At 37.4% G+C, this 144,179-nt stretch overlaps 4 protein-coding genes and 1 long non-coding RNA gene across 5 annotated transcripts in view; 3 read left to right on the top strand and 2 right to left on the bottom strand.

The window, feature by feature from the left end:
- Positions 1–14,581: 14,581 nt before the first annotated feature.
- Positions 14,582–23,483, top strand: LOC146002352 (uncharacterized). The gene is made up of 3 exons (XR_014443698.1): positions 14,582–14,680; positions 17,468–17,558; positions 22,990–23,483. It is a non-coding gene; the product is annotated as an uncharacterized LOC146002352 (long non-coding RNA).
- A 4,172-nt stretch (positions 23,484–27,655) lies between these two features.
- On the top strand, positions 27,656–66,717 carry LOC146002700 (serine/threonine-protein phosphatase PP1-gamma catalytic subunit B-like). Its single transcript, XM_083140658.1, has 7 exons — positions 27,656–27,803; positions 45,364–45,495; positions 51,401–51,631; positions 57,068–57,282; positions 59,705–59,818; positions 61,088–61,231; positions 66,189–66,717. Exons 1-7 carry the CDS (start codon positions 27,749–27,751, stop codon positions 66,645–66,647), a joined length of 1,350 nt encoding a protein of 449 aa, XP_082996784.1. The 5' UTR covers positions 27,656–27,748; the 3' UTR covers positions 66,648–66,717.
- A 2,048-nt stretch (positions 66,718–68,765) lies between these two features.
- LOC146002350 (serine/threonine-protein phosphatase alpha-2 isoform-like) lies at positions 68,766–109,691 on the top strand. The gene is made up of 7 exons (XM_083140079.1): positions 68,766–68,900; positions 79,972–80,103; positions 88,343–88,573; positions 90,680–90,894; positions 105,711–105,824; positions 107,565–107,708; positions 109,106–109,691. The coding sequence occupies exons 1-7, from the start codon at positions 68,855–68,857 to the stop codon at positions 109,166–109,168; spliced, it is 945 nt and encodes a 314-aa protein (XP_082996205.1). The 5' UTR covers positions 68,766–68,854; the 3' UTR covers positions 109,169–109,691.
- A 3,758-nt stretch (positions 109,692–113,449) lies between these two features.
- Positions 113,450–115,267, bottom strand: LOC146002640 (uncharacterized). Its single transcript, XM_083140601.1, has one exon. It carries the CDS (start codon positions 115,265–115,267, stop codon positions 113,450–113,452), a length of 1,818 nt encoding a protein of 605 aa, XP_082996727.1.
- Positions 115,268–140,476: 25,209 nt separating this feature from the next.
- LOC146002639 (odorant receptor coreceptor-like) overlaps positions 140,477–144,179 on the bottom strand; it is a 5,427-nt gene continuing 1,724 nt past the window's right edge. The window contains exons 3-5 of the mRNA XM_083140600.1: positions 143,406–143,510; positions 141,951–142,106; positions 140,477–140,530 (exon numbers count right to left, since the gene is read on the bottom strand). Of these exons, the coding sequence (XP_082996726.1) occupies positions 140,477–140,530; positions 141,951–142,106; positions 143,406–143,510 (315 nt within the window). The remainder of the gene's footprint in view (positions 140,531–141,950; positions 142,107–143,405; positions 143,511–144,179) is intronic.

Genomic DNA, 144,179 nt, shown 5'->3' with positions numbered 1-144,179 from the left:
TGTTATTTATATACCCCACCCCAATTTTTGTTTCGTGTTCATAGCGATGGTGGTACCCAGTGCGGCGACCCGTTCACCCAGCGATGCGTCTCTGCTCACGAACCTTTCGAAAGCTGCGTGCTCTAATTTTCTGTCTGCTTCGTGACGTGCGTCCAGATCCGTCTGCGTGGTGTTGTAGGCGATGTCGTGATCTTTGCATGCGGCATCCAACGGATTCACACCCTTGTCTCCTCTCTCCAATCTTTTCTCGAGTTTGGTACCCGGTCCGCAGTACTGGTAGCCAGGTAGATGCATCTCGAAAGGTAACTTGTTGATGATGTCGTTCACGAGTCCCTTTCCTTCGGCCACGTTCCAAAATTTCGGAGGCAGCGTGTTGATGATTTTGATCAGGTAACCTATGCCCTTGTCGTCGTTCACGATGAAGTTGGAAAGTTTCGTGCTGATCATGTCCACGATGCCAACCTTCTCGTTGTAGAAATTACGGTTGCCTGCATTCTCTTCGCCGGCTATCACCAACAATCGGTCCACGAGTTTCCTAACGTCGTCCACCCAAACGAATTCTTTGGGTAGCGTGTTGTAGCGTTTGACGCCGCTGCCTGTTTTAACCTGGTTCCAAATCGGTTTGATGAGATTCCTGTACTTCTCGCCGCTGCTCGATTTCACCCTATTCTGCGAGGCGTCGTTGTTCTGGTACAAGGCATCCGTCATGATCAGAATTTCCTTGTAACTCTGGTAATCTTCGTCGGTGTAATCTTTCGGCTGCTTTTTGGCGACGAGTTCCCACAGTCCCACCGTACCCGGATACCTGTTCCAACTATCCTTGTCGCCTAAATTAATTTTAATGTCGTTGCCTTCGAAGGTCACCTTCGATTTCCCAATCTTCCACACCACACCGCCGCCTTCGCTGGTTTCCATGCTGGGATACAATCCGAACACTTCATCCTTGTCGAATTTCCCCGTGCTCAGGTAGTCTCGTGCCAAAGGCCCCAACTCGATTTTATCCGAAGACGTGCTACCAATGGCTCGACGTCGTGCCGGTGCATCCTTCAGTTCGAACGGCGTCGAAGGAATGCTCGAAATAGGTGTGGGTACGGTGTAACTTTTAGCTGCGAGCGGTACGAGTTCGTTGATCAAATTTTTATTTTGTTCCGTGACACTTTTAATTTCTTTACCTAGACTGCTGATGGCATCGATCACGGGTTGATCCTGACGTTTCTTCTCTTCGTAGAATCCGCGATTCTCGGATTTCCATCCTTTGAAGCGTTTCGCGAGGTATTTTCGCAACTTGAGATTTTCGTCCTCGATTTTTCGTTTCGTCATAATGTTTATTTATATACATCGTTTCTCACAACGTTGCAACGTTTAGAAAATCGTTGATTTTGTTTCTGTATTTTCCGTCGTTGGGTTTTCTCGTCATGTCGATCGTCACAAATCCGAAATCGTCACCGTTCCAGCAAGTAGAGCAGCAGCGTTCCGAAAATTGATTGTAGTTCATGTCTCCGCCTACGTAGTCATCGTACGCGTGCTTGAGGTTGGTGTGATCTTGACGAAACAAACATATGAAATTAGCTTTGTCGCGTACTAACTGTTTTGGAATTTTGGAAAACGTTTGAGCTAGGTAGAAACAATCCATTCCTTTGTGACGACCTTGCGTGAAAAAGTTGCGAATTTCATTTTGATTTTCCAGGATGGCGTCGTCGAACACAACAACTGAATTTTCACGACAATCGTCGAGTGGTTTTATTTCCGAGGCGAACGTTGCAATGTCCAGACCATCGTACAGTTTCATCAGTTGCTGGTATTTGGATTGCTCCAAACTTTTCGAGAACACGTACAGGTGCCTGTTCTTCCAATCTAACCAATTCGGTGCGAGGAGAAAATTGTCCACGAGCAGTGTCGTTTTCCCACACCCCGAAGGACCTACGATCAGACAGCGGATGCTGTCGGGAAGCAACTCGCCGTTCTTTTTCTTCGTTTGACTTTCCGGATCCGGTAGACGCTTCACCACGTTCCACGTACTCACAAGATCACTTCGTTCGCGTCGATCCAACTCTTTTCCGGAAGTCCCAGCCATTTGACAAACAGTTTGTCACCTTTCCTACGCAATACTTTCTCGATGAGGTACGTGTCGGGGTGTTTCGTTTTAGAGAGTTCCTCTTCGTAAAATCTTCCTTTCAAAATCTCGCCGCTACTATCTTTTATTATATACGTGTGTCGGTTTCCGGGTAAAACTCGAACCACCGTAAAAAGTTCCGTGCTCCAATTTTTTGTGAATCCCTTCTCAAAGGTGCGTTTGAATTTGCTGATCCTCACCTGGTCTCCAATTTTGTATTTAGCTTTTTTTGTCGTGGGTGTGTACTTTGGACAGTAAACTGTAGAAATTAAACGCTGTTCGTCGGACTTGGTAACGTCGGCTGGCTTCATGCCTATCGTTCTGTGTACTGTATCATTATAGGTGTCGACGAGTTCCGGCAGGATGTCGACCCATTTGTAATTTCCCCGAAGCGTGAATCGTTTCCACATGTGTGTTTTCAAGGTTCGATTGAATCTTTCCACGATGCTGGCTTTGATGTGACTGAAGCTCGAATAATGTCGAATCTTGTGTTTTTGAATAAACTTTTGGAATACAGCGTTGTAAAATTCTTTACCGTTGTCTGTTTGCAGAAACCGTGGTCGTCTGCCGTCGCTTTCGCGAAAAATTAATTTGAATGCTTCCGTGACGCATGTTCCCGTTTTCGCCTTCAAAGGTAGAGCCCATGCGAATTTCGAAAACGTGTCTATGACGGTGAGAAGGTACTTGTTGCCCTTGTTCAATTTATGCACGTTTTTCAAATTGCCGCTACTCATCTCCACGAGGTCACTTTGCCAGAGGTCGTCGATACCCTTGGTTACCACAGCCAAACGTTCGTAGTTACGGCGTGCAGGTTTATGCAATTCTTCGACGATGGCTTGCCTAGACATTTTTTAGAGATTACGTTTCAAGAGAAGCACAAGCGTGATGGGATTCAAAGAGGGTGGCACTTCGCTCGTGTTTTGAATGATCAGCTTATCGCCGGCACTCACGTCGAAAACGGTGAGATCTTCGTCTTCGTGTATTTCATATATGTTGCGCGTTTCGTTCCAACGTGCCAGAGGAATGTTTCCTGCTTTCTGGACACCACGATTCGATATCAAAGTCATGGTAGGAACGCTAGCTTTTCTACCGTGAGACCAGTACGAAAATTCGTTTATCTGAATCGTGCCATCGAGGAGAAACTTGTAGTACGGATGATAAGGATGCAACATGTACAGTTTGTTACCTTCGACGAACGTGGAGATTCTCTGTTGATTGGGTACGCTGTTGATTTCGATGGCTTGCAGAAAATGCAGTTTAGCGAATTTAGTGTCGACGCCGAGCAGATTACTGTGAACTTGTCCGAGTTTATTTTCGATGGGCAGCAAATGCTCGACTATGGTATCCGTTACGGTAGAAAACGACGGTTTGATTTTCACTTCCACGTTCAACTGCTTGTAGTTTTCGTTGAGTTCTTGCAACTTGGCACCGAAAGAGGCCAGCGTCGATTCCTGCGTGGATTCCAGCACTCCAACTTGATCTCTGATGTTGACGACGATGTTCTGAAGGTTCTCGACTTGATTCAATTTCGAGCTCTTCTCGGTAAGATCGTTTACGATGCTTCGCATCTCTGTAAACTGCGTGTGAAGGTCGGCGACGCTCTGCGAAGTGGGCAGCTTCGACACCAGCGAACTAATTTCGTCTCGAATCTGTTCCACGTTCGCCGTTTCCGTTTCCAGTCGTTTCAGCATTCGAGATATGTTTCTTTTCAAAGCGTGCAATTCTTTGGAGGTGGGGAGATTGGCCACTTTACTCTCGAGATCGCTCAACGAACTTTTGATGTCGCTCGAATCGGATAGTGCCGTCACCGCCGTTTTCAATTTTTCCAAATCTTCGCTCGAAGGCACACTCGTCCGTAACGATTCCAAGTCACCCTGTATGTTGTCGAGTACGTGATGAAAATGAGCGAGATTCGTTTCGACGTTTAAATTTTCTAAATATTCGATCTTCTGCTGAACCGTGCTCAACGTGTCTTGAATGCTCGTCAGCGCTCTCGCTTCGGCGTGAATATTTTTAATTTCTTCGTTGATCAATTCCAAGGACGCCTGAAGCGTAGCGATGGTGGTTTGAATGTGTTCGAAATCTTGATAGGCCTCCAATTGAATTTTTATGTTCGCGACGCTTTTACCGATGACCTGCAGTTCGTCCGACGATGGTAGGTTCGTCATTGTATCTTCCAAAGTCTGCAACTTGGATTTAATTTCTTCCAACGTGCTGGTGAATTCTTCTTGTAATTTGGAAACGACGACATGCAAGCGTTCTGCGTCTATATCGTTCACCACGGTTTGAAGTTCAGAGAAATTCTTTTCTATTGCGGAAGTTCGTTCTTCGATTTCGAGTTTCAGTTTTTCCAAATCTTCATTTTTCGATTGAAATTGCTGTAATTTAGCCAAATCATTTTGAAGCGAATCCACGCTCAACTGTATATTTTGAACGCTGTCGTAAGAAGGTACGTCGACATAATTTTTTATGAGCGTTTTCAGTTCGGAATCGATTTTCAGAATGGGGTCGAGACATTGCGTTTGGAGCGTGGCGATTTCCGACTCTAAACTTTTGTTTAAGGTTTCCTGCAAAGCGATCAAATCGGTCCTCAACTTTTTAACTCGAATGTCCAACATGAGAATCTCTTCTGCGTGGTCCACACGCTTGGTGTTGCCGAAAATGTCGTTAGGCATTTTTGGTTAACGGTTATTTATAATAGGATAGACGATTCGTAATTCTACGAAGAGAGGAATAAGTTTGTCGTAATCTCCGAGGAGTTCCACGTACAGGTAATCTCCTGCAGAGACATCGTACGCAAAGTTAGAAAGCATCTTGTCGTGCTTAATTCGAAAAATGTTCTTGCCGGTAGAAATTTTGATTTCGCCTGCGTTTTCCGGATTCACGGTGATTTGAAGTTTCCCGTCGATCGGAATTTCGTAGAAATGTAAATTGTTATTAAAAACATAAAACATCTTGCCCACATCGTCATTTAGCTTCGTCCAAATGCTGTTGAGGTGAATGATCAACAGACCGTTGAGTTTAGGTAACACGGAAGGTAGGACTTCATGATCTGGTATGGTTTCCATAATGATCTGTTTTTTGAAACCGAACAAATTCATAGGCATGCTGGTTATTTAAGAATACGGTCAAAGTTTTTTGTAATGACAGTCAAAGTGTTTTTTTTGTAATAACTAACAACATGATTTTTTTTGTTTTTGTTTTGTTTTTATGAATCTTCTGTTGAAGATGGGCATATGTTGCAGGTTTTGCTTTCTGCTAAGCGATAGTGCCCCCACGGCAATGTGTGAATACCACACTCGAGGACGCACCTCTTGTCGTCGTTGGGATCCAGCGCAATTTTTCTAACTTTGTTTGTGGTCAACACATGGTCGACGCTCTGGATGCGCTGTTCTTCTCTTAGAACCGACGACCTGGTCTTGAGGCAATCAACAAAGTCCTCGAATGCGAGATGCTCCCGAACCACCTGTCTGCCGACACCCTTGGCCTTCTTGGTAACGCTGCCCTCGGCTTTGATGGCATACGCCTTGGCGCGAAGACCTGCAAACTCGAGAATTACATCACCGTCCTTCTCGTCTTTGAGTTTGCCAGGTACTTTTTTGTTTCGGGGCAGGATGCCGTACTGGTTCGGCTGGGGATAGCCCGAGGTGTCGAAGAGGTTAACCAAAGCTGGTGCCGTGACTATATCCCTGTACACATCGGCTGAGTGGACGTGGTACACCAAGCTGTCCGTGTCCGTGTAGAGAAGCGAGATGTTGTGGCTATAATGTGGACGTAATATGTCGTAGTACGTCTCGAACATGTGCAGCTTGCTCAGGTCTAATACTGAGGCACCAACATAAATTGGCTTGTCGAGCCTCACCTCACTCTTCCTCATATGCACCAGAGCAAGCTGCTCGTTATAAATGGTCCTCGATTTAAATAATGGGTTTGCTACGAGCCTGCGACATTGTGCTTTCCTCGTTACCAATTTTATGTCCATGCGATTCCGTACATTCTCCATAGTTTTGCCAAACACCGCATTGTTCATAAGCTTGAAGAAATCCTTATCAAGCTCGGACGTGGCTGCGGTGCGGTGTTTCGTGTTGACTTCAATATATGGACGCAACCATGGAGAATGCTCAAACTTGAGGATGCGGTGAACTGCGTGGACCGCGACCCCTTGCTTCATCAGCCACCGGAGATTCTGGTAGTGTAGGACATAACGCTCTTTGGACTCGAAGTCCATGACGAGCTTCTTCTGGTTGGAATCGGGTGGACACTTGAACTCGGGTGCAGGGGGAAGATCGCAGAACAAATCCTGCAGCTTCTCGGAGAACTCAAGGTCCACCTCGGCGAAGAACCCATGTTCCGAATCGTCGAAGCTTTCGACGTCGAAGTTGGAAGGATCAGCCCACTCGAAGTTTTTAAAGGGGAGTGGCTGCATCATGGAGTGTCCATAGAGGTTATTGACGTCCGTGTACATGATGTAGCTGGACGGTCGTGAGGGGTCGTAACCGGTGGACATGTGGTGATTGTTGGCGCGCGAGTGTCGCTGCGACACCTGGACCATTCCACCCCGCACGGCGCGTTCCACAAACAGCATCATGTTCACGTCCGAAAGAAGCTCCAGCTCGATCTTCGTCACCAGAAACATGGCCGACCACGCCAGTCCGGGGAGACTGTAGAAGTAGGCAGGGTCCAGCTGGTAGATGGTCTTCGCAGTTGCACGGAACGTCTGGAATACGTCGGCGAGGAGCGTCACATCAAGTCTGAGGTAGGCGTCGTGGTAGTCCCCGAGAGTTCGACAGCCCAGCTCGCGCCACATGGACTGGGCGTGGTGATATTCTCCGTCGGTGATGTTCGAGCCTCGCAGCTGACTGTAGAACTTCGCCTGGGGAGGTAGCGACATGTCTGCGAACTTGGAAGGGTCTGTGATGTATTCGTAGGGGTAGACACCCTTACGCCTGAAGAGACCGGCGTCCAAGTTCGGAAAGTTCGCGGAGGTAATGAGCATTTGCTCGTCGCTAAGCTTCCCTGCGAGAGCATCGAGGCTGGCCGGGAGGAACCTCAGAGAGTCGAGGAAGCGAAGCTCGACGGTAGAGTGTGTTCCTGAGATTCGCACCCACTTGCTCACACTAATGTAACGCTCCTCGTTCTGCGCCAGGACGTTGATTCGCATGTCGTCGCACCCAAGATGCTTGACGAGGTGGTGGAAGTCGTATCCCGAGCCATTATGAAAAAACACAGGGATAAATCGCGGGTCCCGGGCCATGAGGTTGCATCCGTTGCACCAAGGTCCAACATACCTACCGTTAAAGTGATCGTGGTGTTGGACTTTACGGTTGTTGGCGGTGTACTCCTTGACGCAGACAGGGCAAGCAATGGCCTCGTCGTGTCTACGCTGATCGTCGGGAGACAGTGGGAGCATAGACATGGGGGCCAACAGTACTTTTGTTATCTCGTTGGCCTCGACAACCATCCTCTCGAGGAAGTGTTTGGCGGCGTCGGGACCACGGTACACGTAGGGCTCGGGGGCAATGTGCTGGTCTCGTCGCACCACAACGTATGCATAACTCGAAGCCTCGTGGAGTTGGTAAGGGGTGGTGGAAGAAACTTCAGGGTCGGGATCGCAAGTGGACAGGGGTTTGAGGAAGGCCTCGAAATCCGCGATGATGATAGCGGGATGCTCTACCATAGCACCGTGCATGTGGAAACGCTCCACGGTGCCAGGTTTGGGCAAGACTGCCACACCAGGCTCGTTGGCATTGCAGTAGATCTTGTGGCGAGCGAGCTTCTCTGCAGCGATGTTGGGACCTCTGATGCGCTGGTAGTCCTGCTGTTTTCGATTATCAAAAGTTGACAAGCACCTGCGACACACCTCGACGTGGGTTTTGTCTTTGCTCCGCTGGCTCGAAACAAGTCTAGAGAGGGAACGGATGAGGGTGTAGTGGTGATTGGTCTAGTCCTTGATGAGCAGAAGGTGAATTTCCTGCGCACCATCGTCCTCTACGTCGCTCACCCGGATGGGGTACACCGCATTTTCGTCAGTGAGACCGTAAACGTTGATGGCCAACCGCGTACGAGCCTCGAACTTTCGAATGTCCGGGACCTCTACCGGGTAGTTGATCCCAGCCATGGCAACTTCCAGCTCTGCCTCATAGGGTAGGTAGTGGTTAACTCGGTGTGGTTGGTTTTTCCTGTCGACAGGGTGCAACGCTGCAAGCACCGACCAGAGAAAGCACTTGTTATCTTTATTTTGGATGTTCAGGACGGCCTTCTTTGCCGCAATGGTAGGTGGTAAGGCGGCGTAGCTGGAGGCGGAGAGAGGCACGAACTTACAAAGTTTGACGCACAGTTCGTGAGGCTCGCCACACAGCGAACCCCCCGAGCCTTTAGCTTGATGTTCCTCCTGTTTTGCCACCAGCTCATTGGTAAACTGGTTGTAGATGACCTCGAGGTTGTCGACATCCGCCAGATGCAGCGTCTTCGCCTTGGTGTTGTGGCAGAAGCTGTAAATTTCGTCGGACGGCTTCTTGTACTGGCAACGTAGCGATGCGTAGAATTTGGTGGAGTGCATTGCAAGCGCATCGCCGAGGATGGAAATAATTTCGGCTTGCACGTTCTCCAAAAAGCTACGCACGTCGCATGAGCCCTCCGAAGTGATGACAAAGTCCTCTAACAACCGCTCGAAAGCAGTCTGGTTTGTTTTTGTCACAGGCTTGACGCGTTTGGCGGGTGGTGGCGAGTCGGCTTCCGCTTTCCTCTTGGTCGAGCTGGTCGACGGTTGGGGAACAGGTGCTTCAACGACAACTTTGCATGATGTTATATGCCTCTTCAAATTATTAATGGTAATAGGTATACCGCACCTGGGACATGATTTTTTAGCGGTTACACGCTTACCAGGTGTGCAGGTACGACAATGTCTTGCAAAATTTTGGCTTGGTATGGTTATCTTGCACACAGGGCAACTTTTCTCAGATTGCATCTTGTTGAAAATATTTGTGGGTATGTTATTATATATATAGTGGAGTGCCACAAAATGAATACTGTGCAATAATTCACAATAGTGTTGGGTTTGATGGGAGTGTGTTATTTATGCTACTTCTTGCTTCTTAATGAATCCTGTAAATAATTGAAAAAAAATAATTAAGCTTGTGTATAGAAAACACGAAAATATTATGTGTGCATAATTCTACCAAACAATCTTTTTTTTCTAACCCTCAGCCCTCTCGGCATATGAAGTATAAATCATAATTTCAGAAAACATGGTTATTTTCCGCTCGCCATTTTAAAAATCAAACCATAAGCATTATTTATGTTTATAGTATTCGTCGAGCGATAGCAGATAGAGCAAGAATCGTTTTCCTACAACCCATAGTTGATGAATTACAAAACATCTTAGAAATTACATCTTGAAATTTTAATCCAAAATAACTCGAAAACAGCAGGCAGTAGTCATCACCCCTCCAATAAGTTGTAGAGTACTTCTAATTTTGTATCGACTGCTATTAAAATTTTCGAATTAGGGCAAAAACTAAGCCTGCAAATCAAGTTTCTCAAAAAAATAAAAAATTGTCTGTATTTCCGAAACTTGAGGGGGTAGAATCGATTTTATTTGCTAGTCGAATAGTTCTCGTCGAATCCTATCCAACAAACCTAAAATCATCATCCTAGCTCAATTAGGAGCCGAGAAAATCAATGTCTTGGAAAACGTCTTAAGATTTTTGTCTTAAGAAAATTTTCTTGACAGACCGGAAGTAACATCTTGAGATACCGGAAGTCGACTTTCTTAAAGATTGAGATATTTGTCTTAAGACGTTTTCCAAGACATTGATTTTCTCGGCTCCTATGGGGCCTAGAACCATGTAACTTTGGTCTATGCATATACCAACACTTGCCCGACCCTGTGGCCGAGTGGTTAGCACATCGCGCTGCGACGCCAAGGGTCCCGGGTTCGAATCCTGGTCGGGCTTGGTTGTTTGTGAATGTCCATTTCATCACTCATCCCCAATCTTCGCAAATTAGCCAAGAGGTACAAAACGTAAAATAAAATAAACTAAATCAATCATTAAGTTCCGTGTTGCAATCATGAAATTAAATTTTAATTAACTTTTTTTTATCCATCTCTCTCTCAAATCTATATAGCCTGTTCATATTTGGCATGTCAGCCATTTTGTTTACGTAGCAAAAAAAATCTCAATGCTCGTTGTAGCCATAAGTATAATTGGATATAATTGCCGGATTTTATTTAATTTTAGGTTTAAAATCAATAAGCGTGCATAAAAAAAAAACTAAATATTTTAAATAAATAAGATTCGAATAACTATGTACTTCCACTAGCCTTTGCGATGGCGCAGCAGTAGGCTTGTATTCAAGGGTTCGGTATCCGTACAAGTGGTTCTTGAAACTGTAGGTCCAGTCCCGATTAGCCTTACTGTACATAAAATAGACTTAAAACATCAAATCAATCAGTACTTCCACTAGCCTCAGCGTTAGCACGGCGATAGCCTTGTATTCAAGGGTTCGATACCCGTACAAGTGGTTCTTGAAACTGTAGGTCCAGTCCCGATTAGTTTTACTCTGCATAAAGTGGACTTAAAACATCAAATCAATCAGTACTTCCACTAACCTCTGCGATGACGTAGCGATAACGTCGTTGTCTTGTAATAAAGGGTTCGATACCAGGTAGGGACATAAGTAGTTCTTGAAACTATAGGTCCAGTCCCGATTAGCCTTACTGTACATAAAGTAGACTTAAAACATCAAATCAATCAGTACTTCCACTAACCTCTGCGATGACGTAGCGATAACGTCGTTGTCTTGTAATCAAGGGTTCGATACCCATACAAGTAGTTCTTGAAACTGTAGGTCCAGTTCCGATTAGCCTTACTGTACATAAAGTAGACTTAAACAAAAAAAAACGCCAACTCAATCAATTAATCAGTACTTCCACTAGATATCAAAAACACGCAACTCTCCTCTATTTTTCATGTCTTCCTCTAACAATTTAACACATTTATTTTTTTGAAATATGCCCCCACACACATATTTCCTACCTACCAACAGCGGCACACGGAAGAAAAAAAATATTCTAGCTACCAAGATGCATGCTTCAAATATATAAAAGCAGAGAGAGACATGAAATACCTTCTATATTCTCTCTTTTTTTTGCATGTTTTGTGAGTATATTTTCTTCCACAAAAGCATTGCCATACTTATAAATCAAAGCCAACTTATGCAAGCTAAGAAACAAAGTTACTTACTTTTAGAAATTCTGCAGAAATGCTCTTCACTAACGCTGAAAATAAAACACAACTTTCTACACCAGCGCTTTAAGTTTTATACGGTTTTCTAATAACGTCAAAAATGATATGTTAGCCAACGCAACGTGGACCAATAGAAATCCAAGAACCAAATTCTCTAGAACATTCTCCCCCCCTCTCTTCTCTTCTCTACATTTCAGCCACATTATTTCGCAACTATGCTTGGCAGCAGAGAAAAAATACAGTTCCGGTTATTTATTTCGTAGCCCCTGACCCCGCCTCTGCACCCATGAGAGCGGACGCTACTTCGTGTTTTCATTTCGCCGGTTGAATACTGTTTTGAATCTATCTTCAATAGATGCTCATTGAAATTGGATTTAAACCGGACGTGTATTTCCTGTTTCGCGAACATACGAGAACCTTTCACAATATCGCATCAGATAATATATTGCAAGAGCGAGTTGGTTGTGTACATGGAACTGTATTTTTTCTCTGCCGCCAAGCATAGTTGCGAAATGCATGTGGTGATTTCTGGTTATTTGTATAGAAACAGAGCAACATATTTTCTGTCACCGGAAAACCCATTTCCGCCCTAGTCAGATAACGAAATTGTCAGGAAAAAAAAAAGATGTGCGGTTGACTACATATTTGTTGAATTCGTGTCGTTGTGTCAACGTTGATAGCATATACAGAAAGAGGGAACAAAATTGTCGTTTTTCTAGATATCCACAGGCAAAAGCGTAATATTTTTTCAAATACAATATGACAGTCGCTTTTCGGTACCGAAAAACTAAATACAATAAGTATATATATATATTTACAATATTAATATTTATTTAACAATATCTACCTACGAATTTGCCTCGAACGAAAACATGTCATAGAAAAACATTTTTCCAACCGTAAATTCAAAAATTTTGGCCTGCGCGCGCGCGCGTGCGTGCGTGCGTGCGTGTGTGTGTGTGGCACGTCGTTCCCCCGAGAGAGAGAGGTTTACAAAGGTCGCGATATACAAACATTGGCCCCCCGGGAGTTGGAAAATTACGATATGGGACATTCGCTCATTACTGTTCCCAGCTATAAGTTTTTCTCTCTCTCTAGCCCTTGCCAACTAAAAAAAAAGTGTAGGTAGGAGTTGGCAGCACTGCGAGAAAATAGAGATCATGCCTTACAAGAAAAAAACCATTAAGGCGATTTTTATTTGATGACGTTGAACCCGTGTAGTGTTCCCATCCATCCATCTCTCTCTTTTACGGCAGTGCCGACTCTCCTTGCCCTGTATATGTAGGTTGGCAAAAATTGCTTTATGCACTGTAAAGCAAACCTCAAGCAAAATTGCCAGCCCCTTGCTTGAGGTTAGGTTAGACAAAAAAAGCTGTAGGTAGGCTGTCGGCCGTTTAACTCTTCCCTCCCTCTCTTCTCTCTCTTTTTTGTAAAAGGCTATGGCAAAAATACCAGTAGGTTGGCAACCTTGCTTTATGCACTGTAAAACAAGCCTCAAGCAAGATTACCAGCCCCTTGCTTTAGGTTACGTTAGACCAAAAACCTTGGTGATTTTTTTCGAGTAAGATGTTGCTAATACTGTGTCCGAAAATAGGGGGGGGGGGGTTTATGCCTTACAAGAGCAAACCATTAAAGCAAGCCCCACCGAGCTTTACTTTCGGGTGTAGTGTTGCCAACACTGCGAGAAAAAAATTGCCAGCCCCTTGCTTTAGGTTAGGTTAAACCAAAAACCTTGGTGATTTTTTCGAGTAAGATGTTGGCAACACTGCAAGAAAAAAGTTGCCAGCTCCTTGTTTTAGGTTAGGTTAGACCAAAAACCTTGGTGATTTTTTCGAGTAAGAAGCTAGCAACACTGTGCCATCAAATAGAGCTCATGCCTTACGATAGAAATCCATTAAGGCAAGCTCCTCACTTCAGCTCCTCACAAGAGGTTGCAGAACCCGGGCACTTGGACTACTTTCATGCATCCAAGAAATGTCCATTGCGTTTGTAGGTCATGTACAGTGGATCCATAAGTATTACCAAGCAAATTGCCCATCACCACGTTTACTCCCTTTGTTTTAGGCAATGAGAGCTTCAAGAACTGACAAAAACACCAAACTATCTTCTTACAACCTCTGAACCAGTAGACGTAAAAATACAGTCCTTTAAAATACGCAGGATGAAGATAAAAGTCAACGAAAATAGTTATGGACAATTTGCTGAGCAATAGTTATGGATTTCACTGTACTATTCATATCTTCCTCAAAGTATGAACCTCAAGGTCGGATGGGACTGCTGCCAAAAGGCGGTGGCAATTTTCCCAAACGGGGTGCCCCAAAAAATCGGTGATTGTAATGGCAGTTAGTGACTCCACCGAAAGTTATAATTTGACTTTTGTTATTTCCTGTAGTTTCTCTGCTGATTTTGGCTTATCGCGACGATGACGATGAGTAATGATATCAAGAAATTTTGAAGGGGCAGTCGCAAAAACACTCATGCTCAGGCCAGGATTCGAACACGAGACCCCTGGCGTCGTAGCGCGATGTGCGACACTAGAGACGGAAACGAGAAACATCTTCTAGCACACTAGAGAAGACGAGATTCCTTCAAGTCTCGTTTCGATTTCCTCCAAGTTCTTTCGAAAATGCGTGTGCACGATGCTCTAGCACTAAATGTGTTTGCTACGACGTCTGAGATCCCGACCTGGGTATGAGCGTTCTTTGTGAATGTTCCTTCATCAATTTCATCACATCATCACTCATCCTCATCCAGGGTTGTTAAAGGTCCGGGAACCCATAAATTCTATTGGTTTTTGTAACAGGAACGGAACCTTTTTCTCTCGCAAAATTTAAATTCGGTCCAAGTTGTTGGGTATTGTGTTATTTCAATACATAACGTGGACCGTATTGAAATTGATCCGGAAAAAAGGTTCTTGGACCGAATTGAAATACTTTACAGATAAAGAGGTTCTTTGATGTCCAGAACCTACTTGGGCGTGCTTATTTTCTATCCTGGACCGGAATTGAATTTATTAAAACTTTTGTACCTTTAACAACCCTGTCCTCATCTTCACTATCAGCAAAACGTGACAGATAAGCGAAGCAAAATAAACCAAAGTAGTCAATCGATAAATGTGTGACGAGAACAGAAATTAAACCTTTACGACTCATTACATTAGGCTCATTGGATTAGGAAGAATATCGAAACGAAATGGAAACCCATTTGCTTGTTCCTGATAATAGTTTACCGTCACATTAAAGCTACCGGGCTTTGAGCTAGAAAATCGTACATAAGGGCAGCAGACACGGTGAGCAAGTGAGACTCGTTTCAGATATTGGTAAGTAAAGTTTATCAGGGTGTCTACAGATTCGTAGAGTGAGATTATTTCCGTAACAGTTCTGGCCGTTCTGAGCTTGCACCTTGGGAGCGAGTCATAACTCCCGACGCCTCCAATCAAGAAGTGAACCTCTGACGTCCTGTCTACTCTGCGCCTATAGCTTACTCTATTGCTCACGCTGTACACTGCTCGTAGGCTCGCTGGCTAGACTCCCGCAGTCAGCTGGAGATGTTCCGAATGCACTCGGACTCTAGAAAGAAGGTTGCGCGTAACGTCAAAGATGGGGAGGAAGTTGAGTGGGCAGAGCGAAGCAGTACATGCTGCTCGAAGGCTGGTAACTGCAGTGGCTTCACGCAATACCGTTCCCTCTCGCGTTACTACTTGAGCAGAGACCATGTTTTCGTTCGCTTGCTCCAGATATCGATCTGCCTGGCGCCTTGGACTCTGGTTGTGAGCGACGACGACTCACCAGTGTGGCAAGTCGTCTCTGACACACCAAATGGGATTCGAACCCACAACCCACGGCGGAGTACAGTATATGTTTTCTTGTTTGTGCATTTTCTGTATTTTAGTAGAACATCAAATACAGTAAACCCTCGTTAACACAAACTCGCTTAAGACGAACACTCGGTTAACATGAATAAAACGTTAGTCCCGGGCAAGGATGTATTATATCTTATAGAAAGTTTTATCGGTTAACGCGAATTTCGGTTACCAAGAATTACGAACTGTTTTTTAGTCCGTTACGTCATTAGATCTCATTTAACACGAACTTTCAAAGTTTTTCATATTTTTTTTTGTTCCTCTGTCGTTCCTCTGCTATGTACAAGTATGTAAGAAATCGCTCAACAATCTCTATCATCTTGTCAACAATCAACTTATACAGTATTGTAACCAACAAATTGAGATCAACAATGTGTTCAAATGTGTTTTTCTATTCTTTACAACATAGCCAGTACGAGTAATATTAAGATTGAAACTTCGGTGCAATTGGTCGACATTCGCGATCATCGCGTTAAGAATGAGCTTATACGTATTTAACCAACAAATTCAGTTGTGTTCAGATGTGTTTTTCTATTCTTTAAAACGTACGAGAAACATCAAGTTGCAAGCAGTAAGACGGGAGTCATGGCCAAGAGGAAGATGACAGGCATAGACAACCAAACAAAACTGAAAATCCTAGATGAAGTAGGAATAATTTGAGTCCCCGGCTAGCACGAATTTATTTTAACAAGAACTCCTGAATTTTCGATCCCTTGGGATTCGTGTTAACGAGGGTTTACTGTATACACAAATAATGCAATTTCGTAAGGATGACTGGAAGCTGACTGACGGTTATTTCGATATCTCTCTCTTCAGAAATTTAAAATGTGAAGCTTTATCTTAGTTTGATTCATAGTTTTTCTTTATCTATCTGGAAAAAAGGACTAACGAAGGACTAAAATTGAACGATGTGACTCAGCTGTTGGCATATGCAGATGATGTAGACTTACTGGGAGATGATGTAAATACAATACCTTTCAAAGCAGCTAAAGAGATAAGTTTGGAAGTTAGCAAAGAGAGAACTAAATATATGCTTACAGGCCGAAACCAAGTGTTAGGTAATAATCAAAATCTAATTATTGATAACATCTCGTTTGAAGCAGTTTCCAAATTCAAGTACTTAGGAGTAATAAATACAGAGCATTCCCAGACATTCGCTACGACACTCGGCGGAAAGCGGCCCGGCATCAGCGCTTGTTAAAAGAGAGTATTGTACGAGAATTACAGTAGACGAACTTGCACGTGTAAATGCCAATTTCCTTCGGAGATGCCAGGAATGTGTTGCAGCAGAGGGACATCATTTTCAACACCTTCTGTAGTCAAGGTTGGTACACAATATGAAAACTGTAATTTTAATAGCCGACTCTACCGACTGTCGCGGACCCGTTCACCGGGAAAGACAAGCGCTGATGCCGGGCCGTTTGCCGCCGAGTCTCGTAGCGAATGTCAGGGAATGCTCTGTACTAACAGATGAAAATTATATTAAAGAGAAAATGAAATGCAGGCTTAATTCAGGAAATGCATGTTATTTTTCACTTCATAAACTCTTGTCTTCTCGTTTAACATCTAAGAAACTTAAGTTAAAATATACAAAACAGTAATTTTGCCTGTATTATTATATGGGTGTGAAACTTGGTCCCTATATTGAAAGAGGAACATAAATTGAGAGTATTTGAAAATAAGATCCTTAGGAAAAAGGATGAGGAAACAGGTGAGTGGAGAAGGTTACATAATTTAGAAGTACATAATTTGTATTCATGTCCAGATATTATTAGAATGATTATTAAATCAAGAAGACTTAGTTGGGCAGGTCATGTGGCACGAATGGGAGAGGAAAGAGGAGTTTACAGGATTTTTGTTTGGAAACCTGATTGTAAGAGACCTGTAGGAAGACCAAGACGAAGATGGAGGGATAATGTTGAGATGTAACTAATGTAAATTGTTAGGGATGGAAAAGAGTATATACGTCTTGCTCAGGATAGGGACAGATGAAAGGCCTGTGTTGCTGCAGCCATGAACCTTCGGGCTCAAGAAGGCTAGAGAGTTAGTTACTTATCTGGCAAAAAAAGAAAAAAATACTGGCTCCTGAGGGGAAAAAGGGCTGGCACCTGAATTACTTTGTTTTTATCTGTATGTATGTGTGTGTGTCTTTTTTTAGTCTATGTTACCGTTGATTCCCTCCAATTATAAAACGATGTTATAATGTAGACGTGAACATTCCAGATCTAACCAATTGATTTGCAGGTGTCAACTGGAAGAAGGTGAATCACAAGCCGGAGAAATGTACACAGAACGAATCATCTTTCTGTTGCTTCTTGCCTTTGCTGTAGTAATGGTAAGTTCATATCGTTAGACATCACTTACACTATCCCCGTTCTAGCTATAATAATATACATGAAGTGAAAAGAAAAAAAATCATTTTAATTATCTCACAGGGTTCTATCAATATTTTCTGAACAGAAGGGAGATTAATTTTCCTGTAATCATGACCTGATTACACTACTTGACATTGCATAACGGCCTTAGTTTATTCAACCTAGGAGAAATCACATCCATAAATCTTGCTGGTTGCATCGACAAACGATGATAGCACTGAGTCGCTCTTGTAATTTTCCCTCCAGTAATCAATACAATGAGAGAGGTGCAGTGATGTACATTCTCTCCTGTTCTCTTTCAATCTTCATAGAACCTCTCCGATAGTATAGTGGTAACGTCCTCACCTTCTAATCAGGGTGCCTGGATTCGATATCCGGTGGAGGCACATAGTGGTTCGGATCCCACTTTAAACTGTAGGTCCAGTCCCCCATATTTACATAGTGTGAACTTAAAACAATAACTCAACCTTTCCTTCCCTGAAACATGCCGCTGATCGCTACAGTGACGGTTCAGATATAGGCAGGCAGTTTCAGCCAACTTATCCGTCAAGAGTTCTAAAATTTGATACAGGAAAGTTTACGGATGAAAGAATTAAGAAAGATTACCAAATTAAATTGTCAAATAGATTTGATATTTTGCAGGATTTAAATGACGATGAAAATATAAATGAAACAGACGTAAATAAGAATTGGGAGCACATACGTAATGCAATAGAATCAGCAGCTAAAGAAAGTATAGGATACCATAAACCGAGAAAAAGTAAGCCATGGTTTGATAATGAATGTCATAATCTAATAGAAATAAGATATCAGGCTAGACTTAGGTGGTTAAATAACTCTGATGATACAAATCTAAACAATTATAATAGAATAAAGCGAGAAGTTAACCGCACGTTTAGAAGTAAAAAAAGAGATTACTTGAAAAACAAAATTAACGAAATTGAAACAAACAGCAATAATAAAAATATCAGAGATTTATATAAAGGTGTAAATGAGTTTAGAAAGGGTTGGTAACCTAAAGTAAACTTGATAAAAGATAAAGACGGTGATTTTCTAGCTGACCCAAGCGATATTCTAAATAGATGGAAGAACTACTTTAATGAACTTTTAAATGTCCATGTAGGAGATAAATCAGAAGTAAATGAAGTACACACAGCAGAACCTAACTTTACTGAAGTTAAAGATGCTATTAAAAGGCTAAAGAATAACAAAGCACCTGGCATTGATTTAATACCAGCTGAGTTAATTAAATATGGTGGAAATTCATTAGTATGTCAAATTCATAAATTAATTTGTTTAATATGGAATAGAGAAGAAATCCCTCAACAGTGGAAAGAATCCATAATTGTTCCTGTGTTTAAAAAGGGTGATAAAATGAACTGCAATAATTACCGTGGAATTTCTCTACTCTCAACAACATATAAAATATTATCTAACATTATTTTAACAAGACTAACCCCATATGCTAATGAAATTATAGGTGATTATCAATGTGGATTTAAACGCAACAGATCAACTACAGATCAAATTTTTCACATCAGACAGACACTTGAAAAAAAGTGGGAATATAATCAAAATGTCCATCAGCTATTCATTGATTTCAAAAAAGCATATCATTCGGTCAAAAAAGATAAATTGTATATTATATTAGTAGAGTTTGGAATACCTAAGAAGCTTGTTAGTATGATAAAAATATGCACCAGTGAAACAGAAAGTAAAATTCGTGTGGGTATTAATATGTCTAACAAATTTACAATTCATGATGGATTAAAACAAGGAGATGCATTATCTCCATTGCTCTTTAATTTTGCCTTAGAATATGTTGTTAGGAAGGTAAAAGAAACTAAAGAAGGAATAAAATTAAATGGTGTGACTCAGTTGTTAGCATATGCAGATGATGTAGACTTACTGGGGGATGATGTGAATACAATTAAGAATAATGCTATAATATTTTTCAAAACTTCTAAAGAGATAGGTTTGGAAGTTAACACAGAGAAAACTAAATATATGCTTACAGGCCGAAACCAAGTGTTAGGTAATAATCAAAATCTAATTATTGATAACAACTCGTTTGAACCAGTTTCCAAATTCAAGTACTTAGGAGTAATATTAACACATGAAAATTATATTAAAGAGGAAATAAAAAGTAGGCTTAATTCAGGAAATTCATGTTACTTCTCTCTTCATAAACTTTTGTCTTCTCGTTTAATATCTAAAAAACTAAAAGTTAAAATATACAAAACAGTAATTTTGCCTGTAGTATTATATGGGTGTGAAACTTGGTCCCTTACATTGAAAGAGGAACATAAATTGAGAGTATTTGAAAATAAGATCCTTAGGAAAATCTTTGGACCTAAAAGGGATGAGGAGACAGGTGAGTGGAGAAGGTTACATAATTTAGAACTACATAATTTGTATTCATATCCAGATATTATTAGAATAATTAAATCAAGAAGACTTAGGTGGGCAGGCCATGTGGCACGAATAGGAGAGGAAATAGGAGTTTACAGGATTCTTGTTGGGAAACCTGATGGTAAGATACCTGTAGGAAGGCCAATACGAAGATGGAGGGACAACGTTGAGATGGACCTAAGGGAAATCGGTAGGGATGGAAAAGAGTATATAGAACTTGCTCAAGATAGGGAAAGATGGAAGGCCTGTGTTGCTGCAGCCATGAACCTTCGGGTTTAAGAAGGCTAGGGAGTTAGTTAGTTATCCATCAAGAGAGGGTAAGATGTGGAAAGCCTGTGAACTGTGGGCGCTTGGCCTTTTAGAAGAAAATGATGAGGCAGGGTCTTCTTAGTAGCGCATAGACTGTAGTCCCCCAGACTTTTATAAGCTAATTATACTGGGTGAGTCTGTTAAAGAGGCCCCGTAGAAAATGTTCTCCTTGCATGTAGGCAACCCTGGTACACCGAAGAGAAGAGCGGGGTAGAGAACAGTCCAGGATATTGGTGCCAAGCAGTTTAGACAACTTGACAAAAACGAAAATTAATGAAACATCCTTTCTGTAAATAAAGTACAGTGTGACAACAACCTACCTAGAGGAGGTGCTGGTAATGTCCTCCGTTGACCTCGAGGCACGTGTGCAGACGATACCACATGTTCTGATAAGCACTGGCGAGGACATCCTGCGGGATGGCCTAGATAGCTGTGATAATGTTGTTCTGGATTTCTTCGAGTGTGTGAGGGTTGTTGCTATACACCTGTCCCTTTAGAGCTCCCCACAACAAGAAATCACAGGGTGATAAATCTGGAGAACGAGGTGGCCAAGGTTGGTTCATTCCACGGCTGATGACGCGATCAGGCGAGAACACTGACTCAATGTGCGTGATCGTTGCACATGCTGTATGCGCCGTGGCTCCATCCTGCTGAAAGTAAGCGTTCTTTCGCTCATCCTCAGTCAGTTGTTCAACAAACACGTTGAATATGTTACTGATGTAACGAGCCGAGTTCACAGCATCATTCCCGTGACGACACGGCACACCAGACACAGAGTATCTGGGCGTGCAGTGGAACCTTCATGAACACGTGTGGATTGTCACCTGACTAGTGTCGCGTGTTCTGGAAGTTTATGTAGCCTGACAGATGGAACCATGCTTCATCGAAAATGAACAAGTAACCATCCTGCAGCACCTCCGGAGCAATATTGGACAGAAACCACTCACAAAACTGCACGCGAGCTGCGAGCTGCCTTGTCCACATCCCGCACCTGATGCATCACGGTAACTTTCAATGTGTGCAAGTTCAAGTCCTGCTTCAGGATCCGTATAGTGGTTGACTGGGACACCTACAACTGTTGTGCCAAACGCCGAGATGATTTTCGTGGACTGCGTATCATTAGCTGCGCTGCGTCGCCCACCTTTGCCTCAGTTCGGACAGTCTTTGGACGCACTTTTGGCCTATTCAGCACAGATCCGGTCTCCCGCCATTTTGCAATCAGTTTTTGCATTACTGATTTGGTTGGGACCTTCGCTGGAACTTCATTCACCGCGAACTCCGTCGTAAACAAATCTGCACACTGTTTCCAAGAACCGAGGCGAGCATACGTCTCGACAACGAAGATACGCTGCTGCACCGTTAACACCATGCTGACCCACCGAACCACACACACAACTTTCCTCGCCTCTCAACTGACCTGCACGCTGCCTCCCTCAAGGTCACTACTGGACACTTTCTTTTCAATCCCTCTCTATCTATGGGCCCGTTCCGAAAGTCGAACGAATTTAAGGCGTTAAACGTGTTATGGTAACTGGCTGTCCCACAAGTGCTTCCGTGCGTTTCGTTAGTTTCATTATGCTGTCCCAAAAGTCGCATTCACCAAACGCACGGGCCAGGAGGCTGGTTTGTTCAGTGAGAATCGTCAGCTGCTTTCAGACATCGGATGGATTCAAACTGCACTAGTTCGGAAAATGTATTATAATTTTAACAGATAGCGATATGAAGCAACATGCACAAGATGAGTATGCCTTAACCGTTCCTAGAATCTGATGAAAATTAGTAAGAGTGTCCACAGTAGAGTTTATTTTTGTCATAAGAACATTCCTTCCGCTGAACGCCATGTGGAAACTTTCTCTAAATAATACGCTGCGCCTGCGCTTTCGCCTAGTGTGTCCCATAAGTCTGTAAAATAACTGGTTTCACCAAATTCACGAGCCCAGTTATTTCCGTTGAATGCATTCGTTTCGTTAAGACTTTCGGAACGCACCCTATGTCAAGTTGTCTAAACTGCTTGGCACCGAAATCCTGGACTGTTCTCTACCCCGCTCTTCTCTTCGGTGTACCAGGGTTGCCTACATGCAAGGAGCACATTTTTCACGGGGACTCTTTTAACAGACTCACCCAGTATTAGCAAGTAAATATACACCCTTGGGGCATTTCATGTGAAAGCGCTCCTGAACCTCAATTTTTAAAAATTAAATGCAATGCTGTAACTTTATCCTATCTTGTGAGTGAGAAATTAAAATTGTTTTTTGGATAAAAATTCAAGTATTATACATAATTAAGTTGTAAATTAGAAGGCATTTTACATATTTTTTTAACTTTTCGATTTACTTGTGTTTTCTACTGAGTGCCAGCCGCGACACCAAAAAAAATCTCAATTAACAGTTACATTTCGCCCCTCAACTCCACCTTCTCTGTCTTAAAAAATATTTTTCATAATTTAAAAATTCACAGAAATAAACTAAGAGGCAGTGTTTCTTTTGTCCCCTACATGACACGAAATTGTTCACTCATGGCTATAAATTTGGGAAAGTATTTTAAGGGTAGGGAGAGAACATGATAAGATTGCAAGATATGGATAAACCATAGGAGTAAGCTCTGAATATTTTAATTTATGAAGGTTGTATCTAAATTGTTATTCTAACCAAACAATATCTTATTTTCTAGAGTCAAAGTGATGAAGAGCCTGTTGACAGCGACTGTTTTGTCAACTGCGTGAATATGAACCTTGGGGACGCATGCGCACAAAAATGTTAGGTACATAAATGAAGAATAACACGAATTCGTCAAAGCGAAAAAAATAATGAAGACATGGATCCTGAATTTTAATATGGACCTGCATAGTACATATTTATTTATTAGAAAACTTAAGATACAACATACAATGGCAATTTTACCTTTAAATTATGAAAACAACAAGCATAACACGCAAAAATAACAAATTTCATTAATTTATCGTTTATTCTTGTGGGCGTCGGAACGGTATGCTCTGAGGAAAACTGGAATGTCTGTAGAAAGTTATATCTTTCCTGAATTCTATTTTTTATTTATATAAAAAGCTGAATTTATTCTAGCAAGTTGAGTACTTCAAAGTTGGCCCATATGTACGATTAATGTATGCTTTGGCTCAAATAAATTTATAATAGATACTTCCCAACAAATTAGATATTTATACTATTTATGTAGTGTATGGTGCATTAATTGCAGAAATGCTTTTTACTATCCACGTTTTGTAGGACTGAATATGTATTTACTTAGAAATCCCATTCAAGGTGTGTGATAATACTTCTAAATATATGGAAAGGTAAATTTGTGGTCACAGTAACCATAAATAATGGAATTGTAAACAAATTATCCAGAGTATCGTTAAAAATCTTGAGGAATGATAAGAATGTGTGGATACATGTAGGTATGTATATCAGTGATATAAAATATTTTACATTTACACAAATAACGCTGGCACACAACTGCAATGGTGTCGCACATGTATAAACTTGAAGTTGCTTGGAAATTCATATCCAGGAAAAAAAAAAACATGTTTCAGAATGAATGGCTGCAGGTATACACATAGAACCAAAAGTGTGTTAATTTACACTTAAAATTGCACTTTTTACCTTTTTGACACATAAAATTGTGTAAATATTGATTATGCACTTACATGCATCAAAACAAATGTGACACATGCTTCACCAAAATGCTTGTGAAATGTCACATTAAAGTGCATAATGTAAATGTGTCTTTGGAGCAAAAAATTTATAATAAAAAAATGCATTGCGTGCCAGTTTTCAGGTTTATAAGCGTGTGTTTCTTTCCTACACATAGTAGTGCAGGTTCTAGTAAATTTCTCCACTGTAAAGGAAAATGTACATTTTCAAGCAAATAAGGTAACACTGGATAAACTATTTTTGTTCACTTGTAAGAACTTTCACACATTTAGAACAAACTGAGAACATTTTGTACACACAATGAAAGAATCCACCACTATGTGCAGCAATTGCACCGGAAATTTTTAGGTGGAGGATTTCTTAGTGTAAATTTTCCCTGCTGGGAGGTAGCATTTTTCCACCTCGAGCAGTGACTTCAACATGGATTTGGGCTTTTCGGTTTTCTTGTTAGCATTCGTACACACTACACACATAAAACACACTAACACTTCATCATTATCAGGTTCCTCAGCATTGTAACTATGTCCGCTCACATGAGCCATGGGCAACAACTAACATACGAATTCGAGTGAGCGTTCCATGCGACCTTCAGAGCAGGGTTGCCAACCATGAAATCGAAATCATTCTCAAGCAACCAAATACCGAGAAATTCTCAACATGGTTGCAACAGGGAGGGGTACGGAGACATCCTCGGATACACTGTCTACAATATCAATAAGCCATAATTCCACATTCTACCCATTTCTGCTGCAAATATCTGCCTGGAGTTTTACATTTGCAGATATTTAGGTAACTAAATTCGTCAGAGGCTTTTTGGCATCGCGTTATAGTTTGGTAATAAAAACCTTTAAGTATATTGTATTGTTTAGGAGCGTCTGGAGCGCCAAAGGCAACGAAACGTAAATTTTCTGATCACACAAAACTAAGCCTATTAGCACAACAGGTTTTTAAGGATGAAAGTCTGTTTTGGTGAAGATCTTTGCGTTGATATGCGAACGAAATGTTTTGGTGGTATACTTTTTCCATCATCAGACTAAAATTTTATTTGTGGTTTGTACAGGGTCAACGAAGTTAGTAAGAAGGTGTTTTTTTTTCCACAGCGTATATTGATACACCTGTAGATTGAATTGTATCTTATGCAAATATGCTGTTTAAAAAAAAGAAACTCGCGGAGTACTAATTCAAGTGAGTGTACCACATGGTTTAAAAGTACACATTTCGTACTTACAGGGCATCTGTCATTACTTTTAATATTCTCTTGAAATGGAGTAATAAGTGATAAGAGCTACGTCGAACACAATATAGTTAGTTTAGGTTCAATGTCTTATTATTATCAGTCTATTCTTTATTACGGCATAATGTTTAATGATAAATCTGGATTTACACACGCAATAAGAGATACGCATATGATGTGAACAAAGATTGTTCCTTAAAAAAAAACTCTCCCCTAATTTTTAAGAACTGAAAAAAAGTCACATAATACGTGCTGAAATATTTTACACACCATAAATATATTATATTATATATGGAGATAATTACATCTAAGGAGATGCATTATCTCCATTGCTCTTTAATTTTGCCTTAGAATATGCTGTTAGGAAGGTAAAAGAAACTAAAGAAGGAATAAAATTAAATGGTGTGACTCAGTTGTTAGCATATGCAGATGATGTAGACTTACTGGGGGATGATGTGAATACAATTAAGAATAATGCTAAAATATTTTTCAAAACTGCTAAAGAGATAGGTTTGGAAGTTAACAAAGAGAAAACTAAATATATGTTTACAGGCCGAAACCAAGTGTTAGGTAATAATCAAAATCTAATTATTGATAACAACTCGTTTGAACCAGTTTCCAAATTCAAATACTTAGGAGTAATATTAACAAATGAAAATTATATTAAAGAGGAAATAAAAAGTAGGCTTAATTCAGGAAATGCAGGTTACTTCTCTCTTCATAAACTTTTGTCTTCTCGTTTAATATCTAAGAAACTAAAAGTTAAAATATACAGAACAGTAATTTTGCCTGTAGTATTATATGGATGTGAAACTTGGTCCCTTACATTGAAAGAGGAACATAAATTGAGAGTATTTGAAAATAAGATCCTTAGGAAAATCTTTGGACCTAAAAGGGATGAGGAGACAGGTGAGTGGAGAAGGTTACATAATTTAGAACTACATAATTTGTATTCATGTCCAGATATTATTAGAATAATTAAATCAAGAAGACTTAGGTGGGCAGGCCATGTGGCACGAATAGGAGAGGAAAGAGGAGTTTACAGGATTCTTGTTGGGAAACCTGATGGTAAGAGACCTGTAGGAAGGCCAAGACGAAGATGGAGGGACAACATTGAGATGGACCTAAGGGAAATCAGTAGGGATGGAAAAGAGTATATAGAACTTGCTCAAGATAGGGAAAGATGGAAGGCCTGTGTTGCTGCAGCCATGAACCTTCGGGTTTAAGAAGGCAACGGAGTTAGTTAGCTAGTTGGTTACCATAATTATATAGATTGATCAGTGCCAATGGAACAAAAGTAATATTGCAATCTCAAGTACTTATACATACATAAAAAAATACAGCAGGGACGAGATTAATGGGGGCCGGGGGGGGGGCACTTGTCCCTCGGAAACATCCAACAACGGACCCTGCCAAATTTTCCATAACTTATAGAAAAATTATTAATTTAATATTATAAACGAATAAAACTGTGTATTGAAAACCTTTCCATCTACATTACAATCGGTTTAATACTTTTAGCTTCATACCGCAGCTACATCCCTACTGCATAAACTCTCGAACGGTAGTGACGCCACAAACATTTCAGAAAAGACTGGCAAAATCGGACCAGGGTGGAAAGTTATATACGAGTACATAAAATTCCCTGAATTTCGGAAATTAATGCAGATTATTGTATGTGGTAATACTGATATGCTCCACACATTGTCGATCATATTCCAACCTTAACCTATTTCATTTTCCTATCGCCAGCTCTTGCTGAGAACTATTTTCGAATAGATGTAATCGCTCTGTGTACGCACAGGGGGGGGGTTGGTGGGGGTTTGAGCCCCCTACAGAAATATTGAGGAAAGGAAGATTTTCCACTGAAAGCATTAAAAAACTCGGGAAAAACCAAGGAAGTTACTGTAAACTCCATTTAAAATAACCCTCGCTTACCATTTTGGTTTTTAACAACTTTTAAAACTTAGGTTGAAAATGGTTATTACAAAATCTTTTATGCTTGGTTTTGTGACTATCCAAAGGTTACAGAAAAGCATCGTAAAGTGAAAAATTCACGAAAAGTTCAAATGAATAGAATGATATTAAATCAACAATCTGTTACTGAAACGTCAAGATAATAAAAATAACTACCATGTTGATGATATAATAATTAGTCACAATGTCTTCAGAGTGGTTATAACACTCCAGTATGTTACTATCAGGAAGTAAAAATGTACACTAACAGGTGTAACAAATAAAGGATAATACCCTTTCCTATTTCCAATAACTATTCGTCATGGACAGTTTTATCATCGCCCTGACAAAACGCTGAAAAACAAAGAAAAAACGGTGTGCCGTATGAAATTGGATGATAAGGAAAGCTTTATCTGAAACCAGTAAATATTCGATAAGGAAATCCACTCCCAGCTCTTAAACGAGGCAGGGTGTTACACCCAGTTTGTGTGAGATACTGTGTGAAATTTTACAAGTTGTGAGATTTCAGAGGATCTAATTGTGAAGGTGTGTGGAATGATCTAGTTTTGAAATGGCTCTTGAAGGAAAACTGGATGTTGATGACGTCATCGAGCAGCTGTTATCAGGTAGTTAACGAAATTAACATGTACTATTCAGTGTTAATTTCAAACTTCTTGTTTTCATTGTCCATAATAAACTAGAACGCGCACGACTCCAAAAACTCAGGAATGGTTGTGACATCTGCTTTGGGGATGTTTACAGTGGTTGTTCATAGTGGCATGTCCAGGATTTTCGAAACGAAGAGGTTCTGTATACTTTTTTTAGAAATCAGTCCACATTTTGTTATCTTTTCCTGCCTTTGACGTTCTTGTTTTTAAGGAATGTTGGGCCAAAGGGGTGATATGCAGGGTTGTTGAAGGTCCAGAAACCGATAAATTCTATTGGTTTCCGCTGCAAAATCGGAACCATTTTTCTCGCACAATTTAAATTCGGTACAAGTTGCGAATTGTTTGATTGGAAAAAAGGTTCATGGACCGTATTTAAAGAGTTCCTGTAGCGAATTTGACTGTACAGATAAAAAGGTTCATTACGGTCGAGAACCCATTTACGCTTGTTGATTTTCTCTCCAACACCGGAATTGAATTTATTTAAAAATCCTGGATCTTTAACAAGCCTGGGGTTGACCCGACAACCCCTTCTTGGGCACGCCACTGGTTGTTCATCTTGCAAAGTAGGATGAAGAAGTGCTGTCGAACTTTTAAAAGAACTAGATGGAAAATTCTCGATAAACCACTGCAAGTACTCTCTGATTGGCTGTTGGCTAACAGTACATATACGGGCGAAAAGTAAAGCAGGCTGACTGGCGCACACGCACACACATACAGAGTGAGAGAGAGAGAGAGAGAGAGAGAGAGAGAGAGAGAGAGAGAGAGAGAGAGAGAGAGAGAGAGAGAGAGAGAGAGGCGCCCGCAGGATTTATTCTCATGTGGGCACGGAGGGCAGGGTCATATAAACTTTTATTATTATTATTATTATTATTATTATTATTATTATAATTATTGCTATTATTACTGCTTTTATTTGTTTCTATTATTTTTGTTATTATTATTGCTACTACTACTTACGTTTTTTTTTTAAATTCCATACATTTGTAATTTCCATATTCTGTATATCTATATACAATTTGCATAACTGTATACTGACAAATAGCTGTTTTTTATAGTGTGAAATAGACTAATAATCCTACTTCAATTAATAATAACAATAATAATAGTTGCTGTAACTTACGGTCTGTAAGTCACAGAAAACAACATTTTTTTGTTATAAAATATCACTACAATTTGTTAGTGCCCCCCTGGCCCCTCCCTGCGGCCACCCTTTGGGAAGATAATTCCACATGATTTAGTTGCCAAAGTACTTTTTGTACATACGTTAGTGGTAGGTTCATACATCACACAAATTCATGGGCGCAACTAATGGGGCTTCCCACCCTGAAAATAAGTGATGAAAATTTTCATTCTCTTTATATTTTTTACGCGAAACGCAAAAAAATATTATTTCCTTTTCGAATAATTGAAAAAGGCATTAGTCTCTTTGGGAAAATATTATTTGCCCCCTCCCCCTGGAAAAAGTGAGTTTTCTCCCTGGTGAAGATGTACATTCGTAACATTTGACCTCTCTCCTCCCACATATTTATTCTAATCGATTTTACTCAGCATATGCAGAGTCAGACCTCTGGCCTCTGTTTGGTTTTCGCTTGTTTACATGTTTACGTCGCTGATGACGAGGAAGGGCTTAAGTAAAATCTGACGCTGCATTCCTGATTGACAAGTTCCTATCTGGAAATGATGGCTGAATAACTGGGATTTGGAAGTTCATTGTATTGATATTTCTTATTATGTTATACATCGTTACGCATTTGCTCTGGTACGGTCGGCCATGCATACATTTGGAACTTTGCAGGTGTCATGCACCTAATATGGGATCTTACTCATTACACAAGCCACAACCAACATCGTGTTCTGACGTCAGTGCGGAAAAATTTTGTTGTTAGTTTCGGCTCGTTAGGTTTAGTCAATTAGCATAAATAATATCTTTTTTGGTCAAGCCCAGGTAAAATGGTAGCTATTAATTTTCGGTAAAGCGTAAAAGTTACGTCACAAATGACATTATAATTAAAAATTGCTCAAGGCGACCAGGTGTCACCAGATAGCATATTTACGGATCCCACTCAGTTCAGCATAGGAGGAACAATTCTTGCTCCTGATTGGTCGACTTGGCGGAAGTGACCTAACACTTGTCTTCTGCTGGTATTTTGAAAGCAAGACACGTATGCTGTAGCCACACGATATATTTGTTGAAAATGTAGCCTAATGAGAATTGTAAAATGTACACTATTTTCTAAAAAATAATGAAAATAAGTATTTTTATTCTGATGGTACGTTCGTCGGAAGGTAACTGTAGCTAGTAGAAAATAAAATCCATTCATTTAAATCTTAAATTAATCTTTAAATTTTTCCAACTTAGTGAAGCTTTGTAAGCAAAATAATTCTTGTACGTCCTTTGATTTGCGTTTCATTTTTTTATCTGCGAGAGGAAAAGCAACATAGATATACTTGGAATATTTTATCAATGAGTAGTACTGTAAATTACTGGAATAATGCCTGCTTCTGGCAAATTTGAATAATTTGCAATTCCCATGCCAAGACACCTAAAGGAAATCAATTGATTACAAGTTTCAATGTAAATCATGAGATGGTACATAATTATTTGTACATTTATTCAGGAAAAAAATCAGCGGCTTCAAAATATTTATAGAAACCTTGTATAAAAATGTTCCTAAAATTTAATGAAGTTTATTTAGTGAATTCTTATTCAGAATTTGTACACAATGGATAAAAACTATCAAATGCAAATGAACATAGCTCATAAGTTGTATGTTTCATTTGCAGGAGAAATCTTACACATGCATCTGACTACTTATATTTCTCCTTGAAAGTGATATATGTAAAACAACAAATTCAAAATGAATAAAAAATGAGCATGTCAAAGGAAGGCGACATATTAATAATAAAATTACAAAGATGCTAGTAAATTTAAAACCTTTTCTTGGTAATAAATGAGAAAGATCAGCCTGTTAGACGTATGACCTGAACGCTAATAAATAAATAAATACGAAAATTCAGTGTGAATATTTTCAAGATGTTATCTACATGATTTCACTTTTCAGTTTGTGTTTTTTCACAACTTTGTATTAATTAAAAACTTGCAGCAACCCTAAGAGCTCTTGAGTGTCTTTTTCAAACGTTGATTTTATGCTCAGACAGGCTAATCGGCACTGAAATTACCGTTCCTTTTCGAACCTTTAAGTACTAGTGTGCAATGTATCTAGTACATTGAATTGAATTGTTGTTTTAAGTCCACTTTATGCACAGTAAGGCTAATCGGGACTGGACCTACAGTTTAAAGTGGAATCCGAACCACTATGTGCCTCCACTTGGTATCAAAATCGGGACCCCTTTATTACCAGGTGGCGACGCTACCACTGCACCATCAGGGAGGCCCTGTACCTAGTACAGGAATCTTACCTGGGATTACTACACATATCTATTAGTTGTCCTAAGTATGACATAGCATAATATATTAGCAAACACAAATATTATTTATTTCATGTTATCAGTTGTTTGAAGATGTAAACAAAAATAATTATGGTTTCCAACATGAAATAATAGCCTGCCCAAATATCAAGTAATTAGGGACTATAAATCGGAAATAAAACAGTACATTGCTGAACCAGGTTCTGCTGTTGTATTGGAAATTCAAAAATGATTATTCAAACCTGAAGCAAGTGCTGAGAAAATACTTGAGCATACCTGCTGCATCAGTATTCAGTGATTGAGTGTTCAGTGTTGCTGAACAGATTTGCGATAAGAGAAGAAGTAGGTTACTTCCTGAAGTGCTTCCAAATCTCGTATTTCTGAAGTTGAATCTGGCAGAACAGGAATTCATTTTGCATTTCAAAGAACTGCTTGTGTACTAATGTTAAAGCTCTAGGTTCACATAACCTTTTGTAGATGCAAATGTACATTCACATTTCTTGAGAATATATATGTATATACATATGATATGCAATAGAAATGTACATACCAAATTTATTTTTGTCATGCAGAAAATAACATCCCATTTCTATTTAATAATCTTATGTATCGGAATTGGTTAAATATTGGCATCGGTATCGATTCCAAAAATTATCGGTGAGTACATCGGCATCAGTAAATTTTCAGCTTTGTCACATCCCTACAAGTAATGATATTCCTATCCACTGAGATATTATCGTTCAATATCCAAATCAGAATATCAATAATAATTAATCATGATATGGCATGTACACTTCATAGAAAACAAAATTTAAAAAAGAAAATGTGTCTTAAAACAAACATATGTGGAAGAATTTTTGTATTAATACTTTGTAATTACTTGTAGAGGGTTTTTAAGCAAACTAATTTGTTCATATGTGAACAAGCACATTGAACAGTGCTCTTAGAATGAATAATTTTCGTTACACCTTTGCTTCATGTGCAATGACGATCATGTCAGGCATCTTCCTCCAAATATGTAATGATGATACGTTAACATCTCAGCATCATGTGCTACCCCACAACCTTTTGAATCGATTCACTTTTATGTAGCTATAGTTCGTTACAGGGTTCCCTCATTACACAATCTTTCAACACTGCATCTCTTCTTGTGTTTAAACTTAGATACTCCCTATCAGCACCATTTGCGGAATGACATCAATTATCTATACAAAATTGTTAATGGCAAAATTCCTTGCAACACACACCTTCAGGAATTCCACTTTCGAGTGCCTATGCACATAGGACGTATCACAAATATATTTTACACAGAAAAACCTACACTAGGTATACCTTTTGGTCTTCCATCACATGACATGCTTGTAAATAATCAAGTAGTGTTACTTATTTTTTGATAATTTGTCAATCATTTTTATGATATTCTTAATTTTGCTCTTTAAATTGTTGACAATTTCAGCGTAAAATGGCTATCCATGCTGTATCTAAAATTTAGTCAGTAAATAAATAAATATGTATTAAATAGCATTTCCCACACAATTGTAAACAAATTTAACATTTCACAATGGTGCAGTGGTAAATTATCACCTTAAATTATTTTAAATGTATATACACAATTTAATTGAATTAGACTTTTTGGATAAGTTTGAATCACACGGACTCTTTGTATATATGGGTGGATGGTGAGAGGCAGTAATACGTAAGATGGAAATACCTGTATATCCCTAAATTTTTTGAAAGTTCGTCTTGAAAACTGGCAATTATAATTGAATTTTATCATGTACCTAGAGTAGCCACTCTGTAAATGTATCCATGTTATAGCTTGTTATTTATTTATTTTTATTGTTCAACATACCAGTGACCATTACCTTACATACCAAGATTTGAGAACGGTTTCTCCAGAGTGTCTGACATGCCACTGTTGATTTCTAGTTTGCAACTGCAACTATATAATTTCAGTGTCCACAAGTACTGGAGATTTATTACCTTCGCACTTCATAAATTTTTGTTCGTGAATAAAAAAAACTGATATGGAGTCTTATACAGAATCTAATTGGTGAACAAATAATACCATGGAAAGAAGTATGCTAATGGTAACAAATGTTAATATTCAAATATCCTGCTTCATAGATGTGAACTTAGAAATGATTCTTATCTTGGATAAAAATGATGGATTTTAATGCAATACTTCAAGTGGTTCTGCTGTCTTCACTATATTTTATTTTTTATACTTGTTCATTAACTGAAAAACTCCCACCTAAAGTTTAAAAAAGATAATAGCAAAGAAATTGCATTTTTTCGATGATAATATAATGTGTGTGTTAATGATGAACATCTTGAAATACTAAGCCATGCAGAAAAGGCATGAGGATGGAGAGCACAGAAGATTTTATATAAAGAAACCTCAAAAGATAACTTGCTGTACAGACCAATAAACTTCATTATACAATCTTCGTGAAGCAAAGTTAAGTTGACTCATGATCTCACCACCAAACGTTCCAGTCAAGTGGTCAGGAGTGGCATGTTGAATTGTTTCTACATGTAACCACTGACTTTAGTGTTTGTGTATGCCTATGTTTCAGAGACTGGTTCTGTCTCACTCTTACGTCGGACAACATGGAAGCAAATACAGTACACTACCCAGAAAACAGGAGCAGAACCAGTTTCTGAAACATTGGTACATATGGAAACTAAAGAGAGACTTCACACTAAAATGATGTGTCACTTGGAATGAATAGCAAACACACACCGATCCACTGCACAAGCCACCATTGGATTGTCTCATCCTCAATTGACACATGTTGCTTCAGTGTAAAAAATATCCCTAAAAAAAACAAGCAATGCAAAGTCACAACCAACTTTGTCTTGGTTGTTTTTATGGTGTTAATATGTGATGTAAAATACAACCTTTCTGAAATAAATTCCCCATACCAGTCCGTAGCTTCTATCACAAGGAACAATGCCTATCCATCCTGAATGCCCTTTTCCACAGGGCAGTAACATAAAAGCCCATAGTGCCCATCTCAAAGCACATCATCTCTTAGTCACGAATATTCTCGCCCGCAAGGTCAACACATACACACAGAAAGTTGGTATCTATATTTATTTTCTACATCTCCTGCAAACCAGAAGAAACATGCATGCCTTGTCCAGGATTGAAAGTCAGCATCCCTGGTTTCACAGTGCAGAATAGAAGAAACAGCATGCCAAATACAATTTGCTGGTATTACAAACATATGTACTGTTTAACTGCTTACTCTTTTAATGCACTGATTTCTAGTGCTGCTTGTAGACATACCTTCATGACCAGTGCTTTAAGTGGTTTCAGTCAATAGCCAGAATGTCAACCACAAATGAATCAACATGAGTACTACTACTAATGATGACAATAATAATGGTGATTGGTATTGTTATTATTATTGCATACAAAGTAAATATAAACATAAACTATCACATCTGTTATTTCAGAAGGCTAGTCTAGTTTACATCCTGCTTGCCTTTTGGTGGTAACCGATGGGAGTTAACAACACTGCATGCTCGTCTTTGTGTCCACGTTGTGAATGCGTGTTAAAGAACAACAGGTTCCAAAAACTTCCAGATAGTGTAAAATATGATTATCCCCAGTGATAATTCAGTGCATCGTTCTTTGCTAGCAGACAGTCTGCGCTCCGGCTTCTCATAGGGTAGCAGACAACCATTCACGGGAATGAGGTATGCCTACAAGGTTAGGTTAGGTTCCATTAGCACTCATTTCACCTCTAAATATGTGCTTCATCATCGAAAAATGTCCTCAGTACGTTCAATCACGCATATCCGGACAACATCGGTTTTTCTCGATTTTCTCCTCGCCTTGGGATTTAGTTTGTTGAATTCCTTATACAATAACCTTTCCAATGATATATGACACGTATTCCTTAGGAAAAGGACGTAAAATAGACTCTTACAAAATTTAAGTTGTCATTTGGATTATAAAAGAGAGCACTTGCCCAAGTATAGTATTTTTTTTTCAAAATTTCCGCACTGCTCACTGACGAGAGACAAATTTAGTACAAGAACTTCATCTATTGTTTGCAAAAAAGAATGTAACAATGGACAGACTTTTGTAGTGTAGTAAATAAAATGGATGACCGGCAGGAACTGAGTTCTGGCACAAAAGTACCAGAACGGAGTTCCAGCTCACTTTGAGCCCTGTTCATGACATGGCATTGTAAAGGACTTTCTAGATTTGTATGCATCCATCATTGGTTTCAAATTTGAAGCATTATGCTCAAGTAAGAAAAACACATGTTTCTGTATCTCAATACAAAAGAGGAGCATTTGCACTAGTTTCATTTACAACCTAACAAGACTGTTGCATGGGTATATTTAATCCAGGATAACTTGTGTATATAATTGTTACAAGTGCTCAAAGTGACGGGTAACATGGAAAATTTTCCATAAAGCATCCCTCAGTTTGTATAATTTGCACAGGCATCTTCCCACCTACTGCATTGTTTCCATGTTGGTTCATACAAGCACCCTCCTACCCCCAAGCATTCCACCAGCCCAGCTAGGAATTTCCACTTCAAGCATTGATGATAGGGAGACTCGGGAGGACCACTAGTGGCAAGATATTTTCTATCTTATTTTCCATCAATCTTTGTTTCTACGATTACAATTATTATGAATGGGAATGAAAGGCAATTTATAATCGATTCGATTGCTGAATATATTAGGTGATCACATTTCAAAAGTGTCACTGAAATTCCCAGGTTTGAGTCCCAACCTGTTCATAGATGTTCTTCGTTGGTGTGTCTCCATCAATTTCATCCAATAATCACTTATCCTCATCATGATTAGCTAAAATGACACAAGAAGAGAAATTAAATAACAATACAACAATAATTTGAAGATAATAAAGGGTGTTCCGTATAGGATGCCAAATTTGAATCGAGTGCTATTGTTTTGTTTCGATGTTGTCAGACCTGTTCTTACCAATGTTGGTATCTGTTGTTATGCAGATTAATGTAGCCTCAATGTTCTGACTCGTTTCTTCTGGTTACGATATGGAACTCCATGAAAAATTCCCGCAACGAGTGATCTCTTTGCATGGTGGCCAGGAATGGCCGGCAAAGTCATGTGATTTCTTCTTATGACGGTTTGTGAAATCACAGGTGTACGCCAACAAACCACAAAACCTTTTGGAACTGAAGGCGGAAATCATATGGGTGATTGGAGGCATCAGGACAGACATCTGCGAGAGGGTTATCAATAATGCATCCATAAAAATGTATAAATGCATCCATACTCAGTAGGGGTGGACATATGCCCGACATTGTTTTTCATACATAAATGGGAAATACACTAGACTTCTCGCTAATCCGGCCATTCCTTGCACATATGGGTGCCTGATTGGCGGAAGTGCCGGATTATTGAGAGGGTCGGAAATTCCGTACTACTATGTAGTTTAAACACATAGGGACTATACAGGCTGTACTTTACGTGTTTCCTTTTAGAAGCCATAGTATGTACTGACCTACTGAACTTTACTGTAAGTCACAATTTCAAATACTGTACATATGTATAGCATTGTTTAACATTTTTAACTAACAACATTGTTGAACACGATAATTCATTGTTGTGGGTGTCATTTCTGCTTGAGTGACTACAGGCCGGATGTGGGCCGGACTACTGAGAGGGCAGTCTATTGAGGGCTGGATTACCGAGAGTCTAGTGTATAACTATTTTCATGATATTTTCCCTATTTTTATTTAATTTTCTAATTCGGCATCCTATACAGAAAACAAACAAACACACACACACACATTTATATATATATATATATGTACACCCAACGACGAAAGAAACAGTAGGCGAATTGTCCACCATCATTTTCATTCGGTCTGAATTACACAATGTGATGAAGACGAATTGAAATAATGACTTCAATAAGCAGAGAACAATGCCTGCTTCGAACCAACGTAGTTTCATTCCTTGAAACAACACAGGATGTAGAATAAAGAAGAAAATGAAAATGGCAGTGGACAATTTGCCTAGCATTATCTTTGCCGTTGACTGTACATGTAATGTATATGAATCGCTAGTAACAATCTACCAGCTGCGACCACATACTATATAAGCAAAGAACAAAAAGATGTATAACTAAGTAAACTTTTCCCCAAAAATATTATAATGTTTAAGAAGAGTGGATGTACATTTTATGCATAAGTGAAAGTCTCAAGAGTAGCACACTTTAGGTTGCACTTATTTTTGGTTGTTTTTTTTATTTTTGTTAGTGTAAATTGGAATAAGGGTATGGGGAATTAATTATTTTATTGGGTTATATTTATCAAAGTGTGAACGTAAGAAATTTCAAGGTGACAAACATTAGCATTTTAAGTTAGATATACATTTATACTAAAATTCTAACAGACATAGACACAATCACCAAAGCAGCTGAAATATTAACATTTTATCCACCCCTTGACAAATTACCATCCTAATTAACACACCCAAAGAACATGAGACGGAACCCTTTAACTGGTTTATTGGACTTTGCATACATGACCCCCTGTAGTTTATCTTTATTTCCTGATTTGGTTTCATTTTACGACACTTTTATCCGCAACTTTGGCTAATCACGAAGATGGACATGAATGATGATAATATGATAGCGATGAAGGGATCATCACAAACACATATGCATGACACAAAAACAAACTCCTGGAAATACATACCTGTTATAACATATTGTGAAGTTTAATTCTTTGGTTTGCAATAACAAATTTCTTCACTCGGCAAATGCATACCAAATGAAATCAGAAAAAAATCAGAAGTTTATTGAAAATTAAAGTTCTTGTCTTTGTTAATTTAAAAATATTGACTGGATTTAATGAGATCTGTCAAATGTAGTTTGTATATATTTGGAAATAGATTAGTTTTTCCAATGACTGCTTTTTTATTTGCACAATTTATGACATCGTTTGTAAACAAAATACCATTCTTGTTCTAATGTTAGTTTGGTATGATATATTTAACCATAATATTCAAAATTAAGAGCATGCCTAATTTAGAAATTGAAACCAGACTTGAATACCACAGTGTTAAAACAGATAATGGATAGAATAAATATATCCTTTGCGGCAGTTTATCTGGCAATGGCTATGGTAACATGAATGGAATGCTGTTTAAACCTTAATCCTATTTTATACTTTGTACTTTATATTTCCTACCACCTAGGTGGCTATGCATGGTGAGCAGTCAAATCACAGCCTCGCTACCAAACTTCCCTTGCTCGAGATCTAGCCTGCAAATGGAAGTTACTTTGTATTCCTTAATCTATTTCATGTCATCACCATTTCATCTTCATCACCACTATTAGCCAAAAGCGACAGAAAATCATTGTCAAGTGAGAAAAATAAAACTACAATGCATTTATGTTCCCTATCTGTATTGTGACTGTGACCAATAAATGTTAAATACTGAAATATACGATGAACACACATTAAGAAACAATCATGTCTTACATTTGTTGAGAATTGTAAGGAAGAATTCCTAGCTTCACAGCCCACAGTGAAAGAAACAACTCGCCTAATGTGATTTGGTAGTGCACCAATAAACTTAAACTCTTATTATGCACCATTTCATGGTGTTTCACATTGTAGACATGCACACAACATGAATGGGCATTGTCTAGGCATAAAAATATAACATTTTTTAGTGGTTTTTATTTTTCATGCAATGTTTCGTCTGGTTTCCCAGAACTTTTTCAAACTAACATCAAAATTAAATAAACACACACACATGGCTAGCCATTCTACACTTCTACATAGTGTGCTACACTGAGCATCAGAAGAACTTTCCATGTACGATGTTTTCACATCAAAACACAACAGTGATGTTTATTTTTTTACTTAGAATTAAATTTTTTAGTGGTTTTTATTTTTCCTGCAATGTTTCATCTAGCTTCCCAGAATGTTTTCAAGCTTACATCAACATTTAATAAACACACACACATGGCTAGCCATTCTACACTTCTACATAGTGTGCTACACTGTGTATCAGAAGAACTTTCCATGTACAATTTTTTCACATCAAAACACAACAGTGATGTTTATTTTTTTTACTTAGAATTAAATAACAAAGCTCCCAACACTCATGCATGAACTGAAGCTAAAACCACCTATCCACCTATCAGTTAAACAGGCATATACTGAACAAGTTAGCAAATTGCTTTTTCCAAACTTGAAGCTTACTTCTGCACACGGTAACACTTTACTATACCAGAGATGGATTTCTTCAAATTTACAGGAGAAAGTAGTTACGCAAATCATTTTCTGTAGCGTTGTTGATGTTCGGGAATGTAGTTTTGATCCATTTTAATGCGAATGCATGTGGTTTTCTACGAAAATCTATTTCCGACGTGCTATTGCTGCTGCCGCAATTTGCTTTCTGCAGGAGAGCACAATACGCGCTATTGCTTCTGCTAACAGCCGATGTTGTCCGTATATGCTAAATTGAACGAAAGGAGTGCTAATGGAACCTAACCTAACAGGCCTAACCTAACCTAGTAGGCATACCTCGTCCCTGTGATGGTTCGTGGGGCTATCGTGAATTTTTGGGCTAACATCAATGGTTTTTGGGGCTACCCGTGGATGGTTTGTGGGAAATAACGAACAACAGTAAGTACTCGTTAATGTAAGAAACAGACATTATTTTCATTAGAAATTCATTATTTCACCTAAAGAAATGTTCCGCAATGCAGAATAGTACGTTAGCAATGTAAAAAATTGCGAAATAAATCATTGATAGGTGTCTCTGGCATAGTAAAGTAGTACCCTGCACACATTTCCAATATTCTAAATGAAGTGACCAGGTTTCTAAGCTGCACATGTGCATCTACCTAACCTGGCCTGTTATATGCATAAGTGTACTCTTTAGTTGTTAGCATGTATCAAGCTAACGTCAGTTTGCATTTATTTTCGTTTGGGTGACAAGTACTACTACTTCTGCACACCATGGGTTTGGAAAAATGGTAAATTTCTCGTATGGGACAAACAGCTGAAATTTGCTAGTTTATTTAATTTGAATATTCGTACTTACGTATTCTGCATTGAGAAACATTGCTGAAGGTGGCATTTCGCTTATTTCACGGAAATAAGCTCTATTTGCAACATATTGAGTAAGTTTTCTTCGTTTCTTTTTGCCTTCGGTAACACGCAAAATGGCGATCACAGTTTCACTACCGTACTCAGCATGCAGTGTTTCCACCCCACTGCACCCAAAAATACCTACGTAGCCCACAAACCATTCATACATAGCCCCACGAACCATTTCCGGTAAGGTTAGGTTAGGTAGGGTCACTATAGGTTACAATAGTTAAAAATTGGTTTCGAAAAAAATATGCGTAGCCCCACACACCATTCTCGCAAAGCCCCACGAACCATTGACGCATAGCCCCACGAACCATTGACACATAGCCTCACAAACCATTTGTGGAAACGTATCTTCTTCAGTTACAAAAACACGTGTTTGGAAACACTGACCAGGATTACGTCATCACACACAGGCTACATCCACCTGGAAGTAAATGGATGCAAGAACTTCCGTGCATCGGTCACACATTTATATCGAAAAATAGATGATTTACCGTCAAAATTCAATGAACGATGCGAGAAAACACTTCCCCGAACTTCCAGAAGTATAAAGAAACTGCATTCGGTAAGTAATTTCTCCTGTAAATTTGATGAAATCCGTTTGTCCCTTACGAGAAATTTACCGGAAAAATTACCACAAGGTGTTCCAACATTCACCGCTACTGCTATGTCACTTGACATAGGTACGAACGTGTACTTAACACATTCCCAAATGCTTTTGTTGTTAGGTTAGACAGGTCAGGTTTAGAGTTAAAAATACTTCCAATACCTGATAATCATAATGTGATTTGTGGTATTCAGCACTTTCCACTGTCCCATATGTTATTCTCAGAAACTGGTGAAAATAGCTCCACATGCTATCCTCACAACCTGGTGACAGTAGCCTCATATACTATTCTCACCATCTGGTGAAAATAGTCGCGACCTATGTAAATGCATTTTCCACCCTTCTATATAAATTGTTAAAGTGATTACAGTCAAAACTTGGACGCATTTCAGTGTAAAAATAGCACGAAGGAAATATTTAAAGGATAAAATTAAAGTTATCAAGAATACTGCTTCGTACTTAACAACGTGTTTTTATTTTCTGCACATTACAATATTTCTCTGCTGTACGAAACTAAAACTTAGCAGGTGATAAAGAATATCATGGTTCACTTCAAATGTCTAAGATTTCGATTGTGTTGATTTTTTTAAAATACATACAGATTCAATTCAATTCAAATTTTCTTTATTAAAGGGCGAGGTTCAGCCTGTGGCTGTTCTCCTTTGATTTCTCTTAACTCAACTAGCACTATAGTTAATTATATCTCCTGTTTACAGTACGAAAGTGCCTTTTCTGTTGCACACACTACACACAATTTCCGCCGTTGTAACATTAATATTATAATATATTTTTAATGCACACACTTACGCATATTCGTTGTTTATCAATTCGGATTATCCATTCTATTGTTTTTTGTGTTGGTGTGACGTCACATCCGCAAAATCAGCCAATCGGAGAGGAGAATCAAATCGCCTATGCTGAACTGAGTGGGATTGGCATATATGCCACCAGATATGGTCATTTTCGTCCAACCTCCATCACCCTCACCGTCACACACTCTCACCCTCACCGTCACTGTCACACACCATCACCCTCACCGTCACACACCCTCACCCTCACCAGTCCTCGGAGGGTTTTCTACACGACACGTAAATTACGCGTAAAACACAACGTATAAAACGTATAGTACATAGTAAACTAGAATCAAATTTAAAAACTAAAAGAAAACATGGTTTTTGCGATGGTTATTGATATGTATGGCAGTTGCCAGTGACAGAAAAAAAGGCTCTCTTTCCGAATTTGTTCCTCTAATATTGGAATTTTACAAACTGCCATATTCACATTTACGTCATAATTAGCCTAGGCAAATGTATACTACGCAAGAAAGGAATTTGAAGCTGTCGCTAAAACTTTGAAAACCAATGCAAATAAATTGTCGTTAATCGTTATGTTATAAATACAAGTACTAGAGTCCGCGTCAAATCTCCTGCATATGGCGATAGCCAATAGCAGCGCACTGCAGCGGTGCCATGTCGAAATCTCACACGGAAAAGAGACAGCGTGGTTGAGCGAAACGCCTTGTCACGGCGAGCACGGAACATTTGATAATATAACATATAATAAACTCAATGGGAGAAAAGAATATACCTGATTATGCCAGAGGGACTGCCAGGAGCTCCTCGTCACTCCAAAAACTGCCGTCGTTGTCCTCATCGTCACTGACCACACTACTTTCGCTCTCTGTCACTGTCCTTCAAATGTATTATAATTGGGTCCAAAATTTCCTCCCGACCTATCTCCCTTACAAAATCGTTTTCCTGTAATTGTTGTGCATGTTTAACACAAGCGGCCCATGTTCTTGTATTACATTGTCAAGTTCTTCGTGAACAAGAGTACGTTATCTTTTTGGCAGTAGGAAATTCGCCACGATCGTAAAATTCAAAGACGGTTCTACGAACTACGTCTTTTTCAAAGTCATGTAAGTTTGTTGTTCTTTTCGGTACGTTAATGTGCTTTCTAGGTGATTGAAACATGCCCCGATCCACATTGCTTTCCCTCCGAACATATGCTAGAAACAGTAGCTTGATTCACACAACAAGCTTGAGCTGTAAAGAGCCTGGCTCTTCTTATTGTCAATTTTACTTCTCTCTTCTTCACTCGAACATTTTTTTAAAAAAATTGTACACCTTAAAAATCACCTGTCGTGCCTGGATTCATACAACACTGTATTCTTTGTCTCTTCTCTCGCTATCACTACCACTTGGTTTACTCAACGACATGTTGCACACACCCACTAAACACACGGAATCCTCTTCGTCAACTTCTTCTACCAAACGATAGAATGCACATACGTTTATAATAACATTGTTTCTACAGAGGGAACGGTATAAGCTACAATCACGCTTGTTTTTCGTACATACTCGCAAATTCATTATATTTCCATCTGTTGAACTACTGACACTTGAAATAATCTATTTATATCCGAGCGCCAGGTACACGATTTAGTAGCGAGGTGAAACAGGTTTACCAGGATAAACGTACCAATAACAATAATGATATTATTACTACTATTATTATTCCTACTACTAGTGGTAGTAGTAGTAGTATCAAAAACTTTATTATCCTCATAAGAGGGGGTAGAAGTCTGTGCTAAAGCATTTGTTTGGAACAAACGATTTGAAATATTTTTTCAACACCGTCAATTTCACATTAGCTAATAATGGAACACAAGCACACAAACTGTATTTTTGAATGGCAGAAAATGAATGATAAATTTATTCCGAAGATAATTTTTCTTGCACATATAACATGTGTAACTTTAATGTCTAAGATATGTTTTACACATATGCAACACGGAGCGACATAAAATAAGAAAATACATAATCAACAAGCTGACATTAATTGTGTACGTATTGAAAGTTTATTGAACACATATACACAACACATATTATTTAAATACATCACATTACAGAAAACAATGCAAGCGAAGGGAGAAAAAAAAATTTAGACCCAATTTTTGTAATTGAAAACAATATTGATTTAATAAGGCACAAATAATTTCACTAGACACAATGGCATTCTCTTATTTCCAACTTTTTTTAATTAGATGACCGACTCCCGCTGCCCCTAGCTACGGCTCTGAACTTCATGAAACCGAGGAAAGCAAGAAAATTTTACTAAATATACTACTATTTGCTTAAATTTGAAATCGAAGGGGGCAATTCTCCTCTCCCTTGGCCGTCAATGTTAGCCCTCCTAAAATTGACTTCTGTCGAAGGAGGGGGCCAATGCCCCCCTGTGATTGCGCCATTGGTGTGAGGCGGCTGCATAAACAATCTTCAGAAAATAATGATTTTGTGCTTAAATATGTCAGAAAATTAACGTTTATAATGTAATATAACTAAAGTAGTTTTAATATTACTAATTTACGAAAGAGAATTATTTTTTACATCTGAGTAAAGTAACTGGTTTCCTACGCCAAGTAAATTACTAGTAAATTACGCGTAATTTACGTAAAAAACGTAACAAGTAAAGGTAAATTTATCGTATAGGACAAAGGATTTCTTCAAATTTACACGAGAAATTACTTACCGAATGCAGTGTCTTTATACTTGTGGCAGTTTGGGGAAGTGTTTTCTCGCATCGTTCATTGAATTTTGCCGGTAAATCATCTATTTTTCGATATAAATGTGTGACCGATGCACGAAAGCTCTTGCATCCATTTAGTTCCAGGTGGATGTAGCCTGTGTATGATGACGTAATCCCGGTTAGTGTTTCCAAACACGTGTTTTTGTAACTGAAGAAGGTACGTTTCCGCAAATGGTTTGTGGGGCTATGTGTCAATGGTTCGTGGGGCTATGCGAGAATGGTGTGTGGGGCTACGCGTATTTTTTTCTAAACCAATTTTTAACTATTGTAACCTAAACGTGACCCTAGCTAACCTAACCTTACCGGAAATGGTTCGTGGGGCTATGCGTCAATGGTTTGTGGGGCTACGTAGGTATTTTTGGGTACAGTGAGGTGGAAACACTGCATGCCGAGTACGGTAGTAAAACTGTGACCGCCATTTTGTGTGTTACCGAAGCCAGAAAGAAACGAAGAAAACTTACACGATATGTCGCAAATAGAGCTTCTTTCCGTGAAATAAGCGAAATGCCACATTCAGCAATGTTTCTCAATGCAGAAAACGTAAGTACGAATATTCAAATTAAATGAACTATCAAATTTCAGCCGTTCGTCCGATACGAGAAATTTACCCAAGTAAATTACCTTGCCAACCCTGTACCCACCAGAATATGATAGTCTTTCATATTATGATAAAGTGCGAACAGAAGAACAACTGCAAATAATATTGGAAGCTATATCTTTGATTCTGAAGCATTCTTATAAGTTTTCCTTTTTCTCTTTCCAGCACGCAACTTAAGACCAGGGACAGAAATTGTTCTGGAGCAAAATGTAATAAGAAACATATGCTTCAAGGTCAGAGAAATTTTTCTTTCGCAACCTATATTATTGGAGCTAGAGGCACCTTTAAATGTAATTGGTAAGTAATAATATTGCTTTCTAATAAGAGCAAAATTAGTAATTCATGAGCGAAATGTATTTCTTGTAGGGAAATATAATTCTCTACCATGTTTATTTTCCTTATCATTAGAGATAATTTACTTGATTAGCAATGAATTCATGCTGGTTTATTTTAGTAACCATGATGTAATACTTTTGAGGTTGTTTTCCACAACGAGGCGGTTGTTTTTGATCTATTCACGCCCAGGAAATATTATTTGGAACAAAAAATACACAAGGATAACAAACAGATTTAAATCTACGTATTTGACCACAACATGTGATCTTGAGATTTTCTTGTGACTTACTGTAAGATTTTCATAGCATTGTGAAATGTCCTTATAACTTCGCGCAAACCCATTTATTATTGTTGATATATTGAGAACCTTTGACACTGACAATACCCTTGAGGTACAGTCACCTTCAATAAAAGTGGGACAATTAGATTCTGAAATACTCGCTTCCCTGCACAGCGTTATGTGTGTTGTCTAACTCTAAGGCGATTAGTGGATTTTAATAGCAAATATTCAATGGCAACTTCTACTATTCGTATTAGGCAAAACACATAACGCCTTGCAGTTAAGCGATTATTTCAGAATCTAGATGCCCCATCTTTTTTGCAGGTGACTTTACGGTACAGATTATAGCGCACATAATATATATATATATATATATATATATATATATATATATATATATATATATATATATATATATATATATATATATAAATTGATTACTATGTTGTTTGCAGTACTATAACAATATAATATAAATTTATGTAAAATCACACAAGAAGACTAAATCAATAAGACTTAGATGGGCAGGCCATGTGGCCCGAATGGGAGAGGAAAGAAGAGATTACAGGATTCTTGTTGGGAAACCTGATGGTAAGAGACCTGTAGGAAGGCCAAGACGAAGATGGAGGGATAACGTTGAGATGGACCTAAAGGAAATTGATAGGGATGGAAAAAAATGGATTGATCTTGCCCAGGAAAGGACAGATGGAAGGCTTGTGTTGCTGCAGCCAGAAACCTTCGGGTTTAAGAAGGCTAGAGAGTTAGTCCACATTATGGTAGCTCATCATTTGCACTTTACAATGCACTTACTCCAGACTTTAGTCAAAAGTCTTGTTTATATCAAGGAGAAAACGAACCTTTGTAACATGTGAGATATCGTGAAAGACATGCGCAAATGAGACATTTCTCACACTTATGTTCTCATAGAGTGTGTTCGACTCATAAAGAACCTTTAATTTACTCAAACTGTTGTGTGTAATCATAGTTGCCTGGTGACAAATTGTGACACATCACTTTCTAGTTTATTGGTTTGTAAATGATGTTATTTCTTTGTGTAATCGCATGTGTCATTATGTAAATAAAATGTTAGTTTGTCAATATACTTATCTACCTATAAAAGTAACATTGTGGTACCTTCTTTACAATTTCTGTCGCATTTTTGGCGTGAAAGATCAAAATAATATCACTTTAATTCTTGGGTACATACCCCATATGGCCTAAACGTTACTCTTTAATAAAATCTTCCCTGCATCCATGTTATTATTTGGAACTGGCTCAAATTTTCAGTAAACGTCCAGATAAGTTCCCTCTTTTGAATCTTGCAAAAAACAGGGCCTCCCCGATGGCGCAGTGGTAGCGTCGTCGCCTTGTAATCAAGGGGTCCCGGGTTCGATACCCGGTGGAGGCACAAGTGGTTCGGATCCCACTTTAAACTGTAGGTCCAGTCCCGATTAGCCTTACTGTGCATAAAGTGGACTTAAAACACCAAATCAATCAATCAATCAATTGAATCTTGCAATTAGTTTTATCTTTCTGAGTTTGTACACCATTAGAAACAATCGTAAACCTTAGGTAGGCCATATTGGGTTCAGGTATATTATCAAATAATATTTTGTGCGTGTTGAGACCTACAAGGAAATAACTGCATTCTACTACGTAGTCACGATATCTTAATTTAACCCAGTATCTTAGAATTTAAAATGAATAAAAATGGCTGAAGTATAAACTGGACAGACCTGGACATTAATATAGGATACCCCTAACAAGAGATAAAAATGAACGATACGAAATTATAATAGCGTAAGAGATAAGATATTAAAAGCAAGGCCAAGGTATTAATAAGGAAAAATACAACAATTTGTGCTATTTCACTGATTTTTTTTACCTATGCTACCTTTGATCTTATCATATTGTACATGGTGAATTGAAAACAATGAGCTTCCACCAGGACAGCAAGGGCGGACGTTAACCCCTATTGACATATTCTGATCCCACTCACCTGACAATATAAAATAATCCCTTCATAAGTTTTTTTAGATAATAAACATTTGGTATGTAAACATGCATTATAGCATAAACTACAGGGTGGCCCAAAAACCGAACGTATTAAGAGGCGAATATTTAGGTAACCTTTTTGGGTCATTCTGTACAATATACTCAAAGAGAGAGACACCTTAAAATATTTAATCCACCCTTGAAGCACCCTCAACAAAATTCTCTCGTGACAACTTTATTGGTGGAATGTGTTCCATTATTCACCTGAATTTGCAAATGAGTCAGGGAAAAATATTGTACCATTTCAACTATTATTATTATTATTATTATTAGTTCATTTTATTTCTTTAAGGGTCAATAAAAATCATGATTTTTATTATTAAAGAAATCATTCTTGATGATTTAAATTGGATATTTTTATTAAAATCGATTTTTTAATTAAAAAAACATGCTTAAAATTGCTTGTGTGGTTTCTGGCACCATACACATATATATGTTTTTTTATAGAAAGGCTTGTTCTAGTAAAGGGCCTATAAAATATTTGATCAGTTTGATTAAATAAAATTAAAAATGCTGTAATAATACATTTTCTGTTTCTGATACTGTATACATGAACCTGGAAATATTTGTTGAGTGTGTTACTGAAATTACTATAATTTCATTAACTTTTCTTCCAGTGAAAAGAAAACATCCTGGATGTACACTAAATTTGTAACAAAATATTTTTATTGTCTTTGTAGCTGAAGTTTGGCATTTCTTAAACTGGTAGTTTGAAAAATATCAGCTGTCATGTTTATTTACAGTTTAACATGATTACAATTATGTGTATTTCTCTGCACAAAATGTTGGTTATTTTTGCCTATAAAAATTATTGAATTTTAAATCAAGAGAAATTATATTCACAGTTTCCATATTACATTTCTTTTCCAATGAGCTGCACCCCATGAGTACATATATTTCGTTTCTTTCCTTAGAGCTTAATAAACACTATGATTACGAGATTAATGTACTTTCCCCAAAATTGATTCTGATATCTACAATACCCTTATGTACATTATTCTATAAATTATTTCGTTAAAGTATTTGAAATTGAGATTTAAATCAACCTGATTTAAATGAGTCCATCTTCATCCAAACACAGTACCTTACTGTTCAGATTTAAACCGATAACATTTGCAATGAACACGAGTCAACAATAATTTAATTCTCATTTCAAAATTATCTGCTTATGTTACATCGTTTTCCTATTTATTTAGCTGAATCTCTACGACAAAGAATAGGGATTATATTCAGGTCATGTATTCCAGGGTCGGCAGAAGGTGGGGGGGGGGGGGGCTGAAAAATTGGAAAAGAAGAAAAAATAAGCCTATTGAAAACTCGGAAGTTATAATATTACTGATAAAACGTGTTCGAAATAGGCTCAATTTTACTTCACATAAATGTAGTGAGCAAATATCTACAAAACATTAATTTCGATGTAATAGATGCTGTTAGATTTCTTGCAAATATATCAGAGCACTTTGAAATAAGAAGTGATGACAAATTCCAGTTACTTAGTCAGTGGCGGCGACTGGGTTCCAAAAACGGGGGGGGGGGACAAGGTGTCAAAACTGGTAGGGTGGAAAATAGTATATTTCTCTTTCTACATAAGGTTTAGCACAGTGGGGAGGCACACGTTGTGGCGAGAAATGGGGGGATGGGGAGCTCCCCCCCTCTAATCGCACCACTGTAGTAGTTTATTCGAAAGATGGCATCAAATTTAGATATAGACGATCCAAAGATAGACAATACTGTACAGGTCCCAAAATCGAAAGAAGCATTAGTTCCAGTATGATGAAACTGTTGAAGATCCGCAAACACAGTACAAAGTCGACTTTTTGCTTGATATTAGTAAGCTTAAAGACATGCCATCTGAACATAGGCGTCGGGGAGTCCGTGTCGCTTGCGACGAGTCATTTGCGCCCAGGCTTCTTATTGGTTCATTTCCGCCGCGACATATGTCAAGACCTTCCTTGATGGGTTTTCCCACAATAAGGAGTGTCATTACCGCCGCGCGCACGTATGTTTATGACGTTACCCAGCTGCAGCTGTGTTTATCTTCGATTGAAAAGGAAGGTAATTGGTAAATGAATGTAAGATGAAAGTATATATGAGGGATCTACGTATATATGGAAATTAGTATTAGTAGTGTAATCATGTATGTTCAAAGTCATACTTGGCACGAGGCCTATTATTTTTATTAATTATAGTACAGTGGAAAACCTATTTTCATGATGTTTTTGTCGATTTTATACTATTGCAAATCTGTGATTTTTCATCTCATACTTCGTACGAGTGTCATAATTTCTTTCGAGTTAAAGTACGTAACACCTACACCCACCTACACCCACGCACACCCACACCCACCCACGCACACCTACAACCACCCACACCGATACCCACCCACACCCACACACACACAAACACATTTATATACATAAGATAATAAAGTAAAGTAAGTATAAGTGTACGAATGGAACATATATCCATCCATACACATACGTAATTTATTAATTACTCAGAACATAACCTTGACATTTCATATAAACAGTATTAACTAATAGCGTAGGAACGCATTACTTCGGTTGGATATAATTATATTCTAATATTAAACGGAAATATACCGGGTGTCCCAGAAGTCTTTCCCTGATTACAAACGTTATTCATATCCGCTATATGCAAGGCAGAGATGTGAAAGTGGTGCCAAAATGTTGGAAAACTAACCAAGTTTTTTTGTTGCAGGTTTGAGTAACGTGGATGTAGTGGAGCAGTGTCAGTGCCCAGAAAACCAGAAATGTTCACAAATCAGGAAAAAAGCTCAGCATGTCCTCTGGTATCACGAGACCCGGTCACCAATAACAGTGCAGAGGAACTTTCAAATGTACAGAATTATTTCGTCTAGAATATCTGCCATCAATAAGTTGGTATTTAAAAAATGGAATTTATCTTCATTCCCAAATCCTGTCAAGTCCAAGATACATTGTATGGAAAGATGCCACCCGATGTCAAGAGCATCAATTCCGGATTCCTTGGCATTGACACTGCTACACTACAGCCACATTACTGAAACCTGCAAAAAATAAACTTGGTTAGTTTTTCAACATTTTGGCACCACCTTCACATATCTACATTGCATATAGCGGATATGAATAAAGTTTGTAATCAGGGAAAGACTTCTGGGACACCCAGTATAATAACAAAATATTTAGCGTGTATATAACATACACAGTCAACAAGAGAAGAAAATGGAAAATACAAGGAAATATAATTGTAGAATATATGATCCTTACTTCGTAAGCTCGCAGCTCTGAATGGTATATCATGAAGCATATGCTGTGGATACGAATTAATTGAGAATATAATACTAAAAGAGCTAGATTTGGAACTAAATTTACCCTCGTGGAGCTAAGAGCTCCTTGGAACATTTTAAATTTTTGGAGCCCAACGAGTTCACGAAAGAGTTAAGTTGGCAACAGCGACTGTGATCACATTAAGTTGTTTTTTCTGTTACACTTGTCAAGTTTTGATTTGTAAAATTAATTTACTTTGCAGGTGATATCCACGGCCAATATTACGATCTCCTTCGCCACTTTGAGAACGGGGGATTTCCTCCCGACGTGAACTACCTGTTCCTGGGGGACTACGTGGACAGAGGCCGCCAGTCCATTGAGACCATCTGCCTGCTCTTCGCCTACAAGATCAAGTATCCGGAGAACTTCTTCCTCCTAAGGGGGAACCACGAGTGTGAAAGTATTACAAGGATCTATGGATTTCACGACGAGTGTAGGTATTCTTGCTTTACTTTTCACTGCGATGCTTTCACAATATACAGTAAAAACTCGTTAATCCGGACTAATTGGGGGGATAAGTTGACCGGTTTAACTGAAATAACCTAAAAGAACAGTAGAAAGTGCATTAAACTCCGTTTATAGCAACAAAACACGTTTATTATGGTGTATTTCAAGGGCATGCTAGGCCTAAATACACTATACAGCAGCGGCGGCTCAAGGAGTAGAGCCGCCGTGCCATGGCACTACCCTCAGATGAAATGCATACCTCGCCAAGTATTGTTAAATGCATCCATTGATAGTTTAAAGACAAGGAGATTCGAATCTTGCAATCGGTCAAGCTGACGTGACGACCGCCCCAACCTCCTCACTGCATCGCCAGCTGTTTCGTTCGTACCCTCGCGAAGCAACAGTCCGTGCCGCCCAAGAGCTGGCCTAACCCATGGACCTAACCAAGTTGACACAGGTGCAGAAGGTTGAAGAAGTCTCCGCGAGGAACATGAGCCGAGAACAAAGTAGCAGGGGGCGGGGTTAGCCCATAAGAAACCGTGCCCTTCTTCGCCTGGCACGGTGAGGGAACTTTCGCAGTGTTCACACAGTTGCCACCTTCAGAGAAAAGTCGCTAAATACGACTGATTTGTAAGACGGGAAGTAATTTCTGCCTACTTTTGGAGAAACGAACCTAGTATTTTTCCAAAGTTAAATGAACATTTTTGATAATAGATAGATGCACCAAGAGGGCCAACCAGACTTTTTTTAAAATATAAAAGTAAAAAATCCTATGATGATGCGAGTTTCCTTTGGCATTTCGACATTCTTTTCATAACAAAGATATTTTCGACATCCAGTTAGAATATGTGTACATGGGGGAGGAGAAGGTGATAGGAGTTGTTTTTCCTTTCCTCTTGTAATTGTTATATTTTTAGGGAAGTGTCCTGTAGTGTATAAAGATAGGTTAGTGAGTGAAGATGAATCGGATTAGTACGTTATTACTTAAACACACGTTGTTTTCCTCGTTACCAAACGAGGATAAACATCTTGGCCAGTGGCGCAATCGCAAGGGGAGGGGGTGGCATTACGGAGGTTTTGTTTTCTATTTCTTGATCACGTTGGCACTACCCATCATAGTTGCTGCCGGCCGCCACTGCTATACAGTACAGTACAAAGTCTGCGGGAAACAGAATTTCATCAGTGGTTGATTGCCTTTTCTTTGGGAAGTTCTCTTTGTTGACTTTTAGCCACATTTAAAACCTTGCACTTTTTTTTTACCTCTTACCTGTCCGGATTAAGCGAAGTCCGGCCTATCGGGGTCCGGATTAACGAGGTTTTACTGTACCTCATTACACATGAAGAATCAAGAGAAAAACTTCATAAGTCACATTTTCCTGTTTTATAAGCGAACAAATTCAAACTTTCCAGACTTGCTACTGTTCCCCTGTATACCATTTTTAAACTTTCACATTTCTCGTCTGTGTAGCTTCACCATACAAAACTACAGGAGCGGCTTATGGGCGACTTCCCAGCGCGTCACCCTCCCTGGGGGAGCCAAACAAGAGCGTTCCTCTTGAGCAACGCCAATATCATATTTCTGATTAGAGTTACTCGGGGGAAAACCCAACCTTTTTTTGGGCGGTTTATAGCTTCGCTAAATGAAGGAGTGTCGCAATGGAAAGGATGTCAAATGAAAGCTACATGTTTTGTTATTGTTACCTATAAGTGTAATTACTGTAAGTCTTATAGCAAAAGAACCATAGAAAAATAAACAGATGAATGTCAATTTGGGCAAAACACCCAGTGTTCAGGGTAAAATGCCCACCCATTAGGGGTAAAATGCCCAATACAAGAAACAATTGTTGTAACACTTGACATGACATATTTAATGGAAAATAATACACAGCATTAACTGGAAGATTATTAACGTTTCTTTCGTAAACAGAACATCATTTGTACAGACAAGCATAGCGTTTCTAACAACATTTATTTTGAATTTACCATAGCCTCTTTTACCGTTTACATTTGTGAGAAATTGCATTGCACATTGGACACATGAACGTGAATTTGATACATATTTTATGCATCCACATACTACAACGATTGCACTGGATCCAGTCACATTGTGGTCCTTTGTTCTCATAATAATGTCCATGGGCATATTGTACTTAATTTCTGTGGGCATATCACCCCACAGCTACAAGCAGAAAATTGAATCACTGGATTGGCAACTATGAGCACCATGCGGCAGTTTCACTCTGCAGATTTGTTTCCATGACTCTTGATCTTTACACCAAATATAATTCAGTTTCTTTCTCTCTTGGGAATATTATTGCACACTGTTAATACATCAACGTCCAATAAATTATTACCTCAAAAATTGTCTTCTTACCTCATGAAATTAACCCTGAATGGCTTCAGAATCTTCTCACAAGCTCCAAACGTGCTGCCTCGTCTCACCACGGAGGGCGCTTTCAAACAAGAGTCGCAGAATTTTCATAGCATTATTTCGAGGTACGAGCGGGGTGGGCATTTAACCCCGATGGGCATATTCCCCCGAGTGACTCTACATGAGCGTTAAGAAGAGTTGGATTAATTTGACAGCCCACAATTTATACTATTCAACGGACATCGCTGTAATGAGAGCACGCACGGTGATGCAACGTTCAACGCACATCTTTACTCCGATGAATAAAAATCTGTCAAAAATCAGTTTCGCAATGTGAATTGACAATGATAATGGGTTTCAAACACAGATGTAAAAAGCTTCAAAACGAGGCCAAGGTCGTATGTGTAGGACTAAGAAAACATTGTTTCGGAAAATGTATAAGAATTTTTTTTGGCCAATCTTGAAAATCTGAAAGTTAAAAATTGTATTTTAAATCTTTCTATCTGCGCGGTTTTCAAATTTCATCATGATCGGACTACAAGATTTATATTTATAGACTCTCAAAGAGAGCGGTCCTTTGCAAACTACCAAATAACCGACACTTCTTGTTCTCGCAACAATAAAATCGAAGGCATACTCGAAACAAATTTTGGTTAGTATAGGTTAACCAAGAATTGTATAACCGAAATTTTGACGTAACTCGTTGTTAGGATCTACTGGTTAATTTTTAATTGGAGTCCAAACTCTAGTATCTCTAATTTTCAATCCGATAGTAGGGTTCAAAGTCCCCTCGCAACAGGAAGGGTGGGCTCTGATTGGCAGTGAAGAAAACACGTGCTGCCTGCAGCAGCACTCTTTTTATTGGGTGAAGCACTCACGTGATTTCTGTCAAGCTCTTTCAGCAGACAACAGATCACCAAGTGTGGGGAGCGGTACGAGGCTAAACCTTCCTAGATAAAATTACAGAAACCAAAATACCGTTGGTAGTTTCTGCAATTCATTATCCATTCAGAAACTATTAATCTGCTGGTAAGTTACCAATTTACTCGAGTGTTGATTTATGCACCAGCAAAGAATTTACTATTGTATTTGAATGTCTATTTTTCTTCCTCTTGACGGTTCTTATTGGAATTTCTTATAGTCTACGCACTATGATCACGTAATTGCATTTAAGGAATATTTACATTGAAAATATGAGTGAAGTGCAGCAATATTGCCGAGTTTTAAGGAATGATTTTGAGTCAAAAACCAATAACCGTATTCTGCAAAAAGAGTACTTTTAACACTTGGAGTTCAACGTATGCAATTTAATAATTTTGTTTTGGAGGACCTGTTAAATGACACATATCGTAAGAATACTAGAAACCTGAAAGAATTGCTTGAAAAAAAGAGAACAGACATGAAGAACTACAGCACCACACAGTAAAGTAAATCGCGAATTGGTTGGGATTTTACATGCATGTACAATGTACATGTGTGTATATGTCACTCCACTTGAAAGAACTATGTATCTGCAAAAGACTTCTATCCTTCATATGATAATGAGTTGATTAATGTAGATGGATTAGCTGAAAGGTGGATCAATAATTTTAACCACTGCATGTAGGTTGAAATATACAGATAAGGTAATGGATTGTGCGAGAGCTAGCCATATGTTCTAAGAGCTTGACACTGTAACGTACAAGTCGAAAATTTCTTCCATTTTTTATAATGTAAACTTGTAAAGTAACAGGGTGATAGGATGACATGATGGATTGGAACGAAAATATTTTAAAATTGGTGTTGTATGTATAGAATTATGATCAATGATACTTGTATTATCTATAAATAAGTTCTTGGCCCTTCTAATGATAAAAAGGGGGAAAACCCCGAAGCAGCCTTTCTCCACCCGTATACATTCGAGGGTATGCGCTTAAGTCCTGGAGCCTTAAATATAAACCAGGACGTTTTTTGCTCTGAATTTAACGGTTTCCCTGTTTTTCTTTTCTCATACTTTATTTATAATATTATATGTATTATAATAACTTTGAACATTGTTTGATTAATATATTTTGATTACAAAACTTTAGATTACAAGACTTGTTCTAGTAGCCAAAACCGGCCTTGTTTACATAAGTACAAAAATATTTTTTACGTACCTATAACTGTAAATATTAATTAATAATTGTGTTTGCTGTTTCTTTTCTGCGTGTGTGTACGTGTGTTTTTTTTAAAAAATAGATTGGGGTGTAAGTAAGAGTAACTGAATTAATACGATTTTCGAAAAAGGACATTTAAAGTAAAAACAAGTGTGGTGTAAGTGTAATTATATTGCAAAAAAATATGAAATATGATAGGGAATAGAAGATGAGGTTAGTACATTGGTTATAATCATGAGTAGATAAAGTTATTACATCACGAAGCATACACACACTATACAATATGATAATTAAGTTAATACAATTAAGTACACTTTTATCATTATAAATATATTACAGGATTATATTTAAACTTTAACACTTTAGCGTTTCTAATGGTATAGGAGTTGAAATTATCATCAAGCAGTTTAAATATTTTCAAAAAATGATTATTATTAACGTAATTTATCAGCAAGGTGGTAAGCCAGGTACTGCTTGATATTAATATAAATACATACACACACATACATAGAGAGACACATTATTCTTCGTTCTTTGTATGTAATTTTTTAATTTACTTTTGTTCTTTGTATGAGTTTTCTATATTTATTTTCTTTATTTTACATCGCTTTTTGTGCCACTTTTGGCTAATTTGCGAAAATGGGGATGAGTGATGATATGATAAAATTGATGAATGGACACTTACAAACATCCATGCCCAGGCCGGAATTCGAACCCGGGAGAGTTTTCTATATTATCTTTAGTAAAGTATATTTGAAGCCAAAACTAATTGCTAACAAAAACTTTCCCCCACTGGAATTTTTGATGGGGGAGAGACCCCTTCTGTCACCCCAAGATTTCGTACACACACATTTTGTACTAAGATCTATGTTCACGTTGAGCAAAGCAAGTAATCAGATCTTCGTTATTTTAGGCAAACGCAGATATAATGTTAAATTGTGGAAAAGCTTCATCGACTGCTTCAACTGCATTCCTCTGGCGGCTGTAATAGACGAGAAGATATTCTGTTGCCACGGGGGCTTGAGCCCCTCTCTTCAGAACCTAGACCAAATCAGGCGGATCAGCCGACCCACGAATATTCCCGACCAAGGTCTCGTTTGCGATATCGTGTGGTCCGACCCAGAGAAGGTATGTGATCCAATGGGGGAGCATTCCACGAAAAGTGGCCCTACTGCATGTAAATAACAAACTGAATCTTTTTGGAATTATGTATTGTTTTTCTAATTTATATGTACAGAATAATAGTGGTCATATATATATATATATATATATATATATATATATTCATTATTGTTCATTGAGTAAATTGTGGTAGTGGCTTAAAATTAGAATCTACATTACAAAATAGTATAAAATATTTCAATATTATATTTAATCTTATTTAATTTTAGAAGTATTTGTCTCTAACCTAAAGTAATTGCTTTCCTTAATATGAAAGTTTAATGCTTATTGAGTGCAGAAAAATAGAAGAAATATATATTATATGGAACACAATTTGAGGAGAAAAATTGTCATCATTGTCAGCAAAAGTCATCATCCTATTTGAACTGATCTTTATTTTGACATCTTGTTGTTTATATCAGTAGTGTTTTGTCAGTTAAATAGAAGATACTCACGAAATTTATTGTGTGCAAAAATGAATAAGTATACCCCACAAGAACGAGGGAAAATTGTGACAATTTTGCCTGACACTTTTCCGGGCAGAGTAATATCCCATTTTGGTGATTTGCCATGGCTGATCAGGTCCCCCGATTTGACCGCTCCAGATCTTTTCTTTTGTGGAAATATGAAGTCATTGGTTTATGTGAATAAGCCAAAGACGTTACAGCAACTAATGGACAATATTCAGCATAAAATTTCCTCGCAGATATCCAACACCATGGAAAACACAATCAAAAGATCCCAGATTTGCATCAATTCGAATGGTGGTCATTTATTGGATGTTATCTTTAAAAATTGAGAACATTAATCTTACAAGTATCAATAAAAGTTTAATACAAAAAACCTACTTTGTTTAATTTAAAACCCAAGCTATAGGCTAAGAAAATCAGGTGATGTATTAAGGTTTAATGTTTGTGAATGCATATAATTTGCATATTACACCATCAAGCTTATATGCTTCATAGACAAATTAATCAAATTTTCTACATTTTTAAAGCGTCAGACATGTAACATATTTTCGATAATGCTTTCATGCATTCAGGCATTGCCATCCTACTCAAGTTTTAGCAGACGTCACAAAGTACTTCATAATTCTATGAAATCAGTTCATTATGAAAATTTTAATCCAATCTCATGTCTAGAACCTTACATTTCATGTTTGGATGTCAAACACGTAACACTGGAATGCACTGATTACTATTATTTTCCATCCTTCTTCTACGTGAAGAATGCATTGATATGTACAGGAAACAGTCGAAAATCTAATATAGCAACTGAATTGCTGCGTCTATTTAAGTCAATTTAACATCAACTGATAAAAGTAAAATTTGAACAGTATTAGGAAATTTCGTAGATGGTTTCAAGCCGAACACTTCAAATTGTCTAAGAAAGTAATATTCAAAACAATATTTAGAATAATTGCAAATGTAAAGTGATTATATTGGATGCAAAGGTTCAATGGGGTAGGCCTAACTTGGAATACACTATGTAGTAATATTACACTAGCTAAAAGCAATTCTACAGGAAAACGTTTGAAACCAACTGTTGTCATAAAAATACATAAATAAAATACAGTGAAAATAATAGATATTATATATACGTTACGAAAAGACACACGTTTGTGTTGTCAGAAAATTAATACGCAGTTAGGTAGATAGATTGTGAAGTTCATAGCGTCATCTGCAGGTAAACACCATAGCAAATAGTAATTTGCTTCCGAAATACGTGAAAGGCGTACTAGAATTCAGGGTCACATGTGAGAAACATTTTTCCGCCTCCAAAAACTCAATACATTCCATGTTGGAAGAGAAAATTAATATCATTTACACGACCGATTAAATAAAATACAGTTCTTGCATAATTATGTGAAGTTATATAAAAATGACACAACTTTATATGGATTGGCACTAAATACACTGATATTGCCATTGAAATAAAGAAACTATGTAAGGAAAAAAAAACTGTTGTTCCAATTATATTATCAGCTGTTTAAACTGGGTGAAACAGACTATAACACACTTTTTATACTTATAAAAATATATTTCAATGCCACATGCACAAATCTGTGGATCTTGAACAACAGAAGGATTCTTACATAAACCAGCAAACTTCATATTGAAATACCACAGTATTGTCTCTTGTAGCTAGAGAGAAATTATGTGTGTTCAGAAAAGAAGAAAAATAAAGAACTACAATAATAATTGTTGTAATAACCTTTCTGTTCTTGGGTTTTGTGTTTATTAAGTGAAATGCAAGGGGTGTAACCTTCTTCCACCTGAAGCTAGTGTGGCAATTGTTTACAATATAGTGAATTTAACAAAATAGTGTTACATTTTACACTTAACATCTAATTCTTGTTGATTACTAAGATTTTCTGTTTTCTCTTCAGGACCTAATCGGCTGGGGAGATAACGAGAGAGGCGTATCCTTTACGTTTGGATCAAATATCGTGAGGAAATTTCTCGACAAGAACGACTTGGACCTCATATGCAGAGCTCACCAGGTATAAATACTTTTTACGTTTCCTGATCATATTAAAATTGTCAATGACAGATGACTGTCACCTGTACTGCGCGTCAAGGAAATTAGAAAAAGTAATTGCAAATATTGAGAAAAACATACCTGAAGTTCTTGAGTTGTATCAATCTAACATGTTGAAAGTGAACGAGTCTAAGACGCAAGTATTAATACTATCCAGTGCAAACAATTAAAACAGGCTAATTGACATTGAAATAAAATAGGTATTTCCAATATAAAACCATTTAAGTCTCGAAAATATCTCGGTATTCACCTAGATGAGACTTTATCCTTTTCACAACATGTAAAAAAATGTGTGCACGTGCAGCACACCTAGAATCAAGCAGTTTCAATTTGTCTGCAAATATGTACACCGTGCCAACAAATTATCGTTCTACAATCATTTATTAAATAGTTGCTTGAATATTGTTCCTCTGTACTTTATGGGATTAACAGAAATAATACCACGAAACTAAAGAAAACGCAAAATTGGGCTATTCGTAACATAAGAAATATGGCGCAAACGACTTCACGTGCTAGCAGAGAAGAGGTGCAACTACCCACGCTTGAATCCAGGCGAAAATATGCGTTTCTACTAAAAATTCATCAGGCAATTAACTCACACAACCACTTATTAAGTGACAAAGATATCCAGTAGTATACATTATCCCAATCTACGATCCAATAACACCAACAGTATTCAAGTACCGAAATGTAACAAGGCAAGATACGGGTCAAAATCCCTGTAATCTCTGGCAAATAAACCGTGGAATCAACTACCTATAAATTACAGAAAGGAGAGAAATTAGCCAAATTTAAATTACAGATTAGGGCATTAATATATGAATACTGACACCGTGCTTCATCTACTTAATTGCCTTCTTCATATAATGTAGTTGCAGAAATGTATATTTCTTATATTTTTAAATTATATAAATTTATAATATTCCATTTTATGTATACTTATAAACAAATATCATAACTGTATATTAATTCATATAGGGCAAAAAGCTGTTACAGAATCAATGTAAAGTAAATTGTAAGCTTAAGTGTAACCCTACTTTTATAATAATAATAATAATAATAATAATAATAATAATAATAATAATGGCGTTGGGGTACTTTAACACTGACCATGCTTCACCCAATGAAGAAACACTTAGGCCTGTTATATGTGACCAACGTATTTTATTTTGGATATTGTATGTGTTTGTATTTTGAAATTTGTATTATGTGTTTGATTCCGTTATTCAAGGTTGTGGAGGACGGATACGAATTCTTCGCCAATCGCCGACTGGTGACAGTGTTCTCTGCACCCAATTACTGTGGAGAGTTCGACAATGCTGCAGCCATGCTCTGCATAGGAGAGGGTCTACTGTGCACATTCAAAATATTGAAGGTATTTTACAGTTTTAACATTATTGGTATAATAAAAACACTATAAACGAGATCTGTAAAATTGACTCATAAATCAATACAATTATGAAAAATTGTTAAAATGAAAATATGAGATTTTAATGTAAATGAAATTTAATGTATTAGATTATAAAATTAAATTGGCTACTTAAAATTGCATTTGTGTGTTATAGTATTGATATTCGTAGTCTAACTCTTAGCATTTGATGAACCTAAGTAGATAGGAACCTCTTTGCTTGTGCCCCATTTCAGAATGTTCTAGACCATTGGTTCTCAAACTTTTCTCTCATTGTACCCTTTAGTCCTAACTAAAGTCTAATGTACCCCCACAATAGGTTTTCTCCGAATAGTGGGTTTTGGGGAATTATTTCTTGGCTTGATTGGTGGGGTGTGCATCTGCAAAAGATGGCACTTGGGCTGTATGTGGAAAGATTAGAATCCCACGTTTATTATTTTATTGGGTGTTCGTATGATTACAATCTTTATGATTAGTTACAATAATAGAAATGTGAAACACCTGCATGCTAAAAAGTATATATATATAAAAAATAATATTCATATATTTTTCCACAGTTGGTGAACAAAAGTAAAGAACTAAAATAAGTTTGTAAACAAACTGTCAGGCACAATTTTGGAGTTTTTATTGTAAATACTCAGAGTTTCTAGTGAGAAGGATGTACCTGCATAGCCTGGTACAGTTTATTGATGTCTGGTTTGCACTTGAAACGTTCAAGCGGAGATTCGGCTCCATATGTAGTCTATTATAGATTTCGAACGAGTATTTGATTTCAAAACATATGAATAAAGACAAGAGTGTCAGTGACAAAATCAGCATTATTTTTCTGTTGAGTGTTAAAGCTATGAAGTCTGAAACAATGAAGTCTGCAGCAAAAATGTTGTCGTGTGGGTATTCTCGACATTTCTCTTCCGAGCTGATCGCGTACCCCTGGAGGTACGCGTACCACAGTTTGAGAACCACTGTTCTAGACCTAAAAATACTTGTAATTATTAATTTTTCTGCAGAGAATTGGATAATAGAATTATTTCGCTCAATATTTATTCGGAATTGCATTTAAAATATTTATACAGAAGTCGAACAGTCCTAACAGAATCCTTGATACGCTCTCAAAGTCCATAGGAAGGAAATATATCGGTAGGTAATGACCTAATGACCAAATAAGTACCCGGAAAACAATTTTATTATAGTTTCAAACCTTATTTTAAAGATTTATTTTAAAGATTTTTATCACGAAGAAGAAATATCAAGTGAATAACTAAGATCAATCGAATCTTTTCCATCCTTACCGATTTCCTTTAGGTCCATCTCAACGTTATCCCTCCATCTTAATTTTGACCTTCCTACAGGTCTCTTACCATCATGTTTCCCAACAACAATCCTGTAAACTCTTCTTTCCCCTCCCATTTGTGCTACATGGCCTGTCCACCTAAGTCTTTTTGATTTAATTGACTCGTAAATACAGTATCTCTAAACGAAAAGATGATATTTTCGTGTCTTGTGAATATTATTCCGAATATACTGTATTGTATTCAATTGATAATTACTTTAAAAGATCGACATAGTGATCCAAATAAAGTGTAGTTGAGAATTTTGACCTTGAATTATTATCAATTGTATACAGTAAATGATTTCACAAGAATTAGAAACTTGTTTAAGAACGTACTGTGGTTAAAGGTAGGTTGTCAATTCTTCAACGTTGAAACCACGATGTAATCTTTGAAATATATGAAAGCCAAAAAAACACCAATTGACACCACAAAGAGAAAGAAATTAACATCCAAAATTAAATCCTCTTGGAATATAATTGCATGAAACGTTACAAAATATTGACGCTTATCTATACATGTGAAGCAACTCCTTACTCAAGATCTACGGTTATAAGCCGATCGAAGTCATTCAAAAATTACATCGAGTACAAATATGTTGTATCATTTCCTGATTATGCGAGCAACGCATTCACGATGCGTCATTTCTTGTTGATAGCAATGTACGCACTTGACGTTGGAAGTAAACGCCGACTTAACCTAGGTGATCTCTTGACAATTTTGGTTGCACCACGTCAGGCGCGGATGCACGAGGAGGGTGATAGGGGCAATCGCCCCTCCCAACTGCCAGGTTTTTGAATATATTTAATTGAATTGAAATGTATTTACTTAAGTGTTGTTAACAGATTAACCTTTATACAACACTGTGTGTTTAACATATATGCATAAAACTATTTCACAGAATAAGGTTAAAATACATAAAAGAGGGTTACAATAATATACATTCAATATATACATCAGAAATTAAAAGAAGAAGAAGAAGATATATAAAGGTTAAAACACAATTGTTCTTCAAATAGCATACATCTTTATCGAATTTAATTTTCATAGATTGGGACATTCAACTGTAGCTACTAATGATACCAATTTGTCCATCCAAATTATTATGTCTTATATTTTTGACAACTCAAATGTTCTGTCTTTTATCCCCAAGTTTACTACGTTAGAAAATATTTTTTGATACTACTTCCGTTTAGTGGAAACACCTAGAAATCATTTATTTCGCACTTTTTACATTGCTAACGTACAATTCTACATTGCGGAACATTTCTTTAGGTGTAATAATGAATTTCTAATGAAAATAATGTCTATTTTTTTAAATTTACGAGTACTCACTGTTTTTCCTTTTTCCGGTTCTGTAACACACAATGTGGCGATAACGTACTGGTTCATCGCGCGTTGTGGCAGTGTTTTGTCGATTTGGAGTGTGCATGCAGTGTTTCCAACCTTCTTCACTGAAAAATGCCTAATATCGTGGCCGGATTTGAAATTATGCTAATACCTCGTTAGCCTTACAAACCACTGGCGTTAGCCCCACAAACAATTGACGTTAGCCCCACAAACCATTGACGTTAGCCCCACAAACCAATCACGTTAGCCCCACAAACCATTTCCGGTAAGGTTAGGTTAGGTTCGGTTAGGTTAGGCAAGCATAGTTTGAAAAATCTTGCAACAAAAAGGCGTGTTTGGAAACATTGACAGGGGGTTACGTCATGAAACGCAATGACCATACTTGACGTATAGAAGCAAATGGAAGCAAGAGAAATTGCGTTTCGGAGAGATATTTTTACAGAAAATGAAAGATTTCACGCTAAAAATATTACACGGCGAAGGAAAACAGATTGAGGAACTTCAACGATGATACAGAAAGTGATTTCCGTAAGTAGTTTCTTCTGTAAAAATGAAGAAATCCGCTTCCACTATACGGAAGTGTTACCTATTTTTAAAGTTTCTTTAAAGCCCACTTTTTCCTCATAATAGAATAATCGAAAGGACCTACAGTTTAAATTTGGATCCGAACAACTCTGCAAGATGGATCCAAAAAGTGATCGAACCCAAGACCAATGAAAAGAATGGGTTCTTGTTTATTCATTTTACTTCTCATATCTAATCGTTCAGTTTACCGTGACCATGGAAGGAATTATGATAAAAACAACACAACATAATAACCGTCTATTCTAGACCTGGGCTCTGTTTTTGCGAAACAAAAACGCTAATATCTAGAACATAGTGGGTTCCTGCCAGTGTGGATAAAAATCATGACTTTTATTTAAAAAATCATTTTTGATGATTTTTTTTAAATCGATTTTTTTAGGTTTAAGAAAAATACTCCACCATACACATAGATGTACGTTTTATTTAATAGAAAAGCTTTTTCTAGTAAACGGCCCTGTAAAATATATGAATAGTTTGATTAAAGCAAATAGAAAATGTATGTAGATATACATATATACCTATGGAAATGTTTGTTGTTGTGTTAATGAACCTATAAGAATTTCAGTAACTTTTCTTCCAGTGAGATCGAAACATTCTGGATGTACTCTGTAACTTAAAATAACTTATAAGTCTTTTTAGATTCATTTTGTGGCTTTTTTAACTGTAATTTGAAAAATGTCAGCTGCCGTGTTTAGTTACAGTTTAATGATAATGACACTATATATGGTTCAACATGATTAATATTTCGTATATTTTTCTACACAAAAGGTTTGCAATTTTTGCCCATCTAAATTATTGAATTTTAAATGGAGAGAAATGTGATTTTACATTTCCTTTCGTATGAACTACACATCAGTATATACATTTTTTGTTTCATTTTTTCCCTTTCTTAGAGCATAAAAAACACCATTAAATGATTAATAGATTAATGTACTTTCACCTGAAGTGATTCTGATATCTACAATACCCTTATGTACGTTATTCAATAAATTATTTATTTAACAAACTGATTTAAATCAATCCAACTTGGTTCCTGCTAACAGAACTATATTTTGTTTAGATAGTGTACATTAGAATTGATTCTCGGTGAGGTGAGTTACCCCCCCCCCCCCACACACACACACAACTGTATCTTTTCGATCCGACACTACATCACGTGCCCAGGAAACATTCAGTTCCCATTGTACATGTACGTATTATTGAACAACATTCCTTCAGCGCCCACTAAAAGTATTTAATAACGCATGTTCATACAATTACAGTAAAACCTCGTTAATCCGGACTAATGGGGGGATAAGTTGACTGGGTTAACGAAAGTCAGGATTAACTGAAATAACCTAAAAGAACAGGAGAAAGTGCATTAAAACTCCGTTTATAGCAACAAAACACGTTTATTATGGTGTATTTAAAGGGCATAGGCCTAAATACACTATACAATACAGTACAAAGTCTGCGGGAAACAAGAATTTCATCAGTGGTTGACTGCCATATCTCTGGAAATTCTCTTGTTGACTTCTAGCCACATTTAAAATCTTGCATTCTGCTTTCTTTTTTTGACCTTTTGCCTGTACGGCTTATGGGGGTCCGGATTAACGAGGTTTTACTGTATAATGAAGTGTATGCACCATATTAAATTAATCTCTTTTCTTTCCCTTTCTTAGCCTACTGACCGGAGACTTATACTCATGTATCAGAACTCAGACAAGAAGAAGGAAAATCAGAAGAAGAAGAAGAAGAAAGGGGCACAGGCGAATCCAGTAGCGGAAAAGGAGCCGAAGCCCAAAGGCATTGAAGAAATTCCCGTAAGCGCACCTTCTCCCTGGCTACAGAGGAATGCCATACAGTTGCAAGACGAGGATGAAGAAAAGGAAAACAGGAATGGAAGGGAATCGAAATCCAATCGGTCATCTGTTGGTAAGGAAGACGAGGAACCACAAGAAACAAAAGACGCCAGCAGAGGGTCACGCCAGAGCGTCATCGAAGAGGAAGGAATGTCAGAAAGTAAATTCCCAGTATCGGAAGATGATGCTCAAAGCAGACTTTCGCAGTATACGGAGACTGACTCCAGAAGTGACGTGTCTCTTAGGGGTAGTTTCTTCAGGCAAGAAACAGGAGTTTGATGATTTATGTTGAGCATGTACAGTTCTACACATTCCACTAATTCTGTCAGAGATGCCATTTGATTGAAAGGAGAAGAGTATTAATAAAATAAAACCGTCTTCTGTTACTAATATATATTATTATATTTCTTCAGTTGTCCTTCATAGAGAAACATTTAGGTTACAATCGTGTTAAAACACAGTTCGTTTTCCTATATAGTATTTATAGATTTGTGTAGGTAAAAAATCAGCATTTGTGGAAATATCTGTGCTCCGATAATGTACGGAGCAAGCGAGCGCAATAAGAGAGAATACATGTTGTGTTTCTAATTAATTATTGAATAAACCTGTCTGTCATTGCTGAATCCACACCTTAGATTCGTTGTGGAACTACTTATATCCAGTTTCATTTTCACCAATTTCTTAATAACTGTGTGTTTTTAAAAGTGTGAAGTATTCCGATAATGATTTTACGTTGCCAAGTGAGAAGCTAATCTAATCTTGCTTAGTTTGATTCATGTGTTTGATTGGGAGAGCAAATATTACTAAAGCTTTACAGATAAGAAGTTCTCTCCTCAGTGTCTTACCAAATGACAGATAAATGATGAAGAAAACAGTGCTTCCATATAATTATTGCATGTAAAAGTTTGATTTGGCATTAATTCTTTCGCACTTTATATTCATATAGGCCAAATGTGACAGGCCGTACAGGTTAAAAGTGGGATCAGACTTGTTGTCTGCTAAAGCTACGTTAACGCAAGGACCCTCAAGGAAGAACTGAATCTTGTGTGTGTATAACCTGAAAGCGAGTTATAGATCTTGAATTCACCAATCACATGGCGCGAATCGTAATGGATCTTTGACGTCATCTCACCCGAACACCTATCGCTCACCCTCTTACTCACGCGCTAGCTTCACTAGCAAGACTCGCACAATTAGCTCGAGACGTTGAATAATAACGGTTAAATTTGTAATTTTAGTGAATAGCCAATTTAACTGAAAGTTTGTAAGCTCGTGCGTGTTTTTTAAAATATGTTTTTTACACCCACATTTATGCCATCGACGTAGTTTATTCCAAGCAAACAATGCGAAAGTAAAGAAAAAATACTCATTGTTAATAATGGTGTTATCTCTGGACGTTTCTCTGTGTGAAAAAATCTACCAGGCAATAAAGTTTTCGAATTTATGTGTAGAAATAACACAATTTCAAAAGTAGCCAATTCAAACTATGAATGCTTCAACTGCTAAACCCAATCCATATTGGTCGCAAATGACAGATTATCATGACATAAGTGAGTCACAAGACATCTATACGCATGTATAATTACTATCCTTCGGTAGCTTTTTTTTTACACCTTTTCTCGCCCGAAAATGGCATTCTGGAACGAAAACTTAACGCGCACTTCCGCCACTGATTAATTTATACAATATCCTGTATGGAGTAAAGTAATAATGTTTAGAATTAACATAATGAAAAAATATCTCAATATGTGAGACTTTATAATGCATATGACCTGGTGTAAATGTCCCATCTTATGTTATAAGCGATGAAAATTTGTGTTGCGTGACATTTTAAACACCCTGTAGCTTCAGATGAAGCCATCGTATAACACAGGAAGCAATCTCTTAAAACTAATGGTAAAACGTAATTTTACACACAGAAAACTATGGTTTACTTATGAATGTTAATTAAAATTTACTAATTTAAAACATCGCTTAATGGGAATTGGCAACTAAAATTTGTTCGGAAAAATTAAAAATACCATTTGAAATGTATTGTTGATTTATCATAAATATGACAAACAGGCATTGAAAAGTAAAGTACTGGAGTTTGTCACAAGTGTGGGCAGATATACAAAATAATGCAAATAATTTATTTACTAAATTATGCATTACATGGCAACCAACTTACACAGATCAATATGCAACCGATTTTTACGTTAGTTTGATTTACAATACATTGAGACCTTTTTTTTATTTCACACAATAACCTAGCCGAGACGATCTCAATCCAAAGGTTAATTGTGACATGCATTCATTGGTCTTTCAACATACGTATTATCTCAGATAAACAGCTTACTTTGGACGTGCTGATAAGGTCAGTTTTCCCTAACAGATAAAGACAATTACAGGAAAATATTCAGTGTTTCGAGGAATGCGAAGTAAGTTGGAATAGGTGTCGGTTGCTGGGGTCAGAACGTTCTTCATTGAGTGTGGGAGAAGGCAACATGGAGGCTTCTAATGTTGACAAAATAATTTCTCAATTACTCCAAGGTAAGTAGACAAATGTCCTATTTAGTCAAACAGTGTAGGAATGTGTTCGGAAAGTTACCTTTTAAAACTAACTGAGTAACAGTCACTTGGTTGAAAAAGTAACTGAGGTACTGCTAATTGTTTCAAAAGTAACCGAGTTACTGTTAAATGTTCCAAAAGTAACTGAGTTACTGTTAATTGTTTCAAAAGTAACTGTGTTACTGTTAATTGTTTCAAAAGTAACAGTTACTGTTAATTATTTCAAAAGTAACAGTTACTGTTAATTGTTTCAAAAGTAACTGAGTTACTGTTAATTGTTTAAAAAGTAACTGTGTTACTGTTAATTGTTTAAAAAGTAACTAAGTTTCTGTTAATTCTTTAAAAAGTAACTGAGTTACTGTTAATAGTTTCAAATGTAACTGAGTTACTGTTAATTGTTTCAAAAGTAACTGAGTTACTGCTAATTGTTTAAAAAGTAACTGAGTTACTGTTAATAGTTTCAAATGTAACTGAGTTACTGTTAATTGTTTCAAAAGTAACTGAGTTACATGTTAATTGTTTAAAAAATAACTGAGTTACATGTTAATTGTTTCAAAAGTAACTGAGTTACTGTTAATTGTTTAAAAAGTAACTGAGTTACTGTTAATTGTTTAAAAAGTAACTGAGTTACTGTTGTTAATTGGTTCAAAAGTAACAGTTACTGTTGTTTCAAAACTAACTGACTTATACATGTTGTTTCAAAAGTAACTGAGTTACTGTTAATTGTTTAAAAAGTAACTGAGTTACTGTTAATTGTTTAAAAAGTAACCGAGTTAATGTTAATTGTTTAAAAAGTAACTGAGTTACTGTTTTTAATTGGTTCAAAAGTAACAGTTACTGTTGTTGTTTCAAAACTAACTGAGTTACTGTTAATCGTTTCAAAGTAGCTAAGTTACTACTAATTGCTTCAAAATTAACTGAGTTACTGTTAATTGTTTCAAAATTAACTGAGTTACAGTTACTTGGTTTAAAAAGTAACTAAGTTACAGCTACTTGGTTAAAAAGTAACTGAGTTACAGTTAGTTACTTGGTTAAAAAACTCAGTTACAGTTACTTGGTTCTAAAAGTAAATGAGTTGCAGTTACTTAGCTAAAAGTAACTGAGTTATAGTTACTTTGTTAAAAACAGTTACAGCTACAGCTACTTGGTTCAAAAAGTAATTGAGTAAAAGTTACTTGGTTCAAGAAAGTAACAATTACAGTTAGTTACTTGATTAAAAAAGTAACTGAGTTACAGTTACTCATTTAAAAGGTAACTAATTTACAGTTAATTTTGCAGTTACTTTCTGCTGCGAATTTTCTTGCAAATATGTTAGACACAATCAATGATCATTAATGGTAATAAGATAAACACACGTAGGCTTACATGCGTTTCATTTGAGTTTCTAATACATAATGTAAGTCTTCATATATTTATATTACTACAACAAACAAATGAGGAAACAAACAGTTAGCTTTGTTTGATTTATCATTAATTTTATTTAAGTCTCTCTCTATATAGACGTCATGTGCATATACCTTCAAGACTTTCTTTCTAGCGACTACCACATTCCTAGCTAATGCACCAATCCATCAAAAACCCCGAAGTCTTCGTGTGCAATTAGAAATGACAAATTGTTCTAAATTTAGCATGCAACGATGCTTTTCTTCCTCGCTTTAGTAGATTTCACGACAATCCTTTCACCTTAGTATCCAGAGAAGACACATAGTTGGAAACAAAGTTGCCAATTTAGCTCTTCCCCTCCGCGTTCTAAATTTACAAATCAACAATGAAGTGTCGTGAAGTAGCTGCAAAACGGTTCACCCGTTCTTGAGTCAGTACAATTGTTATATCGTATCATTCTATAGAATGATGGGATCAGAACCAGTCACTTCGCAATTAATTGCTGGGTGATGTAACCTATTCATCATTCATCCTCGATGAGAGCATTCGTCATTAACATGACGAGTTAACGCCTGGCAGTGCGAAAGGTACAAATAAGATTAAGGAACTAAACTGCAGAAAAGACAATGGTCACTCGTTGGGTTTTGTGAACCTTTGAACCTGAATCATGGCTGGGTGTTAGGATAATTACCTGTCTATCTGACGTATGAAGATAATTACGATGAATAAAATATACTCAGTCCTCTGTTGGCTTCTCAATTGGTTGACCAGAGCGTCGTCTCACTTCTGCCTCACTGCTCTCCTAACCTCTACTCCCTTCTCAATTCCAATCCAAAGTCAGTCCCCTCTCAGCCTGTCTCACCTCTATATTACCCAGGCCATGGAGCTCTTCCTCCATGCCGAATCGTGTTTTTAATTGCCACTATGCAAACCGCTGACTCCATAGGCAGATGGAACTTCCTACTTCCTGAATGCTCAGGAGGTTTGCATAGCACAACACTGTGCATTCTTTACATGCCTCAGAGGTTGAGACAACTGAGAAAAACAAGTGAATGACCTGGTCAACATGAAGCATTCAAAGAGTCTTTTTTAAAATAAACATATAATCTTAGGGATTGATACGATATTAATTGTTGTGCAATTTATATCCCTATCTGCAGTAGTTTTCGAGCAATCGATATATATCGAATTATTCGATTGTTGACATGAACGGACAAATTATCTGATGCCGCTAATAATTCTTGTGGCACTAAAGGTTTAAGATTAATTCTTCTTATACACTCCTGTTCAGATAAACTGGCACATACTTCAATGTCCAACTTTATAAAGTGTGCAACTGTATGTGAACAGGAGTATACATAAAATTAAGGTCTGACAATAAAGATGCTTGTAAATAAGCAGTGAAATGCTGCTTGGTCGCTACACTAGGACCATGATAAAATTCAAGTATAATTCCAGGTTTTCAAAGAGAACTTTCCAACAATTCAAGGAGGGCCTCCCCGATGGCACAGTGGTAGCGTCGTCGCCTTGTAATCAGGGTCCCGGGTTCGGTACCCGGTGGAGGCACAAGTGGTTTGGATCCCACTTTAAACTGTAGGTCCGGTCCCGATTAACCTTACTGTGCATAAGGTGGACTTAAAACTCCAAATCAATCAATCAAACCAAAATTTCAAGGCCACAAGCAGATGTTTTCTCTATTTCAACCTTACGTACTATCGCCTCTCACCACCGACACTTATACATACACGAATAGATTAACAATATAAAGAGTCTGAGTGATTCAAATTTATCCAAAAATTCTGATCCAATTCTATTACATGGTATACATATTTAAGATATTTAATTCGTATCACGCCGTGTGACTCGAAACCAGGACCACGGGTGTCATAAATCAATAAGCTAATCCACTTCATAAAAGGGGTCCCGCTGAAGCGCTGGAAAAGAGCTTCCTAAAAGCAAATCACACCAGCAACCTTCAATGGAGTTGTAATACTCCGCTGACACTGCACTAGGCCGGAAGAATATGAAATACAGTAAATCAGCGTTATCCGCAAAAATCACCGTTGACTACTGACGCGGTCGAGTCAACGGTTTTAACGATTAAATTGTTCGAGTGAGAAGATCTCAGTCGCTTTTAGTTTTACGTCGGATACAGTTATTGCGAGTGATCACCAAAGTTGTTAACAAAAGAATAAGGAGAGAATCGACGATCGGAAAATATAGTTTAGAATACCGGACTACGCGAGTATAGGAGTATAGTGCGCTCATTCGTACGGTTTATTCCAGGGTAGGTCCACATCGAACCGAGGACCAGCGGGGACGAGTATTGCAACGAAGCTGAAGGTACAAACATTCCCCTATCATATCCTCACCCTGCCTGACCAGTCAGTAGAAGAGTCTTTTCTATATTAAATGTTGTGAGTCATTCATCATTTATCAGTGCTGTAACCCCTTAGCGTATCTCTTGCGTAGCAAGCGAGTTTCTACAGGCCTTCGTAGCCTTTAATAACGATCCCCCTAAGATCTCTTTAGCTTTTAGATGAATTTAAGGCGCACAGTTTACATTTGTCATTTCACAAAGTCAGATTCGAAACATCAACAAACACAAGTCACAAATGTTACGGGATATACTAATCTACAAAATAGTTATAAATATAAATAGTTATAAATATGTATAAACTCAATGGGATTTGAATTAATAGAAGTTGCAATTTTTCACGTCCACGGAGAAAAATTCACGCAGAATTTCCGGAGACAATAATTCACGGAATTCAAGGAATTCCCGATGTGTAGCCACCATGTTTCAGTTTGATGTGGCTACAGATTGGCAAAATACGTATCTTAACACATGAAAAGGAAGATGATGATACCCATCTAATGTATCCCTCATCGCCCGTCTTCCGTAATAGAATTATTCATTGTTAAAGAAGCCAGTTGTGCATTTCTTGTTACCCTCACAATTTGGACATTACTTTCTTGGATAATATCTAAATAAGCTGATCTATGTTAGACATATATTGGTGATATCTACAAGAGAGAAGAAAAACATAGTGTCAAAAATTACATCATGAATGCTGGACAATATACAGTCATCAAACTGTTTAAAATGATGACCCTCCGAATCTCTTAACTCATAACAAGCTTTCAATGAACCCAGACACAAACGTCCACAATCTTCACTTCTAGAAGTGGCAAAATAACCAATGAACATTAGAGTAAGCAAAGCCCCATCTCTCCCACAGCGTTCCTCTAATATAACAATTACAAGCAATACGTTTTCACCTAACAAAAGTGAACGACCACCCAACCCTTTGACCTCTTCATCTAGAAAAAGGCATTTGCCCCATTCCCCAAAGTCAATCGGCAACTAGAAAAAAACTCTTATCTCCCCGATGTTTAAAACTAACAGTAAGTGTGAGAAAAAGGTGGTAAAAGAAAGAAGTAGTGCAGCTTACAAAAATAATAATAGAGGTCACTAGTATCTACAATACATTTTCAAGCTCGTATTTCGCCTTAGTTTTCAGTTTTCTCTCCACACTTCAGAATTCTTCAAAACAAATATAAGTAAATATGCGATAACGCCCGGACACCTTTCACTCATTTATTTCCTTAAGTTTACCACTGGTACTTACCTATTTTGCCTTGCGGAACATTCTTTAAGGTGAAGTTATGCCTTTTTCCATAAAATACTGTCAACTTTTCATATTACGATTGATTATTTGTCTTACTTGTTCCGCTCCTGTAATAGACAATGTGGCGTGCACTCGTAATGGATCATCGCGCGTCATGACGCGCCGGGTTGTGTTTTGACGAATTTTCAGTGCGCAAGCAGTGTTTCAAACCTTCATGACGGAAAATTACGTACTATATTGATTTTTTTTCATGTTTACCTCCACAAACCATGCACGTTAATTCCTAAAACCATCCATGGGGTAGCCCCACAAACCATTGATGTTAGCCCCAAAATTCATCCATGGGTAGCCCAACAAACCATTGACGTTAGCCCCAAAAACCATCCACGGCTAGCCCCACAAACCATTCATACAAGGTTAGGTTAGGCCTGTTAGGTTAGGTTTCATTAGCACTCATTTCACCCCTAAATTCATCGCAAAAAAAAAGCGCGGCGAAAATAGAAATTTTCGTAAAAAGAAGGCACGTTTGGAAACACTGCAGAGATCGCGTGACTTTCAACGCTCTCGCCATCTGCACGCACACAATGGAAACTACGGCATAATGTGGCAGGAATGCCAATTTCTTAAGTAAAAAGTGATTAATTCTTGTTCGGCAGCATTAAACTACGAAGTTTTTACTTTCCGCGAAAGAAAATACCTCCAAGAACGTCCAGAATGCTAAAGAAACTCATTTCAGTAAGTACTTTCTCCTGTAAATTTGAAGAAATCCGTCCGGGCGATATCGCATATTTACCCAAATAGATTCTTCAGAGATGAAGCTGCAAAAGCCAGGCATCAGCCTACATAGATATTAGCAAACGTCAAAACTGCTGCAGTTCCAAGTAGTTCATCACAGTCATTCTGTAAAAAAATAAAACGTTATCATTCTGTAAGAAAATAAAACGTTAAACATATATAAAGTATGTAAGGAAGAAACAGCCAAAAGATGTAACATAAACTCACTTTTTTATTTTCCTCTTCACATGGTTGTCGTTGATTCTTTTCAATTACTGGTTATCGATTTCACTTCTTCTATTCTCTCGGAATCGCAATGAATACCGTTGTCTGGTAAGCTGGGATAATGCTGAGACCTGAGCATAAAAATATCGCGAAGACATACCCGATAGGGGTTATTCGTACTTTTTCGCTAACTCGAATAAGGTGGAAAGAAAGCAAGACAACAAATAGAAAGAAAGAAAGCCTCAAGGTACTCACCGTATCCGGTCCACGTAGGTCCAGGAATGTCTCTGTGACGCATCGTCAAGTGGTTCGGTTTTCGGTGGGTTCGTCCCCACCGTTGCACGCTCTGCTGGCTCGCCTGGTCGCTAGGTGAAGCGAACGCCAGCCACTCCCGGCGAATTAACACTTATCTCGCACTTAACAAGCTCTTCTCTTGCTGGAAACCAAAGTGCATGGATGGATTAAGAGGCTATTCACTTACCTTTTTCACTTACCTTAGATTACCTTATATTTAATTTCTTAAAAGGGTCCGTTTTTTTTCCTTCTACATTTTCAATTCTTGAGCCACGGATTCCTGAAAACAGTGAATGAAGTATATTGAGTACAATTATTACAACATACAGAAAATCGTTAATACAATAGTATTTATACAACAACACTGTAAAAATAATTCATCTACTTTAAATATTAGAGAACGTCTAGACCATGTATTACTGTATTTTGTTACTAATACAATCATATAAATCAGGCTAAATTGAATTTTGAAAAAAAAAAATTCGAATACCATAACACAATTTCAAAACCGGCTCTTTTATATGGTAGCGAATGTTGGACTTTTCGTCAACATGATAAAACTAGAAGAAATTGTTCACAAATGTGATTTTCAAGAGGAGTAACCTTACGAGACGAAATTAGAAGTGAATAAATCCGAAATAAATGAAAGGTCAAAGCTATGGTGGAAGAAATTAAAAAATATCAATTTAAAGTGGAATCAACGTGTTGTGAGGATGCAAGATAGCCGTTTGCCTCGTAAATTATTAAATTACAGGCCAAAAGGGAAAATAAATTTAGGAAGACCATAGCGTCAATGAAATGATCAATTTTTGTAGTCGCAGAACGGGCTTTGGTTACCCAGATCTACAAGAGAAGAAGGAAGAAAAAATTGGCCAACTCAGTTCATGGTGGAGAACTTTACACCTGCCGTTACACATATTGGAAAATACGTTAAGTGTGGTTGATATGCGAGACAGATATTTTCACATTGGTTTTACGATAAAATTAAGTAGAATTTGTATCTGGTCTTCGAAAAAGAAAGACACAATGCCACTTTTCTTCATATCTTCGGCTGTTAAAAAGAATGTCAGCTCCGTGATAAATCAGATAGGACTAATATGACAGACAAGTGCGATACGAACTTGGAAGACCGCAGACACTGTAAATACCCTTCAATAATTTTACTCGTTTTTTGACATGGAGAAAATAAAATAAAAATATTAGTTTTTCCGGTTATCTTTTGCCGATAAGGAACTTTGTGTCACTCGTCAGCGACGAAACGCAACACTATACACATTTTTAAAGTGTTATTTATGTTCATATTAACCTCATGTATATAGTGATGTAATTAATATTTTTTCCTTCTTTGCCTGCTGTGCGAGCACTCAATATTTTAAAATATGTACAGTGACATGAGTTTAGTAAATATGAAATCCAAGTTTTAATAAATAATTTAGAACTTCTTCCCATGAAATTTTCAGTACATAAATTCACCTCAGAGTATTTGTATAATTTGGCAATATATTTGGTATTGCACATATGTGCATATTTGATGAATTAGTGCTGTGTACGTTTGGTATTGTTAGACCAATATTTTCAATATTTCTGTCTTACTTTATGGTACACTTGTTCGAACTCACAGTAATAGAAAATATGCATATCCTATAGAAATTTGATTTTCTAGGATTTGGGACTGCTTGACTTGGAAAACCATGAAATTGAAACTAATGACGTGTCCTTTCTTGAAAGTACGACTACTTCTGGAAACCTTTCTCAAACGCTACTCTACTTTTATAATTTTGGGAGAATATAGTACATAATTCATCAGTATTAGTTAAAATGCATAGAACTATTGTCTGGATTATAAGGGGGCGTATCCCCCTCAGTTCTCAGATTTCGAATACTATAGCCTTGGAATGCACACATAAATAAACCATAAAAGGGATATTAGTATGACAATTACATCTACTGTAGTATCACTTTGGTAGCACTAACATAACATATAAGTTAGTCTACAAGAACATCAATAAACTAACTTTAAAGTACACACAGAAATAAATCGTTGTCGTCACGTGAAATGAAAACTATACGTGTTCGAAAATGTATAATTTTCGCTTCCCATTAATATTTGGATCCATTGCAAGGCCTTTATGTTATTCTTGTTTTCTGCATATTAATAACATGTACATACTCTCATACTGTTCTACAGTATTAAATAGAATTTTCCTATAGAAGTGTGTGTAAAAAAGTAGTGTGTATCATCACCGTTTTTAACTTTATGCATATATCGCAGAGTTAGGTTTCATAGAACAGCTTCTGCTTCCGTAAATCGATTGTAGCAAGACGAGTTAAAATATATTAGAACAAAAATGTACCCAAGTGTATTTCTAAAAGTAAATTAAATAAATTGAAACACACTGATCATTTCAAATTTCACAGGTATCAAATCTTGCAGTGCCATAATTTTTATTTATGTACAGAAGAAATATTACAGCTGCTTAAAAGAAAAACAAGTAGTTTCAACATTTTTATTCAATTTAGATTTCGATTACATAGGTAAACAATATATTACAGTTTTTATTACAAAATACAAGCAAACCCAGAAGAAGCTAACTAGTAAATGAGTGATAACACATTTTATTTTACATTGAGGTAAAGCGATTATAGAAATGCATTGCTGCCATAAATATTGTGCATTTCAAGTTAAGATCTTTACTACGTACTTTGCAACTAATATATGTTGTTATTTATGGTGCAATGATAAACGAAACTAATCTTTGGACGATATCTTATCGTACATTTCGCATGAGGTGTCTTCATGTGTGCTTATCATGAGACATTCAACATAAAATGAAGTGTGACCCACAGAACCCCGATTAGAGATACACTATAAAGATCACGGCAGACACGAAAATTACAGAGCATTATGGCCCACGTCAACTTTTATTTATACTGACAGCTCGACAGACGGAGTATGTGTGTTTTTTACATACCATCCCAAAATATCACTCAACAATTTTCACTCCTAGAAGACATGTCTATATTCTCGGCGGAATGTTATGCTATCTTTAAAGCATTACAACTTGCCCTGCAGTTACGACTCGCTCACTTTTTAAAAACAAACGTCCTTGGTTTCAAAACATGAAATTACCCCATGCAGTATTAGTGTTTATCATGCGAATGCGTGCCGGTCACGTCGTAATACATCCCAGTTCATATACCGTGTCTGCAACTTCCTGTCAGTGTGGAGAACCTACACAATCAATCACACATTTGTTTCAGCAATGCCCACTTCGGCAACAACATCGAAATACTCTTTATAAACAATTACAACGTGTGGTTATCCCATTTCCGATGTCCCTTTCGACTCTACTTTAAGAAACCACGGACTGACGTTATGTGGATATTGTTGTACTACAGCTATGCACGGAAGCACAAAATCGTAACGTAAACAAACTTTCAAATGACAAAACACGCACGTCTTTAGACTTTCGAGACATGGTATCAGAAGAAGAAAAGTGTTACCAAAGTGTAGGGGTTCTTTGAGAAGAGTGTACTGCTCCCAACTAGCACCTCTGGCAGGAAATCACTAGTAGGCGGTTTGTGCCAAACAAAGAAGAAGACGACAACCAATACCGTGAATTTCATACTTGTAAGTTCTTGTACAGTGGGATCCATGAATATTACCGTGCAAATTGTCCATCACCATGTTTGTGCACTTTATTTGACCCAAACAGAGCTTCAAGAATTAAAAGAAAACTCTAAACAAGCTGTTGACAACTTCTCCACCCGCATACATAAATATCCATCGCTTAAAAACACATAAGATGTAAGTGAAAATTAATGAAATTAGTCATGGACAATTTGCACGATAATACTCATGGATCCCACTGTACTACACGGAAGTGAAAGCTGGCCACTAAGAGGAAAAGAAATAAGACAAATAATGACAATTGAGATGAAATGCTTCCGTAGAATTGTTGGTAAAACGAGAAGATATAGAGTACGCAATGAAAGAATCAGAGAATAATTAAATCAGAAGCCAATAGAAGAAAAACTGACACAAAGACAATTAAAATGGTTCGGACATGTGGTAAGAATGGACGAAGATAGAAAAGCAAAACAATTTATGAAAGCTAGACCAGAGGGAAGAAGAACATGAGGTAGACCCCGAAAGACATTCGAAAAAGGAATAGAAGAAAGAGGAGAAAATAAAGGAATGAGAGAATTTAAGAGGATGGTAAAGGAACGGGAGAGATGGAAGGAGTGGATAAAGGCAACCCTGACGCTATGAGGCAAAAGAGGAAGAAGAAGGTTTTTTGACATATCCAACGTTTAGTAGATATGGATTGTTAACTTTGTTGTCTAATTCCCATAAATGGTCACACAAAATAATGAGATTATATTAGGAAAGACTTTTTCTCTTCATTTTATCTATGTCTTTGTTTTACTATAAGTGTTGTCTACTCTTACGACGGGCGCTCTATATGCTGGCAAGGGAAGTGGGGAGCGGGGAATACGCAGCAGACCAACCAGACAACAGCAGTGGCGCCGAGAATCACGACGTCGGGGAGAAACTACTACGTGCACCTCGTTCTACAGGCTGCTGCGTTTCTTATCGCGCTGGATTCGTCGCTTCCCCGCTCCCCACTTCCCTTGCCAGCATATAGAGCCCCTGCCGTAAGACTGGAAAAGAACTATAGTTTTTTAGAGACTAGCCGTAAGATTGAAATTAAATTTTGTTAACATATTTTCTCCCTTTGCAGCTCGAGGTTCGAAGAACACAAAGAATGTTCACTTGTCAGATATCGACATGAGAACGTTGTGCATTCGAGCGAGAGAGATATTTTTGAATCAACCCGTACTCCTGGAACTAGAAGCGCCTCTGAACCTTATCGGTAAGTACAAAACTACACTGAGAAGTTGGTGTGCTACTTTATCCAAACCAGAGACTGATTTAACCAATAATATAAAAATGGATGTATGTGTGTGTGTTTGTTTAGCCATAAATCTCGAACGCCTGGAGCAATTTCAACCAAACTTTGCACACATATCACTTGCAATCTGGAAAGAAATACTGTGGGGCTAAGACACCCCTGGCACCACTATGGGTGGGGGTGGGAAGGGGTGACATGTGAAAATAATCGAAAACGACCGATATTAATGTGGAATCCATCGTTTTCTGGGTCGCTAATATGAATAGTGACACTCCCAATGACGTTTAACTCCAAGTTCATCACCTATCAACATGGGGGAGGGGGAGAGGGGGTGAAAAATGAAATGTCAAAAATTACCTACAATAGTGTCGAATCCATAGTTTTCGGAGTCTCTATATTCTTTGGTGAACCCACCCTTCAGCAAGCAACACTATAGTTAGAATTCATTATTTTCCTGTCTAATAAAAGATTGGGATAAATAAATACCCTTGCAGCGCCGGGCCATCAGCTAGTCAATAATGAATTTGATTGTTTGTTGGATTCTCCAGAAGTAACAAACATGACTTTAATACAGCAGGAAGTAAGTACTGTTTACTTATCAGCAACCTGGGATTTCAGTATGAAAAAACTGTCTCCCTAATATTTAGGGTACCTTGCCTTTACAAGTAAGCGTGTAGTCCCGAATTCGAACAACACATTTAAATCACTTACATGTCAGGTTCCGCATGCTAAACGAATAAGGAGCCTGACTGACAAACGGAAGGCTCAGGTTCGATTCCTACTGTGGCCATCTCCAGAGGAAACCTAGCCTCTAATCAATGACTACCAAGTGGCAACCATGGAAATGGGAAGAAAGGGACAAGTGGCCGAAAATGTTGAACACATTACTTCCATTACACCCCGAATATTCTGCATGGTTTCACCAAGGATTATCTATTATACAAGTACAACCTCTGACAATAAAGTTCGGTGAATGATCCTGAATATCAAAAGTAGACGAATTCTTAATGAAACCTATCTTACTGTCCTTCGAAGTAGTCCCCTCCCATGGCTATGCACCGTTGAGAACGGCTGTATATGTCCTGGAAACTTTTAGAAAAGTCTTCTTTCGGGATGGTGGTCAAGACCCTCGTCACGTTCCGTTGGATGTCCAGAATATCCTCAAATCTCTGACCTATCAAAGCGATTTTGAGGCGTGGGAAGAGAAAGAAATCTGGAGGATTCAGATCCAAATTTCTTGCAATGCATTGCTACAGAGGATGAGAGCTGGTGTGTGAGGTACGACCCTGAAACGAAACGCCAAAGCATGGAATGGCCTTCTCCTGCATCACCCCGTCGGAAGAAGACCAAGGCGGAAAAATGGTTGTTCCTTCCGGCAGGTAATATCTTAGAGCGTTTCTTTTGGTTACAAGGTTAGTACACTTCTGATGATGAAAATACTGTTATCAGAAACCCTTGGGAACAATCAAGTGTCGAGATTATGGTTGTTTGCTACTTGGCCAATTCAGATTAACTTCCTACAGTTCTTTAGAAGATAATGTACATTGCACAAGTTACTGTCTCGTACAAGCTGCATAACTTATCTATGTAACATATATACTTGTACAGACAGGCAGAACTGAAATGCAGATAAAATTTCCTTATGAAATTTTCCTTGTATTGCTGTAGATGTTCGATTTTGGAAATTGCAGGTTTACAACATCTCAAATACATGCAACATGCAGCATTACTTGACATTTTCTTAGAAATTCGGTGTAAGTAATATGGTTATTTTCTGCACGATTCTGAAAGACGAACTCCGAATGTTAAATCTAAAACACTTAACATGGGAATGAGTGGTGTCATGCATTACTGTAAACTAACAATTCACGGTATGGTGCTTGTGAACAGAACAGTGATGCATTAATATTTTATTTCAGAACGAAGTTCTTTTTCTTGCAAAACTGATTAGCGTGGATATGCAGAAAACGCATTTTATAATTGATTCTCATGTGTAACTTAGGAATAAGTACAGTTCATTTTGAAATTCCAGAGATAAATTCAATACTGTGAACAAGTGAGACTACAAATGTTTAATTGGGAGAATATTTTGGTTGCGTTCAAATTTGACAGCTCGTCTGTAACATAGTTACATGTTGGTCCATATTTTTCAGAGAATGTTTTTGTTTTTTTCGGAAATGTTTACCCGTTGGCCATTTTCACTTCAATCTCTTTGCTGGCTTATGTTGGATGAGAGCTAGAAATCTAAGAGTAAAATTGAAATGAAGAAGGGAAGAACGCCGGAAAATAACGCAGAACAACAAAGCACTACGATAAAGACCACCACAAGATTAATCTACTTCCTTTTCGGGAGAATGACTATGCAGTGTGTTCACAAAGTCTCTCCCTGGTTACAGTCGTTTGTACCTTCCGAAGTTTTGAAGATAGAGAAGTGAAATTTATGGCAAAGTTTGGAGTAACTAAGTCTTTTTGACATCATCAGTAAACCTTCACGTCAGCGCTTTTAGTTGAACGAAGCATATCAATGGGAAACTCCATGTTTTGGCAGATTCCTCTGAGGTAACTGACGTAATGGCAGTACATATCATGCTATTTAATGCTCCAGTATATTGCCTGTGGGTTACAAAGCCTGGAGAATTTGCACCTTGTATACATGGAACAACAAGCAGATTTTTTTTTACTTAGAGTTAGGGCGAGGAGGGACAATTTTCCCTAGGTTCGGATTCCACTTTAAGCTGTAGGTCCAGTCCCGATTAGCCTTACTGTGCATAAAGTGGACTTCAAACACTAAATCAACCAAATCAAACAAATCGCTGGTGCAGCTACAGATCACTGTGGCCAAATTCACTCTTTTGGAGCCAGATCTGGCTCTTTCGTGCACTCGTTTGACTGTGAACTGTGGCACCTGCCCTCTGCCCCAACATGATGCTACCACTGGCCCCAGCCCATAAAGATCAACCTTTGCCATGAGTACATTTTGCACGTGACGTGATATCCATATATAGGCTGCGTCACCCTCCTCTTCCCCCCACGTATTTTTATATATAGCGTTGTGGCTAAGGTGAAAATGACAATATTATTTTCCGGGAATCTTTTATTTTCGATTTCATATGAAGATCGTTGGATTATTGAAATGGGTGATGCCACCAAATCTAGGCGGTGAAAACTAAGAATAAATTGCCATCACTTTCATCACCCCTCTGACACCTAAAATTACCCTAGGAGGCACTTGATACAGCCTTCGTTAATCTAGCTCCTTGAAAGTCATCTTTAGCTTTATTAATGGTGAAATGTAGATCTTTTAAGCACACTAGGCTTGGCAACACTGCCAGCATGGCCGAATGAGGCAAGGAGAAATGGATTAAGTTTATGGGACCATTTTTTTATTTGTTCTCATGAGAATATCAAACATCCACTGTCGTAGAAAAGTACATGGACGGAAAAGGACACGTTGAACTATGACATAGTAGTAGGAAAAGTCGAAACTCCCATTTGTTTAGCCGTAATCTGAAGTTGAAGTTAATTTCCCATAAGGAATACATGGAATTCTGTAAATACTTATTAATCATATTTTTCAAACATCGTGTCTAGCTTACTGATCAAGTTGAAAAACAGTTTCCACTTGCAACAAGGAGAGAAATTCATACTCTCTTGCATACTAAACCCTTTTTTAAATAGCAGTGCCCAATCTGACAATATTGAAACAAATGCACAACTAGTGCGTAATTGTCCTTCCTCGCCTTAAACACTCGCTTTACGCTTTCTTCCGATGCCGATCGCAGACTCTTCCTTGAAAGATGACACACACCCTGTTTCTTGGAACTTTCGTAACAGAACTTTATGTTCTTGACATAAGGTGGTGTCCTTCCGTAATTGATGTGAAATTTCTTTTGAACAGTTTTTGATAAATGTGTGTCGAGATACCATAGCACATATTGCGTTTTTTTCCAAGGTTTCAATACATTTTAAATTTCTTGGACACAGTTCCTGTTTCATTGCGATCCGAACCCAAATTAACGTGGTGAGTTTTCCCACACTTTGCCATAATTTTGACTCCTTGAAGGTCACTGTTTATGTGTTCCTCAAATGTTGGATCCATATTTTCTTTGAATAATACTAAGGTTCGACATCATGTGGTTTATGAAAGGGAACGATATCTATCAGAGACAGTTACCAAGGGACAGAAAAAAACACTAAAAGAAATCAAGAAGACAGAACAAGATGTAGACAGTCAAAGGACTCTGACACCAATCAGCACGAAAAGGAAGAAGAAAGGAATAAAATGTTGGATAAAACAAAGATAATAGTGGATAATAGAAATGTACATTTATGATCTTGTCTTGCATAACATTTTACACAAATCCACGACACACATTTCTAAGACTTTCTATTATAATCAATGATTCACAACCAATCGCACATATTCTCTGGAACTGTATCATGCAGAAGCTTTATCTGAAAAATTAATCCTTAGCTAATTGATGCAGACTGGGAAAACAAACTATAATCCACATTGTCCTTATTTGCAGTTCAAAAGTGCATACGCCTGCTATCATACACGTAATTTCGATTAGTTACGGAAGTGAAAAAAAAACGTTTACTTTTTAACATTTGGTTTTGATTGATCGATTCGGTTTATTGTGCTTAGCATTCCTGCCACTGGGTTGCAATAATCAATCACATTGACTCTCAATGATGTTACGACCCAGAAGTTTCGTCACTGTACATAAAAGGAAGAACGGCGTCGAGAGTTGATGAGGATGGACAGCTGCCCACCTAAAATTACCCCACCTCAAGCATTAGTCCACCCTCATCAAATTCAAGAAATCAACCGTATACTTCAAGGAATATACTTTCATTAAAACGTACATTTACTTAGGACTTGAAGCATATTATTCTTTCTGAATTGTCAATAGTACGTAGAAGTGTTCATAAATTCTGATTCCACAAACTTCTGCGTTCAGTGCTTTGATGGGTCAAGCTGCGGAAATCATATCGAATGATTGACTTGGGTTATTTTACTTTGCTTTTCTTCCACTTTCGGCTAATCGCGAAGATGAGGTTGAGTGATGATTAGACCTCGTAGTTTAGGTTTTTAACCTGTTTTTTTTTTCCCTTTACAGGTATGTAATAAATAATGAGTTATGTCAGCGTTTCGTTAAGAAACGAAACAACTGATGATGTTTTATAGTGCCTAAAAAAAATATTTTGCTTGTTAGAACCTATTTTATGTTTATGCGCCTAAATCAAGACTTTCTTTAGATTTTTGTGTATTTTTAAAGATTTTACAGGATTTTTATGTCATACAGAGGCATTTACTTTGTTTGGTCGCGAAACAATTCAATAACGAACGTGTTTCAAACGTACTCTCTGTCGATTTCCCTTCCTCCAAGTGGATGATGATTTTTCAAAGCTCTAAACAAAGCAAAATATCCGGTGCCACAGTTACCTGTACAATCCAAGGTGGTCTGATCTGTGTGGTCTTGCTCACATTCGCGTCACTTCGGTGCTTTGTGGCATTCAAGCCTTGCAAACTAACATTTCAGCATTGAAGTTTACACCACTGACTATGTTTTTGTTCATCATATAAGATGATCCTCACAGACAAAATTGAGGAGTTTGACTGTGGATAACATGAAAAAAATATTGTTGCCTAACTATACGGCGAAGAGTCGATTTTAATAGCAAATTTCCTATGGTAAGTTCTGCCATTGCCTTAGGGTTAGGCAACACACATAACGCTATGCAAGATAGTGCGTATTTCAGGATATAGGTGTCCCATTTTCATTGCCGGTGACTATACCTAATCAGCATTTTTCAGGAATTTTGAACTATTTTAAGTTTCTTTGAACCTACTTCACGATTTTTCGAGCTTACTTATGATTTTTAGAACCTATTTTAGGATTTTTGGAACCTATTTTAGGATTTTTAGAACCTATTTTAGGATTTTTGGAACCTATTTTAGGGTTCCTCGAACCTTTTTTATGATTTTAGAGCCTATTTTAGGATTTTTAGAACCTATTTTAGGATTTTTGGAACCTATTTTAGGATTTTTGGAACCTTTTTTAGGATTTTAGAGCCTATTTTAGGATTTTAGAGCCTATTTTAGGATTTTTAGAGCCTATTTTAGGATTTTAGAGCCTTTTTTAGGATTTTTAGAACCTATTTTAGGATTTTTGGAACCTATTTTAGGATTTTTGGAACCTTTTTAGGATTTTAGAGCCTATTTTAGGATTTTTAGAGCCTATTTTTGGATTTTAGAGCCTATTTTAGGATTTTTGGAACCTATTTTAGGATTTTTGGAACTTTTTTTTAGGATTTTAGAGCCTACTTTGGGATTTTTAGAGCCTATTTTAGGATTTTTGGAACCTATTTTAGGATTTTTGGAACCTTTTTTTAGGATTTAGAGCCTATTTTAGGATTTTTAGAGCCTATTTTAGGATTTTTGAACCTTTTTTAGGATTTTAGAGCCTATTTTAGGATTTTAGAGCCTATTTTAGGATTTTTAGAACCTATTTTAGGATTTTTGGAACCTTTTTTAGGATTTTTGGAACCTTTTTTAGGATTTTAGAGCCTATTTTAGGATTTTTAGAGCCTATTTTAGGAACCTAAAAGCACACTTTTTAGAACCTAAGAATCAGAGGTCTAGAGATGAAATGAAATCGTTCACGGATACTCACAAGGAACACCCTTCCCCAGGACGGAAAGAAGAAAAGTAATAAGTAGAGCCCGGAAGTTCAGGCATTTATTTTCGTTAAAATAGGCAGACAAAAAGGCATTTATAATGTGCAAAATAGGCACTAAAATGAAAAAAAGGCAAAATAAACCGAAAAAAAGGCACATTTGGAAGTCGCTTACTTTTATATATAATTTCTGGCAATATGGGATTGCATTGCATTGCATTGGGAAGAGCATTTCAATTTTCTCCGTCTTGATTGCACATAACTACAAAGTGTTTTTTAAAGTTCTCAACATTCATTGATAGTCGTCTGTCAGAGAGAATGTTTTTCATAATAGAAAATGATCTTTCTGCTTCGACAGAAGTTATTGGAGCTTACATAAAACAAGCTAATGTAGCTGGACTCATTTCGGTAACAGCATTTTCACCTTTTAGAATATCACAAATTGTTTTCAATTGTTTCAAGTCCTCATTTGCACTCACTACCCGTTTGCACTTTTCCGCAACAGCTGACCCCTTTTCTCCTGGCACTTCCATCATCTGCTGCATAGATTCCTCGAAGATTTTCATGGATGCTACAAGAGTCTCACCTCTTTTTTCTAGTTTTGTAATTGTCTCTGGCAATGCACCATAATGTGCAAAAATAAACGACAGTTCATTCTTCAGTTCTGAATAGCACAGGAGTTTTTACTTGACGAATTGAAGCCTCTTCATTTTCTGGAAGAACATCGATCACCTCACTGATTTTTTCAAGGTTGTTAGCATAATATATAGCTGCTGATATCCAGGTTCCCCATCTTGTCAAGACAGTTTGCGGAGGTAAACTAAGCTCAGGCGCAACTTCCTGAAATTTTCGGGTTCGAGAAGGAGATTTCAGAAATATCTTCTTTGTGTTCGAAATCAACCTCTCCACACCAGCAGTCAATCATGCACTAGGAAATGTTAACCGAAAGGCAATATCCTAACTCAGCATGAAATACTTTTTTCTCACACTTTTCTCCTTCAGCAATGATGAAACATGCGGGAGTTCAATATTGCTTAAATAAGGCGAAAATTATTCACATAATAAACGGAAGAAAAATAAATGCCAACATTTTTTTTAAAAAAATAGTCAAATTTCATTGAAAAAGGCAAAAAAAAGCATTATAATTAAAAATAGTTAGTGGGGTCCAAAATAGGCAAAATAAAAAGGCTTCTAAAACATTCGAAACAACATAAGAAACGTATATCCGGAAAAAAATTATCAATATATGCAGTAGATAAAAAGAGGCATTTTGCCAAACTTCCGGGCTCTAGTAATAAGTAACCAAAATGCTAAGTAATACATACAATATACCAAATTTATCAATCAAAACCAAATATGAATAAGTAAACGATTGTTTTTACTTCCATAACAAATTTGAGCCAATACTGTTATTTATATTCTTAAGTGTATTGAGCAATCATAAGATTAACATGAACATCACGCTTGGATACAGATTAGATTTGACTCTGTATAATCTATGCGTCTGTTACTTCCAGGAGACGTCCATGGCCAGTATCATGATCTCCTGCGCCTCTTCGAACTCACGGGGTTTCCCCCGGAGAAGAACTACCTCTTCCTGGGGGACTACGTGGACAGAGGGAAGCAGTCGCTGGAGACCATCTGCCTCCTCTTCGCCTACAAGATAAAGTACCCCGAGAACTTCTTCCTTCTGAGAGGAAACCATGAGTGCGCCAGCATCAGCCGGATGTATGGCTTCTACGACGAATGTGGGTGCATTCACATATCTAAATATTTAAAGAAGGTGTTAGATATGTAAATATTTATGTGTATGTAGTTAATTTAATCAAAATATGGAATTAAATATGGATTTACATATAGTGAAAAATGGCAATTTTCGTTAAGCAATTGGCTCATGTAGGTAAATAAAATGAAATTAAGCTTACATTACATTATTTGTCATGCACAATTCAAATACAAAATCTGCCTTATTTTCTGTTACAAAAACAAAGGATTATTATTTTTTCTTTTTAGTGTTCTGAAATTCATAGTTATTGCATTTTGTTATTAACATCCCGTTATAGAAAATACTTTAGAACTCCTAACGCCAATGAAGATGTGCTCATTTCCCCCATCCCCTCCAAGACCCATGACGCACTCCCCCCCAAGAAAGTAGAAGATTTGCCCCCCCCCCCCGGTTATGCCGAATTAATTACTCAAATTATTTTTGTCACAAAATTTGCGGAAAAATATAATACCAGAGGTGCAACCACGAATTTTTGTCTGTGGGGTGGTGGGGCAAGTACCAGGATAAACGTACCAAGAACACTAATAATAACATTAATAATGGCTTTATTACTACTACTACGTTATTATCCTCATAAATTACGCAAAAAGAGGGTAGAAGTGTGTGCTAAAGCATTTGATTGGAAAAAACGATTTGAAATATTTTTCAACACAGTCAATTTCACATTAACTAATAATGGAAATCAAGCACACAAACTGTGTTTTTGAATGGCAGAAAATGAATGATAAATTGCATTCCGAAGATACATGCGTAACTTTCATGTACAGTGGAATTCACTAGTATTACCCTGCAAATTGTCCATGACTATTTTCATTAATTATTCTCTTACACAGTATGCGTTTTTGAGCGATGGATTTTTATGTATGCTGGTACAGAAGTTGTCAACAGCTTGTTTTGAGTTTTCTTTTAATTCTTGAAGCTCTTATTGGGTCAAATAAAGTTCACGAACATGGTGATGGACAATTTGCAAGATAATACTAGTGGATCCCACTGTACAACATATGTTTCACATATGCAACATGGAGCGACATAAAATAAGAAAATACAAATGCAACTAGCTAACACTAAATTGTATATATTCAAAGCATATTCAATACAAATATACAGTACAAAACATATTATTGAAATACATTACATTAGAGAAAAGAAGTATAGTGCGAGCGAAGCGAGCAAGAAAATTTTTAGATCCAATTTTTGCAATTGAAAACAATATTGATTTAATAGAGCGCAAATAATTTCACTGGACGCCATGGCATTCTCTCTTTTGCAACTTTTTTTCCATTTAGATCATTCGACGTCCATGGCCGACTACCGCCGCCCCTAGCTACAGCTCTGAACATGACGAAAACGAGAAAAGCAGATAATGCGAGCGAAGCAAGCAAGAAAATTTTACAAAATGAATTTTTATTTACATAAAATTTGAAATCGGAGGGGTAATTGCTCGTCTGTGCCCCCTGCAGGAGCCCTTGGCCGTCAATGTTTGTCCAACCTGACCCCCTGTAGTTGCGTCACTGTATAATACGGACATGCTTAAGCAATATATGTTTACTTTAGATACTTTAGGCCCAGTGCCATTGTTGGTCAACCTTATTCTGCACAGTTTGTCTGCTCGACTAACTTTGTATCTATTACTGCTAATACCACATCCCCCTCCATCAAAACCGATTCTAAAGGCATAAGAAGTGGTATTTCGTTTCAACCCTATCTCCTCGATCACCCATAGGTAGGTAGAAAAACTATACATAAGAACCAAATCTAATATTCAATAACAATTCAATCAAACAATACGATCCTCCCCTATTTTTGTGTGAAGATATATAGAATTGGTATAAAATTTTGTCCCCCATAAAAATTCCCATGACGCAGGCGCGTCATGAAACATCCCGGTGGGCACCTCTGCGCCAATGGTAATGAAATGTCTTCAAAAATATGAAGGGGCAGTCGATATTGTTAGGCTTCCCTGACCTGAATTTATAACATGATTTTGCGATCAATATCAGACACTTTCCGAAAGGGTTTAGCTTTATCCATGAAATAACACTAATGGTATTTTTTATATTGTGACCAGGCAAACGTCGATACAACATAAAGTTGTGGAAGACCTTCATCGACTGCTTCAACTGCCTGCCAGTGGCCGCCATCATCGACGACAAGATCTTCTGCTGCCACGGAGGGTTGAGCCCTGACCTCGACAGCATGGAGCAGATCAGGAGGATCCTGCGGCCAACGGACATCCCGATTACTGGCCTGCTCTGCGATATACTCTGGTCAGATCCCGATAAAGTATGTACCACAGCTTGAAAGTGTTATTTCTCCTTTGGTATACACAAAACTCATAATCTGTCAATTGACACAAATATGTCGACTCCCAAGGACGTATTTAGGGAGGGGATCCGGAGGCCCCACCAAAAAAACTTACCAATTACAAAAATTATATATTGAAAATATACATTGCTTAATATTTTTTTTGTACAATCGAGGGATAATTATTTCCACCGAACTTATTTGCTTTATTTAACATTAATTTGATGTTTGTCTATCTAAACAAAAGCTAACGTAGTACAATGAATCTTTTGTTGCATAATTATTTTATTTGCAGACTATACTATTCTACCGGACTGGCAAAGACATATTTCTGTTGTCAACGCGGGAAATTTGTTTCTAACATGAGACGTTGATAACAAATTCACAAGTGTTTCTCGAAATGTTACCAACATTTGTTGGTAACATGTGTTAGCAACCTGGGTGTAAACGAGGCTATAGAGTGTTTCTTTACCTTGAAGCAGAACAGCTCGAAGCCTTCGCGCAAGTGAATATAGCCCCAACACGACATTCCACAACAGCAGCTACAATTTTACGTCGTTAGGTTGGGAGTGTTAGGTTTGGAGCTGATAGCAGTTTCCGACGTGCTCTTTCACTATTTTAGTGTGCATACAAACGGTTTTTACTGATAACAACCTGTGAAAGTACTCCGAGATGGCAGGTTTCTGATTACGCGGCCCATGCCTTTGGATCAATTTTCCGCGCGATGGAACAGGTTTTGATTCATGTAAAACATCGAAGTCTGTCGATAAAAAAATCAACACAATTCTCGAGCTGATACAGAAAGTGAATAATCAGAAAGCTTCCATGTTCGCCATATCATCACGACAGGGACTGGAGTAAGGTGGCAAGGCGTGACCATCGCAAGATTTGCCAAGGCTCAATCTTTCAACTGGGGTAGATTGAACATTTCTTCGAGATAAACGATATGGTCGTTGCCTCTCTAAATTTAAAAGCTCACTGCAACACCATACATCAGTGATTCTCAATCTCCGTGACAACGCGGCCCGTAAATTCAGTTTCTAAAACGATCCCCCTCCCCCATACCCACCGATATCAACAACTGCACTCCACTATAAAAAATATGCAACTGATTTGTCACCAAAAGTGGTGCAACACCGTGATTGGTGTAGCACCTAATCGAGTGTTAAAGGCAATCATACTTGGTGTGGTATGACGTCAAATGGTGTAACAGGACACCAAAGATGGTGGTAAACAACGCCAGTTCCTCATTAACACCAAAAGGGGTATTCTGTTAACACCATTTTTGGTGGAACTTAGATGCATATTTTTAGTGTACCTATTATTTTACGTTTATATACAGTAAAACCTCGTTAATCCGGATCCCGATAAGCCTGACTTCGCTTAATCCGGACAGGCAAAAGGCAACGAAAAGCAGAATGCAAGGTTTTAAATGTGGCTAGAAGTCAACAAGAGAACTTCCCAAAGAAAAGGCAATCAACCACTGATGAAATTTTGTTTCCCGCAGACTTTGCACTGTACTGTATAGTGTATTTAGGCCTATGCCCTTTAAATACACCATAATCAACGTGTTTTGTTGCTATAAACGGAGTTTTAATGCACTTTCTACTGTTCTTTTAGGTTATTTCAGTTAATCCGAACTTTCGTTAAACCGGTTAACTTATCCCCCCATAAATCCGGATTAACGAGGTTTTACTGTATTAATAAATATCTACCACTGATTGAAATCAAATATTAATCTATAAATTACGGCATAATCATAAAGAGTAGTGCTTCGATTATGTCTAGGCTCATTTACATGGGCGTACATAAGGGGAGGGTTTAACGAGTCCAAATCCTTTCCATTGGTTTAGTAAGCATTTTGCACCAATTGCATAATCAAATAAACAAAAGTTCAAAATTAGTCAAGAACTCTTGAAATTTATGTAGTTATCAAGTAGGTTTTGATTTTTTTAAAAAAGGTTAATTGTAACATAAATGTACTAAAAACAATATTGTTAAGATTAATGCAAGTAACATACATTAAGCCAATATTTACATACAAATTGTTTAGAAAACTGTTATCATTTATAATTAAATGCGATTATTTATAACGAAAACCTGGGAACGGATTTATATGTAAATACATAGCCTATTTATGTATGAAGCTGAAATCAGTTGTATATTTCATTATCTTTCCACATCCTGGAATGTAGACTCGAAAAATTCAGTTTTTATTTTTCATGTTTGTACAGTCAACGGAAAACATAATGGTAGTCAAATTGTCCATCGTTATTTTCATGACTTTTTATTCTACATCCTGTATTGTTTTAAGCAATGAAATTATGTCACTGTCCGCATTTGTCGTGAAATCTTTCCCTCTGCTTATTGACGTCTAGCTACCGTGCGTCCATTTCGATCTTCAGCCGAGAGATCGGGAGAAGCGTGGCGGGCGGCGCTGACGGAGATGCCGACATTTGCGGCCTGTAATGCCCGCTTATTTTTATGGACATATGCAGACATTTATATAAATATTGCAAAACGAGCACTAACCTGTGTTATAATTTATCATCTGTAATTCATCCAAGTTCTGCCCTTATATACACAAAAAAATACGCTTTAGAAACGATGTTAAGAGCCACAGATAATATAACATTTTAATCATAATTTTGACCAGTAACGTCCTGCGTAAGTTTATATCCTTGAAAGAGTTTTGTGGCGATGGGAATCGTTTGGAGGTTTCGAATGTGCAACACTGTATCAAGATTACGCTGCAGACGAAACCGTTAAAAGTGAATGGTTTTCGTAAGCTTCCTTGCAATCTCCGAGCTCGAGTTTTTTTTTTGTTCCTTCGCGACTAGATGAAGACAGAGCTGTGAATATAGTGGCGAGCAATGTAAACCAAGAGCGTGTTAATTTCGTACTGTGCGCAAGAGTGTTATTCTTGGTTACTTGCAGTTACTTGTTTGTGTTATTGCAGTGTGTATGTGTGTTGTGTCAGTTAGACGATTGGAATGCCAGCCGCAAGGTTCACGTTAGAACAAAGATTTATTATGTATGACACGTACATGAAAACAGACTCGTGTCGAGACGTGTGTAGGCAATTTGTACAGAAATTCCCAGGCGTTTCAACTCCACATAGAGATACGGTTAGACATCTTGTCCTTAAATTACGAGAAACTGGATCGTTAAATTTTAAAACACCTAAGCAAAAACGACGGATTCTAACCGAAGCAAAACTCGATGATATTGGCGCAGCGTTAGAACGTTCTCCAAACAAACCTCTACGCCGTGTTTCACAAGAGGTGGGCGTGTCAAAATCACAGCACATACAGCCACTAAGCTACTAAAATTAAAACCGTAATCTTATAACACAGGTTAGTGCTCGTTTTGCAATATTTATATAAATGTCTGCATACGTCCATAAAAATAAGCGGGCATTACAGGCCGCAAATGTCGGCATCTCCGTCAGCGCCGCCCGCCACGCTTCTCCCAGTCTCTCGGCTGAAGATCGAAATGGACGCACTGTATATTGATTGATTGATTGATTGATTGATTTAGTTTATTTTACTTCGCGTTTTGTGCCTCTTGGCTAATTTGCGAAGATGAGGATGAGTGATGAAAGGATGAAATTGATGAATGGACATTCACAAACAACCAAGCCCGACCAGGATTCGAACCCGGGACCCTTGCACTGTATATTTCAATTCATTATCATATTGTGCGATACAGACCCAATGAAAATGGTGATGGACAATTTGCCTACAGTTTCTTTTGCCGTTTGGTGTAAATATATTAGGTTTTGGCTCATATTTTACACATTTGAGTTATTTTTACATATTATTTCCATATTTCAGAACATATGCTCTATATACACGCTCACGCAATAACTACATATCCCCGTGTGACGGAAAGAGTTGGACAAATGTCTTGCGAATAACTGAGAAGCTGACAAATTTCGAAGCGGCGTTAAACAAACGAAAGTTTATACGACCTAAATTAAGTTGTTTTCTGTCATCTGAACAATAATGTTTTCTTTTCACCTCCCAACTGTTTGCTTTTGCTATTGTAAAACATTTGAAATTCTGTTTATTTACAATTGTTGTCAACAATAGAGAATGAGTGCTCAATCAACGGCTCCTGATTGTTACAAACGTTATTTTGGCAACGTTGGAATAGAGTTCCAATTCGAGCAGTCCATTGCTAACCCAGCAGCAGCGCCAGATGTAATGATTTTGTTGCACACGCTTTTGTGGATTCGGTTTTAGTCAGGGGGTGCTCGTTCGGCGGCGCAGATCGTATGCGCAGTTGTCCGTGGATGCATGACGTCACCATCGAAACACTCGGCACGGAAAAGGCTGGTTCCTTATGCAAATATTGAGAAATTTGACAACGAATATCTTCTAAAATATAGTAGCAAGGGAAAAGTTACAACTTTTACTGTTAAGATTCATCCTTTCTAATCAATTTATCACAAAGTTGATTCAAATGTGTAAAATGGTTTTCAAGAAATCGTGTTACGAAGGAACCCCTGTTTTGTTCTCTCCAGCCTTCCAATGTAAGGGAGTTTTAACTTAAGGGCGTTGGATTTCTTTTTGCTCTATGTTTTGAAATAAGATTATTTTGTTCTTGTCAACTGAAATCATGCCTAAATGCTATGGAAAGCTGTGAAAACTAATGGAAGAAATCTAAAATATCACAGCTTGATTGATATAAAAAAATGCGAGATTGCCCATTTTTGTGAAAAAGGCATTGTGCGAGATCTAAAAGCAGAACTTTATAATATTGTATGTAAATGTAAGGGTGTAATAAACGTGACTGCTTCCCAGGCACGTATCCACGGGGGGGGAGCTTATGGGGCTCAACCCCCCCCCGAAAGTTTTCGGTTTACACTAGATAAAATGAGATTTTTTGTTTCTTGTGGTGTCAAATAAAATAATGTGACCTTAATTTAAGGAGAGAAATAATTATCGAGACAAGACGGAGAATATTCTATAACCCTGTTGTTGTTAACAGCTCGTATCCAAGGTGGGAATCAGGAAGCTCAAGCCCCCCTTCAGAAAATTTTCAGTTTACGCTAGATAAAATTAGGTTTTTGGCTTCTTGAATAATATGGTGATAATTTGAGAGAGATAATTATCTAGGCAAGACGGAGAATGTTCTATAAGCCTGTTATTGTTAATAGCGCGTATCCAAGGTAGGGATCAGGTGGTTCGAGCCCCCCCCCACTCCCCAAGGAAATTTTTCAGTTTACACTGACAAAATTAGGTTTTTGACTTCTTGAATAATGTAACGATAATTTAAGGAGAGGAATAATTATCGAGGCAAGACGGAGAATGTTCTACGGACCCTGTTATTGTTTATAGCGCGTATCCAAGGTGGGGATCGTAACTCTTGGACTCCCCCCACCAGGACAGTTTTCATTTTACACTAGATAAAATTAGGTTGTTGTCTTCTTGAATAATGAGACGATAATTTTAGGAGAGAAATACTTATCAAGGCAAGACGGAGAATGTTCTATAACCCTGTAGTTGATAATATTGCACGTAAACTTTTCTTACGCTTTCGGTGTTGTCGTAGCGAACTTGAATACTATGTAGAAGAGACTTGTCAGCATTTGGAAGCTGCACAACAAAGGTAGCGCCGCAGGTAGGGCGATTCGGATTCATTGAAATTTTTTAATCTCTGGAAAGCGCGAGAGGGAACGTTCTTGAAAAAGAGAAGGATTCGAACTACTGGCAATATTTACGAATCGTGATATCTGCGAAACGTTCTAGAATATAATGAGGATATTAATACGCGACTTCAATTTCCCGGTTGATCTGTACAACAGAATAAGTGGAGACTTCAGAGGTAAGTATGACAATTCATACAGTCGATTAGTGATCAGTCAGTGTCCATTGGTTGCTTTATAAAATCTAGTGATTCGAAAATGAAATGGACTAAGTACCGTAAAGTAACGAAGTCTACCACTAGTTCCAGTTCGGTCCCAAAGCTAAAAATATTGACGACAGCGGAACTTCGAGTAGTGCTACGCGTAGTTCGGGTCGAAAGACGAAGAGATCGAAGCTCTCTCTCTCTAAAGTGTATCGGGATGGGCATTGGAGCGATTTATTAAAAAAGAAATAAGCTGCACAGATCAACTGAAAATCAAAGTTTTGAGTGATGATTTGGTTGTGTGAGGACCAAATTTTGTGTATGCAGTCCGAGAATTTCATGGCATAAAAAAATACTTTTGTTTAAGGCTACTGGGTTCGACACACACTCAACAGACAATTTTGGACACTTGCGAGTGCTTAGGCATGAATATGAACAATTTGGTGGGTTTCGGCTTTTATAAGAGCTGCAAACATGGGAGGACAAGACACATTAGTGGTGTTCAGGCTCGAATGAGAGAGAAATATTCGTGAACTGTTTGATTTCAGTTCCCAGCACACAGTTTGAATCTTGCGTTGTCGAGTGGATTGTGCATTCCGTGCATGTGTAACACCTTCGTAAAAACACTTCTGGTACATAGATGTTTTGATGCCTGATGAGAAGAAATGGACAAACATACATACTGAGATGGTTCCGGCACACGATATTAATGCATGGAAACAGAGGAGTTGAGTGGTAGAAAATGTCCCGATTTCACAGTGACGACGATTTAGGAGATAGTTGCTCCCCATTCTTTTGCCTCCACACTATCACACTATGGCCTCTTAATGCTTGTCTCCTTGTCCACCCCCCCCCCACACACACACACATTTTGGAACCCAATTGCCACCACTGGCCGTAAACATACAATTGTGATACCCCTTTAAAAAATGGTGTTCAGCCGTCGCCCCGAAAGGAATTCCTGGATACGTGCCTGCTGCTTCCCGTAAAATATCACTGCACTCTCCACGTTCTTCTTCTTCTGTCCTTTCTTTGGCGCCGCAACACGTTGTTTTTTTATATATATTTGTCACATATTTGTTTTAATTAGTATTCTGCTCGTTCCGCCACCTGAACGCAGCAGCTACGGCTCAAAGGGCAGTGTAGTTACTCCGGAAGAAGGCTCGGAAATGGCAGGCTTCAGAAGTTAACTCATCCAAATTAAATTAAACAGGTATGTGCTCTCTCTAAATTTAAATCATAGTTCACAAATAATTTGATTATAAGTTTTAAAAGTATCTGTTTATTTAATAGCGTATTAATTGGTGCATTCTTCTCCAGCATAGCCATAGGCAGTGACCACACTACGGGGGGGGGGGGGGGGGCAGGAACGCCCCCCAATTCTCGTTCGACAATTTCTCTCTCTCTCTCTTATCTGTCCCCAGTAAAACGACAAAATAAATAAATGAATGAATGCTCTTTTAGCCAAAATATGCATTTTTGTGTCGTATGTAACGGAATAATAAAAATGATTGCCCCGGGAAAATATGATTTACCCCGTCATCTTTACTATTGCGCTGTTACTAGCTACAACATATTTTGATTTCTATTGTTCCCACATATTTATTTTAATTTTAGTATTGTGAATCATATTCCACTGTGTTACCTCAAGTAGCCCCCCCCCCCCCCCTCCGCGCACACATACGACTTCAGATGTAAGTTTTAGACTAAGCCTGTCAAATATCTTTGTATTCGTGAGCCATTTAAAAAAAATCATTTCGCCCCTTCTTCTGGACTATTTCATAGGAATGTTTTTCCACTGGAAGCCCCTTTGCAGATCGAGATCCGGGGCTATAGCCTTCCCAAGCCAGCGTCCCCTCCAAATACTCTCTTGGCCTCATGAAAGACAAATGTATGTATTTCTACGAAATATTAATTTGACTTGGCAGTTTCTCTTTCCGAACAGGAATAAGTTTTAAATTTTAATAGCTTATAAATTTACACTAACAATTTTGAGTAAAGGTTTTGCGTAACCCTAAAAGTACATTTAGAGACTGCAAGGTCAACTCTCGATATTTCAGATATATTAATAATTTTCATCACAATGTCTTGTAATAATTATTTGTTACTTCAATAACTTCCTCGCAAATGTTTCTCGCATATTAAAACATAGATGACAATTTCTGTTTATTTCCTTGTAATGCTGACCTCCGTGGCGAAGTGGTTAGCACAACGCTTTACGATGCCAAGGGACCCCAGGTTCGAATCCCCGCCCGGGCATGGGTCTTTCCTTTCTTCAATTTCATCATATCATCACGCATCCTCATCTTTGCGATTAGCCATATGTGACAGATAAGCGAAGTAAAATAAACTAAGTCTATTAATCAATTATGTTTTAAACTCTTTAATTCTTCTTTAGCATGCCACGTTTTTGTTAAAATTATATTACGATTTGTAAAATGACGAAATTCTAAAGGAGAACACGCAACTTTCTTTGTAGCGCATCGGTCAGAAAGTTTCAGGAATATGGATTTTCAAAATACATTTTTTCACATGTACTTTTCCCCCTTTTAAAAGTAGCGCGTTTTCAATTATGTTACTAATCAGTAAAAGGATGCCTCAATACCATCTTGGAGGATGACAATTATTATTTCCCCCCCCTAAAAGTAATAATATACTTTCGCTCTCTGAATCTCCCATATAAATGCTAGGGGCCGTCTGCTTCAGCCGAGCTCACTGCTTCTCCGGTGACGTCACGCGTTCGTGCAAGATCGGCAATCTTCGGATGGCTTTACCTAATCTCTATATTCCTTGGGTTTTAGTTTATCTTGAAGACAGTCACGGTGGTAGTTACAATGTCGAGATAGTATTTTATATAACTCGCGTAGCATCTTATATTATAAAAGTTTTACAATTTTAAGTCCATATTTAACTCCATATTTTGGTGAAGATAACTAAATATGTGTTAACCCTCTAGTACTTGCGCGGGTGACCATTGTCACCCAGCCCATTTGTTTTTGTTACCGCCAAGCAGTGTGATGGAAGGGAGTGATAGGGGCTTCAGTACCTTCCCCCTACATTTCCAGCTACCTGACTAGTGTGAGTTGGTATGTTGTAGTGAGGAGTGGCCCGTGTTATTGCGCTTGAAAGTCAGTTGGGTGACACTTGTCCCCCGCGCGATTAACGGCGTTATGAATGCACCAAAGCGTCCACGACTCTGTAATAACTATCTTATTTTGGACGTATTGCTTGGTGAGAGTTCCGATGAGGATGATGTTGTGGAGAATGATAGTGACGTTGGTGGAGATGACCATTTAGATGTCCAGGACGATCTCTTTGACACAGAAGAAGCAGATGAGCCACAAACGGACCAAGTGAAAAATGCCGAAAATGACCTGCCGCCAAATGCGGAAGAAGAATCCAGTGATGAAGAGGACATCCCATTTGCAAATTTATACATTTTAAGAGACCAGTTTAAGAATGTAATGAAGTGGAAGAACTATCCTCTCAGCCCAGAAATGTACGAACCATAGCTGACAACATTATTTTGCGGCTCCCAGAACCAACTAGACAGGGTAGGGAAGCACGCAGTGCACTTGATTGCTTTGTACTTTTTAACGTTATTGGAACTATAGTTACATCAACCAACATTTATATTCACCATATAAAGGAGCATTTTAGCCGAGAGCGGGACGCCAAACACACGAATGTTGTTGAAATTCGTGCTTTCATAGGCATTTTGCTACTAATTGGCTGTTTTGGCAGTAAAAGGAAAAAACTAAGCAATGTGGGACAACTCTGCAGGGACTGGTGTGGATGGAAGTCTGTTATCTTGTTAGTGAGAATAGATTTCATTTCCTCATGCGATGTCTTCGTTTTGATGACATCGGAGATCGTCAGCAGCGAAGACAAATTGATCGGCTTGCGCCTATCAGAGAAGTCCTAGAACTTGTATGGCAAAACTTGTGGTCAACACCTCAATCATTTACAAGTTCGACAAAGCTGCAGCTAAACCACCTGCAAGACGAGAATTCCTGAAAGGTTTGGCGTTGGAACTCATAAAACCTCTGATTGATAGTCTAATCCAGCTTCCTTTCATCCCTGCACATCTGAAGAGAAGAGGAAATGCCCTTCTTGTAATCGAAGAAACTCTTCAGCCTGAGCGCAGACAACAAGGTAACAGTAGAGGTCGCTGCTATCTGTGTGGGAGGGCGAGAGACAAAGCAACCAGAAAACATTGTGAAAAATGTGGACGTCATATCTGCAGTGATCATTCATCAATTCTTTGTCATTGAAATTTTCAACCTACAATATGCATAAAAAATGATTACGAGTAACAAACATTGTTGTGACTATACTCTTTTTATATGTAAAATGCAGGGTACGCTTTAGCGATTTATTTTGCCCTGTAATAAAGGCCAAATTATGTTAATATATGTGTTTATGGATTCTCAATAAAGCAGTCTTTCAGATGAGCAAGGAAATTTACAATGTTACCCTGCATTAAAAAAAGTTACGGTAGCCTAAAGTTTAAGATATTTTTTCCATGAAAAATTTTTGTTAAAGAACGATTTGGTATTTTTTTTCTTTACAACACCTGTTTCGTACAAAAATAATTCAAAAAATATTTTAAGTGTCCCTAGAATAGACTGTAAATATAACAAAACAAAAAAATCCACCATACTATAATTAGTCTTTTCGAAATAAATAAAATACCTGATGGGTGACAACTGTCACCCGCGCGAGTATCCGTGTTACGGGATGCCGCGCGAGTACTCGAGGGTTAACACATTTAACACATTTTTACTACATATAAATCCGCTCCCTGACAATAATTGTTAAAATTGTATTATCCTTGACTAACTAACTCTCCATCCTTCTTAAACCCGAAGGTTCATGGCTGCAGCAACACAGGCCTTCCATCTGTCCCTATCCTGAGCAAGATCTATATACTCTTTTCCATCCCTACCAATTTCCTTAGGACCATCTCAACATTATCTTCGTCTTGGCCTTACTACAGGTCTCTTACCATCAGGTTTCCCTACAAGAATCCTATAAACTCCTTTCCTCTCCTATTCGTGCCACATGGCCTGCCCACCTAAGTCTTCTCGATTTAATCATTCTAATATCTGGACATGAATACAAATTATGTAACCTTCTCCACTCACCTGTCTCCTCATCCCCTTTACGCCCAAAATTTATTGTATTATCTTTGGGTTTCTGTAAATTGAACCCACCCATTACTTATGTACATCTACACTATATAAATATTTTTAATGAAAATTGCTACGAAAACAAAATGAAAATTCCACGAGAATCTCTATCGGTCCGGTATACTTGAAGCTATGGCCCAATACCGGCCCGCGGTCAGGCGGTGGAGAAACATTGCCGTCTACGTTACGACGACAAAAGATTGATTGATTGATTAATTTGTTGGTTTAAGTTCACTTTATGCACATTAAGGCTAATCGGGACTGAACTTACAGTTTAAAGTGGAATCCGAACAGCTATGTTCCTCCTCCGGGTATCGAACCCGGGACCCCTTGATTACAAAGCAACGACGCTACCACTTCGGACGACAAAAGACAGAGACACATTATCCTTTATAGGCAAGCACGTATTTAGAAATTTATTTCGGGGGAAGGGGTCCGAACCAAATGTCTCAGAAATAATTATATTATTATGTATATTAAATTAAAAATAATAATAATATATATTAAATTAATATTGTATTGTACATTAATAGGTAAAAAACTGTGTAAGAATAGACATAAAATCATGTATTCATTATCTGGCGTGTAGTTAAGATGGCTAAGATTTGTATAAAAGCAACTGCTCTGCCGAGGAAATCAGTGACAAATAGATAAAGATTTGAATATTTATTAAATAACAAGAAAGAATGTTAGATCCAGTTGACGAAAATTAAAGTCACAGATTAATATCTTTGGTACTGTCATTCAAAGTTCGGCTGAAATAAATAACCCTGGATTATGCAGCAAATGCTGAACAAGTATATTTTCATTGTTTAATGTTAGTAGTTGGTGAGTCTATCGTTTGGAGGGGGTGTTTAGCCTTGGGTTTCGCCCCTATAAATATGTCCTTGACAGTGCGGTAGGATAGTTTAGTGTGAAGTGTCTCCAATAATAATTATGTTATTGTTATGCAACAAAGAGTCATTGTACACCCAACGGCAAAAGAAACAGTAAGCGAATTGTCCATCACAATTTTCATTCGGTCTGTATTGCACAATATGATGATAATGAATTGAAATAAAGACGTCAATAAGCAGAGGGCGATGCCTGTTTAGCACCAGCATAATATTAATCCTTAAAACAACACAGGATGTAGAATAAAACGTAATGAAAATAACGATGGACAATTCGCCTACCATTATCTTTGCCGTTGACTGTACTAAGTCAGCTTTAGTTTAGACACATCAAATTAATATTATATAAAGGAATTATAAAAACCAAATATTTACTGCCTTCAAATAAATTGAAACAAATAACCCTCGATTATACAACAAATGACGCATATTTTCATTAATTTTTGTATAATGTTAGTCTTTCGGGGGGAGAACCAGATCCCTCTGAACCCCCCTAAGTAGGTCCTTGTTGATAGGATATCCCAAACGATGAGAATTATGAAATTTGATTAACTTGTATTCTTTCTGTACTTAAATATAACAAATTGGCATGCACGAATTATTAAGTAAAATAAGCCTACTTCAATTAAAACGTCTTACCTTGTACAGAAGCTGGAGCCTTCTTGTTTTCGTGGCGAATTTGAGAATGATTGTGAGGTAGAAATTCTGCCGTTTTTCCTGTAGACTCAAGTGTAAGCGAACCAGAAGCGATTTCCAATAGTAAATGCAATTCTTCACTGCTAATAATACTAACTTAACACACTTCCTGAATGATGTAACACGTATAAGTGCACCGTAAACAGCCACTAACGAGTCTGGACAGATACACGAGAAACACACCGACGTATTCATGTTTTGGTACACAGCGCCAAACATAACCACGTTCTCTCCATTGTTTCGCGTGGCGTCACTGCAGCGTTCAACCAAACGCTACCGTTCATGTAGACAGGCACTCAACTCTGCAATGGCTTTGCCCAGCTGACAGCGTAGAGGTAAGATTGGGCATGAGTAGTAGTATTGGGCTCTTATTACGAAGCACCAAGCTTGTAGCGATTCCCTTGCGTATATCTACGTAGATGTTTCATGCTGCCACTCGACTAATTTAGCACAGTTTGTTATAAAGAGATTTTTATTTTTATACAGAAGAATTAATTGAAGTTAATGCTGCATAACATAATAACTAGGGCTAGGTTTTTGATGACCTTAAAATTGCCAAAAAATGACCTTTAAAAATGCATTTATGACCTAATACATGCAAGAAAATGCCCTATAAACTTAAAAGAAATGACCTAAAAATTCTGAAAGATTTGTAAAACAAATTTATAAACTACCAAGAGAAATTCAAATTACAAATTAACGTTACAGTATCTAATCACATGTTAATTGCGTATAGTACTACAAGTAAGAAAGTTCACTTTTTGTCATCTCGGACAAGAGAGGTTTGTACACGGAAAAATTACTCTCGATTTCCACCGACACAAGAGGAGCGTACTTGAAATGAACAATAGCACTTGCTGTTAATTCACTTTAAATTGCATGGAGTGCAAATTGCTTCCCTGACAAAATGTCCGATACAGAGCACAAATCTTTTTACCGCTTGTTTTTAACAATAATCCGTCTGATGGAGGGGGAAATCACATTGTTTGGACTGAATTGTTATACAACAGCTTGTGTCAACAATACTGCACAGAATTTCTTTGTTTCTTCAAACACAGCCGTTCAGAACTGCGCTGAAAGCAATGAGACGAGAGTCGGGAAACTCTCTCCTTCAAAGGGTTACATATGCATGTAAAATGCCCCTTCTTTCACCAAAATGTAGAAAAATTCTTAACATGACTTTTAAAAGGTCGAAAAATTACTCAAACGGTTTAAAAAATGGCCTTTACTCCAAAAAGAGTCAAAAAATGCAAAAAATGCCCTAACAAAGGCATCCAAATAATTCACTTACGTGTAAAACACATTTCTATCTACTTATTTGCATCAAAATCCTAGCACTAGTAATAAGTATATTGCAAAATCATGTAAAAATTTAAGCTGAGAGATTAATCTTATTTTGATGTTATTATCTACAGTAGGATCCATACGTATTACCGTGAAATTGGCCATGACTATTTTCATTAAATTTTCTCTTACATCCTGTGTGTTTTTAAGCGATGGATTAGGGTGACCTTCATGTAGTACACCTAATTGTCAACTTCACTTCGACGTAGTACACCCAGGACTGCATTTTGTAGACGAACGAGGCTCTGGCGACTGGTACTATGGCCAGTAAAATTTTGTATGTTGTCCTGTTTTTTGTCCTTGTGTGTGCTGAGGGCCCTTTACAGCCTCAGCTTTTATCCAAAGTCAGAATGTTTTATTATTTTAGTTACACAACACTGCAATATGATATTTTAGTTATGGTAAGGGGCTGGACCTGAACCTCGTATAATGTGACGGGTGCAAAATAGCCTAAGTGCTAACGTACCCAAAATTTCTAATTCAAATTTAAGCGATGGATTTTTATGTACGCGGGTGCAGAAGTTGTCAACAGCTTGTTTTGAGTTTTCTTTTAGTTCTTGAAGCTCTTATTGGGTGCACGAACATGGTGATGGACAATTTGCACGGTAATATTCATGGATCCCACTGCACGTATTAAATACACGTGCACATTATGTAGGTATTAAATAAACGTGTTTTATTTACAGTGATTTAAATCAGTGATTTTTTTAAAAAAACAAAAAAACGCTTGATTTAAATCGCGATTCAAATCAACCCACCTTGTATGCTACTGATTGTTTCCACTTTTGGAATAACTTTCGGTGTCTTCTTTCAGGAAACGCAAGGCTGGGGAGAGAACGACAGAGGCGTCTCCTACACGTTCGGAGCAGACGTCGTCACCAAGTTCATGCAGAAGCACAATTTTGACTTGATATGCAGAGGACACTGGGTAATCTTTGTTCATATACAGATCCTCCACTTGTAGAACCAGTGACACCGAATTTTGTGACAATGTAGAGGTCCAGATTTCCGATTTGTCAACCACGAATTTTTGTACCAGGATAAACGTACCAATAATAATAATGACATTAATATTATTATTATTATTAGTAACTACTACTACTATTAATTTATCCTCATAAATTACGCATAAAAGGGGTAGAAGTTGGTGCTAATGCATTTGTTTGGAACCAATGATTTGAAATATTTTTTCAACATTAGCTAATAATGGAAAACAAGCACAAAAACTGTATTTTTGAATGGCGGAAAATGAATGATAAATGCATTTAGAAGATAATTTTTCTTTTTTCTTGTACATATAACATTTATCACTTTCATGTACAAGATATGTTTTACACATATGCAACACGGAGCGACATAAAATAAGAAAATACATATGGAAAATGCTGACACTAAATTGTGTACGTATTCAAAGTTTATTCAGTACATATATACAACACATATTTTATAAATACATTACATAAAATAATCATAATGCCAGCGAAGCGAGCAAGACAATTTTTAGATCCTATTCTTGCAACTGAAAACTATATTGATTTAATAGGGCGCAAATATTTTCACGGGGCACCATGCCATTCTGTCTTTTACAACTTTTTTCATTTAGATCGCTCGGCTCTGAACTTGACGATACTAAGAGCAGGCAAGTCGAGCGAAGCGAGCAAGTAAATTTTACGAAATGCATTTTTATTTGCATAAAATTTGAAATCGAGGTGGGCAATTGCTCTTCTGTGCCCAGCTGCAGGTGCCTTGGCCGTCAACGTTTGTCCTCCTTGCACCCCCCACATAGAATTGACTTCCGTTGAAGGTTGGGGTGGGGGGCAATGGCAGAAGTAAATTATTGTTTGTACAGTAATAGTTTCAGTTTATGTGAGAACGTTTATACTGCTCTCCTGAAAAATCGAAATATTTGAGATACGACGCTGTGTAAAGAGGTCGATGCTTTAACAATCCTGGCACAAGATGGGAGGAATAATTAGACTGTTTTATGCAAGGGTTGGTTTTGCCCTGAATGTTTCGGATATTTCGGTTGAAACCAAAATTGTCCGAGTGTGTGTTTGTAAACCTGGCAATGGTGTAACCACCTATCGGTTAATGTAATGAATTTCAATCTTTTCAAGACCTTTCTTTGTGTATTAATAATACGTAGATAACGCATATTTTTAAATGATAATGCAATTATTTTATAAGTATATTTTTAACATTCTGCACTGTACGTTTTGTTATGTCTAGTAGATGTTTCATACTATTTAGAAGAAAAAAAATAATTTACTTCTCCTTCAACAATATACTTATTATTTCAACTGTTTGATTGCTATTTTATTGAATGTAAATCGGGTATCTTTGATTTGGCCAACTCTTTCGACAATATGAATATTTATGCAATAAAAGCACTCATCATTTCTTGTTTTTCGAGAAGCTAAATATTTTATTTCTTGAATACTGAGACTCAATCCGTTTAGTTATAGCCAATGCGTACGTCTATTCAAATGTTCTTGAATTTTCACATTAGCTTAATTTAGAATTACACTAAATAATTTATAAATAAATAATAAATATTTACTCCTACGAGATTGCCTATATGCTAATAAAATATGGCAGGAACACAAATATTTATATTAAAGTGAAGCGCAGATCAAATGATTACACTTACTTTCAAATATTATTTTAGGTTTGTGAAGATGGCTATGAATTCTTTGCCAAACGCCAGCTGGTTACTATATTCTCTGCCCCTAACTACTGCGGGGAGTTTGACAACGCGGCAGCCATGATGTGCATAGACGAGAATTTGATGTGTTCATTCAAAATTCTTAAGGTAAGGATCTTAATGTACAATAGTGTTTGCCTCACTTACTCCAAACCACTGGATCTAGAAACCTGAACGTGTATGAGGGTCTTCTTCGTATGACGTAAGCACACACTGAGGAGGTGCTTTCCTCTAAGGGGAAAGAAGCAGTGGCCCTAGGCTATGTAGGAAGAAAACTCTAACTGCCGCGTGAACACCATGTGCAAGTGGTTATACTCACCCCCTTCGCTCGTTCTGGGCATCTTCAAGAAAGTCATGTTAACATGCCAACGGCAGATAGGTTGCAAACTCCTAAGAAATCAGGCTGTCAATCCTGGAAGTAAGTGTTTTAAACTTTTTTGACTTCTTGATACGTTCACAGTCCAAACGTCTGTATCTAGCTAGAAGCATGAAAATACTTCCATTATAAATAAATTCCTCTAATTAGGCAGAATGGTATTGAAAACGGGATTGGAGCTGATGATTTTGGGTCAAATCTGCATTCAAGCAGATTTATTGTTATTACTGTAATTAGTAGAAACCAATGAATTAATCTTGCACGAATATTCTGATAATAAATTACCAAACAGTGTCAAGCTTATCTGAGACACATGAAAAATGCGCCATTGGCATGAATAGTTCATGATAATCATTCATAATTTACATCTTGCAAATGTGAATAACTGTATTATGATTGTGTTTTTCTAAACGGACTAATGGACACGCATATTTTCTTATGAATGCTATTTCTGCTCCGCTGTCTATTATTTTTAACTAATGCTTTACCATTATGTGTGACTTCTTCATTAAATTTTTACATCATAACTTGAAATTGACAATTTGGTTTTGGGTGATTCATTTCGACAGAAATAGACATCGATATGCAACAAGGTGGCATTTCCAATCTGAACCTTTTTAATATTTTTCTCATTGTATTTGGCTTGATGAATAGAAATATTCCATCTTCATCCTTTTCAATTTATAATCCCAAATAATGCTTCATTTCCCCTAAATTCTTAAGTTGAAATGTTTTGGACAAAACTTTCTCAATATCTGCAATTGAAGATTCATTTTTACTTACAATCATCAACATAAACGAATACAACATCTAGTGTTTGTAATTTTGAAATTCTGCTACAAATTCTGCAACAAACTTGCTATTTTCATACGTGCACTCACCTCAAGACGTACTCTGGCAGTTTGTTTCTTTGTACAGCATATTTTCAGAAGATACAATTCAATCTACAGCTGTATCAATCTATGTGTAAAACACAACTCATTACTAACTTCCTTGCCCCTGTACTAAGTGTGTTTACTTCTGTTAGTCAAAATAAAAATAAGTATACAAATTGGAAAATCATTTTGACTACATATGTTTATTTGCAATCTCCACATGGAATTATTATTTCTTTTTTTTTACTTTACAGTCGGCTCATAAAATTCAGAAGCAACTTTACAAACAGAGTGGAAAGGCTTACTTCAAGAAGTGATCAGCCATGAAAAAATGATAGGGAGAACTGTACGGTTTTTAAGGAACATTTCGTATTCGCCATTTTTGTGGTGAACTTTCTTCAGTGCTCTAGTAGTACCTGCAGCATTTATGGTGCTAGGAATGAAGGTGTGATAATGTGAACCTGTGATAATATGTAATGATACTTCTACACTCACAGACACTTCTGAGTTGTAACAATCCCATTGAAAGTCAATACAATCTTTACAACCCAGAAGTGTCCGTGACTGTACAGTGAAATTAGAAGATTCTAAGGTATCAATTTTGTCTTTTGAACATAAGACGAAATTCATATTGGTTTATTTCTCTTAATTTTATTTGCGGCCTGTATGTGGACATTGTAATTTCTTCCAGTTGCATTTCAATTGATTTTGTAGCTTCCTTCATGTCATCACATATTGGCTGATAGTAATGCATTCTGTGATTTTAATGTGATATATGAAAACCAGATTTAAAACGGAAGTATCCACTTTTTGTATATCAATGGGAAATAAACCCATAACTAAGCACTTTGTTAGTTGTTAATACAGAAGTATTAATGCTTTTTTAATTTTTTGTAAAATGACATACTTTAGTGTAGCAATCCATACGTTTTTGGTGTATCAAATACATGATGGATTTAGTTTTGTGCGTGTTGGAGGTAATGGAACGTATCACCAGCGCCACTAGTGACGCTTATCGTGAACTACGAGAGCGCTGAATTCTACAGTCGCCATCTATTCAGAATAAAGCTGAACTATCAGCACTATAGCGCTAACTAGCGAGGAAATCAATAACTTGGTGCTCGCCCAACTTTTGCAGTGAGAATGATTAACATCACACAATAGATTAACGTACAAGATAACATACTATCACTGGCGAGATACGAAAAATGTACATTATGGTTGATTTTGATTTATTTATTTTATTTTACTTCGCGTTTTGTGCCTCTTGGCTAATTTGCGAAGATGAGGATGAGTGATGAAATGATGAAATTGATGAATGGACATTCACAAACAACCATGCCCGAGCGGGATTCGAACCCGGGACCCCTGGCGTCGAAGCGCGATGTGCTAACCACTCAGCCACAGGGTCCGGCTGTACATTATGGAAACGATCTTCCAAGGTCAATTTATTGATCTTACCTACCTTTTTTGTACCACTTTAAGTTAATCGCGAAGAGTGGAAATAAGATGAAATTGGTGAAAGACAGTCACGATCAAGCTGTAATGAAGGGATCCTCGGTTCGATTCCCGGCGGAGGCACATAGTATTTCGGATCCCACTTTAAACTTTAGACCCAGTCCCGATTAGCCTTACTGTGCAAAAAGTGGACATAAAACACCAACTCAATTAATCAATAAACACAAGTCCCGCAGAAGATTATACTGGCTGTGGGATCAGGCGCCATAGCCTCGTTAGTCTGCAAGAATACAGGGAAGGGAGGTTCACACTTGGGTACCTTCCGAAAACATCACCCCTTAGACCCCTAAGGGTCGCTACATGTAATCATGGACGTCCGGAAGTGGAGCAAGGGCGGACCACGACCCCCCTCTTGGAAAATGAATGTCCACCTAAAAAATATGTATTTCACACATAAATTCATTTCAGTCACAGTAATTTATGTTAATTATTATAAATTCTTTGAAGAAACACTATCGTTTCAGACTGAAATAGTGTTTTTTGAGGAGACATTACTATTATGGGGAAAATATGCCTCCTTTGCGCCCTTGGAAAAAATGACCTTGCTTGCCCCTCCCTGGAAAAAATCCTGCGGACGTCCATGCGCATGTTTAATATATTACATATGGAAATAATGGAAACATATGGAAAAAAATTGTACAGCTGACAAAACAAAATTGCATTTAGTTCTTGCAGTCTCTGTTTACAATGTATGAGAATATGTATTCAATTTAGGTTTCCTAATGGATGACGACAAAACTAATGGGAATTTATATTTATATGTACAATGTACAGGGTGTCCCAAAAAAGTGACCTCCCCGATGGCGCAGTGGTAGTGTCGTCGCCTTGTAATCAAGGGTTCCCCGGTTCGATACCCGCTGAAGGTACAAGTGGTTCGGATCCCACTTTAAACTGTAGGTCCAGTCCCGCTTAGCCTTACTGTGCATAAAGTGGACTTAAAACACCAAATCAATCAATCAACCAAACAAAAGAGTTGGTAACTTTTGGGTATACTTTTGTTTGGGACACCCGGTATAATATATATTGAAATCAAATATGTAATATATGAAATATTAATATTTTAAATTACTCATATATGTAAGTGAGGTTGGAAAACATTGTATAAATACAAGCAGGGGTGGATATTTGCGTCAACAATTAAAAAATACGGACTAGTTTTGAAGAAGAAAAGTTAATTTCTTTGGTCATTTTTAGCTCATACTCATCAAGTCTTATTACACGAGGATTAGGGACTCGGTATATTAAAGTGAGGCCTTTACATACTTATGATACAATTATAAAGTTAAATCTGAATTGAAGAAACGTCACCAATGATAATGAAGACAAATATAAATTTTCACTGGCCGTTGCCTATCACGCACTGTATCTTTGCAAGTTAACTCTTTTGTATTCCTAAGTGTCACTCCACAATGAGTTTCATTGTTGTTCGAAAATACCTGACGATTGAGTCGAGAATATATGACACGGGTAAAGCAATTAAATGCATAATAAAAGCATTGAGCACATTGAGCACCGTTGGTCGTTGCGTGAAATCTGACCTGGGTAGATTTCTCTTCCATTTTGCATCACAGTGTCGTTCAGTCAGTGCCGGATCTATAAACCGTAAAACCCCATAGTTATAGTTCGGGGGGGGGGGGGCAAGGCTTTAGGGGGTTCTTGCCATGCTGAAATATGTGAACGTAAAACAATAAAGAAGAAAAAAAACACCGAAGTATTGTAAAGTGAAAGGTTATATCATGTACAGATGAAAAGTTTCTGTAGGTATGTTTCATGTTTCATCTGTACATGATTTTCCAAAACATTTGTATGAGAAGTACAATACCTCTCTCCAGGGCTTTACCTTTACTCGTATCTTGGTCGATATATCGACCATCGAATATAAGGTGCTACTCCTATTTTGGTCGATATATAGCCCATGCAGCTGATTACAAAATTCCTGTTTTTTTTATTATCTTGATACTTTTCTTTTAGGTCGGAAACACTTACAGTGGGTTAAACAAAGCTTTGGCACGTAATGTGGATGCACCCCCTTCCCCTTCCCCCCGACTCCAAAGTACGTATGGAAGCTGGCGCGAATTTTAAATTTGGACACTTATTTGACAAAAAATGTTATATCTCGTAGACTGACCAAATCTACTTCGGGTAACTTTGGTTTTGCAGCTAAAACATCAGGGCATGCAACTGTGCAGAAATAAATACGCCAAAGTTAATAAGAGGGGTTGGGTCGGCCGCTGCCCCGAACTTTAAATGAAAAAAATCATAAAAATGGGCAGTTTGCCCCCTCTTCCTCCGTTATTTTGAGAAGGGGAGACAAACTTTAGCCTTATTTTCAAATAATGGTCCTTTCTCAACCGAATCAAAGTAATTTCATGTTCCTGGGTGCATTACATTATCGAATATGTGAAAAAACTCCCCATTTTTATGATTTTTTCATTGAAATTTAGGGGTCGCGGCCCACCAACCCCTCTTATTGGCTTTGGCGTTTTTATTTTTGCACGGTTACATGCCCTGATGTTTTATCTGAAAAACAAAAGTTACCCGAGTTATCCGAGTGGTTAGCACGAATCCCGGACTGGGCATGAGTGTTTGTGAGTGCCCATTCATCAATTTCATCACTCATCCTCATCTTTGCAATTAGCCAAAAGTGGCACAAAAGCGAAGTAAAATATTATAAATCAAATAAATAATAGGCCAGAGTGCGGGGGCAAAAAGTGACAAAAGTGAAGGCCACCCCCTCTTTCCCCCTACACTCAACATGCAACAATCTAAATAACAGCAAAAGCTTTGACATTTCTTTTTTACGTGTATTTTATATAGAAGGGTCTTTTGTGGGCAGCCCAAAATCTGTAGATGCTGCACCGTGTTCAGCACAGAGCCAAGCTATCCAGAAAATGTGAACACAACGTTTTAGACTGAAGTATAACTCACAACTGATGCAACAATCAGAGCGATCACGCCATCCTAACGGCCGCGCATGCGCAGGTTGCAAAACCCTTGAAATGACACATGTAAGTACGTTATGTTCTATACATAAGTAACACGCATCTTTTAGGTAGATGCAATTCACTGTAATATAGATTTCACTTTCTACTTCTTATATTAATATTGTTCTTTCTTTCTTGCTTTCCTCTTCCATTTAATTTGTAGCCAGATATTTTCGTTATCTTTGAAAAACTTAAGATTAGTTCCATTGCAAAACACATGAAGGACGCCAGCAGACCATTACCAAGTAAAACAAAGGCACCCATTAAGTTTTCAAAGCCAATAACAACTACTGGATCAGGAATTCTGAATTTCAGTTTTCTTCTAGCGATGTTGATTACATTGAAGTGTGCATCCCTCTTCCATTTGGCTAAAAACCCACCCTCAGAACAGTGGTCAGTGAGTTGACCGAAAATGCTCGAAAATGGTGACCCACGTCTCAAGACGAAAGCTGATGGGAAGGCATACCTCTGTCTTGAGATATGGAAGAGCGGTTTCCCGAGTGAGTTTAGCAACAAATGCTGGTAAGCAAACGTCTCTGCTACAAGAGATGTAGAAAGATAGCAGAATTCTCGTTTCAGGATTCTTCCAACAGGATATCTTTCCAGAACCCAATTTTGGTAAATTTTCTTCGACACCGCATCCTTCTCGTATTTAAACAATTCTCGATACCTCAGCCCCCCAAATTCTAATCCAGATTTCACCACATCCTCCTTGGTGTTGATTGGTGGATATCTTTCCGGGTGCGTGACGAAACCAAAGAGAGCTGCCTGGTAGGATGTGTTTACAATCAGAGACCCAACAATCCAGAGAATTACCACCATTCTCATGGCAGAAGTTGACGGAAGCGTGTGTGCAGAGATACCCAACAGAATAGAGTAATTGTAGAGGAAAGAGTAGCGAGAGAATGGCTGCTGTCTTTGCCGAATACTGTAACTCGAGAATATCACAAAACCAACAACCAGAATGTAAGTGACTGCTAGTAATATCCACAGGATAACTTCAAACGGTAAAAGCGTGTTCATCCAGGAAGGGTATGTACCTGGTTTAGGTACGACCCATGCTACATATACGAACCATCGTGTAAGGACAACATCGTAGTGGTTGATAATCCCTGGACGGGGAAAATAAAGTCTGCACATGGCAACATCTGGACCAGACTTAAGGATCGGCAAATCCGCTCCAACGTCTCCGTATGTCAATTCACTTTTGTTTAACATACTGGAAATTTGCTTCCCGTTTGGGTACAAAGTGAAATTCATGACTTTGGACCATGCTGTGATTATCCCACCGAAAATACCTGCAAGTTTGAATTTGCCATTTGGTTCTTGCAGGCGCCTGACCCACGGGTCAACGTACCTGGTGTTCAAGGACAGAGGACAGCCATGGAGGTCTTTCACTTTGTCCGGGTACAGGTCTGCTCCTGAAACAAAGGAATTTTTGTCCCAGCTATCCAGCACAACTTCTTTCCCAGGAAAACTGCAAACTGAGTGAGAAAAGGGGAAGTATGTATGCACCACAAGAGTTTCTTTTTCATCTATCATCACGTTCTGTGAACCATACCGGACGCTGTTTAAGAATGAAACCACTATTACATTGACAACTCCCAAGCGCCACAAGTTACTGAACAAACCAACAAACGAATCTTCCACGTAGTATCCACTGGCACATACAATCAAGTACTTAACATGAGGTTTGTGAAATATAAAATTGTAAGCATTTTCCAACATGGTTCCAACGTCACCAGGATGTTTAGCAAGAAACACATAGTCAACACCAGATCTTTCAAACATCCAATATGGAGCTAACAGTTTTTCCACTATTTTAACCCTTTTAACATCAATTCTTATCACTGGCGTGGTATGACGCTTATATATTTCTGCAGCAACATCGTTGGTTCCTTCTGCCTCGAACATTACGAGTGTTCTTGTGGAGGAGAAGTGTTTTTCCAAAATAGTGCTTACACAGTTAACCAAAATATAAAGTGATGGTTCCATGCTAACATCAGAGACGATATTTTCTTCCACACTTGTTGTCAATAAAGTTAAGTCAAGCAAGAGCAACTGATATTTCATCATAATTTCTGTTGATGTAATTCTGAAAAATAAAATCAATGATGTACGATAATACAACGATATAATATTCTGAATGAAAAATATACTCCGAAGAACCAAGATTACAATATTATGTTATTTGAATATTGTGTGCGCGATTAGATAACGGAACATGAAAGATTGTTAAAAGGAAATAAGACGTTTGTGATTCTGCAGGGTAAGTGAGAACTCATTATTTAATCCAGAAAATAGATCTTGCGTGCATCAAACAAGCCAGGTTTATTTTCCAATTTTCTTTACGGTAGGTTACATTTTCGACATATTTAATCGTCTGAATGCCACGGCATCGGCCAAGCCCCGAACGAACATAACCGAAGGGGCACCGAGCATAACCGATCCTCCCACATGACGTCACGCGCTCGTGCATGATCGGCAACTTTCGGATGGCGCTACCTTATATATTAAGTTACCTTGGTCCTAATCATTTGGCTGTTGCGAAAATATAATACCAAAATATCATATTTTAAGGTGGTTGGTGTGATGATTTGCTACTTCCAATTGTTAAAACTGTCCTACCCAACAACGAACTACATATGTATATATTTGAAAGCTTCTATTACCAAAACGCTAAAATTGTTACTAAACACGTTTCATAATATTAAAATTGTAGACTAAGAAATATGAAAATAACACAATTTTTTGTAGTATCTTACTTCTTCAGCTACGTATGCCTTCTGAAATGTTTACACAATATAGCTGAAGATTATTTTTACAATAAGTGTTAATATTTAGTATATATTACACACGAAAGTTTTCTGATATTACGGTGGGGTAATTTCGAACGTACTATTTAAAACAGGAAAGTAAAATTTCTAAGTTAATATTTCAACATTGGTATTTTCTTTTGCTTGAAGTTTTGAAATATAATCTATGTATACATTTCTAAATATTCAGCATGTTTAAAATTCTGCACAATGAAGAAAATATGTAACTTATTTAAACCTTTGTACAAATTTTAGTTGAAATAAAATCGAAATACTTTCATATTTACAAGTTGTCGGACAGTTCGATGCAAGTAGAAGAAAATAATTTATTTTTTTAAAAAAATAACTCTGCTTTTCATCGAGAAGAGTAAATTATTCAATTGAGTTCTAGCACATACCACGTCATCAGTTGAAGGAAAATTAAACCACGTTATCACGTAAGGATTAATATATCTTACCGTGCTTATCTACTGGTAAAGGCAACTTACATGCTAACTAACTAACTAACTCTCTAGCCTTCTAAAACCCGAAGGTTCATGGCTGCAGCAACACAGGCCTTCCATCTTCCCCTATCTTGAGCAAGTTCTATATACTCTTTTCCATCCCTACCGATTTCCCTTAGGTCCATCTCAACATTGTCCCTCCATCTTCGTCTTGGCCTTCCTACAGGTCTCTTACCATCAGGTTTCCCAACAAGAATCCTGTAAACTCCTCTTTCCTCTCCCATTCGTGCCACATGGCCTGCCCACCTAAGTCTTCTTGATTTAATTATTCTAATAATATCTGGACATGAATACAAATTATGTAGTTCTAAATTATGTAACCTTCTCCACTCACCTGTCTCCTCATCCCTTTTAGGTCCAAATAATTTCCAAAGGATCTTATTTTCAAATACTCTCAATTTATGTTCCTCTTTCAATGTAAGGGACCAAGTTTCACATCCATATAATACTACAGGCAAAATTACTGTTTTGTATATTTTAACTTTTAGTTTCTTAGATATTAAACGAGAAGACAAAAGTTTATAAAGAGAGAAGTAACATGAATTTCCTGAATTAAGCCTACTTTTTATTTCCTCTTTAATATAATTTTCATTTGTTAATATTACTCCTAAGTATTTGAATTTGGAAACTGGTTCAAACGAGTTGTTATCAATAATTAGATTTTGATTATTACCTAACACTTGGTTTCGGCCTGTAAGCATATATTTAGTTTTCTCTTTGTTAACTTCCAAATCTATCTCTTTAGCAGTTTTGAAAAATATTTTAGCATTATTCTTAATTGTATTCACATCATCCCCTAGTAAGTCTACATCATCTGCATATGCTAACAACTGAGTCACACCATTTAATTTTAGTCCTTCTTTAGTTTCTTTTACCTTCCTAACAGCATATTCTAAGGCAAAATTAAAAAGCAATGGAGATAATGCGTCTCCTTTTTTTAACCCATCATGAATTGTAAATTTGTCGGACATATTAATACCCACACGAATTTTACTTTCTGTTTCACTGGTGCATATTTTTATCATACTAACAAGCTTCTTAGGTATTCCAAACTCTACTAATATATTATATAATTTATCTCTTTTGACCGAATCAACTTACATGTGTGTCTGAAACTAAGGCTCTGTTCAAATGCAGTTGTCGCAATAATTTCTTACTTTCTTTAAGAAATAATGATCCGTTTAGATTACAAGATGTATTCGAACTGTAACGTATATGGATTCTGCACTCATGATCAACAAAGTTGTTTTTCCATTCCTAACACAAGCAAGTACGGTATTTTCTTCATCTAGCATATCAATCACCTGACCTATTGTTGAACTTCTGATAGTAAACAGGTAATTATCTCCGCTGGTTCAGAATCGATATTTCCAAATATAATGAATCGTGTCAATGTCTCGCACAAAACGCGGTTGGAGGAAAACAACACACGATCGCATGTCTGGTAACTTCGAGCCGTCTCGGTGAGCGAGCGAGGGCTTCTCGATGAAGGTTCCGGGTTCGAATAGCGGACTGTGCGTAGAGTTCTTTCAGAAGTTATCCTTCAGCAGTTTAATTTAATTATGGCTGAAGTCCTGATTCGAACGCCAGTTCGGTATCTTTGACGTAGCTCGAGAGGAAGCCGACCGCATGCGTATCTGGTTTCGAGCCAGCACCGGTTTTTTCTGAGAAGCGCTGTTGTCTGCTTTACCTTCAGTGTTTATATAAACAACACGAACTGCGACGACATTATACTTACAAGGTCTCCACAATATATAAAGAAAATGGCACCACACACAATAACACAATTTAGCAAAGATAACCGCAACCTCACGTTATGAAATCTCTAAAGACACTGAATTGGCAACATCGCATTTACTCCACGTGGTATTGACAAGTACTGTCAATTCCTAAAACGGACGCTATTGGTGGGAAACATTTTAGGGGAGGATCTACTGGGCTCCACGTGGACTTGACACATGGTTGTCAGAGGAAAACTGATCAGTGAACTTTCTTTGAACTAAGGTGGCGTTCGAATCAGGACTTCAATTAACCAGATCCAATTTGAAACGTTTACTGGTTCTAAACAAAACTTGTACACATACACATTTAAAATCGAACGGAGAAAATCTTTCATGACTCTGTACTACCCACGATGGAATATTTAATAGTGTACATGTCTTGAAAAAAGCTTTCTTTTGATTCGTATTATTCTAATGATGTTTATATTCTGTTTCCGAAGCAGTTCAAATTAAAGCAGCAGCAACAACAACAACAACAACAGAAATTTATTTCAGTACCAATATTATGTCTATTATATCATGAATATTTTTGTTTGTGTACAATATAATATAAGAAAGAAAATAAGAAATAAGACACGAAAAAGTTTTTTTTTTTTTTTTAAATGTAAAAATCTCGCTAAGTGGTCAACTTTCGCAGTAACCATCAACGTTTCTGGGTTAGAAACCAGGCCAACACATGGGTATATTTTGTATTCATCACTTAATCTCATCGTTACGAGTATCCAAAGTGGCAATAAAGCGACGTAAAATAATAAAAATACAAAACATACAAATACCTAACGTGCCCAATCTATCGCTCACTGTTACAATGTCCGAATTATTTAACATTTCTTTCGAAAACATAATATAAAAAAAAATACTCGAATCTACAAAGTATCCTCGTCGCTAATTGTAGTAATCATTATTTATAACACCATTAAGCCTTGTTTCCATGATAATAAATAACTCAATATGCTGACCAAGCTTTCTAGTTATCTTGTTTCTGGAGGGAGGTTATTTTTGTGTATATATATATTCCTGTCTTGTACCTTATTTTATTTATATTTGGTACAGAGTTTGAAGAAGATCTTGCTAGAAGGTTGAAACGTAACGTTTAGTTTATATTTTAAAATAAAACAAATGTCTGCCTTGGGCAGAATATTGAGTTTTTTATTGTCATTATTTATTCAAAGACAGTAATTTAATATTATTTATTAACATTCCATGTTACAAAAACTCCGTACACGACAATTCCATTGTAAAACAAAACCTATACACACACAGTCTATCTTCACATCTACTTCTTCTTCTTCTTCTTCTCAACATCGTCAGAAAAGATTTGGTTTCAACAGCTCATGATAGGCTAATCCTGATTCGTATACAACTGTTACGTCAGTTTTTCGATTTGATTCGGAACCTGAGAGCATGTCTCTAAATAAGTCCTTCTTTAATATTCTCAATAAAGTCACGGATACTCCTGGGTTGTAAAAAATCCATTAACTTTCAATGAAATCGTTGCAAACCATGATCATACAAAGAGAATGGTTAATTTCTGTCAGTCCTATGTTCCTCTTGTATGCTCTTTCATTAAATCTGCCAGTGTACATTCATTTCTCGTTATACAAACCATAACAAGGCTAAATGGTATTATGACTTACGATTCCCTCTTATTCCACAAAGCAATCAGCATTGAACATTCATTCCTGAGACGTTATCTCATTGACAAAAGGGACAGTCACGAACATACGTATCCTTGCGAAAAGAAGTGGTTATGCTTCGCAAACTATATATATTTCTAATTTGAGAGGGTGCCGGGTTCGAATCCCCGCTTGAGCATCGGAGTTTTGTGAGTACCACTTCATCATATCACCACCCATACTCATCTCCGCGATTAGCCAAAACTGGAAGAAAAGCGAAGTAACATAAAATTACTCAATCATAAAATCGGCAGTGTACAAAGGTGATGAAGTTGATTCTTTTTTAATCAATATTCGTGTCATCTGATTTTTTCCGGTTTATTCCTAATACATTTAACTTCTTCCATAATTCTGTAGGATTTAATTGCATATTCTGTACACTAAACGCTTAGCTTTCCTAACTTCTTGTGTACAACACTTTCGTAACATTCGATAGGCTTCGAGTGCTAAATCGGGCGTATCCGTGGTTTTCCGTAGAACCCTTTTATATTTCATATTCCGAAGTGACATAATTGATTGATTTTCTTTAATAAATTCGCTTTTTGGGCCACTTGTGGATAATTTGCGATGTGGATGAGTGATGACATGATGAAATTAATGAATGGACACTCACAAACATCCATGCCCAGGCTGGGATTCGAACCTTGGTCCTCTGGCGTCATAGCGCGATGTGCTAACCACTAAGGGCCGGTTGCACCATCTCCGCTTAACGTCTTATCCCCCACTAGTAGTTGTATTTGTGGTGGGATAAACTCAAGAAAGTATGAACCCCCCCTCAAGCAGATTTGCTATACTTAAAACTATCTTAACATGAGCATATGAGCTTTTTGCTCAAGTGTGAAACCCCGTATAATCCAAGATTTTTATGAAAAAGCCCTCATGGATTCCATGAGAAAGTATGACCCCCTCAGATTGATGAGGCTACACTTATAAAAGCTACTTCTGTGAGATTGTTATCCATAAATTTGTTAAAAATATGCCCCTCTTGTGGCCATACTTAAAACTAGGCTATCCACACACATACACATGCATACACCTACATACATATACACATGCACACACACACACACACACACACACACACACACACACACACACACACACATACACACACACACATATTTACTTCTGGTTTAAGTTCAATTGGGCACCAGCTTCAATTTGTTTATCTAATATTAAAACAATGTAGTTCTTCTAGAATTGCTCTGTGACAACAGACCCATCTATGTGCAAATGCCTGAACTCGGTGAATACTTGGGAACAAGTCCATTTTTTTCATTATGTCAATATTTTTAACTTCTTTTGCCAGTAATAGGGAAATGGTAGCAAGCAATAAACAAAGTACTTTGGAGCTGAATATTCCTTTCTTAGACGTCGTATATTACTAAAATATCTTTAATTCACATATTTTCTCATACCGCCGTATCTTGTTCTATTAGGCCTCTTTGAGAACATTGCCTATTAGGACTCTTCAAGAACATTGCCTATTAGTAAAATAATAGGACAAGCATACGGCGGTATGGGGATATGTGAATTGTTGGTTTCTTCAATTCAGATAAAAGGATTGAATAGAAACTGGGATATTTTGCATTTGTTACATTCAGTTTCTTTGTTGTAATCTGTTCATATATAAAATCAAGCCCCGAGAAAGTATAAGATCAATACTTGAACAATATGTGCGCATAACGGCCCCAAAGCGGTGGGATCGATACTTTCCGCACGGTGCACAGTTCTATTTGCCCGCATTGAGTCTTATTAGAGCGAGCTCCGGCAGTTTTATTCTGATCGATTAGTTCCAGAGTTGTCCACCGCCGCGCCGGGAGGCAATGGCGCTGCGGTATGGATTGCATCGATTAGTTCCAGACAATTCCGCTCCCCTAAGCGTGGAGGCGCTGCGGTACGGATTGCATGTATGCTCAGCAGAAAAACGGGAGGTTCATTCAGAAGAAAGTACTTCGGCAAAAATGTTAGAGAATAGCTCATGTTTCTGAATGTACCCCTACAGTGTTTCTATTGGCTCTGTAAAACTATAAAAGCCAGGGTACAGTGCAGATTCTTCACCATTGCTGGATTGGAGACTTGAAGCATATAATTTGGCGGAATAACCCAAGTAATGTCATATATACATACACACATACAAAGCACAGTGCTGAACCCAACTGATCCAGTATAGAGATTAGATTTAAAACCCAAGAAATTGTATATAAATACCAAAGCCAAAAATATTAAGTGTATACACACATATATACATACACACACACAAAGTGCAGTGCTGAACCCTAACTGATATTTTTTATTCAGTATAAAGTTTTGAATTGAAACCCAGGAAATTGTATATAATAAACAACAACAAAAATGCCAAATCAAAAACATTGTAATCAATGCAATAAGAATATATCCAGCCCCAATTGGGCCAAGCATCAAAAAATTTGTAATCCAGACAAAAGCAGAACTCCCACAAAAATTTGCCCCAAATGCAATAGAAAATATAACATGCAATACTTCACATATATACATAAAAATACTTGCTCTGTACAGTCATCAACATTGCCCTCACAAGCACTGAAAAGAAGGCATGAAGCACCTGTTAATGCCAGAGCAGCAAAGCAGCCACGCCATGAACCTATCCGTAGCAGTTTTAACGGCCAATTAAGGGATCACAAGTTTGTATCAGAGCCAAGATGTGGCATTGAGAATTTCTTGAACAGTATAAATTCTGATCTGCAGGCAATTCTTAATGCACAAAATGGCTCTTATAAGCTCTCCCTCAAATTGTTTGTACAATATAAGAAACCAAACGGCACAAAATTTACACAGCCCCACTTAACAGAAACTGTACCTGTATATTCAAATTCAAATTCAGACAAAATAATAAGCAGGCTAATAGATCAATTAAACATCAAACACTCTGAATTTGCGGCAAAAGAGTCCGGATGGAGCCTATGCGGTTCATCACACAAGTTATATGTTAATATTTCTGAATTCAGCCCATTACAAGGATCTACATATCTGCCATTGCCTGCTAATATCAAAAACAAAAGAGCCGTGGTTAATATAGAAAATACCGACCAGAAATGCTTTTTATGGTGTATATTAGCTGCTTTGTTTCCAGTTTCAAGGAATCCTGAGAGAATAAGTTATTACAAACAGCATGAACATCTTTTTGACGATGCATTGGAGGGTTTAGAATATCCAATGTCAGTTCAGAATATTGATAAATTTGAAAAAAGGGCCAGGCACATCAATGGCAAACAATTATCTATTAATATATTTATTTGTTCCACTGGCAATTGCCCGATAGCACCTCTCAGAATCAGTACACTTGATGATGAATCTGCAATTCCGATTGATCTGCTCTTAATTGAAGGGGATGGCTCATATCATTACACTCTGATACATAATCTTGAAGCTTTAGTGAGAACACAACTAGACAAATATAAAAAAATATTTAAGTTGTGCAGAAGATGCTTAACTGTATTTGATGGTAGAAAAATGGTGAATGGTGTTTGTGAAGAGAGTGCAGAAATTGCTAAAAACAAGTTAATTGAGCATCTGAAATACTGTGGGAACCATAAACCTGTTCATATGGTGATGCCCAATCCAAGTGAAAATTGCAAATTCAAAAAGTTTGAAGCCTTGTTGGAACACCCAGCATATATTGTCTGTGATTTCGAATCGAACCTCAAACCTATTGCATTCTGTAGCCCAGATCCAGAAGAATCTTCAAGTACACCATACCAACAACATGAGCCTTCCAGCTTTTGTTTTATGGTTATACGGGATGGTGTTGTTATTAAAGAAGATTCATACAAGGGACCAAATGCCATCAAAGAATTTGCACATATAATAGAAAATGTGTGCCGTGACATAGCATCTAACAACTTATTAAAATCAAAACCCATGTTGCCTTTAACAGAGGAACAGATTGAAGATTTCAACAATGCAGAAAAATGCCCGGTATGTGATTCTGAATTTTCAGATACAAATATTAAGGTTCATCACCATTCTCATACAGATGGTCGATATAAACAGGCCCTGTGTAATAGCTGTAATATTAAGATCAAGAGACCAAGATTTATCCCCATATTTTGCCATGGAGCATCCAATTATGATTTTCATCATTTGATCAGATACGAGGGGTTTGACAAGCAGAATTTAAATATTTTAGCTGAAAATGATGAAAAATATATATCTATTAGCAAGATAATTAAAGTTGATGGTGTTCCTATTCACATAAGATTTCTTGATTCTTACAGATTTTTACCTGCTAGCCTGGCTACACTGGCCTCTCAATTATCTGATGATGACTTGAAAATCACACGTGCCTCGTTTCCAGATCAGGACCTGAAATTAATTAGGCGGAAGGGTGTATATCCATACGACTATGTTACAGATTTTTCTAAATTTGATGAGTGTTCCCTGCCACCACAAGAAGCATTTTATAGCAAAATCAGAGGATCTGGAATTACTGATGAAGATTATCACCATGCCAAATTGATGTGGAACAGTTTAAAATGCAAGACATTTGGTGATTATCACATGGCTTATTTGAAACTTGATGTCACCCTCTCAGCTGATATATTGCAAGCATTCAGAAAATCTTCCATGCAAAATTATGGACTGGACCCAGTGTATTTTTACAGTGCCCCTGGTCTAGCATGGGCTGCAACGTTTTTCAACACCAAAAAGCAATTGGATCTAATCCACGATCAAGAAAAGTATCTGTTTATGGAGGAATGTATAAGAGGGGGGATGGTGCAATGTTCCCAGAGATATGCCAGAGCAAATAACAAGTATATGCCTGATTATGATCCAGCACGGCCATCAAATTATATACTTTATGCGGATGCAAACAACCTCTATGGTCATGCTATGATGCAAAAACTGCCATATGCAGGGCTTGAATGGGTTGAAGATTTTAATATTGAGGATCTTCAGAATTTTGATGACAGTGAATATGGCCTCTTCTTAGAGGTTGATCAGATATTTCCAGATCATTTGCACAACAAATTTTCTGATCTGTCCCCAATTCCCGAGGTTAAGTGCTCACCTGGTTCTAAACAGAGGAAGCTCATGATGACTCTGGAGCCGAAACAGGGTTATGTCATATATTATAAAAACCTCCAGTTCCTGATGAAACATGGTGTTCAAGTGACCAAAGTTGGAAAAGTCTTAAGGTTCAGGCACTCAGAATGGTTGAAACCTTATATTGATACAAACACAGAGCTTCGAACATCTGCAAAGAGCCAATTTGATAAGAGCTTGTTTAAATTGATGGTGAATTCAGTATATGGCAAAACAATTGAAAATGTCAGAAAACATACCGATGTTAAAATAATTACTGACCCCAGCCGGAGCAAAAAATTGGTTGCAAAGCCCAACTTCAATTACAGAAGAATTTATGATGAGCACATGGCACTTTTCAACATGATGAAAACAAAGATTAAGTTTGATAAACCTATTTATGTAGGGGCTGTGATATTGGAATTGTCCAAATTACATATGTTAATATTGTATTATGATGTGCTGAAACCTTTTTATGGTGATCGTGTAAAATTATTGTACATGGATACTGATAGTTTTATTCTTGATATTCAAACAGAAGATGTTTATCAAGATATGTCACAGCCTGAATTGTTTCAATACTTTGATACCAGTGAACATACAAGAATTCAACCCCACAACAAAAAGGTGCCTGGCAAGTTAAAAGATGAGACACTTGGCGATGTTATTGTGGAATTTGCTGGGTTAAGTGCCAAGATGTACACTTTTGAGACATGTAGTGGTGCTGTTGTCAAAAAGGCCAAGGGCATTGGCAGAGTTACTGTGGAAAAAGAGCTTGTATTTGAAGATTATAAAAATTGCATCAAATCACAGAATTCAATTAGAACATCAGAAAATAGAATTCAGAGTGAGAATCACTTATTGACTTCAAATATTGTAACAAAAGTGGCTCTGGACCCACATGATGATAAGAGATGCATTTTGTCATGTGGCATACATACTTTACCTTGGGGGCATTGTGATTTGAAAAGTGAAAATCAATGCCCAATTACAGAGCATGATTTGAAATAAATAAACATGCCTATGAACTTATTTGGGTTCAAAAAACAGGCTATTATGGACCTGCCGACACCACAAGCCTCTCCTGATTTACAATCTGTAATGTCTAAACTGAGTGGCTTGTTAATTATTCATCTGAACAGCATATTTACAGATAATGATGAAGAAACAGGCAAAACATTGTACATATTTAACAATAATTTAAATCATTACCAATTACCTGTAGGTGGGCAATTGCAATTTATTACAACCCCTGAGGGTGATGTCAAGATTTCAGTAGGGAGAAATATTTATAGAATTAAGCACTCAAACATGATTTCTGGCACTGTTTATACTGTTTCTGCTGGTGACTGCTTATATATTGAGGTCCCTGGATCTTATGACAAGCTTATACCCTTTTTTATAGAATTAAGAATCAGATACTCTATAATAAATAACCAGTAAAAGAAAATGCCTAATGATATATTTGGCCACACAAGGCATGAAGATCACAGTGATGAGATTCTGATGCTTGATGTCAGAGTCAAGAAATTAAGAAGTGATTTACAAGCTTTACAAACCACACTCAATGCCAGCCTTCAACTAGAAATTACAAATTTACAATCACAATGCATGGACCCTCTTCTTAAAATTGATTCTGAATTCAAATTGCTGCTTCAAAAATATACTGATTTGGCAACATTGGATAATTTTCAAAGTTTGGAAGAAGCTGTAGCAGCTCTTCAAGCAAAATTTAAGACCCAGGCTAACAACTCCGAGCAATTGAAACAGCAATTGGAAGAGCAGATAAATAATGTCCAGGCACAGCTCCAAACAATTGTCAAAAGCATAAAATCACAAGAAGATTTTGATCTAGTCATTTCTACTCTAAAAGAACAGATTCAATCACTGGAGATACCTAATCTGGATCCTCTGCACAATGCCATAGCCGAGGTTAAAGAAAAAATTGAGACACTTGAAAATTTTATGAACAATTTGCCATCTTCCGATGCTTTGAATGCAATAACTCGGAGTGTAGCAAATATTAAGCTGCAACTTGAAACATATGAAGATTTTGGAAAAATTCAAAGTACCATAACCCATCTTGAAGGTACAATAGCAGCAGTGCAAAGTGATTTGGCAAATGTACTAGAATCCCGATTGCCTGGAATTGTAGATACCCTTGTCAGTGTCCAGCAACAAATCACAAAACTTGAAAACCTCAACACTGAATCTGAACTATCTCATTTTCATCACTTGATCGATGATATCCAAACAAAACTTGAAATTTTACAACAATCCACACCCTCTCAGGCAGATATAGTCCTGCTCCAAAATGCTATGCAAAATGTGGCTGATGCTTCTGAATTAAACAATGTAAAATTGGCACTTGAATTTTTGCAGAATACAGTATCAAATCTACCTACATCACAGGAACTTAAAAATATTAAGAGAGCAGTGAATAGGATATTGAAATCAGAAGATATCAAGAATATCCAGACAGAGATCAAACAACTCACTCAGACAGTTGCCACTCTACCAACCAATCAACATATTAATGAACTGCATGCCTTGTTTGAGGATATCAGAAGACAGGTCCATGATCTTACTGCTCAAAATTCAAAATTGGCAGTTGTTGAAAATTTGCAACAAATTGTAGCTAATATCAAGCAACAGCTAGGAACCATGGAATCCAATCAAGCAAATGCTCTGTCTGTTTTTGCCACCCAGCTTCAAGAGATTGTGCAACAATACAAGAAACTTATTGTGGACATAAAAATCAAGCCAGGCCATGATGATGTTGTTAGGACCATCAATGAGCATCTTGAATCTGTAACAAGCAGATTGCTTACAGCAGAAAAGGAAATAACTGGCATAATCGAGAATCCAAAACATACAGTAATTCTTGAATTGTACAGCATTCCCAACAAAGAATATGATTCACCATTTACACCAGGTGGCAAAATATATATGCTGTCCCCTGCACAATTTTATTACCAGTTTTTTGTTGGGGGCACATTGAGACCAATCAAGATCAAATATTGGCATCAGCCACAGGCACACCACTACCCCACCTTATCAATAACAAATGCTGAGAACAAACCAAAAATCACCAGTGTAGAGTTAGAGGATTTCACAGATCCCAATACATTAGAAACAGCCTATACTGAAGATGATGGCACTTTGGAATTTAAAATACAAATAGGAGACAAATTATATTTAGAAAATCCTGTAGTATCAGCTGCTGAACACCCCATAGTTGCAATATTCTTGTTTTCATATTATGTCTAGAGAAATTATTGTTGATGAATTACACAGACAAGCCAGACATAATTTTAAGAGACTCCCAGTAGTCACAAAAGGCATAGATGATTTATGGCAGAGCGACTTGATTGAGTTGGCAACTGGACAGTTGAAAAACTTAGACAAAATCAACAAGGGCTACAAGTATCTACTCACTATCATAGATACATTTTCAAAATTTGCCTGGGCTCTGCCACTCAAATCCAAGACTGGAAAATGTGTTACAGAAGCCTTCAGGACAATCATCAATCATTCAGGAAGATCACCGCGCTATTTGCAAACAGATAATGGCAAAGAATTTTATAATTCTGTGTTTCAACAATTTATTAAAAGCCAGGCAATAAAACATTACTCGAGTTACAGTGATCTCAAGGCCTCAATTGTAGAGAGATTCAACAGAACCTTAAAAAATCTTATGTATAAACAATTCACACTGCAAGGTAATTATAAATGGATTAATATTCTTCCAGAACTTCTACATAAATATAACAACTCGGTCCATTCCACAATCAACATGAAACCCTCTGAAGTAACTTCATCTGATGAGCAAAAATTGATCAGGACTGTTTATTATCCTAGATACCAGCCAACAACAAGAAGGGCCAAATACAGGGTGGGTGACCAAGTAAGAATCAGCAAATATAAGCACTTATTCAAAAGAGGCTTTACAAGAAACTGGAGCACCGAATTATTTACAGTGGTTCAAGTTAAACCCGGGACCCTTAACACATATATAATAAAGGATCACCGAGGAGAAATTCTCAAAGGCAGGTTCTATGAACAAGAGCTCAGCAAAACTAAACAGCCTGACACATATCTCATAGAAAAAATCATCCGCAGAAAAGGCAACAAGTTATTTGTCAAATGGCTGGGTCATCCGGAAAACAGCTGGATCGATGCAGACAAAGTGATAATATGAGTACCTGGGATGTTATAAAAAGACTGCCAGAACCTGAACAACAGAATAAGAGAAATGGCAACTTGCTGCCTGATAATATTAGGTGTCTTATTGTTGGGCCATCTGCTTGTGGTAAAACTACACTAGTGGTTGATAATTTTTTATTGGCACCCAACTGGTTAGACTGGAAAAACAGGCACTTGTATGTCTTCTCTAAGAGCTTGGAACAATTAAAATATCAGCAGCTGATGAAGCTATATGATGGATTGGATATTGCCACTTTTGAACCAGATGTTAAGCCACTTGATGAATGTCTCGATAATTCTGTTGTTGTGTTTGATGACATTATACTGGATAATCAAAACAAGGTTAGAAATTTCTTTACACAGGGCCGACACAAAAACATTGATTGCTTCTACCTGGCACAGACTTTTTCTAAAATACCGAAGCAACTGATCCGAGACAACAGCAATTTTATATGTGTGTTTCATCAAGATCATACCAACCTCAAACACATACACGATGAATATGTAGGTGGGGACTTGAGCTACAATGATTTTTCCAAGTTTTGCAGCAAGTGCTGGAACCAGGACAGTTATGGGTTTGTCACAATTGATATGACAAGAACACCTAATACTGGAAAATACAGAAATAAAATCAACGATTTTCTAGACGTTGAGACATAAATAAACAACCATGAAACGACCAGTCATTGATGATCTTAAGTTAAGAGATTATCTTGTAAAAAGATTTAAGGGATGGAAATCAGAGAACCGTGGAATTTATGAAAAACACAAACAAACAGAACAGCCTGTCATTGATGCTATTAATAATTTAGGTAAGAATATCAAAACTGTTACAGAGCAAAATCAAGATTTGATCACAGAGCTTGTGCCTGTAGCTGCAAGGAACATATTAGATTATCCATTCACCCCACTTTCCAGCATTCATACACCTAGTCCTGTTGCCCCTCGAAGAATTGAAGCTACTCTGGATCCTATTGAATTGGGTCTTCTTGCTCAAAAATATTTAACTACACCTAAAGACAACAAAGATGAGGTCTTTGGCTTATATGCCGACACAGAGCTTGATGGCAGCATTATTCATAGAATCGGTAATTTCAGAGTAACTTTTATGGGGGATGATATAATTGTTTATTCAGAATCTCGTCTCGGAGAAAAAGGTGCTTTTGTTAAGTACCCCGGCACACCTGGGTTGTGGGAACTGATGACTAGGAAAAGGCCTGGCAGCTATACAGATCAAGATTATGAACATTACAAAGAAATATTAATAAAATCAGATGCTCTATACCAGAACAATGATCCCACACAAAAAAGAGTCAAGTCGAGCAGTGGAGCAAAATACAACAATTTAATCAAGCCCATATGGTCACAGATCAAGACTGGCAGTGGAATCAAACAATACAACACCCTGCCTAAAGAATTTGTCTGGGTTGATGATGTCAGGAAACTTGTAGATAGGTTATTGGTGATAGCTGGGGAGGAAAATGCTGGCAACCACAATTTTTACAATGAAAAGGTTGGAATTATGGACATGATAAGCACAAAATTGTCTAATTTTATAGTGAATGACCCTAAAGGGATTGGATATCTCATAAAAATAATTAATACTCTACCACCTAAATTTTGGAATGTCTCTGAGGGTCGGGGGTTGGTTAATGACATTATAAACAAGCTGCCATTTGAACTACATATTCCAGGCTATCAGTATTGTGGTCCCGGCACAAAACTGGACCATAGATTAAACAGAGGGGATCCTGGTGTTAATCCCCTAGATGCTGCTTGTAGAGACCATGACATAGCATACAACACACATTTTGATCTTGACAAGAGACATGTTGCAGACAAGAAATTAGAAGAGGCTGCATTTGGCAGATTTGTAAGCAAAGATGCATCTTTGAGTGAAAAAATAGCAGCATTGGGAACCACCATAGCTATGAGCACCAAACAAAAACTGGGGTGGGGGCTGTGAAGATGTATATAATAAACCTAGGATGAAGGCAAAGGGTGTTATGTATCAAATACCTTATGCAGGTCTCAAATCTCTTAAAACTATTGACAGTCTCTTGACCAAAAAGCAGCGCAAGAAAAAAAACTCTTGTCTTGCAAAGGGACATGGTATGAAATTGTTGCTTAGCACCCCCCAATTAAAAAAATTACAGCAATCAAGAAAAAAATCACATGTAGGGGGTTTCATATTTACTATCCCTGCCATCTTAGCTGCTCTCGGGGCTGTTGGGAGCTTGGCTGGGGGATCAGCTGCCATAGCAAAAACAGTAATAGATGCCAAGAAAAATAAGGCAGAATTAGATGAGCAGAAGCGCCATAACCTGGCAATGGAGAAACAAGGCAAAGGTTTTAAGAGAGCCATGAGTAAGTTTAAAAAAAACAAGAGCCGCTTACAAACCAAGATATTGAAGCTTTAATCAAGCCACTGGGCATCAAACATTTTAGGGGTGTGTACATGTCTGATTCTTTGCCGGAGCAACCACTCAACAAAGAGTGTGGCATTGTTAATTTGGATGAGTACAAAAATCAGGGCACTCACTGGATCTGTTATCTTAAATATTTAAACAATGAGGCATTTGTGTTTGATTCATTTGGAGGTGTTCCACCTGAAAATTTAGTAAAATATCTAAAATCAGCTAATCTTTATTACAATAATGCCCGTGTTCAAAACTTCAAAGATGTTAATTGCGGACATTTGTGTTTATCTGTTCTTAGATATATGTCTCAAATAAATAAACCATCAATTGAAAATTTTCAAAAGGCCTTGTGGTATCTGAAACATCATGGGGGTATTCCATCTCACCAGCCAAAATTCAATATTGAAACTCAAATTGCATGATGACATAGTATATCCCAAAACAATAGCTCTCAGAGCATTTTACGGCATGTACTTGATACCTAATATTACACACCACAACAACACAATTGCAGTAGGGGATCAAAAAATTGTCATCACTCCAGGGCAATATAATCTGTCCACTCTAAATGCTCACTTACCCAGAGGTGTGGTGTTAAGTCAAAATTCTGTCACTCACAGAGTAGAAATTGTATCTGCTACGGAGACAGTGCATCTGGGTACTATAGGAGAGCTGTTAGGCTTTGAGAACAACACGAAACTTGAACCGGCCATCAAACACATTGCTATGAATATACCTAAATTCTTAGCCATAGAGACTCTGAATATTCACTGTAATGTGGCCGAGGGTATGATCACCAAATCAAATGGCATAGGCACTCACAAACAAACCGGCATCATTGCAACATTCAAACCTAATTCCGAATTTATGGAGCCAATCATCTACAATCCATCCCCAACATTATATTTTCCTGTGTGCCATAATAGAATAGATTACATTGAATTGATGGTCACTAATGAAAAAGAAGAATTAGTTGATTTTGCTGGAGCCACAACAACTGCTATCATAGAGATTAACATTTAAATAAAAATACATACAATGGAAAATATTGAGAGTTATGAGCTACAATCGTTCCCTCCAAACAGGAGGACATTTGCAAATTTAAATCAACCCAACACGGAGGTTGAGGTTGATCTTGATGTAGGGGATGGCTTTATACACCCCCACAGAGCAGATCTATACATCAAATTTGATGTTGTAAAGCTCGATGGAACAGATTACCCGGCAAATTCAAATATAAGATTGGTGGATAATTTTGTGCCGCATCTGTTCTCTGAAATTGAGATCAGAAAGCATGGGGTTGTTATAAACAGAATAGATTATCCCGGCATTACCTCCACGGCTTTGGCCACTCTAAAATTATCCAAAACCGAAGCATCATACTACAAAATAGGGGGATTTGAAGCTGGTGATAAGATATTATCTAAAAATCATACAGTGCTGTTCCCCATGCGCCTGTTGCCAGGATTCTTCTCGGATTACAAAGAAATTATGTGGAAGGGCGGGTTAAGAATTACATTTAGAAGAGCTGCAAATGATAATAATGCTTTGATGAGGTACAGCACATTAAACTCTACAGGGGAAGCTCTGCCCAATACCCTACCTGATGAAGGCAAGTGCATTATTCAGACTATGGAGTTAAGAATCCCGGTTGTTGAATATGAGGCCAGTTATGCTCTTAAATACAAAGCTGATATAATAAAAAATCCCCAGATTCCTCTGCAATTTTACACATATCAATGTGTACAGAAGCCTGCATCTGGCACATATTATGAGTTTGATGCTACAAACTCATTCTCCAGCATACAATATGACATGCCTGATTTTGTGGTGGTATTGTTTCAGACTGGGAGACACAACAATCAGGAAAAAAATTCGAGTAGATTTGATAACTGCAACATCAAGAACATATATCTTAAAAATGGCAGAAATGAGGTATTTCCTAGAGAAAATTATAATTTAGACATTTCCAAGAATGATTTTCTTAAATTATATGAAGCTTTTTCGGCTTTCAAACGTGTCACTACTGGCAGTACTGACCTGTATTACGCACCAGATGAATTCAAAGCACGGAGACCCATGTTTGTAATTAACACTTCAAAAAGGAAACAAGTTGTGGTGAATGACAGGACAAACATTAAAATTATCTGTGAATTCCACGAGGCTTTACCTGAAGACACCATATGTAGTGTTATTCTCATAGGTGAAAAATCATATGTTTATGATGTAAGAAATGAGAGAGTCACAGAGCAATTCTAGAAGAACTACATTGTTTTAATATTAGATAAACAAATTGAAGCTGGTGCCCAATTGAACTTAAACCAGAAGTAAATATGTGTGTGTGTGTATGTGTGTGTGTGTGTGTGTGTGTGTGTGTGTGTGTGTGTGTGTGTGTGCATGTGTATATGTATGTAGGTGTATGCATGTGTATGTGTGTGGATAGCCTAGTTTTAAGTATGGCCACAAGAGGGGCATATTTTTAACAAATTTATGGATAACAATCTCACAGAAGTAGCTTTTATAAGTGTAGCCTCATCAATCTGAGGGGGTCATACTTTCTCATGGAATCCATGAGGGCTTTTTCATAAAAATCTTGGATTATACGGGGTTTCACACTTGAGCAAAAAGCTCATATGCTCATGTTAAGATAGTTTTAAGTATAGCAAATCTGCTTGAGGGGGGGTTCATACTTTCTTGAGTTTATCCCACCACAAATACAACTACTCCCACTTAACACCATTTTGCGGTTGTTCAATGTCCGCCTAACGTTACCTAGCACTTAAAGTCCCGTGTAACGTAAGTGGCGGTCGGGGCTCCGCCTAACGCGTTAAGTGCCAGGTAAACATGGAAAAGCAGTACACTGTGCAGCCAACAGATACGTGCAGCACCTAGTATAATCTGTGTTTCCACTTTTATAGTTGATAAAATGGCAAAGTCTCGATCAGCTGTTGTAAATTGCGAAAGTTTGCTGCATGTTTTGCATTACCAAATAACAGCAAAATAAGGCGGATTTGTTAATTATCCCAGGAACGCCAATAAATAAAGCAACGTTTATAAATATATGTGTAGAAATGAATATTAGGTGGTCATTTTCGTGTGTGTTCCGAAAATGTTGTATATTGATATTAACGTTTCACTGTAATTTCGTATGTAGGATGAGTGCATGCGGGTACAGAAAATAAAACCAGGTTAAAGTAATGCGTTTGATGCTTGCAAAATTGTATTAAAATGCCGTTCCAAATAAATGAATGTGTATTTGCTGTAACATTTTTTTTTCAACCAAACACAATACACGAAATGTACACCATGCATCAATTGCTTTTTCGCAATCCTAGTAATTTGTAATCTTCAAGATTAAAACACGTGTAATATTATTCGAGTCACTTCCGTCGCCATTAGTGTGAATGTAACATTCCAAATAAACAAGTAATGTGTTGTTTCCGAACAACAACTGGCAAAGAGTGCACGTATAATATTTAGCAGTAACTACTCTTACCGTCCAGTTCATACATATGTACGTACAAGGAACAATTTCCGAATGGTGGTGTGTTTTTTACAAACACACACATTTACAATAATAACCTTGCAAGAAACTACATACCTAGTAGTACATAAGACGTAATACCAATCTTTTAAGAAACGTATACATTGTATATGTGTGATTTTGTATGTTAACTTCCAAAACTGGCAAAAAAAGGGCTAGAATGTACAATATAGAGAAAGTCTCCAATTTCGTTAATTTTCGGTATACTAACTAATTTTGGCCTCCTAATCACTAATCTGTTGTAAAAAACCGGGGGTCACGTCTGGAAATTGTACATTTTGATGAAAAGTTGTTCGTTAGCACCAAAAACCATCCACGGGTAACCCCACAATCCATTGACGTTAGCACCAAAAACCATCCACGGGTAGCCCCACGAACCATTCACACGAGGTTAGGTTAGGCCTGTTAGGTTAGGTTTCATTAGTACTCATTTCACCACTACATTCATCGAATAAATAGGGATCGTACTAGAATTGAACATCATAAATAATTTTCTTGTAAAACAACGGCGTGGTTGGACACAATGACAGGATATTACATTTTTGTTCGTAAAACTACGCATATACACCTATATATATAAAAAATTCAATCGGCTTTTTTTCAAATTTTCAGCAGATTCATGATTAGGAGGTCAAAATTAGTTAGTATACCGAAAATTAACAAAATTGGAGACTTTCTCTATATTGTAAATTCGCTCCAAAAAAAAGTTTACTACAAGCATCCTTACGATGTTGACATGCATGTACAAGAAACAATTTCCTACTGGTTTTGTACCTAACCTAACCAACCCTACCCTAATATTCATGGGAGAGCATAAGACGTAAATGCCAAAGTTTTTTTTTCGGTATTTACTACTTAGAGGAAACATTTTATGCGAAGTAACATATTTTTAAATACATTCTGCGAGATTTTGTACTTTAACTTTAAAACTGGCAAAGAATAATAACAATAGAGACAGGTACAGCATTATCTTTACGGCGTTGATACGAATATACAAGGAACAATTTCCGAATGGTGTTACGTTTCGTAGATACAAAGAAAATGCACCATTGTAATAAACCTTGCACGAATCTACATGCCTGAAGATGCATAAAACGTGCACTCACGTTTTTCTGTTGTTTTTTTTTTAACATTCATATGCAATACACATGATCTTGTATTTGATTTTTCAAAATAACTGGCCTAAGAAGACGAGCGGCTAGGGGCAGCATTAGCACCTTGGGAAATACATGCTAACAACACCAAACCTGGCCTGCCTAACCTATCCACGTAGGCATATAATAGCATAAATAAGCATGTAAATAGGTTTGGCAAATTATAATTTGTTTATTTAAGCTAGTATATACATACGTGAATAGGTTAGGCAGGCTATGTTTGGTGTTGTTAGCATGTATTACCCAAGGTGCTAATACTGTCCCTATCCGCTCGTCTAAAAAGGACCACAGCTTGTACGTATGTACAAGGTATATTTTCCTGGTGAATATTACTGTTTTTTGTAAACAAATATATACGTTCTTGCAATGCACTAGCATATAACGTTGCACGAAACTACCTATCTGAAAGTATATACAGCCTGGAGTTTCTTATTTTTTCTTAATAAGAATAAAACATGCGTACATACAGTACTACGGTACTTTACATACTATTTTATTCTTCCTTTTGTGCTAAGATGATAGTAATTCCCAAAATGTACCTTTTACATGGAACAGTTGATTAACTATTTTTTTTGTGCTATTCGAATTTGTTTTGAATACAAAAATTTAATTTTCATCTGCATCGTTATTACTCAACCAATTTTCAAAATTAATCTTGCACAAAAGCTCCATTATAAATAAAGAAGAAACCTATAAGATGGTCAACGTTGATAATACTAATACTCGCTATTCGCTAAAGAAGCGGTTACGGATTGATAAATTATTAACAGAAACGAATGATAAATTAGTAAGAGCAGAATAGAAGATTGCTCTTCTCATTCCGTATATTTACACAAACTCAGATATGTTAGCCTTGCACTAAAAATTTAATAAATGTAACTTGCATTGGTTACGACTTCGTAAAATTTTGGTCACTGTTTAGTAGTGTTTAATATTTTTTAAAAAGTGACCGTATGTCATACTGAAAGATAAGACGAGGAATATTCTTTTTTGCATTACGTTAATTGAGTACGTGTAAAATAAATTTTGTAAGCTTCCCACTACTTCGAAAGATTACGAGTTATATTGTATCATATAACATACATTTGATATTATATGAGAGTACGACACATGCATTACCTACTTCTATCAGCTGTTTCATTTTATTGCAATAAATATTTAGCTTTTTTAAACATATTTCAGTTGAAACAGCATGCATTTGGAATTGACAAGGAGACATTAGCACATAATAAACAATCAAAACACAATCGAAAACACAACTTTCTCCAGTTTCTGTTGCCAGGTCGTACGGCAAGCAGGAGAAAGTTCCACCTTACAAGGCGGATGATAAAAATGCTTCGTGCAACCCACCTCCGCCTAAATCTCCCGCCTGTCGTTATCCAGCACTTTGTAAAGTGATAGATTGAGTGGCGATGGTGCAACCGGCCCTTAGCCACGGAGGCCGGCCGGAAGTGACATAAGATTTAATATATCTGATGTAATTTAACGAAACAGATATTTTTAACCCTCCTTCTCTTCACGGGTGCAATTTTATTATAATAAAATGTTATGCAATGCAAAAAGGCTGCCCCTTTTGTTAGATCTGCTTCAATTAAGTTTTAAGGCAAAGTAAAATAAACCAACCAATCAACATTTGCAGCTTTGGTTGCATACATACAGGATAGAATATATAAGATTTTAGAGGGTGTGTAGCGTCGATACGAGAATTTAATGAGCAAAACGTTACCAAGACACCATATTCGTCTCTATGTTCTTCAGACACTGACATTTGTCAGTGTTGTTCGGCGACGACTGCTGTACAGCACTGCACAAGATCACTTTCATTTGCTCCTAGTCGTTCGAGTCTCCCACCCTGTTTTGCCTGGTCTACGTCATTCGTGACGTCATGACGAGCAAAGAGCTCTCAATTCCACACGCTGTCCAGCGCCGTCCGTGCGAACCATAGAGCGCTCGAGTCAAAGCCAGTGGCGTTCACACTCGGGTGTTCACAATAAGATTTTGATATTGAATCAAGATTTAATCATCCTCCTTGGCGTAAATACATCTTCAGTTGAAAAAGTGAGAATAATAGTTCAATTAATTTTCAACCATTTTCCCAAAACATTCACGCTGTATTGAAATAATACAAGATTTTTAATTCAATTAAGTTATTTGTAATTAGCAGTGACTATTCTAAAATAAGTAAGGATAATAATTAGTGTAGCATACAATCTGAGTTATGTACAACGTAAGGATACCATACCTCGCAATCTACTTTTTAGATCAGGGAGCCCCAAAATTTAACACTAACTGCACTCAGCATTGAAAGCACGTTCGTCGTTCCCTATCATCGGTAAATTCAGAACAGGGCCTCCTCGATAGCCAAGTGGTATATTTTTGTGAGTGCAATGCTCATTCAAAAATTTTGTACAGGTCTGAATGGCCCTTCAGACGCACTTGCTCAAATCACATAAAAATCTGGAAGATATTAACACAAGCAGACTAGTTTCTACAGAACACATAAATTTTCCAGACAAGTCACTCGTCGATATTCCGTGAATTTCAGCGCTAGCTGGAATTTGAAATCTTGCCGGTTTAGCGACTTGTTACTAAGATTGTCAACTAGGTAGCGTAAAAAGGAGATCCATGGAGGTAGGTGGGGCAGAAGACCTTTGTATGAGCTGCACCCTGGCGTTGAATGTAAAAAAATGTGTTGTGGCTCGCAGCGCGAAGTGAACAACTTCTCTGTGTAGTGGCCAATAGCCCCTTAGCTGTCAGTTTTATGCAAAACGCACAGGCATTGTGTTCAACACCTTCCATGAACAACGAGCGGGTCGGTGCTACCAACTACTTAAAAAATTATCAAACTTGAAAGTAGTCGCGTCAAAGTAAATTGCGTGCATGTACTCGAACATCAAACAAAGTATATTTGTCTGTGTGCCTTTAATGTATATGTAATTTAAAATGTATTCCATGAGTGTTGGTGTGCTCGTGCGAACATTACCAGGAGACGTGCCTGGTGAAATCTCCCGCTGCAGAACTCGACTATATACATGCAGGGTTTATCATAAGTAATAGCGCAAACTGACACAGTTGAAAGTACACGATAATACATAGAAGCAAAAAGTCTCAGTAAACATTTGTCTGCAAATTAGCCATTTGGAAGTCAGTGCCGGTTTGCAACCACACATTCGCAATTATCTCGTTTCTATTATCGTGTACTTTCAACTGTGTCTGTTCGCGCTATTACTTATGATACACTCTGTATACACATACCGCATTACTTCAGCACAGACAATCCTAACATATATACATATATACATAGCTATATATACATATATACATATATATATATATATACATATATACATATGTAAATATCGAGTTACACACACTGTTTCTTCCCATAGTAATTGCTTTCGCATTTGTGGAATATGGTCTAACACTTCCAAGCAATTTTCGACATTTAGGCACATTTAATACAAACCTACTCGAAACATCCCTACAGATCAGTATCCCGAAAATCCCGAAATCTTAAGTGACGGGGAGTTCTCTTCCAGAACACTGTACCAGATTTTGGGATACCACATACCTGTAGTGATTTGCAAAAACTGTAAGTCTTATTACATTTTCAGCTACACTTACAAAGTAAAACCGATCTAGCTCTCACTTACTTTTTCATGAAAGCTGGTGTACTTTTCGATCCAAATTCTAATAATTAGAATGGGTTTTAAAGTTTAAGAAAGTTTTTCATTATTACATAAATACCCAGCTGTTTACATGACAATTACACTCCATCTGTGGGTAATAAAATAAGAATTTTTAGATTTGTATAACTATTGTGAAAATGAACGAATATTAATTTTCCATTCCTTATTATTAACACTATTGTTTCACAAATATTTTGGGGTACTTTTAAACCCCTAAAATACTCCTCTTGTCACGGCCTTGTAATCGCGACGTACCATATTGTTCAAATTTTAGTCATTGACTTGTTTCAGGAACAGAAAGTATGACATTGCAGCTGTCATAATCTGGAAAGAAAGATGGAAAACAATTATCAGTGTCACTGGTTTTCAAGCAATGATCCACCAAAAATAAAAGTAGATACAAAATACATATATTGCAAACATTTTAATTCTGCATGTACAGTCATTCGCAATAAAAATGTGGAAACCTATACTCGTTTCTCTGAAAGGTGTTGTGTGTGTTGCATAAGTCTACGGTGGTGGCTAATCTTGCCATTGAAGATTTGATGTTGCAGTTCACCATGGACATGAAAATCATGAATATTAGATAACTTACTTTTTTTTACAAAAAGAAGGTAAAGGTTTTATGATGATCAACTTCTTTAAAATCTATTTATTCATAAAATTCCGCTTACTACTTCTTGAACTAAACTGTAAGAACTTTATATTTCACACATTTCAAGGCAAATTTCATCTTCTAAACCTTTGATCACAGATCAATCGAGTTAACTAGTACTATAACAGTTAGTATACTAGATGTACAGTATTTGAGTTCTTTGGTAGCAAAGTTAACATTCGGAGTTTGGTCACCTATAAAGTGAGTCGCCGTGGTGACGTGACACTACTGGATCTGTCTGCCTTCGATGATTCTTTAGGAAAGTGAAAAGAAAGGGGGTATAATCCCCATAGCCCCTCTGAACGGGCCGCTGACTATTGATTCTTTTGAAACATTTTTTAAAAATTCCTATTCTGGTTTATTGTATAGTAGTGTGTAGATCGCAAGCAAATATGCTTCTCCTTTAGGTAGAAAGAAAAGCAGCAACTAAAAGTGATGAAAAGACAGAGAACACAATTCGTTGAAGCAATATACAGGGTGGTCCAAAAGTCCAGGATCAATGGGTAAAGCACAATATTATTATTATAAATACTATATATTGCCAATACGATCTCCAATATGTCAGAACACAGTTGTAGGCGTATATGCACGTATTCGGCAAAATGATGTGGCACTCTACAGTAATTGGCTTCACTTTGTATTTCAGTTAGCCAGTGCTCGAAGTGAGGGGGGCGATGGTCTCCCCCCCATTTATCACAATGTTTGCAAAGCATCCCACAACTATCTCTTTGTTAAAATGTTAAACCATCTAACATTTTTCAGTTCAAGTGATGCATAGCCCCCATACCGCAAAATCCAGTGGATTTAAGTCAGGTGGTCGAGGAGTTCATTTCCACTGATTCACTGCAAATCTATTGCTGGGGAGTTATGCACCTGCAATCCATAATGAGGTTGGGGATGGAGTATCCATTGTGAAGAACTTTTGGGATACTGTAGAATAGTAGTTACCGCCTCTCATCAGTAATCCTAAACTTGTAAGTTCGATGTTCTAAGGAAACAAGGAAGACAAGAAAAGTATTTCGAAGCATAGTGCAGGAATAAGAGGTAAAATTAGACAATAAATTTAAGATTGGAATGGTAAATACTTACAGATGTGAATGTCTCGAGGGAGAAGGTGAAGATTCGGCCTCCTGTAAGCCTCAGAGGGACGCTGCTCCTCAGCGCCATCATCCTGACGCAGAGCTTTGCATCTTTGGGCCACTTGTACCACTTGCTCGAATACGCTGCCTCTTTCACCGCTATACTCTGTGAATACATAAAACATTTCAAGCGGTGGCACCAAGAATGTTAATACCAACAAACACCAAATTTAATTGCAACATCACAACCATCAGCCATATTGCTTTCTTTCACACGTCGTATATTTCATATCTGTTCTGTCTGACATTTGGCAAGAGGCTGATTTATCTAGCCATACCTTGCTCCAGTCCATATTTCCAACTCAGATTTGACATTTCAATAATACACGTACCTCACTCACTTAGGCATAAGTGGCGCACTCCTTGCATTCAAATCAGCACCACTTTCTACAACTCGTATTGTCATCTTAGCAGTAATAAGAATAATAAAAAAAGTGAATACGTATGAGAGCAAGACTATTATAGCATATATTGCAAAATGATTAATCTGTACCTCTATTTTCGATGGCGATATACATGTCCAAAGTGTAATGCAACTGATTGTGTAATACACCTATCGTTGTAACTAGTTGAAAACAGTAACGAGAATATACCTTTTGAATATATTTAGCGTAGTTACAAAATTACTTATACGAGTAATACGCTGTTTCCTGAGTCTGTTACTGTCTTTTTCACTATCTTTATTTTTGATTTTATAATTTTGGTTTATTTTACTTAGATTTTCTGCCACATTTGGCTATTCCCGAAGATGACGAAGAGTGATGATATGATGAAATTAATGAAGGGACACTAACAAAGAACACCCAGGCCGGGATTCGAACTCGGGACTTGTGGCGTTGTAGCGCGTTGTGCTAACTACTCCGCCACAGATGTCGGCCATCTTTATTTTCCTATTACAGTATTAGCGTATATTAATTTAACATTATACTTTTAATGCGTTTTGGACAAAATTACGTGTTACTTATAGTTGTAAAAGATGCAAAATTAACCAAGTAAGCAGTGATATACCCACACTGCCTAATATGGTCTAAAATTTTTATGAAAACCCACTTTATGGTAATTTTGGCTCTAAGTTTGCAGTTATACACCCCTAAATACAAACTCACACTCCCCAGATATAAAATTCTGATTAAACCTCTGCATGATAGCATAATGTAGCCTTATTAGGAATGAGAAGTAATAATAATAATCTGTGTCTAAGGCTAAATAAATACATAAGTAATTATGTTTTCCCGCTAATACAAACATGGCACCCTTCGTAGTGAATTTCGAAAACGGCATAGTGAACCCAATCTGTGGTGAACCTCTTTAGTACGTGCATTTCCTCACATAGGTTTTCTTTTGGATTGATAATATCAGGCCCAATGAGGTTTATATCCCCAATTAAAATTTCTCTAATACTTACGGCATTTTGCAACTGCTCTCCATAAAAGCAAATCAGAAAGAACTGGAATATTGTGACAAGAAGATACTCAACAATATTCACTATTTTGACAGTATATCCATTTATCTGAAAAGTAAAGAATAATTATTACAAGCTCTTCAATAATAACATTACAATTATTACTCAAGATTCCTTGAGTTACTTATTCTTTTCGGTGCAATTGGATTTTTTCTTTACAGTTTCATAATTATAGGGGATAGACAGATTTATTCACCTTTGGAATGTGTACATTCATTGGATTACCTATTTTTATGTACATTTTGTTGGATACATTGCTTTATGTTTTTGCATGATATGCAGAGCATACTAAGCAGTGAAACGGAAAACATAAAATAGACACAATTTTAAAAAGTATAAAACGTAACATGTTAAATCAAATATAACACAATGCATAATATAAAGTCAGCAAATTCCTGTAAAATATAGCCAGTATATATACTTATCATAAGTAGTAGTTATGATTAAATGGGTTTTCTTACCTATCTAAGAATACATCTACTTTATAAAACATGTTATCTAAGAGAGATACTTCACATGATATGCCAATTGTTTCATTTTCTTAAACGTATTGGTTAATTATTTATATAGTTTTAATCTATTGTGATCAATAGTACTTTCTTTAACTGCGACTTTACTTTCTCCAAATGAAAATGTTGTGGTGTTCTTGTATCATGTTTGTGGAAGCCATGACCTTTATTTTGAATCGCTTTGTGTTACTTACCAAATAATATTTTA

Source organism: Lepisma saccharinum, chromosome 18 (assembly GCF_977018435.1).
Source record: "Lepisma saccharinum chromosome 18, izLepSacc3.1, whole genome shotgun sequence".
In the NCBI taxonomy this organism is placed as follows: domain Eukaryota; kingdom Metazoa; phylum Arthropoda; class Insecta; order Zygentoma; family Lepismatidae; genus Lepisma; species Lepisma saccharinum.
This window is presented reverse-complemented; position numbering and strand designations above follow the sequence as displayed.

What these genes read in the sequence shown, in the direction of transcription:
- LOC146002700 (XM_083140658.1), top strand. Translation starts at nt 27,749, where the DNA reads ATGGCTCTTGAAGGAAAACTGGATGTTGATGACGTCATCGAGCAGCTG. An exon ending in TCATATGCAGAGCTCACCAG is followed by an intron (nt 59,819 to 61,087) that starts GTATAAATACTT and finishes CCGTTATTCAAG; the next exon opens with GTTGTGGAGGACGGATACGA. An exon ending in GCACATTCAAAATATTGAAG is followed by an intron (nt 61,232 to 66,188) that starts GTATTTTACAGT and finishes TCCCTTTCTTAG; the next exon opens with CCTACTGACCGGAGACTTAT.
- LOC146002350 (XM_083140079.1), top strand. Translation starts at nt 68,855, where the DNA reads ATGGAGGCTTCTAATGTTGACAAAATAATTTCTCAATTACTCCAAG. An exon ending in AGCGCCTCTGAACCTTATCG is followed by an intron (nt 80,104 to 88,342) that starts GTAAGTACAAAA and finishes TGTTACTTCCAG; the next exon opens with GAGACGTCCATGGCCAGTAT. An exon ending in TCTGGTCAGATCCCGATAAA is followed by an intron (nt 90,895 to 105,710) that starts GTATGTACCACA and finishes GTCTTCTTTCAG; the next exon opens with GAAACGCAAGGCTGGGGAGA.
- LOC146002640 (XM_083140601.1), bottom strand. Translation starts at nt 115,267, where the DNA reads ATGTTCGAGGCAGAAGGAACCAACGATGTTGCTGCAGAAATATATAAG.